The sequence below is a fragment of the Lutra lutra genome, chromosome 9, assembly GCF_902655055.1.
Source record: "Lutra lutra chromosome 9, mLutLut1.2, whole genome shotgun sequence".
In the NCBI taxonomy this organism is placed as follows: domain Eukaryota; kingdom Metazoa; phylum Chordata; class Mammalia; order Carnivora; family Mustelidae; genus Lutra; species Lutra lutra.
Window position 1 is genome coordinate 40,245,511 of NC_062286.1, and position 120,057 is coordinate 40,365,567.

The following is a 120,057-nucleotide window of genomic DNA, read 5'->3' on the forward strand; positions in this document are numbered from 1 at the left end:
TAAATTGGGTTACCTTACTGCCTCCCTCTTGAGTGCTGTAGGAAGTGTTCCTCAGCATTTTAAATTCATGTCTCCAGATACAACATTAAAACTCCGATCTTTGCTTTAATGTTTCAAAATCAATAATGTAACTAAAATGCAGTTTTAGATAGTCTTTTTTAAGGCATATAGTCTATTCCTTAGTATTAATTTAAATCCTCTGCTCTTTCTTAACAGGTTCTGGATAAAAGCAGTCTCCAAGTCCCAAATGAGTTGTCCCACCAGTTTTAAAGTAACTTGCTTGAACTCAATGCAGAAGAACAGATAATCTAACATGAATGGGAAATAAAAAGGATTATCAGGCAAATCACTCTTCATCAGGTCCAGTGCAAAGCTGAACCCCCTTCTACCCATGTCCTCCTGCTCCCTGTTTCCTTCCCCCTGATGCATTTAGGGACCCTGAGGTTAGCAGGAAAGTATCAGGAAGAGATGGTCGAAGAGGAGGGTAACCGGCCACTCTGCCCCTTTCCAAAACGTGGGGAGGTCATGTGGTTTCACTGACTTGTTAGTTCATGCTAGCAGTAGGGACACTGCCCTGGGGTTTTCAGGAAGAGGGTTTCTAGAGGGACTAAGAGGCAAGAGCCAGCAGAGGTGCCATTGTTGTAGGAACAAATTCCATGGTATTGGTGGCAAAGTTTAGGTTTCCCTGGGAATAAATTCTCATAACCTTTATTCCTCTTGGACATTCTTAGTTTTTAAGACTCTGAAATCCTGCCAAGCTCTGTAAACTGTTCCTGGGCTTGATCTCCAGTCCTGAATTCTCTCACTTCACGGCTGTGCGGATTGGATGGACAGCATTTTGACAGGTTAGGCTCCTTCCTGGGCCAGGTTGGATGTTCCTTCACTGCCCAGACCCTATATACCTTACATCTCTGTCCTTCCATTAGCACATTGCCTTTTGTTAACCAAATCAAATACTTTTCTCTGGTAAATCACCACTCTGCTCTGAGATCTGATCTAAATGACTCCCTGAACTTGCCCTGAGCAGCCTTGTTCCAGTGACTGCTGTCTCCGAGCATGTCCTATTTCAGTGTTTTAAAAACTTTGTTACTAGCAGGAAAATAATTTATGTCATGACCAGATAAATTGAACACATGCGTATCTAAACATGTATGCATGTTTAGATGCACTGTAAAGTGTATCACAGCTTTATTGCATGTGATGTACTTTGATTTTCTAATTTCAGTATTCTAATCACCCATGAAATTCATCTTCAGATCCTACAGTTTAAAGACCAACATCAGACAGTCCATTTTATTGCTGGAGTCCTCAAATTGTTCTTCTAAACCTCAGATATACTAGTTCCTAATTTCCACACACTGAGTGATCTGAGGCATACTGAACAAGTTTATTCACATGTAGCAGGCCTCCTCCCTTAACCCTTCCCATTCCATGGGTCCTGACTCCACAGTTTGCTCCTCTGTTTTCTCCTGTTCCTTTTTTGGTAAGTTTCTAAAAAACAGTTAAACTGTCCTCAATTCCCAATTTCCAAAAGGCTATTTTTGGATTATTTTAACATGGTTGCTTTATCTGCCATTAATGCTCCAAAGCTTTTCATAACGTGATACTGCTCCTAATTGGATTTAGAGCTCAAATCTTTCTCCTCATACCATTTTGTTTAAAACACTGATTTTAGGGGCGCCTGGGTGGCTCAGTGGGTTAAGCCGCTGCCTTCGGCTCAGGTCGTGATCTCAGGGTCCTGGGATCGAGTCCCGCATCGGGCTCTCTGCTCAGCAGGGAGCCTGCTTCCCTCTCTCTCTCTCTGCCTGCCTCTCCATCTACTTGTGATCTCTCTGTCAAATAAATAAATAAAATCTTAAAAAAAAACAACAACAAAACAAAACACTGATTTTAGGGGTGCCTTACAGCCTCTGCCTTTGGCTCAGGTCATGATCCCAGGGTCCCGGGATGGAGCCCAGAGTCAGGCTCTCTGCTCGGCAGGGAGTCTGCTTCCTCCTCTCTCTCTCTCTCTGCCTGCCTCTGTGCCTACTTGTGATCTGTCAAATAAATAAATAAAAATCTTTTAAAAAATTAAATAAAATGCTGATTTTAGGTTGTAAATGTAAATATTTCCTATTTAAACATCTATGAAACGTTAAGACCTATTTAAGAGTGGTCGTAAAAATGAGGCATTTTAGTACATGACTGAGATACCACTCATTTTAGTAACTGCCTTTTAGGCATGCAGTACTTTAGTGCATTAGACTCTTGTGAGGAAGAAGACAGCAAAATTGAGGGGAGAGCCAGGGACTAGAAGCAAAAACTGTAGGTTATTGACTTTGATATAAAGAAGCAACGTCTTTTGCTATTACAGGCTAATATTAGTGAATAAATATTTTAAAAATGAGAGAATGGAGGGGTACCTGGCTGTTTTGAGTTAGTAGAGCATGCAACTCTTGATTTCAGGGTTAAGTTTAGGCCCCAGGTTGGATGTAGAGATTAAAAATAAAATCTTTAGGGACGCCTGGGTGGCTCAGTTGCTTGGACGACTGTCTTCGGCTCAGGTCATGATCCCTGGGTTCCAGGATCGAGTCCCACATCGGGCTCCCAGCTCCATGGGGAGTCTGCTTCTCCCTCTGACCTTCTCCTCGCTCATGCTCTCTCTCACTGTCTCGCTCTCAAATAAATAAAATCTTAAAAAAAAAATAAATAAAATCTTTAAAAATAAAAATGAGAGAATAGAGACAAATCCTACAGGGCTAATTTTTTGAAACTTCGAAGCAGTTATTTGCCTAGAGTAGGTATTTGGAGTAAACTACAGCAGTTAAAACAACTGAACTACATTGAAATCCATTATAAATTTTCATGACATCAGCCAAGATGGGACTTTGTCCCATCAGCTCTGTAGCTGCCAAGCACTAAGGTGAGGGTTCAGTTGGGGCCTGGCAAGGAGAAATGTACCCATGTATAAGGACTGCAATGAGTATAGTATTTGGCCAAGAAGAGAGCCAGGCATCTGTAGGTGAGATGGGAAGGACCAGAGTGAACAGAAACTTAACAGGAAGCCAGGTTTTCCCTGGAAGTTGTAAACCAAGATCAAAGGCTAATCAGCCTTAACTGTCCTTTTGTTCATTTGCTTCAGTTATGTCAGAGTAAGACAGGTAAATGCTTAAGTAGCTCATTACTATCATTTCTCTGCCCCCTATGTCCTTCAATTAGAGATCTTAAACCAGCCACCTAGGAGAAAACATGAACTACTACTTAGGTTTTTGAGGATATAAGGCTGGGTCCAGGCCTAGAGAGGATAGAAAGCAGAGCTGGAACAGACCCATGTAACAAACAATGGTACGATATAGTCGGCCATCAGTGGCAGCCCTGGCAAGGTAAAGATGAAGGTCTTCCTCTGTGGGAACTCAGTACATCTGGACTACGCATGAGCAAAAGCAGCCTGTGGAAACCCTATGAAGGGTAATGCTCTTGTGAACCATGCAGGTTCCTGTTAGCTTCCAACAGGATTTCAGAGTGGCAAGAGAAATGCCAGAAGTAGAAGTTCCTGATTAACAGCCCTCACTTTATTTTTTTATATTTTAATTTTTTTATTTATGTGACAGAGCAAAGGAGCGCACAGGTAGGGGAGTGGCAGGCAGGAGGAGGAGCAGGGTTCCCACTGGGCAGGGAGCCCAATGCAGGGCTCAATACCAGGACCCGAGGATCATGACCAGAGCTGAAGGCACGAGCTAAAGGCAGATGCTTAACCTACTGAGCTACCCAGGTGCCCAGCAGCCCTCACTCTTGAGCACTTTGAGTAGAGTACAACTAAAGGTCCTGGCACGCAAGGAGGGAAGCAAAGGAGATGGAGCACCTCCCCTCCCCGCCAGCCCTGGAACTTGGCTGTGTAAAAGTAATGGGAGTGCATACAAATGCACATTAACTAGGGTTTAATTACAGCCTCCATTTTCCCATATGTGCAGCCTAAACCCTACGCAACTTAGAAATGATTAAACAATAGCAAATTTCTCACCTCTACAATACCCCTGAAATTGGGTTACTAATCTATTATCAGTAGAGATTTGTATTGCACATCTCCTTTAGCCACCTTCTCAAAGACTGAGGAAGTACCACCATCATAGCATCAGCCAACAAAGGCCAAGTCCATGAGAGGGGAGGGCAGACCACACTGGACAGCATGTGAAGTCGGCCGAACAAACATTGTAGTTCCACAGAGCTTATGCTGAAGCTAGGAGCCATGTCCTCATACTGCATGTCCAAAGAAAGGAAAATGGTAGTGCTGCTTCTGTTTAAATGGTCAACCCTGAAAGGGTGGCTTAGGAAGTATCAAATTAGGAATTTAGTCCATGTTGTATTATTGTTCTTCAAAGTTCAAGGCTGAATTCTCTTGTTTTCTTCACAATATGGTTAGACAGAGATGGCAGTTCTCAAGTGTCATTTTAACAGCTATTCCAGGCCAGAGCTCTTCCTGATTTGCCCACTCTTATTTGCCTTCACTGGTGTCGCTGTCACTGTCGCTATCACTGGTCAGTGAGGTTAGGTTTCCCAGGGCTTCCCTGTAAGGAAAATAAACTAGAGGGTTACACTGCATTTTAGGCGTGGGGGAGGGACTCTGCAGCTGCACTGAACTATGATGAAAAGGGAAAAGGTTCCAAGAGCCAAACTACAGGCTTCTGACGTGTATAACAAATGAAATAAATAGCTAACATGTCCTTTTTGCAAAGAAAAAAGTTAAGGAGGCAGAAGACTATAAACACTGGGTAGATGGGCAAATGGCCTGCTCTGCTTCTATCACTTTTATGTTACCCATGCAGGGCTCACTTTTGTTCCTGGCTGATCGCAAAGTCAGCCATCACTCTCTGGGCAAGGTCTTCACAAATAGGCAAACTGAAGGCACCCGCCAGCTTCACTATCTCAATGGCCTGGGCAGGGCTGCTGGATGCTTTTGCACTGTCCATAAACTCATTCAGCAACTTATTTCTGCAAAATAAAGGCAAAATGTCAACATTCCCCACCCAAACCCCTGGACCCCCTCAAAGATTTATATGCAAAGTAAAATCTAACATCCTATAAAGTTGAGTCATGAAATCTTCAACAGTAGCTTTGGAGGTAAATTTTTTTTTTCTTAAAGATTTTAAAAAATTTATTCATCTGAGAGAGAGGCAGCATGAGTGGGGGGAGGGACGGAGGAAGAAGCAGACTTCCCACTGAGGAGAAGCCATTCACAGAGCTTCACCCTAAACCATGACCTGAACCAAACGCAGACACTTAACCTGAGCCACCCAGGTGCTGCCATGAAGACTAAAGGGTCAAAGAGAGAATGAACATTGGTTCAGTATGCCTTCATGAAGGATCTGTTCAGTGTATCACCAGTGTGTTGCAATCAACAAGCACAGATTAAAAACACTGCTGTAGAAGAACTGTCCATTTGCTTCAGCAGAAGGATGCTCAATTACTGAATGAGATATGTAAAGAAATTCCAATCACCCCAAGGTAAGAGCTAAGACCATGCAACTAATTCCAACATGTAGCCAGGGAAGCCTGTTAACTTCAACTTACCCAGGGATCTTATTATGCTTCTTGAAAAGCCCCAACATTTTCCTGTTCAACACGAGATAACGAGAAAGATTACTAACAGCACAGAAGGTGAGCAGATGATCATAGCTGTTCTCCTGCTGTAAGTTCCTGAAGACAGCAGCTGTGAGCTGACTGGCTCCCAACCCTGTTTACATCCAAATCACCTTGGGCGCTTCAACTCCCTCCTCCCAGACTTCACATAGGTGCATTTCCCAGGCAAGTGTGATTCCTTGCCAGTGTTGAGATTTACTGGGGGTTACATCCTCTTCTAGAGAGGGATGCAACAGAGTGTGATCTCTATCCTCTTACTATCCCAGAACGAGAGCAGTGTCCTAGAGATACGCGGTGAAGAGCAGGCTCAGATTGAGGCATCAGTCTCATGTAAGTGCTCACCTGCGTCCTGCCACATGCAAGACAAAGGCGAAACACGTACATTCAGCTCCCATGATTCAGCTGAGGTCCGTACCCCTGCGCCAATCATCACAGCCCGACTCCTAACACGTGTGTGTCAACCCGTTAACAAATTCGAGCATCAAAGGTTGGTCACTCGCAGTGTAGCAGGTCATGTGTGTGATTTCATACTCCTAAGACCAGGTGAGGCAGCAAAGCCTTCATTTACCAGCCTTTTGACATTTTGGGCTGAAAACTCTGTTCAAGTCACTTTCTTATGTTGAGAAGTCCATAAACAAGTACCCCACTTACTGAACAAAATCACCTAATGAGGACTATTCCTACAAAGTATTCTTTTCTTGACTTCTCTGCTTTTGGAAAAAGGAATGCATGTGAAGTGTCCATTCACAAACACTAAGAATTATTATGTGAGGGAAGTGCTGATGAAAACACCTAACTGGTAGGCACACAGTGACACAAACCAAAGATGGTTCTAGTCAAGTTTGTAAATGTCAGTTTCTAGAAGTCCCAAGTGTACACGCTGCATTTTAAGCATTAAGTGTAATACGGGGATAAGCCAAATGCCCAAGACATTTTCAAAAGTAAGATTCTCTCATCATTCTATTAAGTGGACAGACAAGAGACTACTTGCCCATGGATACAGAAAACAAGAAAGCAATAGAGAATTAGCCCATTAAACTGTGTCCTCTCTTAAATACAATGTTTATATACTCTGCTGGTCTTCCAAAAGTTTCCTTTTCAGTCAGTATTTGCAATCCCAGAAAAAACTCATTTTCCTGATTACACGTCATACCGTGACCAGGGAAGATGTTCTCTGAGATCCAGATACAAATACTGCTACTATAAACTTGAGGTTTTGCACTCACCAGGCTTCCTGGGTTCTCCCAGCCCTTAAAAAGAGGACAGCGATATAGTTCAGAGAGTTGGCTGGCCACTCAGGAGCAGTCTGTCTGCCATCCTGGCTCTCGTAAGTGGATTTGATATCTGCAGCACAGTCAGCAAACGCCACCTGAAGCTGAGAGGCTCAGAGTCAGCAGAACTGCCTAGCTGGTCTGAGGAGAGTCTAAGTTGAGGAGATTCCACAGACGTGACATTTTTGAGCTATGCATTTTACCATCTGAACCCATCACAGGTATAGTACACAAAATATTTAAAAAAAAAAAAAAAAAAAAAAAAGCACTCCACCCTGCTCTGGGGTAGATAATTTGCAAGTTGGCCACATCCTTCAAATACGTTATGGGTTTTCTCTTTAGATGGGAATTTTTTTCAAAAAGCTACTACTGTCAAGACAAAGCAACTTGTTTTGGACTAAAATGGGATTCTGCTAATGGCTGGGTGTTCAGACAAAGAATTTAAATCTGGGTTTAGATGGCAAAATTCTCTGTAATGTTTCCCTAAATGAAACCAAGGAAATTACCGTTACAAAGTCCACAGTATTAGAGAACATACTGGCTAGTACCCTTCTAATCACTGTAACATAACCTGACTCTGGATACAACCCTACCTACCTCTGGTGGGTGCTGATCCCTTGCCATAAGCATCAGAATCTCTTCTTTCAGGTCATTGCGAAAAGTGTGACCATATTCTTTACTATCTTGAAACAGAAAAAGAACACAGAGGTGATTACAGTCATGTAAAACCAAAATTCTTCAGCTGACCTTTGTCTACCGTCACAGTTCCTGGGCTGGTCAAAGTCAGGTGCTGACAATATTTATTCTAGGACTCCAGGCAATCAGCAGGATAATTCACGCCAAGAATGGATGAAGGAGCAATGGAAGGCAGTGACCTGTTCCCAGTCAAGGGCGAGACACAGCAGGTGTGCTACTCTGGAGCAGCTACCAGCTCCATGTGGCAAGACATGGTTTTACAGCACTTGGTGATTGTCAACGACCTTTAATGTAACAATCATTAGAGCAATCTTGTGAAACAGGTCAGGGCTAGAGTCTCAGTGTTCAGACATGGAAATGTGCAGCCGACAGAAACTCAAGCTGCGATAGCAATCACCTTGTAGAAGACACGCAGCATCTTCTGCAGCCAGTTTATACACAGAAACCCACAATCATGCCCATTTCTTAGAAGTATTAAGTATCACTGACAGGTTAACAACTGAGTTACAAGAATGCAGCATGATACAGAGGAATCGCAAAGACTCTGCGGGTAGAGATCTGAATTTTGATTTAGGGTATGTCACGTAATGAGCACTGATCTTCCCTTTGTTGTGTCACACAAAAACTTATTTAGGTCACTTTCAATGCATCTTTACTCATGCAACCCCACATGCAAAGTGAGCCAGCACCCATGAAGCAGACTATAATATATTCAATTTAGTGAAAAATGGAAATTTCCATCCCTAACAATGTTGGCACGTTTGTTAATCAAAATGTAGGACAATGAAGTGATGAAGTAAGATGGTGTCGAACACACAAGCTGAAACCAACCTTTCCAAATTTGAGGAATCACTTCTAGCCGGTTGGCCACATCCAATGCTTGGAGAAGATCGATCAGAGTTTGGGAATGGGGAAAGAACACCTGATTAAGAGAAATAGGGATATACGTTTAAGGTATTAGTCAGCAAAGATACCTACCAGCTCATCTACAATGACAGGTTATGATCATCTTACTGAAGGTATCAGGTCCTTGTACCACTTCAAGGTGACATCAATTTGTTCCATTAGACAAAGCAAACTGAAAAACTTGGAACTGTAATGGAGAGAAAAGATAGGTTTAGTCTCAGATCCCTAACAACAGAATAATTAAATTACAGCACAGCTATATGATGTTACACAGAATTTAAAATCAACTTTTAAGTTACAAACAGTGTCAAATTGCATGGGCCAATGCTTGACCCAGAAGGTGCTAACTATGCTGTCTGGACTTCCTAATTAACACCTTCTTACCCACAGCTGGCCGTTCATGACTGCCTCAGTATGTTCTCAGCTCACTGTGAGCAGACCGTGAATATCCATTCATTTTAAAAGCACTCAATGTGAAGCAAGGATATAGACACACAGAAGACAATCATTACATGCCTATTAACAGAATGCCTCCTTAAGTGCTTGTTTTTATCTACCTGAAGTCAAACTAATTTAAGGAGCCTCTTTGGGCTTTAACTCTGTACCTTCCTTTTTAAAAACAAGAGGCTGGGGTGCCTGGGTGGCTCAGTTGGTTAAGTAAGCGTCATCCTTCAGCTTGGGTCATGATCTTAGGGTCCTCAGATTGAGCCCTGCATCAGGCTCCCTGCTCAGCCAGGAGTCTGCTTTTCCCTCTTCCCCTGCCCCTTCTCTAATAAATAACATCTTTAAATAAAATTTAAAAAAAAAAAAAAAAGGCTGAAATTGTTAGGACCCACCCTACTATATATTCAAAAATATAAAATAGGGCCTAGAGGAAAAGATACATAGATTTAAACTGTTACAGAGAAAAACAATCTAAAAGATATAACTATACCAGACATCTCATTCAGACAAATCAGTTTTACCACTGCTTGAACATCTAAGTGCTCAATTAACATGTACTGTAAGTATATGTACTTTAAGTCAGGGGCCTGCTGCCTCCAGGGATGACATAGGAACCTACCAACAGTCTCCCATTTGCAGAACTAATGGTTGCTTAAAGAGGCTCCAATAATGCAAAAGGATACATTTCCAACACACTTACTAATAGAAATTACGCCGATGATCTGGTCCAATGAATTTCCAGTTGTCTCCAGTGTTTAAAAGGCCATGTACTTGATAAGCAAGTTCTAGATCTCTGAGAAATGAGCACTGAAAATTTGCAAGCAGTAAGCATCACTCAGATTTATCAGCCAAACAGTGGCTCATTACATTAAAAAGAGTTACTTGTGGAAATATTCACGCTGATTCAATGTATTACTAGTTGACAGCAAATGAGTTATAAGATTGGGGTGGGGAGGGAGGCAAACCCCAAGTTCTGTGAAATCTAAAACAGAATTTTAATCCAGTGATTGTAGCTTTAGAAATCAATCCTATGAAAACACCTGGTTATGTGCATAAAAGAGAGATGGAGTGCTCATTTCAGCCTCACTATATTTGCAAAAAAAACCCCACGCAGTAACTCCAAAATACAAGAACAGTAGAAGACTCCAGTAAATTGCAGTCCCTCCCTCCTGTGAAATACTATGCAATTGTCAACAAACAAAATACAGTTGAAACGGGCCTGGCTGTGTGTGTCTGAATACCTGGAGGAGAAAACCTGCAAGGGCACACACTAACCTTTTGGAAAGTAACTATCCTTAGGGCATAGGATATGCTAATCCATCCTGAAACCGCCTAAAACTTTTTCTAATTAACATAAAATGAAAAACCTAAATCCCAAAGAACCATTATCAATTTAAAAAATCACCAATAGGTAAATATGAAATACTCTGAAACCTTATCTGAGCAAAGGTGTGAAGAAAGACAACATATACAATAAACAAAGCGTAGGGATGCTATGTGAATTAGTATGAAATCTAAGAGGAAAAAAAGAAAATTTGGACCAAAGACATAAACAAAAGAGAAAGTGAAAAAAACAAGGGGAGCCCATTCACCCAGTTAAAGATAAATTTAAGTGACTAAAAGGAAAAAGAAAAAAGTTAAACAAGAATCAGTACTCACAACTCTCATGGCTGACTGAAAAAACATATCTGAAAATCAAAGTTCACAAAGTCTTGGTTACAATGGATAAAATACATTTTCAAGTGAGCAGCATTAATAAATATCCTAGCAATAAAACTGTTAACGTGTAAGTTAAACCTAAAGGAATAAAAACTCTAGTAGAGGAAGCACACAGCAATGGGCCACACATATTTTGGCCTCTTCAGAATAATCACCCGTAAGACAACTAAGCTAAATCAAACCCTGTCCTATCATAAGGCCTCTAATAACTGGCAATCAAGAGAGCAGGCTCTTTGTCTCACACAAGCAATTTCTGTGCCTACCGTCATCTGGGTCCCTTGGGGAAAATTTCCGTCCTGTTAATTCGTTCATAATATCATAGATTATAAGGGATGATCCTTTTGAACGGTTTTCTGCAGAACAAAAAAGCAATTAGGCTTTATAAGGAGTCCCCCCGTTACATCCCTTTGTACCCACCCCCCCACAGTGTACTGCCCGGCACACAGCCTGCAGAGCGCGTGCCTGCTGAAGGAGCAGGTGCACACACCACAGAGGGCAACTCTCCATACGATCTGGGGCAGTTCTAGCTCTTGGTCTATGTGCTCCCAGCACACCTTCCCTTCCTCCTTAGTCTGTCTGAAGCTTATCTTTCACTGAAGCGCGAGATACAAACAACCTCACCAAATCTGCATACTCAGAAAAACAAATATTTATTTTGGCAGTAATCATTTGTGTTATGTATGATCGGGATGAAAAGAACAAGAAAAAGAGAACTGTAGAATTAATGGAATGAGGCAATCCTCTTAAAATCATGTGAACTGAGTACTAATAGGTATAAAATGCACCTACACAATTTTCCAACACATCACCTTATTCATACAATCTGTTCCCTACCTTATCAGCACACACATGGTAATGTAGTTTTAATGACAGTACAGATGTATTTCTACAATTTCCTCAAGCATGTTTCCATTTGCTGGCATTTCTAATCATTTTATTAGTTACATAACTATTCGCTTTATATGTATCCTTCCTTTCTTTAGGCTTTCTCCTTTGAGTAAATACCTAAAAGTCATTACTGCAGGGAACCAGTTCCCACAAATGTAAGGCAAACGGAGACTCCCACTCTGAGCCTGCCCCCATGTTCCTGAGAGTGTTACTTAGGAAGCAAAACCACAGACTGTTTCACAAGTGAACCAAAGTGGTATGTAATGGTAGAAGAGAAAGGCAACAGGCTTTAGGGTCAGAAACACTAGATTCATTGTAACGTCATCAAGGTTGAGTAAAATTTTAGAAGATATAATTATTGTGGACACTGTTCATCTGTTTCCAAGATAAAATCTGTTACCTCTTCCCCCCACCACCACCCTAAAAGACAGAATCTTCCCCATAGGTGAGGATGTGGATTTTGTAAAATTAGCCCACCAAAACAGAGACAATCAATTTCTTTTCTATGTGTAAAGTCTGAAGGACTGGAACAGTAATTTCTGAAGGGGTTCTTTCTTAGATTGGGGCAAATGGCTAAGAACTGACAGACTAGAGGAGTGCTTACTGCATGCCTTTCAAGCACGAGCCAAGAGTTCATTTCATCATCACAGCCCTGTGGTATTTACTTAGGTAAGGTATCCAGTCCCTTTTGGCAAAGCTGATAAATCACAGGTGAAATTTGAACTCAGATGTGCCTTGCTCCGAAGTCCATTCAACAGAGCACAGCTTCTACAGGAACTGGGGGCCTAAAGCAGGTGACAAACGGAGCCAAAAGGTTCTCCTACAAGACTTCAGAATAAGGTCAAGGTTACTGTGGAGCAGCATTATCCAACAACTTCCTGTACAAATGGAAATGTTCTATTCCTGCATCACTGAATACAGTAGCTAGGAGCCACATGTGGCTACGCAGCACTAAAGCAATGACGAAATTTTAAATGTCGTTTAATTTTAATTAAATAGGCATGTGTGCCTAATGGCTATTTTACTGGAAAGCACAGCTCTGGAGAGTCAAAAGAACTCTAGACTAATGTACCTTCTGACCATTTCTTTGTTTTTAAAAGATTTCATTTATTTATTTGACAGAGAGAGAGCTTGTAAGAATGGTGGGGAGGGGCAGAGGCAGAGAGAGAAGCAGACTCCCTGCTGAGCAGGGAGTCCGATGTGGGGCTCAATCCCATGACCCTGGGATCATGACCTGAGCTGAAGGAAGACGCTTAACCGACTGAGCCACCCAGGTGTCCCACCTTTTGACCATTGGTAATTGTACACCAACACTGTTAGTACATTTAATGGCCCTGTCCTCTCCACTTGGAGTAACTTTCTGCTCAGGCTATAGAATAATGTTAATTTGTGTTCTCTATTAAATCCTGCACAGGGAAAGAAGACTATAACAATCACATAAACATAAGAGAATGGGTCAGCTTTCTACATGAATTAATACATAATGTCATACATACCGTGGTGATAAAACAGCTGAATAAGATAATGGTATGTTGCAGGCGAGGGTTCTAAATTACCAGGTTGACAGAAAAAAAAAAGAAGTCAGTCAAACACAGCTGTCCAAAAATAGTGTTTACTGAGGCACAATGAACTAAAAACACACCAACCTTGGTATTTAAGTAAAAGATGATACATTCCTATTCCTCTGAACAAAGACCTTTCCTAGCTCATTTGAATTAATGTTAAGTGGAAAGAGATCAAAAACAATCACTTTTAGAAAGCCTTGACATGTCATTACTAAATGTTACAGCTAATGCACTTATGCTGTAATTCTCCATTCTAGAATACTAACGCATACTGAAGTGAACGTGTTCCCAAACAATCTTTAATTACTGCAAACTATACAACACAGTGGCACATTTAGGTCCAAACACCTAATTATACCAGCAAATGTCATGGGATTTAAAACTAATTCCTTTTTTTTTTTTTTTAAGATTTTATTTATTTATTTGACAGAGAGAGAGATCACAAGTAGGCAGAGAGGCAGGCAGAGAGGAAGGGAAAGAGGCTCCCTGCTGAGCAGAGAGCCCCATGCGGGGCTCGATCCCAGGACCCTGGGATCATGACCTGAGCCGAAGGCAGAGGCTTTAACCCACTGAGCCACCCAGGCGCCCCTAAAACTAATTCTTAAGTGAACAGTTCTCCCTAAAAGTCCACAGAAAACTAACTGAAGTATTAAAAAAAACATTGTAATTGCCATAAAGTGCATGAAGATAAAGGAGTTCCCACCATTACTCAGTACTTATAATTAACTGTGCCAAATGGTGGACTCAAAATTCTAAATATGTTCTGTACAAAAGCAAGAAGAGTTTACCATCTCTTTTTCACTTATCTGGATCTGAGAACTCTGGCCAGCACTGGCTCAGCCTCCAGGGAGGGACAGGACACATACTCACCTATTCTGATGGCTTTCATTTCACGAAAGGTCTGCAGGGCTGGCACTTTTCCAAATGCATGAAATCTTCGGAGGCATTTCAGAATGGTATTAAATGTCTGTAGGTTTGGTTTCACCTTCTGAGCAGTCATTTGTTTTAGCAGCTCCTAGTTGAGTCAAAAGCAGTAAGTCTTGTTTATGCCTGGATAGGTAGTTTGTCCAATTAACTAATATCACACACTAAAAAAGAATTTGGGGGAAGGGGGGCACCTGGGTGGCTCAGTTGTTAAGGGTCTGCCTTCGGCTCAGGTCATGATCCCAGGGTCCTAGGATCGAGCCCTGCATTGGGCTCCCTGTTTCTCCCTCTCCCACCCGCTTGTGTTCCCTCTCTCACTGTGACTCTCTCTGTCAAATAAGACCTTTAAATATAAGCAAGTAAAGTAATAAAAAAGATTTTGGTTCTCTGGCTAAGTCTAAAGTTAATAAATACATCCCTATCCAAAATTTATCTATTAGCAGGACCAGTGACTTTGCCTTTTAGAGAAGTCACCCCACCTCACTTGATCAAGTTGTACAACTGTCTTCACTCTGCCTAGTAAAGCAAAAGAACAGACTAGAATGGACTGTTTTCCTTTAAAATGAGCAGTATGGTATAAAGACAATGTATGGTGTAGAAACAAAAAACATTTCTAGTCCGAAGTTATTTCAATCCAGTGAGTATAATTTTCCAAACTGACCTGATAAAAACGTTCCCGTAAATACACATTATTTTTGTAATGAAAAAACTGTGAGAAATGAAGGAACTGTGGTCTTTCTGAATTCTAGCCATGGACAATGGGTCAGGTAACTTTTTCTACGCACATGTCAGACACAGCCATTTAAACTACAGTTGCTGGGAGGGTGTAAACGTGCAACCACTGCGCGCCCACCGTGATAGTATCTGCCATGAAAATGCACAGTAAATGCTGTCTCCACCCCCTTTATTTCTAGGAAAAGGCATTTTAGGCCCATCAGAAGACAAAATGAGGGTTCCTCCTTACCAGTATATTATTCCATTTGTCCTCCGGTTTCTCATGCGCACTCAATGCTGTTGCTTCAATCACTGCATTGAAGGTGTACACGTCAGCTGTAAAAACAAAAGTCTAGGTTGAAGTTTAACCCCTAAATGCCTCAGCTGAAGGCAAAGCAGTAATGCACATGTGGCTCCTAGCTCATTCCCATGTGCCCACGACACCAGACAATCACTCCCTGTTCTGGATCTCTCCTCCTGCTTCTACCACATATACCACATGAGAAGATGAAAATTGAGCTCATAATTGAGGCAAGATCCAAATATTCTGCAGATTCGAAAATGTTACAGATTTTTTTCCCCCCAAGGTTTGTCAGAGAAAGCATGCGCACACAAGCAGGGGGGAATGGCAGGCAAGTGGAGAAGCAGGCTCCCCGCTGAGCAAGGAGCCTGATGTGGCTCGATCCCAAGACCCGATGATCATGACCTTAGCATAAGGCAGATGCTTAACCGGCTAAGCCACTCAGGCATTCCAGATGTTACAGATTTTTTTTTTTTTAAGATTTTATTTATTTATTCGACAGAGAGAGATCACAAGTAGGCAGAGAGGCAGGCAGAGAGAGAGAGAGGAGGAAACAGGCTCCCCACCAAGGAGAAAGCCCGATGCGGGGCTCGATCCCAGGACCCTGGGATCATGACCTGAGCCGAAGGCAGAGGCTTTAACCCTCTGAGCCACCCAGGTGCCCCAGATGTTACAGATTCTTAAGGGAAGAAAAGGAAATTCTCCACAAACACACTTACCATGGAGTCTGTTGTTTAGTAATTCAGTGTACAAGTTTAATGCCTGCACAAGAGCTCGGTGCTGGGAGACAGAGCATAAATGTTAAACATCATCAAACATGTTGACTTAAGAAATATTTGCACAGCAACTGTTTTAGAGTTTGGGAATACAACAGTAGAAGAAGCAGACAAGGTCCTGGTTCTCAAGAAGTTCATACTCCATTGCTGTGGAAATTTTGCCTCCCAGGTGACATGCAGTAATTCCTGGAGATATTTCTAGTTGTCACAACTGAGGGCAGGGAGGACACAGCACTGACATGCAGTGGGTAGAGAACAGGGAGCTTCTAAACACTCCACAGAGCAGTGGAGAGCCCCCACCGCAACGCATTATCCAGCCCAACTGTCAACAATTCTGAGGGTGAAAAATCCGGAATTAGTGGACATTAAAGACAGAAGTATAAAAATAAATGTTACCTTCACCATTCCTCGGATCATTGTGCAGTAGGAGTGTGAGTTTTTCTCTGGCATGAGACCAAAGATTCTCTCAGCATTGTTTTTTGGCCTAGACACAGAAGAGTAAATGAACCAGGGGAAATAGGAAAAACCAATAGCTACCACAACCTACTGAGAGTTCAAAATGTTCTAAGCACTTAGCTAAGCACTTCATACACACAATTCCTAGCATCCAGAGAGAGAGAGAGAGAGAGAGAGATGGTTAGCATTCTGAAAAGTGTTTGGAAAAACTGAGGCTTGAACACCTCAAGTGGTCCGCGGCTTTACGGTTAATGACAGACCCAGGACTGAAAATTTTTACAAAAAATACATACAATACTGAACAAAAAGCAAAGTGTACAGAGGGAACACAGTGAAGTTTCCCCACCCTCTCTCAACCATACACAACTCCCCAGAGTCCCCCATGGACAAGCAGTTTTTCCAAAATCTCATAGTCTAGCGTGTATGTGTCACACTCTAGGGCATCTTCTTCCTTCTTCCCTATCAAACACTCAATCACCTAACGTAACCATCTTAAACAGTTCTATCTTTCTTCTGCCTCTTACAAAGAGGTCTTGGAAATCAGAAACAGGATTTGGGCCAGGATGGTATGCCAAAGTCCATGCTCTTAACCACTACACAAAATTATTAAAATCTACTAAGGAAATTTAATGTTTGATTCTATTCAACTTATCACTTTAAAAGACTTCAGATATTAGTGGTAGCTCTCCTTCTCCAGATGTCCACGTGAAGTATTTCTCAGACATTTCTATTTGGTTAACGTCAATTCTCAAATGTTAGTTCAACATTATTCACCTTTTGTCTAGAAATGCTGAATACTTCTGCTTGCTTGCCAGCTGCCTTACTTTAGAGCTATATTCCAGTGCATGTGTATTCTTACACAAACAAAATGAGCCAATCTTTCAGAACGTGAGTTATATATTGCAGAGTAGAAGCACTGATGGAACTACCCAAGTAACCAACAATATGTAAGGTGACATGAAATGAAATGGGGCATGGGGCAGGGGGGCACAAACAGGCGCACGAAGAACTAAGTATTGCTCACTGGAAGTAAAGATCTTAGGGAACGAGCTCTAAATGCATATCATGCCAAGGTCACACTTGTACTGTATGTTGAAAACAAATTCTACTTTAGAAACTTCAGGAGTGCATCTTCTTGAGGGGGTGCTGGGGAACATGCCACGCCCCATTAAAAAAACCACACTACAAGGTTCACTGATGTGTAACATACCTCCATAGGTCTCCAAACTGATGATTGGCCTTCTTTGATTTCTCGTTATTTTCCTCTGCCACCTCCTCCTGAAATGAACCATCAAAAAAAAATAAAACAAAAAATGACAATGCAATGTATTCTCCTACTCAGATACTTAAAACCAGAAAGGCAAAGGAGGGGCACCTGGGTGGCTCAGTGGGTTAAGCCTCTGCCTTCAGCTCAGGTCATGGTCTCAGGGTTCTGGGATTGAGCCCTGCATTGGGCTCTCTGCTCAGTGGGGAGCCTGCTTCCCCCCCTCTCCCTACCTGCCTCTCTGCCTACTTGTGATCTCTGTCAAATAAATAAATAAAATCTTAAAAAAAAAAAAAAAAAGGCAAAGGAAACTTTCTAAAAATAAAATACAGATCCAACAGAAGGTGAAAGAATAAACCCAGTAAATGTTCATTTAAAAAACTGATCATGGGGCGCCTGGGTGGCTCAGTGGGTTGGGCTGCTGCCTTCGGCTCAGGTCATGATCTCAGAGTCCTGGGATCGAGCCCCGCATCGGGCTCTCTGCTCTCTCGGGGAGCCTGCTTCCTCCTCTCTCTCTGCCTGCCTCTCTGCCTGCTTGTGATCTCTCTGTCAAATAAAAAAAAAAATAAATAAAATTAAAAAAAAAAATAAAAAACTGATCATTTTTTCAGCATAAATCAGCTCACTTAGAGACAAAAAGTAAAGCTAGCACTTGAAATGAGAACTGACAGCCTGGAGACAGATGAAGCCGGTACCCTGCACAGCCTCAACGGGAGAGAAGAACTGCAAACCCAAACACAACCTGGCTTGAGCTGGCTCTATCTAGCTTGAGCCCCACAGAAATAACACACTTGCCTATACATTTTTTTTTTTCAAAAACTTTATTTATTTGACAGAGAGAGATCACAAGCAGGCAGAGAGGCAGGCAGAGAGAGAGGAAGACGCAGGCTCCCCGCCGAGCAGAGAGCCCGATGCGGGGCTCGATTCCAGGACCCTGAAATCATGACACAAGCTGAAGGCAGCAGCCTAACCCACTGAGCCACCCAGGCGCCCCTGCCTATACATTTTAAACGTCTTAATTACTCTGTATGTAAATAATCCATAGTCAGTGGAGGAAAATTAGACATAAGTAGAAGGAAAAGAACTTTTCATCTTCTCTCATGCATATAGAAATATTTTATAAAAATGAAATATTATCATCTAGCCTATTGTCTCACTTTTCAATATATGGTGCATCTTTCCACAGCCAAACAGACCTACACTAGTCCTGACAATCACATTACCATAATCCAATCATTTGTCACTGGACATTCAGTTTTCCACATTTTTCTATCTACATGTATGAACATTATGAAAATGATGTATATATATATATTTTTTAAAGATTTTATTTATTTATTTGACAGACAGAGATCACAAGCAGGCAGAGAGGCAGACAGAGAGAGAGGAGGAAGCAGGTTCCCTGCTGAGCAGAGAGCCCGATGTGGGACTCAATCCCAGGACCCTGAGATCATGACCTGAGCCGAAGGCAGCGGCTTAGCCCACTGAGCCACCCAGGCGCCCCATGATGTATATATTCTTTATTCACATGACCCAAACATGTTCTTGGGATCTTTTTCTAGAAGTAAAACTCTTAGATTGAGAAATTAAGATAGCACTCCCTAGCTACAGGCCGGCCCTTGGCACAATACTGCCCTACACCCCAGCACAGTGAGCTCACTCCTCTCTGCCCACGTTATGCATGCATATTTTGGTGGCGGGGGCTGGGGCCACAGAGTCTTTCCCTGCCCCTTACATATGGTCAGTGTAAGTAACAAGAGAGGAGTTTGTCTAAACATTTCTGGTCAAAGCTTTGCCTGCATGTGGTAGGCAACGTCAACATACTTTTCAGGTAAGATCAACATATTTTTAAGGGAACCAGAATTAAAATAATTGTTTAGCTCTTTCTTCCTACACATCACTTTTTATCAAAGCTACTAAACCACATCACATCTCAGAACAATTCTCTATTATCCTAACATAGGGCATAAGAACCATCTTTATTTTGAAATGGTTATTACTGGCAAAATAAATTAAAAAAACGAAAAACAAAAAACAAACGCTGCCAAAACCCATTACCAACTCTTTGGATTTTTCACTTTGCTGAAAATGATAATCAGTTGAGGGCTCCTTGTCACCATAGTAGCACAACAAATCCAAGAGACTATTACTTGTTTCCAAAGATACAGTGGTTCCTGTGGGTAGGAGAAAAAAAAGGAAAGAAACACTGAAACAATAAAGAACTGAAGCTCATTGCATTAAAATTCTTTGCTTTTTCTCCAGGCTGTGGCTCTCTTGGATGCATACTTCAGGTCATCCACCATTCTCAGCATGGATGAGGATGCAGTCCACATGAACCCCAACACCTGAAGGGATGCAGACAGGGACACAATCCCTACTAACTGTGGGGTCTGAGAGGAAGGACTAAAGCACAAGACAACGCCTGACCCTGTGCTCACTTAGTTTACATACTCACGTCCACAGAGAAACGATCTCACGGTTTTAATGATCATTTCCAAATTGAACACTCAGCAAATTACTGCCACTCAGTTCCCCTGGCCCAGTTCCATTTCTACAAATGCAAGCAGAACTATTCTACCTGGATCCAGTCCCTCACTGGAATACTTGCCTAGAGATGTGAGCAGAAATGTCTAGTTATAGTAGTTTTTAAAAAAGCAATACTCAGGAACATTATGTTCCTGTCTTGACACTAGGGAAAAAAAAGGAACAGGAAGTATAAGATACAGTATTTTTTCTAGAGAAAATATACTGATAATAAAAATGCCAACTGGGACATTTAAAAGCTCATAAAAGAGCATGGGAGAATGGAGAGAAGAGAGACTGTGGAGAGGAACTGAACTGGATCTTACCATCTCAGAACTCTGTATCCCTAGAAACTTACTTAATAACCAGCTTCCTTTATAAAATGATTATAAAACACAGCAACTCCTGAAACATTATAGAATTAAATTCAGTATGTGAAATGCCCAGCAAAGTGTTTGGTACTTAGGAGGGGCATGACAGTAAAACTTCCTCTACCCGCCCCCACCCCCATGGCATATTGGCTTATTCTGTTACTCTGAGCTGTGGGGCTGACATGCCGTCTTTAGAGGCGTGTGCGGAGTGTCCGCGTGTGCCTACAGCACATAGTGTTATGAACCTAGAGGAAGACAGGTCTGAGCACTCAGTACCTGAATGCAGACTTACCAATTACCATATGCAACGAGCAGAGGCAAAAGCCTCCCCAAATTATAATGTGCTTCAGCAATTCATCTGTATATTCAATGTCCAGCAGACAATACACCAATATTCTCCAACACAGCTTTCTGGAAAGGTCTCTTGTGCTGAAGAACGTACTAAGTGATTCAGTCCAGTTCCTCTCTCTTCTGTGTTTGATTATTATCCTAAATCACTGAACAGCATTCTGGAGTCCATTAACTTACAATCCCACTGCCTCTGATGTTATTATAGGTACGCTGTTGTCCTGGTAGCTTACAGGCCATGCAATTGAGATCTACTCCGCTAGAGGTTCATCCAGATCAAAGTCAGACAGTCAGAGAATTTTAGAGACGGAAGTTCTGAGAAATTAAGTGATTTTTCCAAGGCCACAGAGCTAATCGGTATCAGAGTTAGAATCAGTACCCCAGTTTATTGCTCTTTCCTTATTAAATATTCCTTGTCTGTTTATGCCTCCAAACATACTTAAAAAGTGCAAGAAATCTGAATACAGTATGTATATGCCTAAGGTTAAAAATGGAAGCTAAGGAACAATGGTTCTCTCATTTCTCTGCCTGCTGTACAATACAGCCCAGAGCACAGTAAACTAAGTTGCAACTCCATCTCACTTACATTTCCAAAAAGACAAAAGCTGAAGCAGAACTTGAAATATTAACTCTTAAAAGCATGACCACAGCATCAAGCAGAGATCCTTCTAACTTTTGCTCACAACCAGCAGGATCACGTAAGCACAGCCCACGTCCGAGCCCACGTTCCTAGGGGTGCTTTAAATGAACTGAGTCACCTGCTTGCAAGAGTTGATCAAACATGTCCACAGATGCTTTCACTTTTTTGAGCTTGATTCTTTCCCTCAAGGCTGCTTCACTTATATCTTCAATCTGAGGTTCAAAGTACTCGGGCATTAAACACTAGGAAAAGAAGATGGCTAATTACCACAAACAGGTAAAGGGGCAGTAACCAAAAGGACTAAACTTTTATCACCAACACACCAAAATAAAACCTTATGGTTCCAATTCATGTTTCACGCATGGGGCACCATGTATACATCTATGCAGGGACTATAACTTAAAAGAATTATATTAAATAAAAAAAAAAATCAAAGAACCCCTCAGGGATTCGAAACAAGATCATTTAGCTATCTCCTAGCTCAGGGAGAATTTAAAAGCACCCAAAAATAAGTATTTATTTCAATCTAAAAAATCCGGTTTCCAACTAAATTCCCCAACTTCAAGTTGAATTTATTTCATCCTCTGACAAAACGATCCTCTCTCCTTTCCTTCCAATCTTGTTTCACAGTGTCAGAGTATAACTGATTTGCAAAGGAGAAACCTGTCAGCCCGGATGCTTCTTATACTCTAAAAACACTAACCATCACCAAAATATGTTGATTTTACCTCACTCACTAGTTTATTTCATTACTTATTGAATGCTGACCATTTTCTGCCATGCACAAAGCAAGGAATTAGAGGCACAGGTAAAAGTCCTTCTCTATTTTCAAGGTTCTCCCCATCTAACAGAGCAAGGAAGGAAGGAACAGCAGTGTGTATGTAAATGAGAGATCTACAAGTTGTGACAGTGCTGTCTGCCAGGGAGGCAGGGACTCACACAAGGCTTCAAGCAGAGGTCAACTCATCAGCACAGAAGAGTAACTACTGGGGCGCCTGGGTGGCTCAGTGGGTTAAGCCGCTGCCTTCGGCTCGGGTCATGGTCTCGGGGTCCTGGGATCGAGTCCCGCATCGGGCTCTCTGCTCAGCAGGAAGCCTGCTTCCCTCTCTCTCTCTCTCTGCCTGCCTCTCCGTCTACTTGTGATCTCTCTCTGTCAAGTAAATAAATAAAATCTTAAAAAAAAAAAAAAAAGAAGAGTAACTACTGGTTAGAAACATCCAGGGGCACGAGTGGACCATCACTGCCACCGTCTCCGCACAGGACTCTGGCACTGTCACCTGCACAATCACACTGACCTCCTACTCTGTCACTGGCAGATGCTCCCTGAGAAGCAGGAGGCTGTGCCTGGATGCGTGCCTTCTGGGAAGCAAGGAGACTGGGACATGGGTCTGAGGCTCTTATTTCCACTAATAAACCCAGGAGGGCAGAGGTGCTTCTATTCCACTGGCCGCGGTAACACTGGCACTGAGCACAATAGCTAACACGCCACACAACACTCACACTCCGTGACGACACAACACAGAGGTAGCTGGAAATACAATTTGGAGTTCAAAGTGAAAGGCCGAAGGGCTGACACACACTGAAGATAAACCAGGACACTGGACTATCAAAGCAGAGAGATCTGGGCCAGGTATACAAGAATGCCAAACGGAATAGAAGGGCTGCTGCCGCAGGAAAACTGCAGACAGGAAAAAGACAATGACTGGGCCTGGAAACCTAAGAAGACCTCCACACTTAAGTAGTGGATAGAAAAGCTACTCAAAAAACCCGAGAAGAACAGTCACAGAGGTAAAGACCTAAGATTCTGGTGTCACAGAAGCCAAACAGGGAAAACAAGATGAGGAGCAAACACAGACAGGTGTTTGGGCGGGGGGGAAAGCTACTACTGAAAGCAAAGATAACTATATACATCAAAAGACTTCACCCAAATACTGAGGCCATTCAAGTGGCTACTGAAATATTAGCCCTAAGACTTGGTTTCATTTACATTTACTTAGTTTAGTAATACCTGAAAAATCACCATTACTTCTCCTTACCGGTATATGAGGTTCAGCTATGTCCTTCTGAAAATATTTGGGATGTGAATTAATAATGTAGTTTGCTGCATTCTCCCCAGACTTCTTTGCCAATAAAAACGAACGCTATATAAAGAAAAGGATTTAGATGTAAACTGACTCAAGAGATCAAAATGACACTCTCAGCAAGTACCATCCACCCCTCCAAGAATGCAGCAATACACAAAAGCCCAATCAGAAGTTAAATTACATGCTGTTGTATATCCCCCTCTGCTACTGAGTGTGACATTTTAGGTCACATCTTATACAGCTGGGGGTATATGAGACCAGTGCACTGAAGCAGAGTGGACTGCTCCAGTGTGAGGAGCCCTAAGTTTTAAATCCCAAATCCTTCCCACAGCCAATCTCCAAACCTCTGAACTGTTAACTTTTCAAAGGTTTTTACATGTAAGTTAAATTCTGTATCCGTGCTTGTATCCAAACAAGATAAAACAATGCTAGAAAAAGTGCACGAAGATACTCACGGATTCCAAAGAGGATGTTGGTATGAGGTAGGGATCATCCTGAAATGCGTAAGGGGCAGCTGTAGTGTCCTGTGAAGACACAGAAGTCTCTTTAGTTAGATTTTCATTAAGACCTTGAGTTTTGATGACCAAAAACACTGTAAAGTAAGTATTAATTAGATATGTTAACACATATAGAAATATGTGTGTGTGTGTGTGTAGTGAGAGAAACACGAACACCTATACAACACTCTTAGCTCTGTAAGACGCATTTGTCATTACACACACAGCAAACAATGACTCAAACCCCCATGACTGCTTCTTCAGATCTGAGGGTGCTTCCAGGAACTAGCGCTGTTTTAAATGAAAGATCCTCGGGCGCCTGGGTGGCTCAGTGGGTTAAGCCGCTGCCTTTGGCTCAGGTCATGATCTCAGGGTCCTGGGATCGAGGCCCGCATCGGGCTCTCTGCTCAGGGAGCCTGCTTCCCTCTCTCTCTCTCTCTCTGCCTGCCTCTCCGTCTACTTGTGATCTCTGTCTGTCAAATAAATAAATAAAATCTTAAAAAATAAATAAATAAAAGATCCTCTGAATTAACCAATATGGGCACCAGTGTCCTGCACACCTTCAAACCTAGCCACTACCCACCAAGAGTCCCTTCCCCAAATAAAGGATACTGCTGTGCCCTCTTGGAAGGAGCTAATAGCAGCAGCTTCTCCTATGCCCTTTTGTCGAACGTTCTACGTACTGCTTTACCCTGTTTTAGGGAGAACTCTGAACAACTCTTCAGTACCATTCACTGAAAACTGCCCCCCCAATTACTTCCTCTATTCCTCTCTTCTCCCTTAGAGCCTCCTTTCCTGGGCCTTCTGGGACCTTTGTTCCATTGGGAAAACTCACCCTACATCCAGAATCTCTTCTAACTGTCCCCTTGATGCCTTGTCTTACTCATACCTAAGTAGGATTAAGAAGTAGGATTTTTGGGGGTGTCTCAGCTTCCTGCTGCCACTTTCAAAACCAATATCCCTTCATACTCATGGGAGGCTCATTTCATGTGGTCATGTCACTCTACTGAACGAGGCAGTCAGTTAATGGTAAACCAGAGGTGGCAGTTCTCCATTAGCTGCCCCGGACTGCTCACTCCCTGATTATACTCAAACTAGTGCCTCGCTCTGGTTCTGACCCTCTGCACCACCCCTGTCAGAAGCCTGTTTGGGGCCTCTAGTTCTGGTGACATGCTGGGCTTCTTTTCACTTACCAGACTTATTCTTCCCATTATCTCCTAACTTCTCTTCCTAGATAAGATTTCCAAGTCCACTACGGTCTGTGTGGAACAACTCCACTCTGGCCCTGTAGCTCAGATGCCTCAGACCAAATCGCTCCCCAAAGTGAACTTCCCCAAAGCCACCACCTGTCCTGTCTTCTCTCAGTGAATGGTACTGACCAATCTGCAGTCCAACCTGTAGATCCTGTCCTACTACTTCTAGTCAACTGAGATATCGTCAGATCTAACCCATGCTAGTTCTTTAACTTCCCCTACTAACTCCACTGTCCCTTATCCCAACTGCCACGGCCGTAGTACAGTGCCATCCTATTCATTATTTACAGAGCACCTATGTGCCAGGCATTATTCTAGCTCCAAGGAGACAATAAAATCACCCTCTACCCAAATAAAGCTTAGTCTAGTAGGGGAGGAACCTCCAGAAAGTAAAAATAAACAATATACAGTAAATTAAAAACAGGTTAACTGCTATGCAGAAAAATGAAGTACAAAAAGGGACAAGAAAGTAGCAGATCTACGACTTAAGGCTGGTGGTCAGGGAAGGCCTCACTGAAGAAGTGACACTGAGGCAGAGTTCAGCAGGTGAGGGAGCAAGTAATGTGAGTATCTGCGGAAACAGTCCAGGCAGAAGGAATAGCAAACACTAGATCCCGAGGCAGAGGTGTGCCTGTTGGGAAACTGAGAATTAGCCAGGAGGCCCAGGAAGCCCAGGAGGCTTGGGGTGTCCAAGAAGATAGCAAGAGACGCTGTCAGAGGTAATGTGGGGGTGGGGAGGATAGCGGGAGGGCCTAAGGAGCCCTCATATGGACCTCAGTTTTTATCCCAATTATGACAAATGAGGCCACAAGAGTTCTGAGGTAGGAGTGATCCAACATTTTACTGGGATCATCAGGGCTGCTCAACTTCGAGCAGTGTGTGGGGAGCTGGGGCAATATAAGAGACCGAGGCTGCTGGGATCAGTCCAGAGTATTGGATGATAATAACTTACACGAGGAAAGCATCTGTGGTGATGATGATATGAGTGCAGAATCTGGTAATGTGCAGAAAGAGTTACCAGGCCTGAGACTGCTGTCCTTAGAAAGGACTGCCTGCAAGGCTGGCCCTTAGCTGGCACCCGGAAACCTGGATTTGGGAAGGGTTCCCACCACCCCCAGTACTGACGAAATGGCTTGTTGTGCCTAAACTGTTTGTACTTCCTTCTCAAAGTCTGGAATTCTGGTATGTGCCAGGCACAGGGTGCCTATGTGGCCAGACACCAGAAAAACCTCTGAGCCCTGAGTCTCTAATGAACTTTCATGGTAGACGTTTCACACATGCTGTTACAACTCAGTTGGAGGAATTAAAAGTGTCCTGTGTGACTCCACTGGGAAAACACTCTCGGAAACTTGCACCTGGTTTCTTCTGGATTTCACCCTGTGTGACTTTTCCCCTGGCTGACTTCGCTTTGTGTCTTTTCTATAATAAATTGTAGCTGTAGGACTACATGCTGAGTCCTGAGTGTTCTCCCAGCCAATCACTGAACCTGGAGAGATGATGGGAGTCTACACACAGGTATCTTAAAGGAAAAAACAAAGGATTTACTAACGTGCAGCATGAAAGAAAGAAGAGTCACAGATAACTCCTAGGGTTTTGATTTGGGCATTTAGAATAATGGAGTTGCTACTGAGAAGACAGCAAAGGTTTGGGTTGGATACGCTAGTTTTAAGATCTTTATGCTACATTAAAGTTGAAAGGTTTCCCATCTCCACATGGCTATCTTATCTAAAATCTGGTTATCATACCACTGCTTAAAATTCTTCAGAGGGGGGGGGGGTGCCTGGGTGGCTCAGTCATTAAGCATCTGGCTTTGGCTCAGGTCATGATCCCAGGGTCCTGGGTCCCTGCTCCACAGGAAGCCTGCTTCTCCTTCTCCCACTCCCACTGTGTTCTCTCTCTGTCAAATAAATAAATCAATAAAAAAAAAAAAAATTCTTCAGAGGACTTGAGTCCCCAGCATAGCATTCGCCATCTTGCCTCTCATGTCTCCACCCTTCAAATCCCTGATTCCTACCATACCAACTACTCATTCTATGCCTTTGGGCCTTCGAGCGGGCTGCTGTTTTTGCGAGGAATGCTCTTTCCCACCACAGTATCCTTGCCGCTCACCTTCCTAGCAGCAATCCAATTATCAGCTCCTCTGGAAGTCCTTTCCCAGCCTCAGTTACGTACCCTCTTCTTAGTGCTCCTTCATGCTCCCTCTCTAGGAACTGTGCAAGGACTGTCTTTATTCTACATCCCACACAGTGCCTGGTAAGCATCAGAAGGGTAGAATATGTGGTTAATGAATGAATAAATGACTATACCTTGGATTTTAAGGGCCCAAACCCAGATAAATCAGACAACTGTACACATAATTCTACAACTTCTTTGACCTGAAGGCCATTCTCATTAAAAAACTGAGATCAGGGGCGCCTGGGTGGCTCAGTGGGTTAAAGCCTCTGCCTTCAACTCAGGTCATGATCCCAGGGTCCTGGGATCGAGCCCCACATTGGGCTCTCTGGGCAGCAGGGAGCCTGCTTCCTCTTCTCTCTCTCTCTGCCTGCCTCTCTGCCTACTTGTGATCTCTGTCAAATAAATAAATAAAATCTTTAAAAAAACAAACAAACAAACAAAAAAAAACAAACTGAGATCAGTCTCAGCAGACCATTACTCTAGTTTACATTTCAGGGGCCTGTTCAGAGATAAGTAAACTGCTGAAAATCTCAATGTCTTGCCAGTGCGGAGATGCAGTATTATAAAAACCTTTTCGGAGAAACTGCTAAGATGTATCAGGGTATGTCTGGCCCATGACTCCTTAATTGTAACATCTATAACAGAAAACAATTCTGGAAATCTGTGACAATGGCCTTAGAGAGGTTTAATATCCACACAGCTATTACAGCAGTTAACGTCTTCATTATTTTAGACATTATCCACATAGCTGAAATTGAAAGTATAGCTTTCGTATGATGAAATATATAATCACTCAGAAAGCTCCATTTCTGGGGCACCTGGCTGGCTCAGTCAGTGCAGCATGTGACTCCTGATCTCAGGGTTGTGAGTTTGAACCTCACAGTAATCTCTGGGTGCACAGATCACTTCAAAGAAAAAAGAAGTTCCCATTTCTGAGGCATTTACCAAGATTTCAGTTAACCTATCAGACTATAAACTCTGTGAACTGTCAACAGAGCAAGTTATTGAAAAATATTTCACTAAAATAAGTTGCAGTAATAATAAAAGAGCCAGCATTTACTGAGCATTTCTTTTGTGCCAGGCACTGCCCTAAATCCTTTTATTTTGTACCAACTTAATTATTTCACACTCTAACCTTAAAGTTTGATGCTATAATTAATCCCCACTTCATAAACACATAGAAGCATCAAGAGATAAAAGAACTTTTTGATGGAGATCACAAAGCTAGTTGCTCAGCTATGAAACAAAACACTGGCTCCAGGACCCACATTCTTAATCGTTGCATTATTTACAGCACTGTAAACACAATATTCCTCAGAGTTGGTCTACAGATCACTTGCATTACAGTATCACACCTAAACCATCCCCCAGGGCCGGACATTTCAACAAGTTCTTTAGGGGATTAAGTTTAAGGATTACTGGTTTAGGATTAAAAACACTGAATTTGGAGATAAAAGACAAGGGCCTAAGTCAAGCACTTTTAGAGCCAATTCCTTTAAAGGCTTTAGTTTCCCCATTTATCACATGAAGGGACTGGATTAGATCATTTCTAAGAAACTTTCAAAATCCACAACAAAAAGCTAAAAGTCTACTTACCCTATTCACTGTGGACGCAAGTGCTTGAAGAACAGCCACTTTGTCCCTAAGAACAAGAACCACAAGTTACCCCATGGCAGGGATTTCCATACCCACAAAATGAACAAGTGATTGATTCTACTCTCAGTATGGACTGGTCAATAACAAAATTCAGGTCTCAACTAAAGCCAGCTCTTATTTCTCAAGATCTCTAGAAAAACAAGCTAGAAAACGAGAGACCTGTCCTATGCTTCTGCCTAAAGGTGGGCAGTAATGTTCCTACTATACTCTGCCTACCCTCTCTGGCATGATCATCATACCACCTCCAAAGGCCTAGCGATTTCCACCCCTAGCTCATAAAACGATCTATCCTGAGTCTTACCCTTGCCCTACCCATTTTCCTATGCATTCTTTTTTTAAGATTTTATTTTTAAATAATCTCTATACCCATGTGGGGCTCAAATTCAGGTGCCCCATTTTCCTAGGCATTCTCATTGCACTTTCTGGGCTTCTTTTATCTCAAGTGGTGGCTTTTTTTTTTTTTTAAATGGTGGCTCTTAACTCAGCTACATATGAGAATAAATCACAAGATGCACTCTGGACTTCCTGAATCAAATACTCCAAGTTCCACAGAGAACTGTCACATACATTCTTACTGAATTTCCAGATGACTCCGCTGTACTCTCCTCATTTAGAATCTCTCAACTATATAAACTTTATAAAAATCTCAGGCCAGCTGTCTGCTGTGCTATGGGTATGGAGACCCTCACTAACTACCAGAAAAAAAGATTTCACTGAATAGGCAAACCAAGGTAATTTCTCTTTTTTTTTTAATATTTTATTTATTTATTTATTTGACAGACAGAGAGCACAAGTAGGCAGAGAGGCAGGCAGAGAGAAGGGGGGAGGCAGGCTTCCTGCTGAGCAGAGAGCCCGATGTGGGGCTCGATCCCAGGACCCTGAGACCATGACCTGAGCGGAAGGCAGAGGCTTTAACCCACTGAGCCACCCAGGCACCCCAGTAATTTGTTTCTAAATACATTTCTACTTCTGTTACATTTGGAGTTTCATTTCCAAAAGTGAGGTAAATTTAATAAACCAAAAGCATTTTTCAAGAAGTTTCATGTAACATTTATATAAACATAAATCATCTCTAATAGACAAAACATACAGGAAATTTTGTATTACATCAAGACTGAATAATGTCCTGAATATAAAATCCACTGGGTTTTCTATCCTTTTTATAAAACCACATTTATGGGGGCGCCTGGGTGGCTCAGTGGGTTAAAGCCTCTGCCTTCAGCTCAGGTCATGATCCCGGGGTCCTGGAATCAAGCCCCACATGGGGCTCTCTGCTCAGCGGGGAGTCTGCTTCCCTTCTCTCTCTGCCTGCCTGTCTGCCTACTTGTGATCTGTCTGTCAAATAAATAAATAAAATCTTTAAAACAAAACAAAACAAAACAAACCACATTTATGTAATTTCTTCTAGACAAAGACATCCTCACATCTCTTGGCATCCCCTAGAGCTACGTTAGCATGTATGTCCTAGCAAGTCAACATATCTTCCTAACATACTGAACAAATGACAGTAAAATTATGACATTCAGAGTACTCAGTAGTTCTCTTTTTAAAAAAGAGTAAATTTAAAAAGCAACCTCAATGGATACATTATCCCTAAAAAACAAATGAGAACATTACAGGTTATGGGGTCATCTTATGCAATCCCCCACTCCACTGAGTTTGGTATTTGTTTAATTCTCTACACCCTGCCCTACCCACTGAGTCAGCCAGGCGTTGCAAGTTTGGTTTTTGTATTTCCAGAACTTTTCAGGTACTTTCTCTCTCTCTCACACACACACACAGAGCCGTAAAAAACACAGTCATTCTGAACATTTACTTACATAAATCTGTACTATCCATGTTACTACATATAATCTAGTTAATTCCTTTAAATGATAACCACTTCTCCTTATCCACCTATCTACTTATCTATGGGCATTTAGACTGTCTCAGCTTGTTATTACTCCCAAGTTATAAAAAACACGTAAGTACCTGGATTTATGCGCAAGTGCTCCCCCAGAACAGCTAATCAATAGGGTATACACATTTTAAATTATGACTCTGTAAACTTTTCTCCAAAGTATTATTCCAACTGAGTGCCTGATCAACAAATGTATCTGGGCATCCATTTCTCTACATCTTCTCTGTCCCAATCTAATATATATTTTTTAAACGTGGGGCTTGAACTCACGACCCTGAGATCAAGAGTCAGATGTTTAACCAGCTAAGCCACCCAGGTGCCCCTCTAGTAAGTTTTAGTATCTATTTCTTTTAGGACCCAGTTACCAATGCACTGATCATAAATGGACTCCCTGTCATCCCTAAAATCACGATACAATTTAGACTGACGTGTTCACAACACTGCCTTTATTTATTTTTTAAAAGATGTTATTTATTTGAGAGAGAGAGAGAGACAGTGAGAGCACGCAAGAGGAGAAGGTCAGAGGGAGAAGCAGATTCCCTGTGGAGCTGGGAGCCCAATGTGGGACTCGATCCAGGGACTCCGGGATCATGACCTGAGCTGAAGGCAATCACTTAACTGAGCCACCCAGGTGCCCACAACACTGCCTTTATCACATCACATTCACCTATGAAAACTCTCATGACCCTGTATAATTTGTTGACGTCTTCTATGTTATCCTATGTTACCCGAGTGACCTAGGAAATCACACCCTTAAAAGGTGATATCTAAAATAAAGCAATAAGAATTTATAGTCCTTATGGTTCTCCCAGGTCTAAAACCCTAAATTCCTGAGCACCGAATTCATCACTTTCTCTTTAAGGAAACAAAGAGTATTTTTTACTCTATAGGTCACAGGGACTCTGTTGTATGTTATGCCAGTATAACATAAAAGTAGCCACAGACAACGTTAGCAAATGAGGATACACTCCAAAACAGTTTTAGTTGACACTGAAATTTGAAGTTCATGTAATATTCACCTGGTCATGAAAGTCTTTTCACTTTTCCCGGGGAGCCTGGGAGGCTCGGGTGGTTAAGCAACTGCCTCCAGCTCAGTTCATGATTCTGGAATCCCAGGATCGCACCGGACATTGGTCTCTCTGCTCAGCAGGGAGTCTGCTTCTCCCTCTGACCCTCCCTGCTCATGTGCTCTCTCTCTCTCTCTCTCAAATAAACAAAAAAAGTCTTTTCACTTTTTTCAAGCGTAGAAAAATGTAAAAACCATTCTTGGTTCCTGGGCTATAAATAATTGGGCCTCAGTTTACTGGCCATTGCTCTCTATCAGATACCTTATTTTCCTTGTTCTGAAAGACCATTTTTCACAGGACTGCCTGCTTGGCCTCTTCCTACCAGCAAATATGTCACGGTCATGTCCCATTCTACCTTACTGTTCTGTGTATCTGTAGGTCTCATACTTTAGGGCTCACAAGAATTACCTACAGGGATATGCATTTTAAATAAAATTCCCTGGTGATTCTTTTTTTAAAGATTTTATTTATTTATTTGACACAGGAGAGAGAGAGAGAGAGTGCTCGCAGCAGAGGGAGAGGAAGAAGCAGGCTCCCCAGTGAGCAAAGAGCTGGATACAGGACTTGATCCCACCACCCTGGGATCATGATCTGAGCTGAAGGCAGATGCTTAACCAACTGAGCCATCCAGGCGTCCTCCCTGGTGATTCTGAGTCCAATAAAATAATCTTACTCTTTTAAGGCACAGGTAAATTTCTACATATTCAATATAATGCCCCTTGATTAATGTAATATAATCATTACTAATTTTATCATATCTTGTGTAGCTCCAGCCACATGTGTAAGATTAGTACTTACATAAACTTAAGATGTAAGATTTAAAATATGCACGTGAGGGGTGCCTGGGTGGCTCAGTGGGTTAAAGCCTCTGCCTTCACATCCTCCAAATTTTCCCTTTCGTATTCTCTGAAGTACCTTCCTCAGGGACAGAGGCACAGTGGGTTGGTAACGTGCTTTAGACATGAATGCCACAAGAAAGTGCCTCATTCATAGATATAAATCAATTCTCCCAAACTAAATGTATACAGCTGATCCTTGAACAAGGGGTGCCAACCAACTCTCGTGTCCCCTGCAGAGTCAAAAATCCATGTATAATTTTTGATTCTTCCCAAAATTAATAGCCTACTGACTGAAGGCTTTCTGATAACATGAACAATTGATTAATGCATACTTTGTATATTAAGTGCGTTACACAAGGTATGCTTTTTCCCCCCCAAGATTTTATTTATTTATTTGAGAGAGAGACAGTGAGAGAGAACATGAGAGAGGAGAAGGTCAGAAGGAGAAGCAGACTCCCCATGGAGCTGGGAGCCCAATGCAGGACTTGATCCCAGGATCATGACCAGAGCTGAAGGTAGTTGCTTAATCAACTGAGCCACCTAGGCGCCCTACAAGGGTATTCTTTTTTTTTTTTTTTTAAGATTTTATTTATTTATTTGACAGACAGAGATCACAAGTAGGCAGAGAGTCAGGCAGAGAGAGAGGGGGAAGCAGGCTCCCCGCTGAGCAGAGAGCCCGATGCGGGGCTCGATCCCAGGACCCCGGGATCATGACCTGAGCCGAAAGCAGAGGCTTTAACCCACTGAGCCACCCAGGTGCCCCCCTACAAGGGTATTCTTAAAACAAAATTAGGCAGAAAAATTTTTTTTAAGATAACCGTAAGAATATTGTACCATATTTATGGAAAACCATAATGGACCCACACAGTTCAAATCCATGTTATTCAAGGATCAACTGTAACTTATATAAAAAAAATTATATCCCAGAACTTTAAAAAGAGTGCTCCTTTGAGAGCTGACTATATGGAAGGCACTATTCAAATGCTCCTTTATTTCTTTAGGCCTGGTGCTGTCATTATCCACATTTTACTATGGGACAGACAGATTAAGTAAACAGTCTCTGAATAGAGGGATTGTTGGTAATTTTATTTCCTTCTTGCACTTAGCCCACCCTCCCCACAAGAGTCAATTACTTCTATAACGTAAAAAAGTTTTTTCTTTTTTTAAATAGACTTGAGTCTTCAAGTCCTACTTGGAAAAGACCTGGCTTTTTAGGGTCATAAAACGCATTCAAAATCATTACTATAAGAATTCTATGGGAAAGATTCAGTTCTCACATATTCAACAAATGCTGAATACAGCAATTTATTCAAAAGTCTACCTAGTTAGCAAAAAAAGGCTAAACTCTGTCCATACTATTTTATTTTACTTCATTAAAGACTGTAAAGACAGAACTTCTGTCTGGTCTGCCAACCTTCTATGAACTTTCTTAAATGGGAAAAAAAAAAGTTATTCTAATAATGATGTTCACAATTAACCATTACTTAACATTAACCCAAACTTAGTTCAGAAGATCTCTTAACCCTTATGTAAATCTCATGCCCCATTCACTCACTACTCTCCACCTTCTTCTTTATGTTCAACTCCCAAGTTTTTCTCCCACACTGTTTTGTCCTGAGGAATTCTCTCTATCGTTCTTCATGTCATTGGTTCCTTACCTACAAATGTTTTGCCCTCAATCACTTGAATGAACATAGAATACTCACCAAGTTTTCTTTTTTGGAATGACCACTTCTTCAATCCCTTAATTTAAAAATAAACAAAAGTAAATCAGTTTCCCATACTACTACTACAAATAAGTGCAACGTGTTAACACAAAAATGAAATCATTTCAATATATTTTTACGTACCTGTTACATTAGCTCCTTCAACCTTTGGGACGGTTGCACTTCCAGAATAAAATCTGCAAGAAATAAAATCCCTGAAGTGTACTCATTAATGAAGTTTCCATCTCACCTTCACCTATGTGCATTTGAACCAAATTTCCCAATTGTCACGGATCAAAATAACTGAATGATTCATGTCAATGTACACTGAGAAGACATGGCCTGACAGCAAGTTCAAAACCATTACAAAACAGATACAAGATAAGGACACAATGTGGTCAATATTTTTTAGTCAGACAATCTCGTTAAAGTCAGGGAAAAAATTTCAATAGCACTTGAACCACTTGAAGTAGCAGATTTGAAACATAAGGGACTTTCAACTTTGTTAATCTTGACTGAGGTCAAGAGGGATAATTTAATGAGCTCCTGATTTTATATGAATAACACCCTAATGATGATAAGCAATTACAATAAATTACTAAGCTAAGATCACAAGGCTTTCATCCCACGTCACTCAACAATCAGTAATTTGCCAAATATGTATGTGCTAATTTAAACTTGAAACTGCTGATATTTTTATCCAAAATACAGTCACTGACCCATGACTAAGTTTTAAAATGTTCTGATAACACTAAGAAATACAATCAAAAGAGCACACAGTCATGTGCATTATTATTTTATGTATTCCCTTCCTACACGGCATTGGTACCATTCCTAAAATTGCCAGAACGTGATTAGATATAAAATTCACTTCCTTTATTGGCATCTGGTCTCAGGCATCATTTTAAAACGATACTTTACTGCTAAGGATCAACTTTAGAGAGGGATCAACTCTTTTTCAAATCACGCTATTTGTCTCTCCTGACATTAGGATATGACCACTGCTATCTTGTGGGTAAATGCAGTGGGAGAGATGCTTGCTGTGTCGGGCAAAGGAAATGAGTAGAAAAATGTCAACAATGGCACTACCAGAAAAAGAACCGGGATAGACAGCAGCATTAAGGCTTCTAGAGTATCAGGTGAAGCACTTTCTCCTTTTTTGATAAGTTGCGTGCAAGTATCACATATAAGACTATACCTCAAGCTACACAGCTCACTTACTCCTCACCATTTTTTGGACAATTATTACAAGCTGCAGTATACAAAAGAGAAAATCTATTAACCAACTAAAAAATTGGCAAACGTCGAATCCAAAATTGGGGTTTTTCCCAACTTTTTTTTTTTTTAAAGATTTTTATTTATTTGACAGACAGAGATCACAAGTAGGCAGACAGGCAGGCAGAGAGAGAGGAAAGGAAGCAGGCTCCCCGTTGAGCAGAGAGCCCGATGCGGGGCTCCATCCCAGGACCCGGGGATCATGACCTGATGAAGGCAGAGGCTTTAACCCACTGAGCCACCCAGGCGCCCCCCAACTTTTCGTTACAAACTACTGACACTACTTCCACACCACCGTTTGTAATTAGTGAAAAAGTTAAATAATACATACTCTCAGGTGTGACAATCACAGCAATCCAAAGGCTGTGCTCCAATCTTTTACACTTCCTTGTTTTTGTGAAGACCTGGATAATTTCTTTGGCCCACCATCGCGAAAATATCCAGCACACACTGGCGCTCATAAACTGTCCTTAATTTGGGAAAATCTTCAGAGTTCCCCGTTTGATAAAGATGAGTAAGGACGCATACTTTTCTATTTTTAAAAACTTGGGACGGGGTTGCTAGCAGCCACATCCACTAAAACGCAAGCTCCACGAGAGCAGGATCCTAATATTGCCGACAGTTCTTAATTCTAGGACTAACAAGCCACCCAATAATTGACGTCCTAACAAACGAGTTTCAAGCCCTTTTTCCAGGACTCCAGCTCCGCGTGTCAAGTTAAGCACGCGGCCGCGAAATTGCGCATGCGCGTCTCACTCCATTGTCCCTAGCTCCCCAGCTTTCGTCCTCCCCACACAACGGACGAGGTTGGCTAAGGGGTCTTTCTCTTGGGTTCTCCATGCGTGTCTTACCTGCAATTAGGGGGCTGTCCACACGGACCTGCCCGCTGACCCGTCAGGGTCAGACATACCTTGCAGCGGAAGCGCAGCCATCGGCTCGCCGCGACCACCGCCATCTTTGGCTTCTTCGCGAAGCATACTGGGAAAGAGTGACCTCGACCTTCAGGATCACCAAGAGTGGGCGGGGAATAGTTCGGCTATTGGCTGAGACAGAACAAGACAAAAGCGGTCAAGAATTAGGAGGTTAAAAATGCTCATGGTTTGAAAGACTTTGTTACGGAAGTTAAAGACTCAAAACGCCCCGTCTGCCTCGAAGAAATTTTCCGGAACTATTATTTCAATGGTTTATATGTCTTCGACATTTTCAAAATAAGAGGGAGATCGAAAGTCGTCAAATTACTTCCCCCCCTACAGTGAAAGTGGACTCGTCCACGTAAATCTCAAACCAGCGAGCTTTTCTCGCGCGCAAGCGCATTTTAAATCACATGGTGGCTGCCGGCTTGAAGCGGAGTTAAGTTGCCGGTGTTGATTGGAATCTCTCTCTGGGTGTCAGAACTCGAAAATTACCTGGAAGATGTTGGGCTCAAAGAACATGCCCTGGCGGAGGCTGCAGGGCATTTCCTTTGGGATGTATTCGGCGGAAGAACTCAAGTAAGGAGTTGGTGGGAAGCATGCCGAGCCTGCATGTTGAGGTCGGCGCTGTAAACTACAGTTCCCAAAAGGTCTTGCGCTCAGTTTATCCTCTGAGTTAGTGGTTGCCTGACGCGTGGCCTTTTGGGATCCATAGTTCCAGAAACGTCTTGGTTTGGCGTGGACTGCCTAGAACCCGGTGGTTTAGGTTAGAGTTTGCGCTGGCAACCAGGTTGAAACATTAGCGTCCATCAGTTTCTTTGGTAATTAACCAGCGTCTGTGGAGTGGTAACGTCCCTGAGGTGGTTCATTAAACACATAATCAAAATGGTTATCCTTCAAGACTCATTGAAAGCGACAACTTCTCTTTGCTAGGACCCTCTATATTCTTTGCCTAGTTAATAAATCAAGGGGACTCTCTTAAATCCTCATTTTGATCACCATAACATTTGGCGGTCTTGACCACACCCTCGGAACTCTATTTATTTGCGGGACCTTAACTGTTTGCAAGTTCTTTATTTCTGTGACAAAAAGAGTGACATCTAATAGGTACAGGGTTTCTCTTAGTGGGGATGAAAATACTCTTAATACCCTGGTGATAATTGTACAACTCTAGATAGGCTAAAAACCATTGAGGGTGCACTTTAAAAAGATGAATTGTGTAGTGAGTTATATCTCAACGAAGCTGTTAAAGAATTTTTAAACCTTTAATGTGAAAAATAACAAAAGCCAAATCATAAACTGGGAAAAGTATTTGACACCGTTATAGTAAAAGATTAATGTCCTTATGTGTGAGGGACACGTGTAGTATCGTAACGAAAACATTAAGATTTCAATTCGAAATAAGTGAAGGACTAAAACAACTTGAAATAATTATAACAAAAAATTAAAGTGATAATAGAGTAGCATTTTTCCACCTGAAATTTGGAAAGTTTTTTTTTTTTTTTTAAATAGGCTCCATGCCCAACATGGGGCTTGAACTCAGGACCCTGAGATCAGGAGTCACCTGCTGTACTGACTGAGCCAGCTAGGAGCCCCTGGAAAGATTTTTAAGTGCTAAGAATCAGTGCTAATAAAAACAGGCAATCTACTATTAGCCCACTTTTTCTAGAATGCAAGGTTGAAGAATATATCAGGAGTCTTAAAACATTTTGCACCCTTTGATTCAGGGATTCCATTCCACTGAGAAAATAATTATATTTTTAGGACATAGTCAGGTTTGAAGTATCCAGTGCAAAATCCTTATGCAGATAGGTTTCATAAGCTCGTTTAAAATAGAGTTTGGTTAAATGAATTCTTAATTGTCATATAATGAAAGATTTTATAACTCTTAAGAATTATGTTTCGAAGCCAAACTATGGAAAGAACCTAGATGTCCATCAACAGATGAATGGATAAAGAAGATGTTGTATATATACACAATGGAATACTATGCAGCCATCAAAAGAAATGAAATCTTGCCATTTGTGATGACGTGGATGGAACTAGATGGAACTTATCACACTTAGCGAAATAAGTCAATCGGAGAAAGACAACTATCATATGATCTCCCTGATATGAAGAAGTGGAGATGCAACATGGGGGGGTTAAGGGGGTAGGAGAAGAATAAATGAAACAAGATGGGATTGGGAGGGAGACAAACCATAAGTGACTCTTAATCTCACAAAATAAACTGAGGGTTGCTGGGGGGAGGGGGGTTGGGAGAAGGGGTGGGGTTCTGGACATTGGGGAGGGTATGTGCTATGGTGAGTGCTGTGAAGTGTGTAAACCTGGCGATTCACAGACCTGTACCCCTGGGGATAAAAATATATGTTTATAAAAAATTTAAAAAATTAAAATAAAAAAAAATTATGTTTCCAAAGAATTTTAGTGACATAAAAACACTCATTTACTGCTAAATGAAAATAGACAAATGCAATGCTAAAAATACCAAATGATCCCAGTTATCTTTCTAAAAATATATCCATAGAGCTATGTCTATGAATGTTATCAGTGTTTTTTTTCTAGGTTGTGAGATTTGGATAACTGTCTTTATTTCCAAAGTAAAGAAAAAACCCACAAAAACTTAAAAAGCAAATTTGGCATGAATATACTTTGGTAAAAGTAGTTAGGTGTCCTATGGGAGCCCCCTTTAAACCAAACGTAAGATACTGTAATGAAACTTTTAGTGAAACTTCTCAAAGTTTACACTTCTCAGAGTCTTGCATATTTGTGTTTAACGTCAGTTTACTATTTCTGGATGTAGAGATTATTGGGTTATTTTTTCTTTATTGAACTATGTGGGTTTTGGATTTAAGTATGGTCCATATCCTGCCTCTGTCCCTGTAATCTTGGCTGTGTTACCTGGATTAAATCACTTAACTGTTCTGACCCCCAGTTTCCTCCTCAGAAAAATGCATATAGTGATGGCCTCTCGGAGGGTTAAAGTCAGTCTAAATGCTGCTTGTAAAGCATGTAACCTGTGTAGGTGCTTGACTATTTATAAACAATCTCCATTGTACTCAATGCAAGATTTGCACTAAACCTGTATTTAAATATTTTACCACTCCTATCTGTTAAGCACGTATTTTTCTAGCAGCTATTGTATGCAGACTCTGCTAAGTGTTGAGCTGCAGGGGTGAGCAAGGCATACACAGATGCTACAGGCTCAAGTTGTCAGCATGTCTGAGGAAACTAACATGGAATCATCATTTAACTCCGAAGCACCAAAGAAGAAACATCCGAGAATTTGGGTAACCTAGTTTCCCCTTGATTTTTCTTTCACCTCCTTAGGAAATTAAGTGTTAAGTCCATTACGAACCCTCGTTACCTGGACAGTCTGGGGAACCCATCGGTGAATGGCCTGTACGATTTAGCTTTGGGCCCTGCAGATTCCAAAGAGGTGTGCTCCACTTGCGTGCAAGACTTCAACAACTGCTCTGGCCACCTGGGCCACATTGACCTTCCGCTCACGGTGTACAACCCTCTCCTCTTTGATGTACGTTCTGGCCTGGGCTGTCTGTACGTGTGGGGTCTTGAGGCTGCTGGTGGGTTCTGTGAGTGCCACCCCTGGCCTCACTACAGTTGTCCAAGGAAGTTAGCTCTAGGCACGGAGTTAAAGTGCTCTCTACTGTGAGCTTTAAAATCTTGAGCAGGGGCACCTGGGTGGCTCATTCGTTAAGTGTCTGCCTTTGGTTCAGGTCATGATCCCAGGGTGCTGGGATCGAGCCCCACATCGGTCTCCCTGCTCGGCGGGGAGCCTGCTTTTCCCTCTCCCACTCCCGCTGCTTGTGTTCCCTCTCTCGCTGTCTCACTCTGTGTCCAATAAATAAATAAAATCTTTAAAATAAAATAAGATCTGGAGGAGCCAAATCCAGTAAATTTAACTTGGCCTATAGACCTAACTGAATGAATTTCCATTTGATTCCAGTTGAGAAGAGCCACAGCTTGGTTCTGTTCACATAGGAAAAAAGCATTGGAATTCATCCCCTACACCTTAGATTTCAGGGGCTTCATGCCCTTCAGAAACCTAGGCAAAGCCTTCCTGACAAGAGAAGGACTTCGGGAGTTCTCCAAGCCTTCCCTGAGCGCTTCTGGTGGATATGTAGGCTTTTGCTTGGAGCAAAGCCCAAAAGGGCAGACCGTGAACTAAGAATGAGGGTCCTGTCTACAGTCTTACTTGTGTATTTTCAGCTTTTTCTGTCACTTAACCTAGCCTCCATGATGACAGTGTTTGTGATATTTATCTGTTAACCGTGTTGAGAAAAGAATTGTCTTAAATACGGTGTTTAGTTACATACCAAATATTTAACTAAACTTGAGTTGGGGCTAGAACTCACAACCCCCAGATCAAGAGTTGCATGCTCCAACAACTGAGCCAGCCAGGTGCCCCTTAATTATTAAATATTTTATTTTATTTTTTTATTTCATATATTTTTAAAGATTTTATTTATTTATTTGACAGAGAGATCACAAGTAGGCAGAGAGGCAGGCAGAGAGAGGGGGGAAAGCAGGCTCCCCACTGAGCAGAGAGCCCGATGTGGGGCTTGATCCCAGGACCCTGAGATCATGATCTGAGCCAAAGGCAGAGGCTTAAACCACTGAGCCACCCAGGTGCCCCTATTAAATATTTTAAATTAAATACTTAAATACTAAAATTAGTATCTGGTACTTAGTTAAATAAAATGGAAGTAACTTCCTGCCTCAGACCCAGAGTAAATTTCAGCTTTTAAAGGATTAAAATGAAACGATAAGAAGAAATACACAGGAATATTTATCTAGTTCGTAGAGTCACAGAGACCTTTCCAGGTGTATCAGGGAAAATGGAATTTTTTTTTTTTTTAAGATTTTATTTATTTAGAGAGTGTGTGCCCGCATGTGAGCCAAGAGAGGGGAAGAGAATCTTGAGCAGGCTCCCCGCTGAGCACAGAGGCCTACATGGGGCTGGATCCCATAACCCTGAGATCATGACCTGAGCCAGAATCAAGCGTTGGACCCTTAACTGACTGAGCCACCCAGGTCCCTGGAAGTGGAATTCTCAAAGGAATAAAATGGCTACATAAAAACAAAAATCTTAAATACATTGAAAATTACCTTGATTATTCTGTCTCTTTCTAATTATCTTGCCTTTTTTTTTCCCTCTCTTCAGAAACTCTACCTGCTGCTCCGGGGCTCCTGTTTAAACTGTCACATGCTGACCTGCCCCCGTGCTGTGATTCACCTCTTAGTGTGCCAGCTGCGAGTTCTGGAAGTGGGTGCCCTACAGGCAGTCTATGAGCTTGAGAGAATTCTGAACAGGGTAGGTGGGTGCTGACTGGTATGGAAACCAGGCGAGCCAAAGCAGTGAAAACAGGCCTCTTTGTGTGTTGTCCCCAGGCCTGTCATCCTAATAGTCACCAGAATGCTTGATCTTTACGTCTTACAACTACGTACCGATAGCTCAGTATGAAAACACGAAGCCATAAGAGAAATTGAAGAAATGTTAGCGAAAACAACACTGAAATACCATTTTACCTATCACTGAGTTTTTTTTTCTGGACGTAGGAGCCAATGGAGGCTTATGCATTGCTTTGGTTTGTTACATTTCTTTGGTCTTTTTTTAATGCAGAAAATTGTTTTTCATGGTATTGACTTTTTTGAAGACTCAAAGCCAGTTGTCTTGTAGGACTTCTCACGTTCAGGATTTGTCTGACTATTCCCTCACTAGATTCATGTTTTGGTAAGAATGTAGCCTATACCGTGTGAGCTATACTGTATGGTATCATTTCAGGAGGCCTAGGCTGCCAGCTGGTTTTATTATTGGTAATGCTAAGAGTGTGGTTACGTGGATAAGATGGGGACCACCAAATCTATCACAGAGACATTTTTCTCTTTGCAATACAAAATTCCTTCAGATTTTCCAGTGCTAGTATTAAGTATCTTATGTAAAATTCATTTTCTGTTTGTAGATCAAAATAGGAGTGATTTTTGTGTATTGATTTGTGTTGAAAACAACAAATGTGTCATTAATTCTAATGCTTTACTTACAGATTCTTGTTGATTTTCAACACCATTTTTATCATCTGTGACTAATGGCAGTTTTGTTTCTTTCCAATCCTTATATGTTCTGTTTCTTTTTCTTACCTTATTTTGGTGGCTAGGATCTACATTACTCTGTTGAAGAGATAGCGGGCATCCTTGTCTTATTTCTTGTCACAAGGGGAACCTTTCACCTTTCCTTTCCATTTCCCTTTCCTGAGTAATTTAGTCTTATAAAAGACATTAGGTGGACAGAGCCGATAGGATTCTACACAGAGGTGTAGCCTTAGGTGGGTTGTCAGAGCCCAAGCAAGAGGAAAACACCCCTGCATGTGTGGGCAGCCCAGCATGAATGTCGGAGCTCACGTAAGATGAGGAAACTTCATTTAGGGATAAGAGCTCAGCATAGGAGGTGGGTGCCCAAGTCAAGTGAGAGGGAGCCATGCATGGGAGAGGTAGCAGTGATGGGAAAGAGGTTACATACAGGGAGGGGACTGATCCAATAAGTCTTAATTTTAAGGATAAGGCAAGCCAGATTTCACACTATTAGAGAAGGGAGTTACAAAAACGTGGAAGAGAAAAGATCCAGAATTAATTCTATGGTGTTGGACTGGAATTAGAAGTTTGGTACGTACACATAAGCATATGTGGTTTCCGGGGAACAGAGCCAAAAAAATGAACTCAAAGTCAAATTTGCCCAAGGGGGAGGGAGAGAGAGTGAGAGAGAGAGGAGGATCTTCTTAAAACTTTACTCAGAGTAAATTTTATTTTTCTAGGTATTTTTCTAGTCCATTTCATGGAAACTTTCAGATTTGTTGACATAAGATTCATGATGCTTACTACCTTAACATTTTTTTTTTGTAAAATATACACAGAAACACATTAATTCTATAGTCTAGGAAATAGTTACAAAGTAACCATCACCCATATAGTCACCTTCATTGTCAAGATAGTGTCCAAATCCCAAGAAACCCTATCTATTTCCCCTGTCCTTGTGTATTTATTTTTGACCAATGTTTTGGGTTTTTTTAATCATTACTTAGGAATACTTAGTTCTCAGTGGGAGTAATGTGAGGCCTAGGATGTTACTGCCGTCCTCCAGAGAGGATCAGAAGTCTGGCAGTGCCTTCTGCAGGGGAGCATAACCACACCGTGGGCCACCCTGGAGCCCTGCCGCGCCACAGCCCTGCATCAGAGCAAACATGACCCCCATGGGGTTTGACCTCCTAGCTTCTTGGCTCCCCTTCAGTTCCATCTGCCTGTTCCTCACTGTCCTGTCAGCTCTTCGGAGCTTTAAAGTATTTTTTAGTATTGCAGCTTATCTTGGTTCTTGGCAGCTTTAGGTTTGGTCTGAATAACTTTGCTCACCATTGTCAGAAGCAGGATATTTTTGATAAATATATATATATATATATATATTTTTAACAGCAGTGTTGCTTCGCTGCTTTAAAAATGCAGCACAGCATGAAGTTTCCTTCTCTTCCCTTGAACTAAACCCTACCACCCTGGGAGAGGCTGACCCCTGTGATGCTAGCAGTCGTAGGCTTGCTTTACTCCGGTAGTATGGTTTTTCTCTTTGTTTCTCAGTTTCTAGAAGAAAATGCTGATCCTACTGCCTTCGAAATTCAGGAAGAGTTGGAACAGTATACAGCCAAAATCGTACAGAACAATCTGTTGGGATCCCATGGTGCTCATGTGAGTTAACCTGTCTCTCTCTTTTCCTCTAACACTTGGTTTTTAGTGTCATTATTGCAGATCCTCGTACGTTGTCATTTGTGTGTTCCCTCAGCTGCCCCAAGGCAGACCTGGGTTTGAATCCCAGTTCTGCCTCTTAGAGGCCTGCGACTTCACAAGTTACCTGCTGTCTCTGAGCCTCTGTGTCCTCTGCTTTAACGCACCTGCAGGCCTGATGAGAGGATTCGATGAAGTCAGGTGGTGTAGGTTCAGTGTCCAGCAAGGTTATGGTGGACACTAAGAGTGGTGTCCAGGTCTTTTTCTTCTTTTTCCCCCCCTGTAAACCATTGCTGCCTCATCTCCCCCGTGTGTAAGTATTTGTTCAGTGGATGAACAAATGGCATACTAATCAGCCGGTACTCCTCTTTCAGGTACCATCTTAAAGTCAGTTCACCTTATGCCCAAGTTCCACACCCGAGATTCTGATTTCATTGGTCTGGGGTAGAGTCCAATGGAAGTTACAGAATCTCCCAGGAAGGTTTCATTTGCACGAGGCTCAGACCCATTTGTGTAGCTTAACTGTGGATGTGCCTTTGTTTGGACCCTGAGGGCCATCCAAGGGAGGCAGCAGGGAGGGTATGCTAGCTGCATACGGAGAGGTTTTAAATTAACTAGCATTTCTAGAGGACTTCACTGTGTTCCAAGTCCCCCCACTGCATTCATGAACTCTTAGGAGGAGCTTCATGAGGTAGTTAATCTCATTCTCACGTTACGGTTGAGGAAAGTTAAGGCTCAAAGAAGTCACTCAGTAATCGGCAGACTTTGGCTGTATCAGGGGTCTGTGGGGAATGTTGTTTAAGAAAGAAGATGGCTTTGTCTTTTTTTTAAAAAAGGTAAAAACTGTAAAGTGAATGTGTACCCCAGGGTTCTTCAGGTGGTACCGCAAGTTCTTTGCCTTTTCTCAACAGGTGAAAAATGTTTGTGAGAGCAGGAGCAAACTCATTGCTTACTTCTGGAAGGCACATATGACTGCTAAGCGGTGTCCCCACTGCAAGTGAGTGACCGGGCTCTTACCTTTCCCTTTTCCTAGAAGCCTCTGGCCAGTTACTCGATGTCTTGTTGAGGTTTTTCTCTCCTGAGTCACAACTATTCTCAAACATAGGACCGGGCGGTCAGTTGTCCGAAAGGAGCACAACAGCAAGCTGACAGTCACATACCCAGCCATGGTGCACAAGAAGGCTGGCCAGAAGGACACAGAGCCCCTGGGTAAGCAGGCTGGGCCCTGAGAGGTCCGTGACCAACAGATGTGTCTTGAATCTGGGGAATACCTGGTTGTTATCATATTTCTCACCTTTGTGTTTGTGGTGGGCCAGCAGTGGGGCGGGCTCCAAGCCTCAGATGGTTGGAGAGGACCCTACTGAGTGCCAGCCCTGGCCTCTCGTATAGAACTGACAGGCTGAGCTACATTATGAGGCAGTGACCCATGAGTTGAATGAAGTGCATCTTCCTCAGGTAGTCATCTTTCTAGAAGATTCTTGAGGAAGAGGTTAAGAAATCTACTTGGTAAATACTTAAAACCATTTTATTGTCAAATAAGTGTGGGCTTATTTTGAAGCAAAATGTAAAATGCAGGTAAGTTTTAAAGGAAAACTGAGCATACAAAGAATGTCAGTGCCTCCCACAGGCTGCTCCTGGCTATCCACTCAGATCCCTGGAGTAGAGTGTCCCCTGCTCAGCTCTGCTCTACCAATAGGGTTCTTGGGAAAAAATTTGAGAGACTTAGTACTTTTATTTTTAAATCTTTTATTTATTTAAAAAAGTTTTTTATTTGACACACAGTGTTACATTAGTTTCAGGTGTAAGACACAGTGCTTTGATAAGTTTATATATTGTGTGCTGTGCTCACCACAGTATAGCTACCGTCTGTCACCATACAACACTATCACAGTATCCTCGACCATATTTCTTATTCTTTTTTTAATTTTTACATTAAAAATGTAATATTTTTATATTATATTTTATATAATATTTTTATATTTTTTTATTCCTGTGACTTACTCATTCCATGGCTGGAAGCCTGTATCTCCTTCACCCATTTTGCTCAATCCCCACCTCTTCTCTCCTCCGGCAACCATCAGTTTGTTCTCTGTATTTATAGTTCTGATTATACTTTTTGTTTGTTTGTTTGTTTTTTTAAGGTTCCACTTATGAAGGGCATCATATGGTGTTTGTCTTTTTCAGTCTGACTTATTTCACTATGCATCATGGTGCATCCGTGGTATCGCAAGTGGCTTGATCTCATCCCTTTTATGGCCGCATAATATTCTGTTGTGTATATATTCACCATATCTCCCTTACCCGTTCATCTGTTAATGGACACTTAGGTTGCTTTCCCATTTTTGGCTATTGTAAAAATGATGTAATAAACATAGGAGTGTGTGTATCTTTTAAAGTTAGTGTTTTCCTGTTCTTTGGCTAAATACCCAATAGTGGAATTACTGGGTTATATGGTATTTTTATTTTTAATTTTTTAAGGAACCTCCACACTTTTTACCACAGTGACTATAATAAGCTACATTCCTGCCAACAGTGTACAAGGGTTTTTTTTCCTTCACATCCTTGCCAACACTTGTTATTTCTTGTCTTTTTGATTCTAGTCATCCTGATAGCTGTAAGGTGATATCTCATTGTGGTTTTGATTTGCATTCCCCTGATGATCTGTGATGTTGAGCATCTTTTCATGTGTTTGTTGGCCATCTGTCTGTATGTCTTCTTTTTAAATTTTTGTAGCCATAGGATTGTTTAAGTATGGTTTTTGTTTTTTCTTGTGAAGTGGTGAAGATGAGGTTAGATAGTCCATATTAAGTACTGAGATCAGTGCCTGCTGCGTATAGTATGTGGTCCATAGATGTTAACTGTTGATTTTGTGTGATGCAGTCAGTGGGCTGGTGGGGGGGGAGCATGACCTGGGACTGACCCCTCACTCTGCCATTAGTGGCTTAGAGAAGGTCACTGGAGTTTTGTTTTCAACTCCATTGAGTGGCAATAACCAAACTTCTTGCCCAGAGTTGGGAAGATTTCACGAGTGAAAGTCCATAGCATATTTGTTACTAAACCTTATTCCAGAGCTCGAGAACATAGACAAGGCAAGGATATAAGATCTCTTCCTAGCAATGCATAAATATTTTACATTGAGGACTCTGGCAAGGCTTGGAATAGATAACTATCTCAGTCCTTTTGGGCTGCCATAAAAAAAATAGCACAGAGTGAGTGACATCTAAACAACACACGTTTATTTTTCACGGTTCTCGAGGCCAGGAAGACCAAGATTTTGGTGCTGGCAAGTCTGGTGTCCTGTGAAGGCCTGCTTCCTCACCATTAGCCGTCTTCTCCCTGTAGCTTCACATGGCAGAAAGGCGCAAGGGAGCTTTCTGGGGTCGTTTTATAAGGCCGCCAGTCCTGGTCACGAGAGTTCTGCTCTCATGATCTTATCAGCTCTCATAAGTCCCACTTCCAATACCATCATATGGGGGGAGGGTAGGATTTTAACACATGAAACTTGAGGGGACACAGGTGTTCAGACCTTTTATTTTTTATTTTTTTCACATAACTATGAAACACTTATTGAAAGTTTATTAAAGGTCTGGGTCAGACCTTTTATTTTAGACTAATTTGAGGCTTGCAGAAGAGTGGCAAAGATAGTACAGAGAGTTTGCATGCACACTCGTCACCATGGTATACATGTCCACCATGTTAAGAAAGTTAAGAAATTAGTACGCTACCATTAAATGAACTACAGGCTTTATTTGAATTTCTCTGGATTTTCCAGTGAAGTCCTTTTTATGTTCTGGGATCTAATCCTGTTTTTAAAAAAGGCTGTTTAATTTTGTTTAATGGTTAACGGTCAGCCACAAAGGTGGATTTTTCATACACTTCCCTATAAATAGCCCATAAAACAATTTAAGGTTGGGAATTGCTGCCCTAGCCCTTAGTGTGCCTTAGAAAATGTTCATGACGGAGAGCAAAGATGGTCAGAATTCTAAAAGATAACTGTTTCTTTGGAATAAATGTCTAGCAATTAAGTAGCCTTCCAGTGCCTTTGCCAAATGTGTTCTTCTGAAGTAACCTTTCACTGTGGCTATGAGCGTATGATGGTGCCACCCAAAATTCTGCACATTAGGAATAAGGTGACCGTGGTCTCCAGTGGTTCCAGGATTGGGATTTTAGTATTTAGCAAACATTTACTTGGTGGGCACTCAGCCTTGTGCCAACAACGGTGCCTATGACCAAGCAGAGTACCAGGGTGGAGACCACGCGGCCTCTGCGGTCAGAAGAGGCCGCAGATGACCCAGGTCAGTAACTCTGGGCAGCGGGTGATATGTTCTGAACAAGGGTCAGGCTGTGCTCCTGGCTGAAGGGAGCCAAGCATCAAGGCCTGTGCCTCTGCGGTTGGTACAGGCCAGTGATCCCACAGGGAACACCATGAGCTTGTGAGATTCTGCAGATGCTCCCGAGGGCCCGTCAGGCCCCACGATGCACATCAGCATTTTATAAATCTCTCTTAAAATTTTTTTTAATTTTTTAAAATTTTATTTATGACAGAGAGATAACAAGTAGAGAGGCAGACGCAGAGAGAGGGGGAAGCAGGCTCCCTGCTGAGCAGAGAACCTGATGCGGGGCTCGATCCCAGGACCCTGAGATCATGACCTGAGGCGAAGACAGGGTCTCAACCCACTGAGCCACCCAGGTGCCCCAGCATTTTAAAATGAGGATCCTTCCAGGCAAGACACTCCACTGCGATCCAGCCTTCCCCAAGTTCTCTGACCTCCCGATCAGCCCCTTTGTCACATAGCAGCTCATGAAGCTGAATGAAACCCACGTCAGCAGTGTTCTGAAAGCCTACCCAGGCAGAATCCATTTTCGCTGATTGTACAAGTGTCTTTTTCAGGAGGGCGCAGTGCAGGCTTCCTCTGGTTCTGTAGCCCTGTGATTGAACAACCCCACTCTGCCTTCATAGTGAGGAAACTGCAGCAGGGCATTTCATGTACTGGGAGCTACTGGGACGGGAGCTGGGAGTATCGACAGAGTCAACTGATCTTCCTCAGCCCTTCAAACCTATTTGAGTAGGAAAGGAAGTTCAGATTGCCATTTTCAGAAATGCCCACAAATTGTTGTGTTTAGCTTAATGGAATCTGTGTTTTCCCACCAAATATACATAGCTTTCTAATGCTGTGGTTATCCCTGAAGGTCAGAGCCTCTCTTCATTGCTTACCCATGCTTCCTTGAATTGCATTAACTGATTGAAATGCTTTGCTTTTGTAGGAATCAAAATTTTAAATGTGTAGACTCTTTGACCTAGCTATTCCACTTTTGTGACTATTTTGAGAATTAGACATACCCACATGATAGTATTATGTAAATAGCTTAAAATGGGAAATGACTTAATGCCTATCAGTAGAGACTAGTTAAATTTGGGTATATCTTTTAATTATCCAAGTTTCGTATTTCCCTAAAATCTTGTGAGGACACATCCTTTGCAGATGGTAAACTTAATTGGAGAATGGGAGGTGGAATTCAAAGCTGGATTTTTTATAAGTGTAGAAAAGGCAAAAGAGTGGAATTTGGGGTGCCTGGTGGCTCAGTTGGTTAATCATCTGCCTTTGGCTCAGGTCATGATCTCAGGGTCCTGGGGTCAAACCCCACATTGGGTTCCCTGCTCAGTGGGGAGTCTGCTTCTCCCTCTCCCTTTGCCTGCCTGCCTGCCCTGCTTGTGCTTTCTTCCTCTCTCTCTCAAATAAATAAATAAAAAGAGTAGGGTTTGTAAGTATAAATTTTTGTACAATGTTTTGAATGGGTATATTTGAGCCAGTGACTTTGTTATCTGTTGTGTGTGAGACACTGTCAGGTGAATAAAGTTGTGGGGTTTTTTTTTTTTACTCATAGCGTAACTTCAACAGTAAGAAAATTGGGATCTTCCCTGTGTCCAGTAGTAAGAGTATGGTCAGCTCACTAGGAAACATCCTCTTGGTGGAATATCATGCAGTCACTAAAAATGTTACATGACAACGTACAGAAATGCTCACAAGAGGACACTAAACGAGCAAAGCAGTGTACAGAATAAACCCGCACTTAAGATTACAGTTATCTTAGGGGCTCCTGGGTGGCTCATTCAGTTAAGCATCACACTCTTGGTTTTAGTTCAGGTAGTGATCTCCCGGTCGTGAGATCGGGCCGGCAGCAGGCTCCACACTCAGCAGGGAGTCTGCTTGGAATTCTTTCTCTCACCCTCTCCCCCTCCTCCTCCCCTGTGCACACATGCACTCTCACTCTCCCTAAAATAAATAAATCTTAAAAAAAAAAGAAAGAAAAAAGGTTAAAAAACAATAATTTAAAAAGATTACAGTTACCTTAGATACCATAGAAACCAGAAGACTGGGACAAAGTATGTAGTAGTGCTAATGGAATGGTGTGTGATTTATTTTTCTTTTGCTCTCTTGGTTTTATGCAATAGTTATACTCTTTCCATTACTTTAGAAATTAGGTTAAGGGGGAAAAAAATCCAGAGCTGAGAAGAAGCTGTCCTGGAGATTGATTTTTGTGGTCAAATTGCAGGCTTGGCAGGGCAGGGAGAAAGCATTGATAAATCCCATTACGGAAGGAGTGCCTGTTATTGATTTATTGTGCTTTGATCCCCCGTCCCGGTTCTAGGAATTGAGGAAGCTCAGATAGGAAAACGAGGGTACCTGACACCCACCAGCGCCCAAGAACATCTTACCGCCCTTTGGAAGAATGAAGGTGCTGTACCAACCTAAAAGAAATCGAAATGAGTCTCTGGGCTCTTTTATCCTGCCTTATTATTTCTGTGTTTTCAGAGTTGTGATAATTAAAGATCTCTACTGAATTCCGTTCGTAGGTTTGGGGCTGGCTTCAGGTATATTGTCATTGACACATTCTAGAGTAGGCAAGAATATGAACTTCACGACTATTTAACTGAACCTGGTTATTAAATGACAGCTGTGTGTGGGCCTCGCTTAGTTTGACATATTTCTAGAAGGTATAGTGTAACTCAACTTTAAATGCCTATTAATAACTTCTTCAGAAAAGGATTCTAAGGGAATTCCTCCTGTGATTCAAAAAATGAACTCTAACATGTCTTTTTTTTTTTTAATTAGAATTTTCCCACATTTTAATTTCCTACAAAAAAGAAAGTTTCCCATTCCTTCTGCATGTCTAACAAAAGCTAGGCACTGTATTTAGGCCTCCATGTCACCACACTCAGAAAGTGCTCTTCTAGAACACTGAAAGCTGCTACTGTGTAATGATAGGCACTTAAAAATGACAGTGCTGCTGAAGGGATAGATGATGTCAGGGAAAAAAGAGCACTCAAGTCAGTGTGATCATTTCTGCGGCAGGCCCTAACACTTACTCGTTTTGTCTGCAGCTTTCTTCTGAGTTCACTGGAAACTTAAAATACAGCTTTGATCCACAAAACGATTCCTTCTTGGTAGTATCTATATAGAGGATTTTTTTGTTTTGTTTTATTTTTAAGAAGGCTAACTTTTTAAAATTGATTTTCCCTATTTCAGATACGTTTTTTTATAGTTACCAAAGCTTTGTGTGTGTGTATGTGTAAGTTTGATAGTCCAGGAGGGTAGTGAGAAACAAGAGGAGGTTTTCATTCCCCATCCTAGTCCATCTCAGCCCCCCTTCAGCGCCTGTCCTTAAACCACCATCTCACCTGTGTATAGGTTCCCAACACACAAAGGCTATTTTTTGCTTGTGTTTAGAAAGAAAAATACGATTCTACTCTACCTATTATCATGTGTTCTGTTTTTCTTTTTCGTCACCCAGTGGAATTTTAGTGGTCATTCATCCCTGCCCTCACACGTAGATGTAAATGTTCCTTTTGGTTAATTTCAAATGCAGGATTCTTTCTGAATTACCTTTTTTCGGGACTGGAAGATGTCGATGTGGAGTCTAGATTCAATCCCAGTATGTTCTTTTTGGATTTCCTGGTGGTGCCACCCTCAAGGTAATGCCCTTAATTAGCTTTGTTTCACTGGAAAAGGCTTACAGAGCGATGGAATAATGACCCCTGGGAGAGGCTTGGAGGGTCTAGTGCACTGAGAAGCCAAGCAGCAGTTCCATACCTGGGTTGCCCGTGGGTGGGAGTGTTCGTCCTGACAGCCGTGGGAATGTTGGCTGGATTCTGAGTGTGGTGGGTTGTGAGTTGCTTATAGCAGGGATGGGCAAGAGGCTGAAGAACTGGACGCTTCCCTCATGCTCAGCGGTCCTTGATTCCCTGTGTCCCCCTGCAGGTATCGCCCTGTCAATCGGCTTGGGGACCAGATGTTTACCAACGGCCAGACGGTGAACTTGCAGGCTGTCATGAAGGATATGGTTCTGATCCGAAAACTTCTGGCACTGATGGCCCAAGAACAGGAACTGCCGTGTGAGGTGGCAGCACCTGCCAAGGATGAGGTCAGGGCCACCTTGGAGCTGATGTCTTCAGCCTGTCTGCTTCATTCTGAGGCCTGCAGGGCTGATGCAGAATGCTGGGGTGCAGGGAGCTGCTGGCTGGGAATTCTGTACAGTTGTGTGCGAGCGTCATTTGGGGAACCTAAGTAATGTCGGGGGAAAGCATGATACAAGCATAGGAAGATCTAGGTCCTGCCGCAGTGACCTTTGTTGAGTTGCTTAGTTTCATGGGCCTGTCTCCACTGTAAAATGTTTAGGGTTAGTGGTAGGATTTTACATATAGGCAGTTCTGGGCCACCTGCCTTCGCTGGCGGTGATTAGCAACTCCGGAAAGAGGAGTCTGCATCCTTGGGCTCTAAGAATGTCCCTTTTGGGTACAGTACCAGAGCCTGAGTCATCCAGCTCTGTTTTTGGCTCATTAAGACTCTAGCACTGGGTTCAGGAGGGCACTATTGTCGATCCTAGGAATTTCCCGGAATAGGACTGTCCTGTTTGAGGCCTCAGCTTCCTTTTCAGTAAATGATAGCGTGGGATCAGTTTTCCCGTTTCAGCCAACTTTCTGAGTCCTTTCAGTGTGCCAGGTCCTCAGTGGGTGTAAAGATGAATCAGGCACTCAGAGGGGTTGCTGAGATCACTGAGGTTCTTCCCAGCTCTGATGCTCCCTGGATGGAAGCAGGAAGGGCTGTCTCAGCCTTCAGTGGACAGGGCTCCGGGGCTCCCTTCCAGCAGCTGCAGCAGTTCCGTTGGGAGCCAGGCCCATCACCAGGTGGCGCCACTGTCCGCCTGGACCGGTGTGCTGTGGGTGACCCTTACTCTGCTCTGCACTGTCTTTGCTTTTGCTTAAGTTTTCTGGTCTGTCCGGGTAGTGTGCTTTCAGAAACCTTCAGTCTAAGAGAAATGTGCCAGCTATAGGTCCTGGTCCCATTTTGGGGGAAGGACATAGGATAGCCAGGACCCATGACCAGGGCTGAGAACTTTTATTTTGATGCTCCTTGGAAATAGAGCCCTCTCACAGGTCTCATTACAAGAGTAATCACATAGCCCTGAGCCGGTAAAGTCATAAGCAGTGATTTAGCCGACAGGGCCCCTATTGTCATAGAAGTGACCATCTCTTCCTGTGAGTCTCCCCTTGCAGAGAGAAAATGCATCTGTCCTCCCTCTAACTAAGGAAGACCTCTCTTTTTCTCAGGGTTGAGGACAAACGCACTTTACTAGTGGTTTTCATGGCATTCTTATTTACCAGATCTTCACCCCTCCCCATGTACTTCCCCCAACACACTGACAGGTTTTTTCTCTCATCTCACTCACACTGGGGGCCTCCAATTCCTGTGTCATAGCCTTCCAGATGTGGTTATTTGGTGGCCACACAATGTCAGTAGATGGTGCTATTGTAAGGCAGGTTAGTGGAGAGGTAGAGAGAGAAGAGGAGGAGGCAGAGCCAGGGACAGAAATATTTAAAAGGATTGGTTAAATATTACAGGGAGGCCTGGATTTCAGCCAGTCCCTTGACATATTTCAGTTGGGGACCCACATTTTATTTGATAACATACAAAATAGTATGGCAGCATTTTTCCTTTAAAAAAAAATTAATCCACTTGTGTTTTCATAAGTGCTTTGGATTAAGTTTTTCCAAAACCATAAATAAAGGTGAAATTCCATGGGAGAATCAGTTATCTAGTGGGATAATAGAGCTTCATGAAGAGTATAGATGGAGGGAGAATTTCTAGGGTGGCCTAAAGAATTAGACGGTAAGGGACTTCAGCAGCTGCTGCTGGCACACCCTTCCATTACTTTCTTGGCTTATACGTTTCAGTGAAACAAGCTACCGTGTTGGAGAAGCCCACAAAGCACATAATTGCAGGGGGCCTCTGCCTACTAGGACCTGAGGCCCCCAGTCCAGCAGCTCAGGGAATTTCACCCTGCCAACAACCATGTGACCTTAGAGATGGATCCTTCCCAGCTGAACCTTCAGATGGGACCCTAGCTCAGGCTGACTCCTTTGTTACAGCCTAGGAGAGACTGAAGCAGAGAACCCAGTTGAGCTGTACCCAGATTCCTGACTTAGAGAAGCTGTGAAGTAATAAATGTGTATTGGTTTAAAAAAAAAAAAAAAAAGGAGCTTGCTTATAAAATTAAGTTCATTTTACTATCCAAAAAAGACAGGCTGGTAAATGTGTAACAGGCCAGATGTTTTGTTGATAGAGAAGATTGATTTATTAGTGCTTTTGCCACTGATCTATCAGGTTCAAAAGACATGAAGGCAGACTCCAGAGCTCATCATTTGTCAGAGAGAGAGTAAGGAAGAAAAATAAAACCAAGCCTGGCTTTTCTGAGGTTTTTCCATCGTGCCTGTTTTCTTGGTTGTGTCTTGCCAGGAAAAAGACTCTTCTATTGTTCTGGACCGATCCTTTTTGAGTTTGCTTCCAGGCCAGTCCCTCACAGACAAACTTTACAACATTTGGATTCGTCTTCAGAGCCATGTCAATATTGTATTTGATAGTGAGATGGACAAATTAATGATGGAAAAGTATCCTGGCATCAGACAGGTGAGAAGAAAGTTGGATCCCCATTGTGAGGTGGAGGGGTTAAATAATAAACATACTTATATCAAAACAAGAAAATAATAAATATATTTTATTCTTCTTTCTTTCTTTCTTTCTTTCTTTCTTTTCTTAACAATGCTTTCTGTGGACTTTTTCCTGCATAAAGATCCTGGAGAAGAAGGATGGCTTATTCCGAAAGCACATGATGGGGAAGCGAGTAGACTACGCGGCCCGCTCAGTCATCTGCCCAGACATGTACATTAACACCAACGAAATTGGAATTCCCATGGTGTGTGTGGAGGGGCCTCCCCGGCTACTGTGGGTGGCAGATGGGAATGTTGAGGACTGGGGAGAAAGGGTACAGCAGACTGTGGTGGCTTGGGTGGAGACTGTGCTTTTTCCCCGAACAAGCCATTTAGAGGGAGCACGAGGCTGTGTGATGGTGTTGGTTTCACTCCTTTCCAAGTCTCCAAACACCTGCCTCCAAGGAATAAGCACTCCCTGGTGGGCAAGCAGGGAGCTGACTGCACGGTGGTCCACATCCTTGCCTGTGTGTCTCCCCCCCAACTTCTCAAAGCCAAGTCTAAACCTTCCTGGTCAAATCGAGTGTATGACAGAGATGAGGAAGGGGGAAACGGGGATTTGCCTCCCATGCACTTGCCTGGCATTAGGAGTCAGGAATGTGTACCCTTAGTTGCCAGGCCCAGGAAAGGGAGAGAGCCCCCCCAGGATGCATGTCATCCATCCTCCCAGTTCCTCTGGGGTAAGCGGTTTGCCCCATCCACCCATTAGTGATTCCTCGGGGAGCCGGCCTCCTCCTCTCACTTCCCCACCCATTCAAGCTGTGGTGCTCATTAGCAGCAGTGCTTTAATCGGCTTCCTCCTTAATGGACCTTGAGGCCAGAAATATGAAGATGGTTTAATTCCCTTTGTGGAGAGTCTCATTTCCTCGTACGCTGCCCCCTCTGCTGCTCTCAGGGGAGCGCTGGTAATGAGCGGAGCTCAAGTGTTCTGATGGCCTCCAGCATGGCCACTGCCTCATCTCTCTGGGGCACACTTGGCTCCCTAGGCAAGGACACAAATGTGAGAGGACAGGAGTCAGAGAAAGCTTAGCCCTGTGTCCATCGCCTCCTAGAACCATAGGTCTTTCCACCCAGAAGCTGGGTCAGGTGGCAGAGAAAGGCCTTGTGAAGCCCAGTGATGACCTTCCTGAGTCTGAAGTCCTGGGAGGAGAGGGCCATTTACTGGCATTCGTTGCTTTCTCCATACCGAAGGCATGGGCTACCCCAGCAGGCTTTGGCTTCACAGATGCCTAAAGCATCCCAGCTTTGGGGGAGACTGTAGGTGCTGCCTCCTCTTTTTACCTTCAAGGGTGCCAGGCCTCCCTTTCTTGGATCTGGTTTCATTCCATAATGGCTGGTCCTAAGGAGGGACTCTGGAGTTACTCCTCTGCCCACCCCTAGCCTGTTCCAGGTCTCAGGGCTGTGGTGGCCGGGGGGTGGTACTCACAGGATGGCTGTGAGGAACTAACTGTGAGACTACCTCTTGGTCCCTTGTGGCACACACTTCCCGGAAAGCACTGTGGAGAGGTGTTATGGGAACAAGGAGCGGAAGTAAAGTTTGGCAAATTAAGCTAGAGTTGAGCAGTGAACCAGACAGACTAGAACATCCCCTGAGAAGCTCACGTTCCAGTGGTGGAGACGAATAAACAAATACATAGGAGCATAAACCCTCTGTCAGGCAGTGGTCAGCACATCAGCAAAACTGGGGCAGATGACCGGGAAAGGGAGCGCCGGCTGGGGTGGCAGGTAAGGCCTTTCTCTGTGGCATCCAAGCAGAGACCTGGACAGAATCCAACCAGGTTCTTTACGTCAGACTCCTCAGAGGCTCTGATATAGTTAAGTGCATTTGGAAGCATCAGAGGGTTTGTGATACTCAGCAGCTTAGAAACTCACTTAACCAGGGAACTCGTTTTTCTTGGAGTATATTGCAGGTCTAGCATTAAGTGGGACGCTGTATCTTACTGTGTATCAGGAGACCGAGTCGGTTTCATCTCAAGTGCCACCTTGATCACAGAGGCAGCCAAAACTGCCGGGTAGAGGCTCTGACGCCGTGTCTGGGCTCGGGGCAAAGGCCACAATCACTTAGTGAGGTCTGCGGGAGTGGGCAAGCCTGCAGTGTGGTACTTGAGGGGTGGTATTGGCTACCTCTCTCAACCTGGTGTCCCATTCTGTGTTCCCTGTGGAGACTATGAATTGATCAGTGGGTGAGGAAATGATGAAGTTTTAAAACGGGATACTGACATTCCAGTGTGGACACTGCAACACTCAGATTATTCTCTTCAGACAGACTGCTAGGAAAGGAGGCCCACTCTCTATTCTCTAAAGACCTCAAGTCTAGAAAAATGGTTCTGTGGACAAGACAGACAGGATGTTGCTTTCTCCCCAAAGGACCTTCGTGGCAAGGATAGCACCTCCGTGTCTTGGGGAAGAAGTCTCACAGCCTGTTGAGTCAGATTTTGAATCCGTATCATCATCTTTGCCTCCCCTGAATTTTCATATCCACTCCATTTCCAGGTGTTTGCCACAAAACTGACCTACCCTCAGCCAGTCACCCCCTGGAATGTTCAGGAACTGAGGCAAGCCGTCATCAATGGCCCCAATGTGCACCCAGGAGCCTCCATGGTCATCAACGAGGATGGCAGCCGCACAGCCCTGAGTGCCGTTGACCTGACCCAGCGGGAAGCCGTGGCCAAACAGCTCCTGACACCAGCCACAGGGGCACCTAAGCCCCAGGGGACAAAAATTGTGAGTAGTGGGCCGATTTGATGAGGGTCTCTCCTGTGACTGCAGATCACGTGTGCAGATCCCCGGATGAAGCTTTCCCTCTGTGTGGGTGTTTCTTCGGGGCTTCATCGTGCTTTCTTTACCTCCCCAGCTGGAGCTGGAGTTCCCAGGATCTTGACCCCATGATTAAATTCACTTGGCTCTTCCATGTCATGCAGCACAGTGCTGGGTACCCATCCAAGGTTTGAGAAATGCTCTCTAATAATAACTCAGTTATGATCCTGGGGCAGGCAACTTTGCTGTCTTTAAGCAGGGCGAATCAAAGGTGGTTCTCGGATCATCAGCCGTAGCATCCCTAGAGCTTGTGAGAAATGCACATTCAGCCTCTCCTCCCCATCCCCACAAAATGGATTAGAACTCTCTGGGAATGGGGCCCAGAAATCTGGGCTTTAACAAGCGCTTTGGGGGGTTTCTTTACATGCTAGCGTTGGAGGACTGCCCTAAAGGAAGGAAGTGTCCTGTGTGGTCTGTCCGTGATGACTGATAACCCACAGGTTGCATCTGATGCCTCATTTTCTGGCAATTGCTGGTGGCTGCCCATGGGACAGTGTTAAGGGATCCTAGGGCTTCGCTGGGCTCCACTGGAAGGAGTACATGATTGATGAGCTGGGGGTGTGAAGTCGGTGGGTGAGCTCATTTGTGTCCTGTTAAAGATGGCCATTTATACAGGGGGCAGTGGGGGTAGCATAACAAATGACCCCTAGCCAGGCAGTAGCAGCAGAATTTGTTGAGGTGAAATGGATTTTTATTCAGGTTTGGTTGGTGGGTGAGTACATGGTGTTGGGCTGACTGAGTGCGTTTTCCTCAGCACGTTTCCTCTGCGCCTTTGTTCGACATCTCCTTGCGTTTTGACTTGGGCACGCCAAGTGGTAGATCAAGATCTTCTTTCGTAATGAGTCCGAGCTCTGCAGAGTCTCTCTCAGCCTGGAAGGAGCTTCAGAGGAGGAACAGAGAGAATTAGGGCCATGTACTGGGAAAGGTGGGTGTGTGGGACTTAAGGGCCAGAGAGTTAGGAAAATGGGATTTTCAGAATGTTAAACTCTGAGCACAAAGTACAATGGAGAGAAAAATGGGGGACTCTTTGGGGCTGAAATGCGGGAGCAGGAGGAAGGCAGGGAGGATCGGGGAAGCTGAGGGAGAAGAGAGTGGGGGACTGGGCCACCTCATTTGACATCTGCATCTGTTTCCTACACAGGATTGTGGGGCTCTTCCAGGTCAAGATTAGTCCCTGGGTATCTTTAGCTCTCGAAGGGGCACTTGTTAGATGCTTGTGAAGTTAAATGTGAAGTTTGAGAAGAGTGAGGAAACCACAGGAAGGTGCATCTGAGTTGTCGTAGTGAAGGTCACTGGTGATGCAGGAAAGCAATCTGAACAGTGGGAGGAGCCAGGTCCCTCTCATGAGGAGCTCTCATGAGGCAGCGAAACCTGGAGCTAAGGGCATTTGAAAGAAAAGCAGAATGATCCTGGGTTTCTGATGTAATTGGGATGTGGGGGATGAGGCAAATGCAAGGAGAACTTCACATGGCCTTAGTTACGTCTGTAGGGTTGGAGGTGAGTGGAGATCCGGGGCTTAGGAGAGGGAAGGTTGGCCCTCTGCCCCGCGTGGCTTAGTGCCTGGGAAGTGTCTGAAAAGAGTTTTGGGCAGCAGCAAGGTCGAATGCGGTCGGCTGGGTCACTGCTCTTCCAACCTAAGTTCCAGCCCTGGGCACACTGTCCCCGCTTTCTCCTCTTGCCTCACCTCTCAGCTTGCCCCCCACACTCTAGCTGGCCCCATAGGGGCTGTGCACATGTGCATTTGTGTCCCCATCTGGATCTCTTTGCCCTCCCCGTCTCCCTGGCCAACCCTCGCTAGTCCTTAAGGTCTCTGTGAAGCCCTCATCCTCTAGGGTAGGGGTCTGTGAGCTTCTCCAGCGAAGGGCCAGGTAGTAAATATTTTAGGCTCTGATGCAGCTAATGAAGCCTGCCTTTGTCGTGTTGGAGCCCCCATGGGCAGTGCACAAATGAATGGGCCTGGCCGTGTGCCCGGAAGACAGTTTCCGAAAGCAGGTGTCCCACTTGTGTGCTGTAGTTTGCCGCTCTCAAAACTTGTATGAGGTCCCCATTGTGTTCCCTCCACACCCTCAGCCTTTCCCAGCACCCCCCTCACCTTATTATTCTCACTGCGTTGTGTTGTCACAGTGTGTGCACCCATTCATCCTCCCTCCAGTTGCTAAACACCATGAGGGTGCAGGCTAGGTGTTCTTCTCAGCTCCTGATATATAGGAGGTGCTCAGGGCACCCCCGTGGGGCAGATGGATCCAGCCTGATCAGAGCAGGAGGCTCTGAGGTCGGAAGGCCATGTTAGACCTGGTAATCCCAGGGGCAAAGACAGGAAGGGATTTCATGAAGGAAAAGTGGTTTTTACATCAGGACCTAGGGACTAAGGATGATTATTTTCCAAAATCTTTTTTTTTTCTTTTTTTTTCTTTTTAAATTTATTTGACAGACAGAAATCACAAGTAGGCAGAGAGGCAGGCAGAGAGAGAGGAGGAAGCAGTCTCCCCGCTGAGCAGAGAGTCCGATGCGGGGCTCGATCCCAGGACCCTGGGATCATGACCTGAGCCGAAGGCAGAGGCTTAACCCACTGAGCCACCCAGGTGCCCCTATTTTCCAAAATCTTAATAACATTACACACAGTGCTTACTTCGTAATCACATGCATGTGTACTTCTAATTGATTTGTATTTTTAAAAGACTTTGGTTAACGTGTTGCCTGTAGGTTGGCACCGGCCCAAGGGCTGGAGGACATAAGCAGGAGGGAGAGAGCCGGATCCCCGGAAGGACACACCGCAGATTAAGGGTGTGTAAGGAAAGGAAAGGATGACTGACAGGACCCATTTCCCCTGGGAGGTGTGAAACCTCTGTTCCTTCCTCTGGGCCTTGTAAGTCAGGAGGAGGTGGCCAGGACGGCTGAGTCTCATTTCCCAGCTCAGCAGCCTGCCAGAAGCCGATCTTTGGCTCTGCAAACTCTGACCCGGGCACTGGGGCATGCTAATTTTCACTGCAGTGTTTATTTAGAGAGCAGAGAAAGGAAGGGCCTCAGGTTTGGGTTGGCGAGGGGAGCTCCCCGTGCTCCAGGGCTTCTGTTTGGATTGGCCACTGCCTGCCAGACTGGCCTGCGTGCCTTCCCAGCTGTGGGGTTTGCTTATGCTGGAGGATGTCTCGAATTTACGAGATTCAAATCTGAGGCCCATCCTGGGGTTTGGGGCCTGGGCCACAGGTCTGGGCAGTTTCTCCCTGGAGAGGCTAAAGAAATAAGACCTTGAAAGTCAGCTCAGGCTCTGTGACGTGCCCTGGGCAGACCCTCATGGGAGTCCACAGGAGTTCGGGTCTCCTTGGAAACATGGATATGGGAGCAGAGAAGGGTAGGTTTGAACTCCTTGGGGAGCAGGAAGATTGCCTCATTGCTAAGTGCTTTTAGGACTGCATTTTAGAATTCCAGTGTTTTGCTCCCTGCTTCCCTGACCTGGAGGAAACTTTCAGCTCAGCTGAGAGAGAGAGAGAGAGTGTGTGTGTGTGTATGTATATATATATATAGGATGGGGAGAATTTTTGTTCACTTCTGGCCTCTCTCTGTGGCTGCCTTTCTGGTTCAGCTTCATAAATATGGGCAACACAAGAAGAGACCAGACTTGGAAAATTTGTTATTCCCAGCCTGTTGCCTGCTGTGATTTGGGGGAACTTGAGCAAGAGGGGTCAGACCAGGCCCCATAACTGCTCTGGGCTGCTCAGGGGGCCTGCAGAATCATTGGGGCAGCAGCTGCCTTCGTGTGTTCGCTTTTTAAAATAGCATTCATGTTCATCATTTAGGAAGCCTGGTAGTTGATACAAGGGGCGTTGAAGGGCAGAATGAGGTTTAATGAGCCTTCCACTCAAGTCAGCTTTGTGGGGAGTGCTGTCCTGTCAGAAGGCCATGACCAGTGACATATCAATAAGGGGGAAAAGTGTGAATGGTGGCCATCATTATGGAGTAGAATTCCTTGTGGTTTTTGTTCTGTTCTCTAAGTTGTTTTGGTTTGGGTTTTTTGTTTTTTTTTTAAAGATTTTATTTATTTTTTTGACAGAGATCACAAGTAGGCAGAGAGGCAGGCAGAGAGAGAGGAGGAAGCAGGCTCCCTGCTGAGCAGAGAGCCCAAGCAGAGAAGCGGGGCTTGATCCCAGGACCCTGGGATCATGACCTGAGGCTTGATCCCAGGACCCTGGGATCATGACCTGAGCCAAAGGCAGAGGCTTTAACCCACTGAGCCACCCAGGTGCCCCATCTGTTCTCTAAGTTTGTCTGTATTTTCAAATTTCTCCCCCCACAGTGAGCATAGCACTTGTGAAGTAATTCTTGCTCTCCTTAAAAATAGTTGAAGATCTCTTTTAAAAAAGAAGTTTGGAAGTAATACATGCTCATTGTCACAGGAACACTGCTAAGATGGGTCGAGGTTAAAGGTGGTAGGTGCTCTGTGCCTTACTTTCGCATGTGCTCTTGCCTGTACAGAGTCCATGGTCATGGCTGGGTAAGGATCCCAGGAGCCTTTTCCCTGATGGATATAAATAAGTATGAATTGCGTTGGGTTTTCATTTGCCTCATCCTGTCACCCTAGATGGCACTTGGATTTTTTGTTGGTGGTGTTGTTTTACTGGAATACGTTATTGCCATCACTTCGGGACTAGTATAGATTTAACTCAGGTTTTTTCATCATTGCATAACATTCCATAGTGTGTATATGTACATAGTGTGTATATGCCCTTCCCGCTTCCGTGGGGCAGCCCGAGTTAGTCCAGGTTTTTCCACTGTAAACACTGCTGCCTAATCATACATGTTTGTGTAACCTTACATTGCCACTTTTTCCCTTCTGAAATGCCAAAAGGAAATGAGTTTTATAAAGTTCTTGAATCTGTTGTCAGATGGCTTTCCCAAAAGACTGGCAATTTAAATTTCTTATTAATGTCTTAAGTGCAAAAAAAAGGTCTTCAGAAAGCACTGAACTGGGAGTCAGAGCCCTGTGTTCCGGTGCTGGCTCCATCATTTGAGTTTGGGTGAGGTCGTTCTAAAACGTGGGATTTGCATTTAGGATCTTGTACTCATGTGGGACTGTGGGTCTGCCCACAGACCCAGAGGTCTGCCAGGCCTTTTCAGACTAGGGGTTTCACAGTTAAACGTGCAGATGCGCTGTCTTCACATGTGTCCATTTGTCTCCCAAGACCAATAGCCAGAGGAATCCAAGACTCTAGAAAGGCCATGTCTCTTAGAAGAAGACAGAGACTCCTAGACAGAGGTCTGGAGGTTCCTCTTTTGCTTGTATCTCTGAGCCCAGAGCCAGGATCAGGGCGAGGCTGGGCTCGTAGCTATTTCTCAGAGATTTCTAGGGCCTCATTCCAGACTAAAAATGCCCCTTTGATTTGGTTGACTAAAACATGAGATGGACAGAAGTCACACGCACAGCAGGCTGAGGTGAGCCCTGGGACGCTGAAGTTGTCACTGACCAGCCCCCTTCCCTCCGTTCTGCCCGCAGGTGTGCCGGCATGTGAAGAATGGCGACATCCTCCTGCTGAACCGACAGCCCACCCTGCACAGACCCTCTATCCAGGCACACCATGCCCGCATCCTGCCGGAAGAGAAAGTCCTACGGCTCCACTATGCCAACTGCAAGGCGTATAATGCTGACTTCGATGGAGACGAGATGAATGCCCACTTCCCCCAGAGTGAACTGGGCCGGGCTGAGGCCTATGTCCTGGCCTGCACAGATCAGCAGTACCTAGTCCCCAAGGTAGGTCTGACCTTGAGGTCGTTTCGTGGTCATCGCACAACTTGCCACTTCAGGTCTAGGCTCTTGCCAGCTTCTGGGATCAGTGGGTAGCTCTAGGGCCAGAGGCCCATGGAATGGAGGGTTCTGGCTTCTTCCAGGTGAGGCTTTTGACTCTCTGGCTGCTCAGAGGGTAGCAACCAGTAGCTGTGTAATAGGTCTTATCTTCCAGACTTATGTTTGGATTCTGAAATGTATTAGCCACTGGCAAGCATTAGCATCCCAGCAGTGATGGTCCTCCTGATCCCCAGATGACTTTGATCCTTTGAGTTCTGACAAGCATGAGTTTTAAGAGACAACTTAATTGCGAAGGCCCACAGTGAGATCCCTCTAGCCCATGAAAGTGTCTTCTCTTTGAATGCCTTCCTTCTCTCTCTGAGGTTGGTCCTTAAAAGCAGACCCATGTGGTCATGGCTGTCTGGTGGGGTATGTGGGAAGGATTCAGCTTCCTTCCCCCTTGCCTGGCCAACTGACCCATTCTTTTAAGTGGCAGGGGCCTGAGTCATCGAGTGTTCATGAGAACAACAGAGTGGGGATAGAGCCAGGCTGCGGGAAATAGAATAGAGGATGTTCCAGACATCACTTACTCCTCACAACCCATCCTAAGGCCTGGGGCCTTTCAAATTATCAGCTGTTTGCATCACAGTGATTCACAGTTATATGTCATTCACTTGGGTTGTGCTGGAATGTGAAAGAACCAGTAGTAATAGTAACATGGAGTTATGGCTGCCATTTCCCAAGCACTCGTCTAGCAAAGTACTTGGGAGGCTTCCCCTTTCACCGTCACGCAGCCACTGGAGTAGGTGCTGTTGGTGTCCATGTTTACATGTGGAGAAGATGAAAGGGCACTGAACTTGCAGCAGGACCTTGCTGAGAAGGCAGAGAAAGTTACAGGGAGCTCCCAGCTCCTCCGGGCTTTGCTGCTTTCCACTTGTGGGTCTTGCCCCGCTTCTGCAGAAAAAATGGGACTTCTCCACACAGACGAGCATGGGAAGCTGCTGTTTGAGTTTAACTCTCATTCCCTTCTCTGCCCACTTCAGCCAGCACTGGATTAGTGAAGGGGCTAAAGTAGGAAGGAGGGATGAAAAGCCTGCTGAGGTCCCTTGGAAGTTAGAATAATAATTTTAGTAACTTGAAAATTGATTTTTTGCCTTTTCATGCAAATAAGAGTTGTGGCTGTCATTGAGGCCGCAGTAAAAGCCACCACCCATTGAGCACTCCCCAAGCAGCAGGCATTGCTCTAAGCTGTTTGCGGACATTCTCTTAGCCCTCCCAACAACCTGGTGAGATAGGTACAATTTTCAGAAGAGGAAACACAGGGGAGTGACTTGCCAGCCAGCGATGAGGCAGGAACTTGAACTTAGCACCTTTGACTCCCAAGTCCATGTACATCATGGGTCATTACTCTCACTTACTAGGCAAGGTGGGGGATGAGGCCACGTGGCAGTGAGTGGATGCCAGGCCCCAACTGGCTCTCTGACTTGAGAGGCAGGGCCTCATTTCCCCACGGGAGACACTACCAGGAAGCGCCAGATCGTTTGCTTGTGGCACTGGACGCAGGGGGAGTTGGAATGGGGATTTGGGGTGCTCTGGGGTTCTCAGACCAATGAACTTTAATGTTCTGTACTTCGTTTTGATTGAATGAAGTCCTACAAGGACTTCATGCTTATACCGTGTCCTTCAAAGGGCTAAGCTGTTTAAATCCAGATGTGTCCCAGCATATGTTTGCTTACCCACGGATTTTAGGTCAAGAGATAGGCAGAACACAGATAAATAAGCTTACATCAATGGATTACATCCTTGAGGGGAAGAAACTTCCAAGGGGTGACCCAAGTGTTCACTTCACTTTCCATCAGTTTTCTTTAGTCAGAGGCACAGAGCTCTTGATTCTTGATAAATTTCATTTAATCCTTAGTGTAAATGCCAAGATATGGAATCTGTTTTTGCTCATGTTTATAAAAATGCAGCATGTCTTAAACTACTTTGGTGATAAAGTTCTAAGAGAATAGGAACTGGCTTTGTTAAATTAGGAAAAGTCATTTTTTGGGAGAGAGGGGATAATTTTTTCCCTTATTTCCATTTCCCTTTGTTTATTAAACTATTTCTTCTGTTTCCAGGTTCTGTTCCTTGATTAACCATAGTACCCGATTAAAGTACATTTTATTTTATTGTTTATGTGTTTAGTAGAGTTGCATGTTATTTTCTTACTTAAAATAGGAAGTGAATGATACCAGTTCTTTCTTTCCTGAGAAAACAGTTAAACTTTTCATTGATGTGTTTCTTTGTGGGTTTTTTCTTCTGTTTTTTGTATTTTTTGAGGGCCAGTCCCTTGTGGAAAGTGTTGTTTTTGGGGTTTTTTTGTTTTTTTTTGTTTTTTTTTTTCCCTAACAAGATTTGAGAGTCTTCTGGCTCCATCCACTTAGCCAGAAAATTCAAGTCCCAGAATACTCTAATTCTCAAAGCATCCTGACCAAAGGCATTAATTGTAATGTCATTTTGCTGTGATATTAGGTGGAATAGGATAGCTAACAATTATCTGGGTTTTTGATTGAGAGATGGTCTTTCTGATCCTAAGCAGGATTTGGGAAATCCAGAATTATAAGTAGGCCTTTAGTAAATTGCTTTAATCAGCATTCCTCCCTACGATTCATGATTATTGCATTGAAAGCAATTTAGCCATGAAGGTGATTTTCTAGTCATGGAAAAATCTGGATGGAGAGAAGGGAAGGCACTGAATAGATCATATAACTTGTAATTATGTTCTTTAAAGGAAGAAAACAGAAAGAAAAATCTATATCTGCCCCCAAAGACTGTGGGATGAGGCAAATGCGTAAAACTGGTTTGGGTTACCACCCCCCCCCCCCCCCCCCCCCGCTGCCACCACAACCAAGCAAAATAAGACCTTGTCTTTGGAACAAGATGCAGAGTATAATTTTTTATTTATGTTCTTAACTCAAAGCCTTCGTAAGAGAGGCTGTGTGCACCATCTGACCTTGCTTTGTCTATTCAGCCCGTCTGTAATAATTGTCTTTGAGTTCATGTAGAGCCCATTGCCACAGTATGTACGCTATTTGACAAGCATCCTTTTTATCCTTTGAATTAGTACATGTGGTTAAATTCCTGGCACTTCTCCACAGCTGCATCTGTGAGTTCCTTTAGCCTTAGTTATGAAACCTGGCCATAACATTGGATAGTATTTAATGAGTAATCAAATGATAATAATCTTTAGATCCCAGGCACAGATTTTTCTCAAGTTCCCATAAACACTGCAAAGTTTGCAAACACTGCTGCTTAGAGCATGTCAGTGGGCACAGCTATTTTTACATTAGTGTGCCTTATGTTGCCATGAACACAGACCTCCAGATAAGCTACAGGAGACTGGGGCTCAGAAAGTCTCTAAAAAGTTCCAAATGAGGTGAACGTACTGGGGCTTACATTAAAGCCCTTGTCTGGGCATCTGGTAGATAACAGCCTTTGTTAAAGGCCCCCCCATGAGCATGTGCTGCATTGTAAAGAGACACATTCTTGGGGCGCCTGGGTGGCTCAGTGGGTTAAGCCGCTGCCTTCGGCTCAGGTCATGATCTCAGGGTCCTGGGATCGAGCCCCGCATTGGGCTCTCTGCTCAGCAGGGAGCCTGCTTCCTCCTCTCTCTCTGCCTGCCTCTCTGCCTGCTTATGATCTCTGTCTGTCAAATAAATAAATAAATAAAATCTTAAAAAAAAAAAAAAAAAGAGAGACACATTCTTTTCTTCCATAGTCAGGCACAGCAAGGCCTCTCAACCCTCTTGAGGTTCCTCTGGTTGAACCCCTACCCCTTAGAGAGCTGACGCTTACCTCAGTAATACTCAGGGTTCTAATATTGCTCCCTGAAAGAGCCTTCTGACCATCCCCCTACCTCTAATCTATATGATGACCCATCTGTAATTTTCCTCCAAGATATTTAAAATTCTTTGCAATAATGTATTTGTCCAGTCATTTGCTGACTATCTAGTTCTTCCTCACCATAATCTGTTTGGCCCACTAGAGTAGACTGGAGGGCTAACCCAAATGTCTGGGCATATAGTATTCTCTCAATAAATATTTACTGAATGGATGACTGATTTAGAGGAAAACCAGGCCAGAAATGTGTGAAAAATACTAAAGCATAAAACCAAAATATAAAAGCAAGCACATAGCAAACTGTAGTGAGGCCAAATTTATGCAAAAATGCCAAAAATAACACTGGAGTAACTAGAACCAGATGGGGTTATGGAAAGAAGGCTTGGGGAACTGGACGAGTTGGAGCTGTTTTGATCTAGAACAGTGGGCATATGGTAAAGGGGGAAGCTGGTCAGGAAGCCCAGGTCATGTGCTTGGGAGGCAGTTTGCTCTCCAGATGGGAGGCTCAAGCCCCGGGCCTAGTGAGGCTGTGGGCAGGACAATACAGGAGTGGAGGGGAGCGCTGTTGCTGGTACATGGCTTCTAAGCAGATGATTAGGAATTAGAATGTAATCTCACATTTGCCTTCTTTCTTACCTGTTCTGGTTTGCAGGATGGCCAACCATTGGCAGGGTTGATCCAAGATCACATGGTTTCGGGCGCAAACATGACCATTCGAGGTTGCTTTTTCACTCGGGAGCAGTACATGGAGCTGCTGTACCGAGGACTCACAGACAAGGTGGGGCGTGTGAAGCTCTTTCCTCCTGCCATCCTGAAGCCCTTTCCACTGTGGACAGGAAAGCAGGTAATTGGGAGAAAGAAAAAAAAAGGAAACAGGCCACTCGTGTAAAAGATTTCATTCCCAGTAGAGTCCAGACGTAGAGAAACGGCAAATCAGATGTTCTGGAACTAAACCCAAGGTATACCTGTATGATCTATATGACTTTCTCTTTGGTGGGCTTCCTGAGTCTGGGTGGTTTCAGGGGAGTGTCTGCTAAGAGTGGACTGCATCGTGTCTGTCCTCGATGTCCTCATAATGCAGATACGGTGGGAAGAGGTGCTGGTATTGGTGTCAGTAGTAGTAATTTTTTTGTTGGGAGGGGCCGAGTACCTTACTATAGCTTTGTAGATCTGTTACGTTATGTGGTCCTCACAGCCAGCCCGTGCTGCGAAGACCATTATTATGCCTGTTATATATATATAGTATATATGTAGGATATATAGTATGTATATCCTACATATATACTATATATATAGTATAATATACTATTATTATAGTAGACAAGGGTACTGAGGCCTTAGAGAACTTCAACGGCATGCCCAAGTCTGTAGGAGGCAGAGTTGGAATTCAGACGCAGGATTCCTAGCTCCTAAAAGGTCATGCTGTGCTTCCTGTCAAAGTAATGAAATAATGGTGTGTGTGGTGATCAAATAATGAAATACAGTAGTGTGTGTGTTTCTACTGTTGTCTGGGTCTCCAGGTTTAGCCTTAAGGCCTAACTCCTCATCAGCTGCATGATCTTGGCTTTGTGGGCCTCCTTTCTTCATGTAGAATACAAAGGGCTCGGGGTGATAATCTCTCAGGTCTCTTCCTGCTCAGTGGTTTTTTAAGTCTGTGAACCTGTGGCCTGACTGGTTTTTCGTTGTTAACCCAGCCTTGCGTTCTGGGCAGCCCTTACTTGTCATGAGATATTACCCCATCTGTGTTTTTTTTTTTTTTTTTAATTTTTTTTAAAATTTATTTGACAGACCGAGATCACAAGTAGGCAGAGAGGCAGACAGAGAGAGAGGGGGAAGCAGGCTCCCCACTGAGCAGAGAGCCCGATGCGGGGCTCGATCCCAGGACCCTGGGATCCTGACCTGAGCCGAAGGCAGAGGCTTTAACCCACTGAGCCACCCAGGTGCCCCCCCATCTGTGTATTTTTTAATTCACTTTGCTCAAGTTTGGTTAAGAATATTTTTGCACTTGTGTTTGTGAGGGATACAAGCATACCTCATTTCGTTACACGTTGCTTTATCGAACTTCAAAGGTACTGTGTTTTTTACTCCTCCAAGGTTTGTGGCTCCCTGGCATTCAAGCAGTTTTGTATGCTTTGTTTCATTTTTCATTGCATTTATTGGTGCCATTTTCCCAGCAGCATTTGCTTACTTCATGTCTCCATGTCACATTTTGGTAATTCTCACAAAATTTCAAACTATTTCATTATCTTGTTCATCATGGTGATCTGCGATTAGTGATTACAACTTAAAGCTCAGATGGTGGTTAGCATTTTTAGCACTAAAGTATTTTTTAAAAATTCAATTTAGTTAACATATAATGTATTAATAGTTTCAGAGGTAGGATTTAGTGGTTCATCAGTTGCGTGTGACACTCAGTGCTCATTAATTACATCACGTGTCCTCCTTAGTGCCCATCACCCGGTTACCCCGTCCCCCCACCCACCTCCCCTCCAGCAACCCTCAGTTTGTACCCTATAGTTAAGAATCTCTTATGGTTTACCTCCTTCTCTGTTTTTATCTTACTTTTCCTTACCTTCCCCTATATTCATCTCTTTTGTTTCTTAAATTCCACATAGGAATGAAGCAGTATTTTTTAATTAAGGTATTACATTGGCTTTTTAAACATAATGCTCTTGCACACAGTAAACTACAATACAGTGTAAACATAACTTCTGTATTCACTGGGAAACTAGAAATTCATTTGACTCACTTTATCCTCATAGTCGCTTTATAGTGGTGGTCTGGAACTCACCCCACAATATCTCTAAGATATGCATATATTGATCTGTAGTTTTCTTCTCTTGTAATATCTTTGCCTGGTTTTGGTATAGGGTAATGCAGGGTTCATAGAATGAGTTGGGAAATATTTCCTCTTCAACTTTCTTTAAGTTTGTATAGTATTGGTATTATTTTTTTTCTTAAATGTTTGGTCGAATTAGCCAATGAATCCATCTGGAACTGAACTTTTCTTCATAGGAAGGTTTTTTTAACTAAGATTTCTATCTTTTTAATACAATAGGGCTCTTCAGGTTATCTGTTTCTTCTTGAATGAGCCTCAGTACTTTGTGTTTTAGATGAATTTTTCTCATAAGTTTTTAAATTTATAGGCACAAAGTTATAATATTTCTTTACTCTTCTATCTACAGAATCTATAGGTGGGTTGGCTCTCTCATTTCTGATATTGGTGATATAAATCTTTCTTTTTTTTTTTTTTTAAAGCAATCTCTATGCTCAATGTGGGGTTCAAACTCATGACCCTGAGATCAAGAGTCGCATGCTCCACTGACAAAGCTAACCAGGCACCCTGATTTGTGTCTTTTTTCTTTTTTCTTTATCAGTTTGCTTAGAGATTTATGTTTTGCTCTCAAAGAACCAGCTTTCATTGACTTTCTTTATATTTCTGTTTTCTATTTCATTGATTTCACTTTGATCTTAATTTTTCTTTTCTTCTGTTTACTTTGGGTTTGATTTGCCCTTGTTTGTCTTATCATTTAGATTGAAGCTGAAATCACTTATTGAGACCTTCCCCCCCTTTTTTTATATAGGCATTTCATAAGTTTTCTCCTTAAATTCTGATTAAGCAGCATCGCATAAGTTATTATGTTGTATTTTCATTTTCATTCAAATACTTGCTAATTTGCCTTTTGATTTCTTTTTGACCCATGAGTTAATTAAAAATCCATTATTTAGTTTCCACATACTTAGAGATTTTCCAGATATATTTGTTATGGATTTCCAATCTAATTTCATTGTGGCAAGAAAACATACGTTGGGTGACTGGAATTCTTTTAAATTTATTGATGTTTGTGTATGAGATTATGTTTACTATGGTGTATCTTGGTAAATATTGTGCACCCATAAAAATAATGTATACTCGGCTATTGTTAAATGAAGTGCTCTAAAAATGTCAGTTAATAAATAGTTCAAGTCTACTGTCTTTGCTGATCACTGTCCTTCATTGCCTGGTGTCCACTGTCTTAAAAACCATTGTTTCATGATCATGTCTGCTTTTGCTGTTGTTTTTGGTGAAAGAGTTGTTGGGTCACTGTTGCTCTAGCTTGGCCAGAAGTGGAAGTCAGTTTAACAGAATAGATGGGGAATTTTGCAATTTAAGATTAAGATCTATAAGTATGGATTGTTTGGTTCAAGGAGTGGTAAGCTTTTTCTATAAGCCAGACAATAAATAGTTTAGGCTTTGCAGGTCATACAGTCTCTGTTGCAACTACTCAGCTCTGCTGTGTAGCATGAAAGCAGCCATAGACAAAACATAAATGAATGAGCGTGACTGTGATCCAATTACCTACTTACAAAAACAGGTGGTAGACCAGATGAGGCCTGTAGGCTATAGTTTGCTGGCCCCTGACTTAGTTGGCTATATGTATTTGTCTGCTTTATTATTTCTATTTCTATTATTTTTATTATTTCTGTTTATTTGTCTTCATCTTATAAGCCATCTGAAGTTCTCTTGGAAGTGAATGATTATGTTTTAAGTAATTGTCCAGAATTTATTAGAATTTTGTTTAAACATAAGCTATGTGTTCAAAATAGAACTAAATAGTGGGCAAAGAATATATATCTAGAATCATAAATATGTTGATTCCCTTCAATCTGGGAATCCAGCCAAAGGAAACAGTCTGAAATGTAGAAAAAGCTACTTGAAAAAAGTAGCCTGTTACACCATCATTGATGGCGGTGGAAAATTAGAAAAACCTGGATATTTTACATTGGTGCTAAGGAAATTGTGGAACATCCGTTTGTGAAGATATTATGTAGCTGTTTAAAATAGTGGTTTTAAAAGACTGTATTGTGAAACGGCCTGGGAAATTTTTCTGACCTAATGTTGAAAACAAAAATAGACTACGGCATTCTCTGTGTGTTCACTGTCAAAACCATGTTAAGCACATAAGTGAGAAAAAGTGTGGCATGGAAAAGATTAGAATGATGGAATAATTTGGTTCATGTTAGGAATAATTTTCATCTTACATTGTTTCTGGACCAAGATTATTACCATTTAATTAGGTAAAACTAGAGAATAGGCCCAGGTTTTACTTGTGTCACAGTTAAGGTTTTTTGGTGTTTTTGCGAGGTTGCCACAGGCTGTTACTTCTTAGCAAGTAGGTGTAAAAGAAAAGAATGACTGCCATGCACAAGAATTTGATGGTGGCTCAGTCTGATTCTGCAGAGAAAAGCCATGTGTTGAATTAGGAGATAAGGAGCTTCGCCTAGGCGCTCTATTTGTACCCCAAAATCAAGTCTTAGGCTCCTTCTCAAGGGCATTTCAGGCAGCCTCTTGAGTGCTTTACTCTCCGTTTAAGAATCTGAGGTCTCAGCATTTGTTGAAAGAGCATATAAAGGAAAAGGATTTGCCTGTTATTGTATATCTCAAGTGTTCAGCTCAGTGAACATTCACAAAGTAAATACACCTTTGTAAAATCACCCAGACCAGAAAGTAGAGTCTCACCAGCACTCCCAGAAGACCCCTGCAGACCCCAATCCATTTTTACTCCTCCCCAAAGGTGGCCCCCAACCTGACTTCGAACACTATAATTACATTTTGTCTTTTTTTTTTTGAACTGTATGTAAGTGGAATGGTCAGTCATATATCTGTGTAAGTCATTCATGGTATCACATAGCAAGAGTTCATTCATTTTCATTGCTGTTTCATTTCATAGTATTCCATTGTGTAATGCTGCCATCATATATTTATTCTTTTACTCCAGCAACATGTGGCTTGTCTTCATTTGGCTATTACAAATAGGGTTATCACGATTCTTGTATATATCTTTTGTGGAAAATACACATTCATTTTGTAGGCTAGATACCCGGGAACCAAATTGGTGAATCATAAGATCTATGTTTAACATTAATAGATTTATTAATAAACATTTTTCCAAAGTGCTTATAGCACTTTATAGTTCTACCAGCAAGGCATGAGAATTCTAGTTACTTCCTATGCTCAGCAAAAGTTGAATTATTGTACCATTTGTTTCCATTAGTTTTATTTTAGCCATTCAGATGGGTGTGTAGTAGCACCTTATTATGGTTTTAACTTGCATTTTCTTACTGATAAGTGAGGTTGAGTACGTCTTCATATGCTTATTGGCCATTAGGGGATCATCACTTGTGAAGTGCTTAGTGGAGTCCTTTTCTTGTTTTCTATTCCATGCCATTTTCTTATTAATAAGTAAGAGGTTTTTTTTATATATTCTTGTGTTCACCCATTGCCAAATTTTTGCCTTTTTAGCCAGTGCTGTTTTCTAATGATCAGAGCTTTTTTATTAATATAATTCACCAGCATGTGCTGTTCAAAGCTACTCCTGTATAAGTGCCTGTCCTGAGGGCATCAAGATATTCCCTTGTGTCATTGTCTAGTAGCTCTACTGTTTTCCTTCCACACTTAGGTTTACTTGTCTGTGTGGAATTGATATTTGTGGGTGTGTGCGATATAAGGTAGGGGATTCCTTTTATCCCCCATATGGCTCTCCACTTAATATAACATCATTTGTTGAAAAGACCAGCATTTTTCCACTTCTCTTTAGTATCTCTTGTGTCATAAAGCAACTAGTCACATAGATGTGGGTCTCTTCCTGGACTCTATTTAGTTCCACTGATTTGTTTGATTCCGTTGTACCAGTACTATACTATTTTAATTATTGTAGCTTTATAATACTGATTTCTGACAGTAAAAGTCTCCAGCTTTGTTCTTCAAGACTGTCTTGCATATACTTGGCCCTGTGTATTTCCCTATAAATTTTAAAATCAGCTTATAAATTTCCCCAACAATAATACCTGCTAGAATTTTTATTGGGATTACATTGTACCTTTAGATCACTTTAGGGAGAATCAACATATTTACAGTATTGAATCTTTCAAATTATGAACATAGTATGTCCTTCAATTATGTAAGTCATGTATATCTTTCATTAAATTTATTTCTAGGTATTGCTATTATACATGGCATTGTTTATTAAATTTTCTAATTATGTAGATGTAGAAATACAATTAATTTGTGTGTATTGTCCCTGTATTCAGCAACCTTCCTGAATTCAGTTATTAGATAAGTGCCTTTCAAATTCTTTTTAACTGTAGAAGTAACAGAAGTTGTTGTTAAACAAGAACACAGTGACCTGAAGGGAAAAAGGAAACATTCCCTCCCATCCCAGCCCTATTCTCCATGTCCACACGTACTCTCATAGAAAGTAATTAAGAATGAGATATTATACCTACTCAGGAGAACCGTGATTCATGATTAAATTTGACATTCAGTTTTGAACTTATATTTTAAACCTCTTTATCTGTAACATCCTTGTACCTGAGGCATGAGATTTGTGACCACCAAGTACCTGGACCTTTTTTGACTGATTTTAACATGGCTTACTTTGAATGAGCCACTAGGCCTTCCAAAGGGAATTCCATTATTTCAAGCAGTCTGTATTTTTCTCAGACTACCCTAACTTACTCTGAATATGGCAAGAAGTTCATTAAACTGCCTTCATGTGCTAGATTAACGGGCAGGACCTTTTTATTATTTTTTATAAACATATAATATATTTTTATCCCCAAGGGTACAGGTCTGTGAATCGCCAGGTTTACACACTTCACAGCACTCACCATAGCACATATGCTCCCCAATGTCCAGAACCCCACCACCCTTCTCCCAACTCCCCTCCCCCCGGCAACCCTCAGTTTGTTTTGTGAGATTAAGAGTCACTTATGGTTTGTCTCCCTCCCAATCCCATCTTGTTTCATTTATTCTTCTCCTACCCTCTTAATCCCCCATTTTGCATCTCCACTTCCTCATATCAGGGAAATCATATGATAGTTGTCTTTCTCCGATTGACTTATTTCGCTAAGCATGATACCCTCTAGTTCCATCCACGTCATCGCAAATGGCAAGATTTCATTTCTTTTGATGGCTGCATAGTATTCCATTGTGTATATATACCACATCTTCTTTATCCATTCGTCTGTTGATGGACATCTAGGTTCTCTCCATAGTTTGGCTATTGTGGACATTGCTACTATAAACATTCGGGTGCACGTGCCCCTTCAGATCACTACGTTTGTATCTTTAGGGTAAATACCCAGTAGTGCAGTTGCTGGGTCATAGGGTAGTTCCATTTTCAACATTTTGAGGAACCTCCATGCTGTTTTCCAGAGTGGTTGCACCAGCTTGCACTCCTACCAACAGTGTAGGAGGGTTCCCCTTTCTCCACATCCTCGCCATCATCTGTCATTTCCTGACTTGTTAATTTTAGCCATTCTGACTGGTGTGAGGTGATATCTCATTGTGGTTTTGCTTTGTTGTATTTCCCTGATGCTGAGTGATATGGAGCACTTTTTCATGTGTCTTTTGGCCATCTGGATGTCTTCTTTGCAGATGTCTGTTCATGTCTTCTGCCCATTTCTTGATTGGATTATTTGTTCTTTGGGTGTTGAGTTTGCTAAGTTCTTTATAGATTTTGGACACTAGCTCTTTATCTGATATATTGTTTGCAAATCTCTTCTCCCATTCTGTCAGTTGTCTTTTGGTTTTGTTAACTGTTTCCTTTGCTGTGCAAAAGCTTTTGATCTTGATAAAATCCCAATAGTTCATTTTTGCCCTTGCTTCCCTTGCCTTTGGCGATGTTCCTAGGAAGATGTTGCTGCGGCTGAGGTCGAAGAGGTTGCTGCCTGTGTTCTCCTCAAGGATTTTGATGGATTCCTTTCTCACATTGAGGTCCTTCATCCATTTTGAGCCTATTCTCGTGTGTGGTGTAAGGAAATGGTCCAATTTCATTTTTCTGCATGTGGCTGTCCAATTTTCCCAACACCATTTATTGAAGGGACTGTCTTTTTTCCATTGGATATTCTTTTCTGCTTTGTCAAAGATGAGTTGACCATAGAGTTGAGGGTCTATTTCTGGGCTCTCTATTCTGTTCCATTGATCTATGTGTCTGTTTTTGTGCCCGTACCATGCTGTCTTGATGATGACAGCTTTGTAATAGAGCTTGAAGTCCGGAATTTTGATGCCACCAACTTTGGCGTTCTTTTTCAATATTCCTTTGACTATTCGAGGTCTTTTCTGGTTCCATATAAATTTTAGGATTATTTGTTCCATTTCTTTGAAAAAAATGGATGGTATTTTGATAGGAATTGCATTAAATGTGTAGATTGCTTTAGGTAGCATAGACATTTTCACAATATTTGTTCTTCCAATCCATGAGCATGGAACATTTTTCCATTTCTTTGTGTCTTCCACAGTTTCTTTCATGAGTACTTTATAGTTTTCTGAGTATAGATTCTTAGCCTCTTTGGTTAGGTTTATTCCTAGGTATCTTACAGTTTTGGGTGCACTTTTAAATGGGATCAACTCCTTAATTTCTCTTTCTTCTGTCTTGTTGGTGTAGAGAAATGCAATTGATTTCTATGCATTGATTTTATATCCTGACACTTGACTGAATTCCTGTACAAGTTCTAGCAGTTTTGGAGTGGAGTCTTTTGGGTTTTCCACATATAGTACCATATCTTCTGCGAAGAGTGATAGTTTGACTTCGTCTTTGCTGATTTGGATGCCTTTAATTTCCTTTTGTTGTCTGATTGCTGAGGCTAGGACTTCTAGTACTATGTTGAATAGCAGTGGTGATAATGGACATCCCTGCCGTGTTCCTGACCTTAGCGGAAAAGCTTTCAGTTTTTCTCCATTGAGAATGATATTTGTGGTGAGTTTTTCATAGATGGCTTTGATAATATTGAGGTATGTGCCCTCTATCCCTACACTTTGAAGAGTTTTGATCAGGAAGGGATGCTGTACTTTGTCAAATGCTTTTTCAGCATCTATTGAGAGTGTCATATGGTTCTTGTTCTTTCTTTTATTAATGTGTTGTATCACATTGATTGATTTGCGGATGTTGAACCAACCTTGCAGCCCTGGAATAAATCCCACTTGGTCGTGGTGAATAATCCTTTTAATGTACTGTTGAATCCTATTGGCTAGTATTTTGGTGAGAATTTTTGCATCTGTGTTCATCAAGGATATTGGTCTGTAGTTCTCTTTTTTGATGGGATCCTTATCTGGTTTTGGGATCAAGGTGATAAAATGAGTTTGGAAGTTTTCCTTCCATTTCTATTTTTTGGAACAGTTTCAGGAGAATAGGAATTAGTTCTTCTTTAAATGTTTGGTAGAATTCCCTCGGGAAGCCGTCTGGCCCTGGGCTTTTGTTTGTTTGGAGATTTTTGATGACTGTTTCAATCTCCTTACTGGTTGTGGGTCTGTTCAGGTTTTCTATTTCTTCCTGGTTCAGCTGTGGTAGTTTATATGTCTCTAGGAATGCATCCATTTCTTCCAGATTGTCAAATTTGTTGGCGTAGAGTTGCTCATAGTATGTTCTTATAATTGTATTTCTTTGGTGTTAGTTGTGATCTCTCCTCTTTCATTCAAGATTTTATTTATTTGGGTCCTTTCTCTTTTCTTTTTGAGAAGTCTGGCCAGGGGTTTATCAATCTTATTAATTCTTTCAAAGAACCAGCTCCTAGTTTCGTTGATTTGTTCTATTTTGTTTTTTTTTTTTTTTGGTTTCTATTTCATTGATTTCTCCTCTGATCTTTATGATTTCTCTTCTCCTGCTGGGTTTAGGGTTTCTTTCTTGTTCTTTCTCCAACTCCTTCAGGTGTAGGGTTAGGTTGTGTACCTGAGACCTTTCTTGTTTCTTGAGAAAGGCTTGTACCGCTATATATTTTCCTCTCAGGACTGCCTTTGTTGTGTCCCACAGATTTTGAACCGTTGTGTTTTCATTATCATTTGTTTCCATGAATTTTTTCAATTCTTCGTTAATTTCCTGGTTGACCCATTCATTCTTTAGAAGGATGCTGTTTCGTCTCCATGTATTTGGGTTCTTTCCCAATTTCATCTTGGATTGAGTTCTAGCTTCAGAGCATTGTGGCCTGAAAATATGCAGGGAATGATCCCAATCTTTTGATACCGGTTGAGACCTGATTTAGGACCGAGGATGTGATCTATTCTGGAGAATGTTCCATGTGCACTAGAGAAGAATGTATATTCTGTTGCTTTGGGATGAAATGTTCTGAATATATCTGTGATGTCCATCTGGTCCAGTGTGTCATTTAAGGCCTTGATTTCCTTGTTGATCTTTTGCTTGGATGATCTGTCCATTTCAGTGAGGGGAGTGTTAAAGTCCCCTACTATTATTGTATTATTGTTGATGTGTTTCTTTGATTTTGTTATTAATTGGTTTATATAGTTTATATAGGGGCATAGATATTTAAAATTGTTAGATCTTCTTGTTGGACAGATCCTTTGAGTATGATATAGTGTCCTTCCTCATCTCTTATTATAGTCTTTGGCTTAAAATCTAATTGATCTGATATAAGGATTGCCGCCCCTGCTTTCTTGTGATGGCCATTAGCATGGTAAATTGTTTTCCACCCCCTCACTTTAAATCTGGAGGTATCTTCGGGTTTAAAATGAGTTTCTTATAGGCAACATATAGATGGGTTTTGTTTTTTTATCCATTCTGATACCCTGTGTCTTTTGATTGGGACATTTAGCCCATTAACATTCAGGGTAGCTATTGAGAGATATGAATTTAGTGCCATTGTATTGGCTGTAAGGTGACTGTTACTGTATACTGTCTTTGTTCCTTTCTGATCTACTACTTTTAGGGTCTCTCTTTGCTTAGAGGACCCCTTTCAATATTTCCTGTAGAGCTGGTTTGGTGTTTGCAAATTCTTTCAGTTTTTGTTTGTCCTGGAAGATTTTAATCTCTCCTTCTATTTTCAATGATAGCCTAGCTGGATATAGTATTCTTGGCTGCATGTTTTTCTCGTTTAGTGCCCTGAATATATCATGCCAGCTCTTTCTGGCCTGCCAGGTCTCTGTGGATAAGTCTGCTGCCAATCTAATATTTTTACTATTGTATGTTTACAGACTTCTTTTTCCGGGCTGCTTTCAGGATTTTCTCTTTGTCAGTAAAACTTGTAAATTTTACTATTAGGTGACAGGGTGTGGACCTATTCTTATTGATTTTGAAGGGGGTTCTCTGAACCTCCTGGATTTTGATGCTTGTTCCCTTTGCCATATTCGGGAAATTCTCTCCAATAATTCTCTCCAATATACCTTCTGCTCCCCTCTCTCTTTCTTCTTCTTCTGGAATCCCAGTTATTCTCATGTTGTTTCATCTTATGGTGTCACTTATCTCTCGAATTCTCCCCTCGTGGTCCAGTAGCTGTTTGTCCCTCTTTTGCTCAGCTTCTTTATTCTCTGTCATTTGGTCTTCTATATCGCTAATTCTTTCTTCTGCCTCATTTATCCTAGCAGTGAGAGCCTCCATTTTTGATTGCACCTCATTAATAGCTTTTTTGATTTCAAGTTGGTTAGATTTTAGTTCTTTTATTTCTCCAGGAAGGGCTTTTATCTCTCCCGAGAGGGTTTCTCTAATATCTTCCATGCCTTTGTCAAGCCTGGCTAGAACCTTGAGAATCATTCTGAACTCTATATCTGACATATTACCAATGTCTCTATTGATTAGGTCCCTAGCCTTTGGTACTGCCTCTTGTTCTTTTTTTTTTGTGGTGAATTTTTCCATCTTGTCATTTTGTCCAGATAAGAGTATATGAAGGAGCACGTAAAATACTAGAAGGGTGGCAAAGACCCCAAGAAAATATGCTTTAACCAAATCAGAAGAGATATCAAATTGTGAGGGAGGAGAAAGGGGATAAAAAGAGGTTCAGAAAGAAAAAAAAAAAAGAAAAGAAACAATTAAAAAAAGAAAACGAATAAAGAAAAAGATAAAAAATATATGTATATATTAGATAAACTAGTTAAAAATGTTAAAAAGAAAAGGGTAAAAGTTAAAAAAATTAGCAGAAGAAGAGAGAAAAAAAATTGAAAAAGAAAAAAAATTTAAATTAACTGCAAGACTAAAGAATCATGGGGAGAAAGCCATGAGGTCCGTGCTTTGCTTTCTCTTCCTCTGGAATTCCGCTGCTCTCCTTGGTATTGAAACTGCACTCCTTGGTAGGTGAACTTGGTCCTGGCTGGGTTTCTTGTTGATCTTCTGGGGGAGGGGCCTGTTGTAGTGATTCTCAAGTGTCTTTGCCCCAGGCGGAATTGCAACGCCATTTCCAGGGGACGGGCTGAGTAATCCACTCGGGTTTGCTTTCGGGAGCTTTTGTTCCCTGAGCACTTTCCGTAGAGTTCCGGAGGACGGGAATGAAGATGGCAGCCTCCCGGTCTCCGGCCAGGAGGAGCCGAGAGCTCGGGGCCCCACTCCTCAGTGCGCCCTCAGAGAACAGCGCCCACCTACTCCCGTCTCCCTGGCCTCCGGCAGCGCCCAGAGCTCACCGAGCCTGTGACCGGTTCAAGGTAACCCCGAGCTTAGAGCTCACTCCTCGGCTCTGTCTCTGTAGCCAGCTTTCCCGTTCTAATACCTGCAAGCTCTACGACACTCAGACACCCCTGATCCTTCTGTGACCCTGCGGGACCTGAGGCCACGCTGACCCCACGTGGGCTTCACCCCAGTTAAGCCTCTGGAGCGATGTCCCTCAGCGGAACAGACTTTTAAAAGTCCTGCTTTTGTGCTCCGTTGCTCCACTGCTTGCTGGGATCCAGCCCCTCCCCCCACGGTCTATCTTCCCGTCGCTTTGGATTCACTTCTCAGCCAGTTCTACCTTTCAGAAAGTGGTTGATTTTCCGTTTCTAGAATTGCTGTTCTTCTCTTTGATCTCCCATTGGATTTGTAGGTGTTTGCAATCTTTAGATAAGCTATCTAGCTGATCTGCTACCTGAAGTAGTCTCAGCCTGCTACTTCTCCACCATCTTGACCCCTCCTCCCAGGCAGGACCTTTCTTAAAATTGCTTTGTGATGTTTTTAGTTCACTTAATGACATATTGTAGATCCATGTCATTCTTTTTAACCCCTTCTCTGTCGTATCCAGTGATATGGATATACCATAGTTGATTTAACTGGCTTTTTTGGGCAGACATTTAAATTGTTACCTGGTTTTTACTATTTTACCTAGTGCTGTGGTGAGCATCCACTTATGTTTACACTCACGCACTTTCTTTGGTTTGTATTTGAGATGAGTTCCTAGCAGTGTGGTTGCCAAGTCAAAGGATATATACATTTCAAAACTTGTCTTTTTTTTTAAGAAATCCTTTTAATTTTTAAAACATTTTTAAAGTTCAGTGGAGTCTTAGTATTAAAAAAATCCACTTACAATTCTCATAGATACTGCTATCTACCCTTCAGTTTAAGAACAGGTTGCAGGTGGTCTTTTCTCCCTAGCATAATACTTTATGACAAGAAAGTAAATTAAACATTTCTCGAATGTTATCACAGGAAGAAGCTTAAAATCCTCTTGTTTGACTTCTGTGTTTTTCTTATTGAGATGTAATTCATATTTAACTTAAAATTTATGATTTTTTTAAAGGGTATAATTCAAAGATTTTTAGTATGCTTGCTGTGTTGTACAACAATCACTACTAGCTAATTCCAGAACATTTCCATCATCCCCAAAAGGAACCCCGTACCTATTCTCAACAGTCTCAATTCCTCCCTCCCTCATTCCAAAGTAGTCACTTTCTGTCTCTGTGGATTTGCCTCTTTTGGACATTTCATGTAACTGATACCTTACAACATGTAGCCTTTTGTGACTTGCTTCTTTTACTTAATATAATACTTTGAAAATCCACTCATGTTGTAGTGTGAACAGGACTTCATTCTTTTTTATAGCTGGATGATATTCCATTGTATGGAAATAGCTCATTTTGTTAGTCAGGTGATAAATGGATAATATAGGTTGTTCCCCTCTTGATTATTTTAAATAAAACTGCCATGCATATTCATGTACTAGTTTTTGTGTGACGGTGTAGTTCAGTTCTCTTGGCTAAGGGTGGAATTGCTGGGTCATATGGTAATGCTATTTTTAACTTTTTTAAGGAACTACCAAACTGTTTTCCCAAACAGCTGTACAATTTTACTTTCCTACCAGCAATGCCTGAGCGTTTTTAACTTTTTTAGGAACTACCAAACTGTTTTCCCAAACAGCTGTACAATTTTACTTTCCTACCAGCAATGCCTGAGCATTCTAATTGCTCCACATTATGGACTCTTCCATTGATCAATATGTCAATCTTTATGCCATCATTGTGTCCTTTGTTGTACTGTAATCTGGAAGTGTGTGTCTTCTAACTATGTTCTTCTTTTTCAAGATTGTTTCGGTCATTCAAGTCTGTTGCATTTCCTTGTAAATTTTAGGATCAAAGTGTTCATTTATACAAAACTTGCAGTTGGAATTTCACTAAGGTTTGCACTGAACCTGTAGATCGATTTGGGGACCCTTGCCATCTTAGCAATATTAAGTCTTCTGATCCCTGATATCTTTCCATTTTATTTAGATTTTCTTTAATTTCTTTCAACATTGTGTTAGACTTTTCAGCATATGAATTTTAACACTTCTTTGCTTTAAATTTATTCCTGAGTATTTTCTTTTTTGATACTTTTTTAAACTGAATTATTTTGTTAATTTCATTTTCAGATTGTCATCGTTAATGTATAGAAATAGTAGATTTTGTATGTTGACCTTTGCATCCTTCATCTTTGCTTAGTAATTTACTAGGTCTCATAACTTTTTTGTGGATTCTTTAGGGTCTTCCATCTAAAGATCATGTCATTTATAAATCAAGGTAGTTTTACTTCTTCCTCTCCAATCTGGTTGCCTTTTATTTTTTTTTTTTGTCTTGCCCAATTGCCCTGGCCAGTACTTCTAGTACATTGTTGAATACAAGTGTGGGAGTAGGTATCTTTTGTCTTGTTCCTGATCTTGGGCAAAAAGTGTCTAGTCTTGGACTGTTTAGTATATATGTATGCATTTTTTAAGATATGATTTATTTAGGGATGCCTGAGTGTCTCAGTTAAGCATCTGCCTTCAGCTAAGGTCATGATCCCAGGGTCCTGGGATCAAGACCCTCATGGGGCTCTGTGTTCAGTGTGGAGCCTGCTTCTCCCTCTGCCTGCTTTTCACCCTGCTTGTACTCTCTCTCTCTGGCAAATAAATAAATAAAATCTTCAAAAAGTATATTTATTTTGAGAAAAGAAGAGAGTCTGCAAGTGGGGGGAGAGATAGAGGGGGAGAGAGAATCTCAAGCAGATTCCCCACTGAGCATGGAACCTGACCTGGGGCTGGATCCCATAACTGGGAGATCATGACCTGGGCTGAAATCAAGAGTTGAACATTAACTGACTGAGCCACCCAGGTGACCCAACCACTGAGTATATTAACTATGGGTTTTTCCTAGGTGCCTTCTTATCAGGTCAATGCTATTCCCTTTTATTCCTGTTCTGCTGCGTGTTTTCATCATGAAAGGTTGTTGGAGTTTGTCAAGTGCTTTGCTTCTTCTGCATTCTTGTTTTTGTAGACAAGATGGTGGGTTGTATTTCCTTGTCCTCTGATGGTTGGCTGTGTGTGCTCGCACCTTGCACACAGACTTCCTATCCTGACTGTGTCCAGCCTGCCATTCCATGCTGTGGTGATTTAGTTGAGGTGCAGCTAGCTTGTGGTCAGCCTCGCAGGGAAGCCTCACCCTCCTGTCTTACTTCCTCTCCCTTGTCTGGCAGTGCTAGCCTTCTGGAGAGTGCGGTTATGGCCCTACTGGTCATTTTCTGTTGAGGCAGAGTGTTGTTTGCTTTCTTTAAAGATGTTACATAAAGACGCCACTTTGTGGGGTCTGGTGCAGGTGTACAAAGAGCTATTTACTGATGCCTCCTGATGGCTCCCAGCCCCTCCTTCGCCCACATGCCTGTTGCCCTGGCCTCTTTGCACCCTGCCTGCTATATCTTTGGGAATGTGCTCTGGAGTCATGGTTATACCCAGGTGCAGCTGCCCCCGCCTGGGTTCTCAGTGGAGCAGCTGCTTGAGAAATCACCCCTCCTAACCTCCAGTTAGCAGCGGCTTATTGAGTGGGTGGCCACCGTGATGCACCCAGCTGAGGCAAAGGAAGGAAAGACTCCCCAGTCTCTCGGTAGCCATGATTAATCCCAGTCGAATGACTTTATTTCTGGTGTTAGTTCTGTAAAAGCTAATTGGGTGGGAGCCGTCAGGTTGCCTGTCACGTAACCAATGGATCCTGTGGTGTTCCTCACGTGGAGACTATCCCATGGTGCTCCTCACTCAGTTTTAATAACCACTTCTAAAGTCCTGGTCCTTCTTGTCAGTGTCACTCTGCGGGCTTATTCTCTGAGAAATTTACATAGCCTCAGTGTCTAGACCAGGAATGTATTTGGAACAGGTGGGCCTGTTAAAAAAGTAAAATCAGAGCATGTCACTCCTGTGATCAGAACCTCCTGAACAGCTTTCCTTCTCACTCAGACTAAAAGCTTCCCACCTGAAATTCATGGTCTGATCTCTGCATGGTTTGCTTCCTCACCACCTTGTTGGAGGGGCCTTCCCTGCCCGTCTTACTGAAAACCCTGAATACTCCTTCCCCTTTCCCCTCTTGCTCTCCTTGGGGTTCTCCTTCCCTGTTTTGTTTTCCTCCAAGGACAATCCCCTTTGGGAATGAAGGTTCCAGTGAAGGCAGACTGATTCATTTGTGACTCTTCCCAGCACCGGGCCCGTTGTAAGCACTCAGTAGAGCATTGCTGAAAGAATAGGTGGATTTTATGTCTCCTGCTAACCCGAAGAGCACAGTCATTTTGCCCCTCGGTACGTGACCAGTCAGTGGTGGACCAGAGACACTGGAACATCCTCTCATCTCTGAAGCTTCTCAGTCAGATTATCCAGGCCTCATGTGTGAAGCTCTTCAGAGGGAGAGCTCTCCCTTCCTTCCTTCCTTTGCACCCACCAGAAAGTCAAAGCTCTTCTGTTGGGAGGATGTTATTGACCATAATTTTGGTGACTCATCCGTTTTGATGTGGCCTGAAGATGAAATAAGGATACCTCTGAAGAGTGTTCTTCAACCTTTGCCTCAGTCCTGGAACTGACATCATGTTGGGGCTGACCTCTGGCAGAGGACAGCACTGTGACCCCCACCATCTCTCAACCCTGCTGTCATTGCTTTTACTTTTTTACTACGTACTCAAATCTTTCTCTACTATGACCCCACAGCAGTTTACTTTTTTTCTTCTCCGTCCTTTAGGTCTATTCAGGGACTTCATCTTCAGTTCTAGAAGATTGTTCACTTTAAAGATTATTTTAGGAGGGGCACCTGGGTGGCTCAGTCAGTTAAGCATCTGCCTTCAGCTCAGGTCATGATCTCAGGGTTGTGGGATCGAACCCTGAGTGGGACTCCCTGCTTAGCCAGGGGGTCTGCTTCTCTCTCAAAAAAAAGAATTTATTTCAGGGAATAATAGTGCCAGTGAAATTCTTTTTTTTTTTTTTTAAAGATTTTATTCATTTATTTGACAGAAAGAGAGATCACAAGTAGGCAGAGAGGCAGGCAGAGAGAGAAGGGGAAGCAGGCTCCCTGCTGAGCAGAGAGCCCGATGCGGGGCTCGATCCCAGGCCCCTGAGATCATGACCTGAGGTGAAGGCAGAGGCTTAACCCACTGAGCCACCCAGGCGCCCCATTGTGCCAGTGAAATTCTTAATGGTGTATGTCTGTTTCTGTTCCTAAGCCCCCTCTTATGCCATGTAAGTGGAGAACAACTGAGATCAACTTGTCCCACAGAGGTGGAAATATCTGTTTTTTTTGCTCCACCTACAGACCATCCGAATGGAGTTGTCTGGCTTTTTGGGATGAATAGGGACAGGTTGTCCTAAAAGGGAACTCCCCTTTTCTCCCCACAATCAGCATCATCTTTCTTTTCTTTCCAGGTTGTGTCAACGCTGCTCATAAACATAATCCCAGAAGACCACGTCCCACTGAGCTTATCGGGAAAGGCGAAGATCAGTGGCAAAGCCTGGGTACAGGAGTCCCCTCGGCCTGTTCCTGGCTTTAACCCTGACTCCATGTGCGAGTCCCAGGTGTGGCTGCCTTGCTATGTGGGTTGGAGACATCTAGTCTCAGGTTTAGACAAATGGATATAAAACAGAGATAGAGAAAGGGAGAATCAGGTGTCGTGGTTTTCAAGAGAGGGAGTTGTGCCCAAATGGGTGTCACTTTTGGTTTTAGAAAGGGTCAGAGTTGATTGGTAGCATTGACCCTCCATATAAACCTCCCAACCACTTGGAAAGCAGAAGGCCTCTGGACTCAATTCTGCAAAACTTGGAAATGCAGAACCTGTGTTTTCCCTTGAGACCCCTGAGTAGCTCACGTTCACAGATGTGCTGTGAGGTTCCACACCTTCCAGCTCCAGCCCTCGGGAAACAGTGCTCCTGCAAGTCAACCAGACAGTGGCCCCACACTAAAGACTTCCAGCTCCAGCCCTCGGGAAACAGTGCTCCTGCAAGTCAACCAGACAGTGGCCCCACACTAAAGACTTCCAGCCTTAAGTCCCCAGCTCACAAGTGCTTTGTCACAGGATGTAGCAGACATTCCATTTAGAACTGAAGCTGCTGCTTTTCTTTCCCTTTAGAGATCAAGGGCTTAATGTGTGCTACATTATGCGGCTAGCAATCCTTTAATTAGCTTCTGATGCTTTAACCCAACTTTGGAAAGTGCAAACGCCTGAGAAGATGTTAGAAAGCTTATGTTGTTCTTACTTGTAGAATCCAGGGGAGGAAGCACCTAGGCCAAGGTTGTGCTCACAGAGTTTATACTCCAGATGCTCTCATTTCTAGTCATAAGTCCTTGGAAAGGGTACTTGACCTCCAGTCAGTATGGGTGGGGTTGTGCTGCAGGGAGACAAGAAAACAAGCAAAATATCTGTGTGTGGGCGGGGTGGGGTGGGGGGTGGTAATAGTCCCTAGCAAACATAGTTGAAAAATATTGGTCTTTATGTCCTCCTCTCCTTTATTTAGAAAAAAATATATTACTTCCACTTATAAGCTACATATTTCTTTTTTGTTTGTTTTTTGTTTCAAGTTTTTGTTTAAATTCTAGTTAGTATAGTGTAATATTAGTTTCAGGAGTAGAATTTAGTGATTCAACACTCCCTGCATCTTCCTTTCTATCAAGAACCTGAGGCAGGTTACCGTGGAGGGACATACACAATAAGGTTAATAAAACACAGGAAAAGGAGGGGGTGGCTCACATAAGAGGGGTCTCCTCCATTCCAGCACTGGTGGTTGTCCCCTCCACAGGTGATCATCAGAGAAGGGGAACTGCTGTGTGGGGTGCTGGACAAGGCGCACTATGGGAGCTCCGCCTATGGCCTAGTCCACTGCTGCTATGAGATCTATGGTGGGGAGACCAGCGGCAAGGTTCTCACCTGCCTGGCCCGCCTCTTCACCGCCTACCTGCAGCTCTACAGAGGTTTCACCTTGGGTGAGTGCTCAGCGAGTGGCCCTGGGGCTCCCCTCTCTCCTGACCAGCACGGCCATCGGAATGTCTCCCTGACTCTACTAGCAGCTTCCAGGGGAGGGACAGGCTCCTTCTATAACCATGTCCTCTCTCGGTTGCCACCACCATGTCACAGACCTGGTCCTTTCCCGTGCTTTCCACCCTTCCCCCACCCAACGTTTCTTCCGGCTCCTCAGTCCCCATTCCATTCTCCACCCCAGCCTCTATGGTTTTCTGTCCCTGAGACTGATTTTTCCCACTCAAACCCACCTCCATTCTCTCCTGTGAGTGTGTTTCCAGAATGCCCTGGGCACTCTGTGCTCCACAAAGGGCCTTCCCTATTGTCAGAACTGCCCACACCTCCCCACATCGCAGGGGCGTCAGCACCATGAGAAACATCATGTTGGGGTAGACCTGTTGGGACCATCCTAACCTAGGCAGAGGAGCTACATTCTCTCCTTCCTGGAAATGAGCACACACCATTTTATTTTATTTTTTAAAGATTTTATTTATTTAGTTGAGAGAGAAAGAGAGAGAGCATGAGAGGGGAGAAGGTCAGAGGGAGAAGCAGATTCTCCATGGAGTAGGGAGCCCGATGCAGGACTCAATCCCGGGAGTCCAAGATCATGACCTGAGCCGAAGACCGTCACCCCTGAGCCAAAGGCAGTCACCCAACCAGCTGAGCCACCCAGGCGCCTGAGCACACACCATTTTAGCAAGTTGGCCTTGAGAAAGATGGCAAGTGTGCTGTTACTTTCTGAGCTTTTCTGCGGTGTTCCTGGGAGGAGCAGGGGACCTGCTACATGTCGAGCTCGAGCCACAGCAAGTGCTGGAGTTGTCAGGTTCATAATACCGTAGTAGTGGGAGTAGGACTCCACTTTGCAGGCTTGTGTGTGTGCAGACGTGGTGGAAGTCTCCCCGGGAGGCCCGGGCCTGCTTCAGCTGGAGCTCATGTACTCGCTGCAGTGGGTCCTGCTAATTACAGGATATAGGTAAACTGGAGAAATAAAAAGTACAGACCCGATAGCAGTTGAAAGTCACCCAGCATTCAGTCATCAGAGATGACCATTCTCTTGATCTGTTGCTGTCTTTCTAGACTCGCCAGTATAAACACATTCAGGAAAAAGTGAGATCCTACCCTACACAGTTTGGTGATCTTTTCCTCCCCATTATGGAATATATTTATAAATGTCCTTTTGTAAATATCCTAATATAAGCCTACATGCTCAGCTATGGATTATTCTAGTGGTGTGCTGGTACCGCAGAAAATCAGCCCTCGAGTGCCAAGGCCTTCAAGAGACCGTGAGATGGAGAAAGGGAGCGGGGTGAAGCTTGGACACAGCTCTGGGGAAAGGGCGGCCAAGGGAAGTCGCCTTTTCTTCAGCCTTTACAGCCAGGGGTCAGTGAAGGGACAGCAAGGCGACCGGGAGCCGACCCCATGGAAGAACCCACTTCTGTGATGACGGCTTCCTCACAAAGGGACTTTTTCTTTCCCCTCCTGCTCGTACACGTTCTTTAGAGTCCCTCAGGCCTCCAGGATGTGGCATTGGGAATTCAGATATTTTAGCTCAGCTTCTAAACAGTGCAGCCATTGATTTTCCTGCCCAAGGTGAGGACTTCCTCAGCCCTTTGGAGCCAGGAGGAAGGTTTAACTGCAATGACATTTGTCCTGGTGCAGACCCTGCAGTGGTGGTCCCTGTCACCCAGGCTCAGGTGCGTGCCTGTGCCCTTGTGCCCTGTGACTTTTCACTTCTGGGAATCAAAACGAGGCTGTTCCTTCCCTGCCTCTCTTCCTTCCCGGTTTTTCACCCAAAACCTCGTCTTCACTCCCAGCCCATTCATCCAGTGTGTGTTCATAGAGCTGCTGGCTGAGAGCACAGGTTTGTGACATGGCCGTGGGTTTACTCACTGCCCATGTAACACAAGGCAGGTAAAGTCTGAGCCTTTGTTTGGTCATGCGTAAAACGGTGATTAGGATGCTCCGCTTGTGGGAAGCACTTCACAGCTGGTGACAGGCCCTCACTAGGGAGGTCGGTGTCCGCATTGCTGTCCCTGTGCTGCCTGTGTTCATGGCAGTGTCCACCATGCTGTGACCTCCCTGAGCTTATGACAGGTTGGTTTCAGTCCTACCCACGCTTGTCTGTCTTATTCCCCAGGCGTGGAAGACATTCTGGTGAAGCCGAAGGCGGATGCAAAGAGACACAGGGTCATTGAAGAGTCCACCCACTGTGGGCCACGGGTGAGGAGGGCCTGGTTGGCTACGGCCTGTGGTAGAGGGTTGGGGCTCCCATGGAACGAAACCCACGCCCTCCTCCCTTGGCTGCTCCCTCTGACCTGTGCCTTTTCTCCTTGTAGGCTGTCAGGGCTGCATTAAACCTGCCAGAAGCTGCGTCATGTGATGAGGTCCGAGGGAAATGGCAGGATGCCCATCTGGGCAAAGACCAGAGGGATTTTAACATGATTGATCTGAAGTTCAAGGAGGAAGTGAACCATTACAGCAATGAGATTAACAAGGTTAGTCCAGCGAGTGTGTGCACTTATCGCCACCATTTTGAATGCTGGTTTTTAAAAAAATTACATTTTGATTCTCACTTGGGGCTCTCTGGAGTAATTGGGCTCTTTGACAGTTAACTAGGTGAGATGTGAGGTGGGATGTGTAGAATTAACTGTTTTAAAGAATCAAGGACTTCGTTCTCTTAACCAGTTAATGATGAGAGGGAATGCTTTGCACTTTTTCTTTTCAAATGTTTGGATTTGGGGGTGACTGAATCAAAGGGGAGTAAATAATTCCTCTGGGGCCACTATTTAGTGGAGGAGCCAAATGGAGGACCAAAAATACCACTGGTGCTTGCTATATAGGTGAGCCAGGGGTGGAGGTGTGGGTTCAAGTCCTGGCTCGGCCATGTACTTGCTTTGTGACTTTGGGCAAGTGATACAACCAGTCTGTGCTTTTGTTCACTCACCAGGAGGTAGGGATATGAGGAGCACCTACCTCACAGGGTTGCTGAGAGGATTAAGGAGCTAATCTACACCACACTCTCAGCACGGCAGGAGCACTCCGGAAGTACTCTGGAGTCCCCGTCTGCTTTTTCCATCAAGCCAGTTCTTGGGCAACAGAGAAAGGAGAGGGAAGTCCCTGGACAGGCCAAGACCACAGCCTGGGCTCTGTACCTTCCTGCCCCAGAGCTGGGGAAGAGGAGGGGGAAGGCAAGGCCAGTGCTCAACAAGAGTCAGTGTTTGCCTGGTGTCCTCTTCACCGGCTCTCGGCATCCCTTAGACTGCCAAGAACGAGACCTCTTGTCATCCTTGAGAGGATTTCTTCAGAGGAGCCCTCCTAGCACCTCTCAGAGAACCAGGAAGCTCAGGTTCGGGGCTTGACTGAGAATGCTGGGACGTTGTCTCAGAAGCATCTCAGGATTGTTTCTTGTCCCTCCAGCTCCTCTCTTCCCACCGCACGCACCACACACCCCCTTCCCCCGGCCCCCCAAACACACACATCTCCTATGTTGTTCCGGATCTCTGCATCCCTAGGCAGAGGCTAAAATAGACTTGGAGGCCCTGCCACGCTTCCTCCAGCTCCACAAAGAGGGCTTTGCTCACGTCTGTGGGCCCTGGAGCCAAGGCCAGGCTCCCGTGTGGTGCTCGGGCAGCGTGTTGGTAAATGTGAGTGTGACGTGGACACTGGTCCTCGCTGCCAGGGGTGCGGGAATCGAGGCCGTGTCTGCTGGGCAGATTCACAAGGGTACACCTCAGGTTTTCTCTTGAACCTGCTGTTTTATAGGATCACAAACTGCATATGCTGGCCCCTCTGCTTCTCCCTTTTTGTCCCCATTGGCCCGTGATAAGAGCCTTGGGCTTCTTGGCGGAGGGGGTCAGCACAGTGCAGCATGTGGGTCCATCTCGTTAGATTTCTCTCCACAGGTTCTAGCAAAAGGATTGTTGCCAAATGAGACTTCTTACCTCGAGTGGGACTTGACACTTATCTCTGGGTAAATAGTCTGAGTTTATTGCTTCCGCATCCTGGAATGTGATTTCAGGGATTTGGGATCACATCAGGGAATGTGATTTGGGATTACGTCGGGATTTCAGAAAGGCCTGAAGTGACTGACTTGCTGTGTTTATTTCCTCTGCAGGCGTGCATGCCATTTGGCCTGCACAGACAATTCCCAGAGAACAACTTGCAGATGATGGTACAGTCTGGAGCCAAAGGGTCGACTGTGAACACCATGCAGGTGTGGGCAAAGGCAGGCTGGCTGCTTTGCCAGAAGGGTGGGGTCATGGCAGGAGGCAGTTTTCAGATTTCTTTCTGATTTTTTTTTTAAAGATTTTATTTATTTATTTGACAGAGAGAGAGATCATAAGTAGGCAGAGAGGCAGGCAGAGAGAGGGGGAATGCAGGCTCCCTGCTGAGCAGAGAGCCTGATGCGGGACCCAGTTCCAAGACCCTGAGATCATGACTTGAGCCAAAGGCAGAGGCTTAACCCACTGAGCCACCCAGGCACCCCTCTTTCTGATTTTTTTTTAAAAGGATCCACATTCCATATAAACTAGGACAAGTACTACAAAATACAAAAGCATCCAGAAATCGGTACAGGAGGCAACCCCTGTTAACACCTCAATGTTAGGAACAAGCACCAATGCAAATGCGTGCACGTGTATGGTCAGTCTTCTCTGAGATCCCGTCGTGGTCTGCTTTTTTCATTTATCATTACATTATAGGCATTGTCCTAGAGGTTTCTTGACCCCTGATTCGAGGCCCGTCACCTCCTCAGGTGGCTGCGTGTTCACAGATGTTAATATTTCTTCTTAAAGTCCTGAGGACCTTTGTGAGTGTAGAGCCAAATAGAAATGGGCTTAAAAGGCTTAAAATGCCATCAGGAAGCCCCCTTGACTAAAGTGAAATCCCCTCACCCCCATGAATATTAAGAGATGCTTTTATTCCCTTTTGGCCTTAGAATTTAAGGATCACAATAAATTCCTTTTTCTTGTAGACCTCAGTTTCTCCATTAGGGCCTTTGGGACCCTTACAGGTAGAACGTGATGATTTTGAGACATGGCTTCTTTTACCAACATAGCCCATTTACAAGTGACCCCAGACATGTCAAATTTTGATCAGTCAACAAAACAAAAACACAGTTCTTTTCTTGAAACACGAGCTCCTCTGGTTTGTGTGAAAATCTAGCGTGGACTTCACAAACCAGTTTCCACACAGTCTTCCTTCCAGAGCAGGCCTTCCCTCCTTTGCTAGGACAAAGCTTTAACACACATGTGGATCTCGAGTTTGCTTTGGGCTTCCTTTCTTCCAGATCTCATGCCTGCTGGGCCAAATTGAATTGGAAGGTCGGAGACCCCCCTTAATGGCATCTGGCAAGTCACTGCCCTGCTTTGAGCCTTATGAGTTCACCCCTAGGGCCGGCGGTTTCGTCACTGGCAGATTCCTCACTGGCATCAAGCCTCCTGTATGTATTCTGGGTTTTCCTCGTGTCTCTTCTCATTGCCAGGCTCAATGGTAGGAGGCCCGTGACCTTTACCAACAACTCTGAGCAAGGACTATTGAGTAATAAATGTCAAGCCGTTTGTTGCTGACTCACTAGACCCTGTGGCCCCCAAGGACCCTGTGTGTTCACCATTATAACGCCTGAGCTTTCGCGGGACCTGGCAATAGTGAGTGCTCGGTGTTTGCCAAGAAATGGAGAGATGAGTAAGACCAATCCCAGCTCCACTTTTTCCTGCCATACCCCTCTCGAAACCATTTCTCACCTACTTGGAAGGCAGCCAGAGAAGGGGATGCCCCTCACCTGGGTACTCTCTGTTACCAAAGGGAGCATCACAGAGATTGGTTTCACGAACCCCCACCATGGGGTTCCTCCCATGGCTCCTTCACGGTGGGAAAATCCAGTAGCTGTGGCAAATGCTTGTTCTTTCTCGGTCAACAACAGATTTCTCCCATTAGAAAAAGCTTTTCTCATTGTATTTGTCAGAAATGGCTTTCTGGATGTTAGTTCCTTTTGTTCCTTGATTGGTACATCTCTGTAAGGTCAGACAACTAAGACCAGGTTGTGAATAGGACCGGCCCTTGGTTTCAAGTCCACCGACTACTCCTCACCAGTCCCACATTCGCTGTGACCACCCATGGCCTCTGGAAGAGGATGGAGGAGAGAGGATCTAGACCAGAACTTTTTAAACTCTGGTCCCTAGTGAATCATGAAATCACTATAATAGACTCTGACTGGCATTTCTTTGAGCAATAAAACAGAACGGGGTGGTGAAGAAAGCATCCAAGGGATGGGATAGTTTCATAAAGTTATCGTTTTGAGTTTTCTGTCTCTGTGCGTGTGTGTATCTCTACATTTGCTGATGACTACTGCAAGTGTGTTTTTTGCAGTGGGTGGGTGAAAATGTCTGGAAAGCACCGTGCGCCTCCAGTGACGCTGTGGGGAGAATTCAGGGATGTGGGTTGCATGGAAGAGTGACGAGGCCCTGGTGGCATTTCCACTTGGAAAGTAGGGTGCCTGGCTAGGGTTGGAATGCATGAGTGCAGGGAGAGCTCCTGGCTCCTGTACCCAGACTTCACTTTCCTTCCGCTCTCGGGCAAGGGGAGACACAGGTAACCATGGGGGAGGGCGACGGTGGACCCATCAGTGCCGGGGACTGCGGGAGCTCGGACACAGCTGCTTCCAGAAGCACCCTGCCCTCACTGCCCCTCTGGGGCCTGGCCCCGCCTCTCCCACAGGAGTTCTTCTTCCACTGCATGGCCGGGCGAGAGGGACTAGTGGACACCGCTGTGAAAACCAGCCGCTCCGGCTACCTCCAAAGGTAAAAAACCCCTACTCTGTCACCTCTGTAATCTTGTGCGTTGTCACTGATAGTTCACTTACAGTCCCTTTGGATGAAAAAACTTTTTAAAGACCCCACCATGGGTGCCTGAGACAGAAAATGGTGGACATTCTTCCCCTTCTAACCGATCGATTGAGCATGAGCTCGGAGGTTTATGCAGAAGGTCCCTATGTTCTGCATGTTTGTCATTCTGCCCCCACCCCCCACTTCCCCAGGGGAGGTTGTGGATCCAGGGAAAGGCCTGGAGCAGTAAGGAGCTTGTCGTCTGCCGTGGGAGGACTCAGCATCCGGGACAGTGCAGAGAGGGTTCCGGTCCCAGGGGCCTTGCCTATGAGTCTGTAGTTAGTGTTACTGTCTCCCCAGATGCAGGTGTCACATTGGGGTTCCCCGGCCCAGGCCTGCTTGTTTTCTCTCCTGTGTGGGAGGAAAGGGAGTAAGTAGCCACTCTAACTGGCCCATTGGGCAGGTGGGAAGGAATGATGCTTAAAGCTGAACAAGGCCTGACTTCGGAGTGGCCGGCAGAACAGGATGGCAGGTACCTGTGTGCCAGCCTCCCCTCTCTTGGAGTGCAGCCTGGGGAAGCTCTGGCTGTGGTTCTTCGTGAGCCCAGAGAGCCTGTGCCAGGAGAAGTCGTGGTAGGAAATGGAGGAGATGGCAACAAGAAATCCCCATGCCTCTCAGGCGTGGTGTGAAGTCTTGTTCTCTGGGACCTCGGGTGACTGCCGCACAAGGAGGCAGAGCTCCTTTATCCTGCCCTCAGGTTTCCCTGTGTGCTCCAGCCCTATCCCCCTGCTTTTGTGTCCCACAGTCCCCAAAGCTGCATCCCATGCTTTGGTCCCCTTCCCCTTGACTCCCAAGGCTGCAGCCCACGGGGTTGGGCTAGGAAAGGGAAGGGCGGGTTTAGGGTGGGCAGCCCTGCGTGGCTGGTCGTTGGGGAGCCGGGGCACCTGGATGAACTCCCCTCTCAGGAGCAGGGATCACATGGCCACTTCCTTCCATGAGCAGGGGTTACACCCCACCTGCCATTTCTGTAATCACTCAACAATACGTGTGTAACGTAGGAAAAGCTAAGAAACAAATGATCAAATAAGTCTGGGTTTGGGGAATCCCTTTGTGAGGCGGGAGTCCCTGAGGCCAATTAAATGCAGTGGGGGAAGGAGGAGGATGTATGGAATCCTGCTTGGAGTGGAAGGGTGGCAGCCACTGGGGGGAAGGGCACAAGCCTCCCCAGGATCCACCTGCCCATGGGGGCTTGGGGCAGAGGTCACATGCAGTGCTTCAGACAGGATGGACTGGAGGAGGCCAGCCCGGCTGTGGTGGAGATCCAGCCAGACGTCGAAAGGCTGTCCCCCAAGAGTAGTGATGGAAAGGAAGAAGCAGGTGGGGCGAAGACAGAGCCAATGACCTGAAACACAGGAAGATGAGGCAGGGGGGCGGCAGACAGACCTGGCTGAGTTTGCAGGCCTGAGTGACAGCACCAGGGCACGGTGGACAGAGAGGAGAGAGAAAACAGGTGGCGGGGGCTGTCAGCGGCAGGGTATTCAAGGAGCCGCATCTAGTGGACCTTTAAAGACAAGACCTGCTGGTCAGGACAGGTCTGGCCGTGTAGCCTTGCAGGGCCATAGCTGGTGCAGAGAGCTGGAGCCCTGGGGTAAGGAGCAGAGGGCACAGCCTGCCCTCCGGCATTTTCAGCACCAGCCTTGCCAGGCCCGGTGCTGGGTGCCAAGAAGAGGGTGGTGACTAACACTGAGGTCTGTGCTTGGAGCTTAGGGGAGCAGTGATTACCAGAAAACCTCCTGGTAAGATGGCTGGAAGAGTCTGAGGCAGAATGACCAGAAGTAAGCTAAGCAGCCAGCACCAGCTAGCAGGGAGAGAGGTCGAGGGAGACAGCTGACGGCTGGGAACATTGGAAAAGGGGCGCCAGGTTTCAGTGAGCACATCAGCATTTAGTTCCCAATGTCCCCTTCGTTCCCTGGGCCAATCTCTGGGCTAACCATGCTGGGGAAGCAGTGGGCGGGGTGGCATTCCTCCTACCTTACCCACCTCATGGACCTAAAGATACTGGTTCTTGGGGAGTGCTACGCTGCAGGGCAGTGAAAGACAGGCAGCGGTCCCAGCTGCTGGGGCTGGACATTGGAGCCAGGGCTGAGGAGTGGCAGCCAGGCTCTCAGTCATGTGGCTGCAGCTTCCTCCTCCCAGAGAACCATGAGGAAGCGCAGACCCTGGCCCGGAGCTGCCATACCTCAGAACCTGGAATGTGAGAGCCTGGCTCGGCTACCTGCAGAGCAGCAGTCCCCGTTTCCGTGGTCCACCGCCCCTGGTCTCCACACAGGTGCATCATCAAGCACTTGGAGGGGCTGGTGGTCCAGTATGATCTGACCGTGCGCGACAGTGATGGCAGCGTGGTCCAGTTCCTCTACGGGGAGGACGGCCTGGATATCCCCAAGACTCAGTTCCTGCAGCCCAAGCAGTTCCCCTTCCTCGCCAGCAACTACGAGGTAGTAGGCCCGGCCCCAGTGGTGGGGCCCTGGGCTGCATGGCGGGCCTCGCACCCTGAGCTTTGCCATGCGGTGAGGGCGGCTATTGCAAGGCAGGGTGGGGAAAGGTTATAAAGCACCGTTCAATGCTTTGAAGTGCTTGACGTTTTCATACCTGCTCTGGGACCTTTGTCACAAGATGGCAGAGAGCACGCGTGCCTCTGGCACAGCAGCTGCCATCTGGGGCCACTTGCCAGGTGCTGGGCCCTAAGCTGCAGTGTGCCGTGAACACTGTCCGCTTTTATCCGCACCATGGCCTGGGGGTGTAGGTGTTCTTCTGTCCCTTGTGCAGCCGAGGCCGCGGGTAGCGGAGCGTGAGAACCAGCTGGCGTGCGGCAGAGCCTATGTTTGCACGCAGGCCTAGCTGACACCCAGGCTGGGGGGGTTGCATACAGTACCTTAGCACCTCACAAATGCCCATCCCCAGCGACTGAGTGGTCACCCCATTTTGCAGTCCAGTGCCGAAGCCGTCATGACTGTGGCCAGGCAGCAGATGGCAGAGTTGAAGGTCATGGTCCGGCGCTGGCTCCTTCCCATCCTGGCGCCTGTCCCAAAGCTTTGGCCTTCACTTCCTCTCCTCGTTTCTCCCTAGAAACCCCCCCACCTGGCTTCTGGAGCGAGGGCAGAAGTGGGTCCAGGCCCTGGTCAGCAGTGGGTGCTCAGCCCCACTGAGGGGCGTCATGAGGACCCCACACAGACCATTGTGGTCCTGTGAAGTTGTGTGATGTGGATCTCGTATGTGTGTTTTTGTTTAGGTGATAATGAAATCGAAGCATCTCCAGGAGGTTTTATCCAGAGCAGATCCCCAGAAAGCTCTCCGTCACTTCAGAGCCATCAAAAAATGGCAAAGCAAGCATCCCAACACCCTGCTGAGAAAAGGCGCCTTCTTGAGTTATTCACAGAAAATTCAAGCATCTGTGAAAGCCTTGAACCTTGAGGGTGGGAACCAGAATGGTCGCAGCCTTGGGACTCACCAGGTGACTTGGGGGTGATTGTATCCTCAGTGTGTGGAGCATATAGGCCTCAGTCAGGGGTTGACGAAACAGGGTAGTTTCCTAATAGTGGGTGTCATAGTATAATCTGGCTGTATTCGCTGTTAGGAAACAAAATGAAACAAATTCCTCAAATAGGAATTTAAGGAGGGGACTTCACAAGGGTGTGGGCGGGGTTTGGGGAAACTGACTGGGGCTGGTAACCTGGGTCCTCAGCTACCCCAGGTGAGCAGAAATAGGGAGAGTGCCCGCCAGGAATGGAGAGGGTGGCTGTAGGGTGGGATGAGGTGGGCAGTAGGGAGGTACAGCCTATCCAGAGTTTTCTTAGAGAGGGCAGGGGATAAATGCCCAGCTTCACTGTTCTCCCATCTTTCCCTCTGCTGCTGGGGTGTCCCAGTCAGCAAACCAAGCTGGCAGCCAGGAGGCAGGGAGAACGTTTTGAAGCAGTTGCTGTGGGATAGCCTTGGGGCATCGAGTGTGTGAAAGCCCAGATGAGGGACAGACAGGTCCTGGTTGGCCTAGGAATGTCTTGGCTTTGCCTTTCACCCTAACATTATCAATGATAGTTCCCCATTCTACTCAAAAAGAATGCCAGTTTGGATGCTAACTTTCACGGTCATCCGGTCACCCTGCCTATGTTTGAATGGCCAGGATAAAGAGCTCAGAGAGTCATGGTCAGGCAGCACGTGCTGGGAAGACCCCGGTCCTCAGTGTTGAGACGGATTTCTCATTGCCGTCTGGTTCTGTCTCCTTCACCTGTTCCTGTTTGGAGCCCATGCCTGTGATCGTCCTTATCCTGCTGGATATCCCAGGGAGACAAGCCCATTCCTGGTTTCCTCCCATGTGGCTGAGGCCTGTACTTCCTTTCAGATCTTGAAGATGTGGAGTGAGTTAGATGAGCAGAGTCGGAGGAAATACCAGAAGAAGGCAGCTCCTTGTCCTGACCCCAGTCTGGCTGTCTGGCGCCCAGACATCTACTTTGCATCAGTATCCGAAACATTTGAAAAGAAGATGGATGACTACAGCGTTGAGTGGGCATCTCAAGCAGAGAAGAGTTATGAGAAATCAGAGCTTTCTCTTGACAGGTAATGATGTTGACTTGTTACAGGGCATGTGCAGAGGGAGAATCTGCCTCCCGGGCCCTTCCTTACCCACTCCAGAAGGGAGGGCAGCCTCCTGGGTTTGAGCCTCCAGCAGGAGGGAGGGAAGTAAAACAGAAAGGGAACCTTGCAGGCCCAAAGGGCTCCAGGATGGGAAGCAAGGAGGTAGGAGTGGATACGCCACCTGGCCCAAGACAGGAAAATGCTGTGCTGCATGGGAGCTTGCAGAAATGACCTCTCTCTCTCGAGCTCGGTGTGGTGGTCACGACTAACTGAGAGGCAGGGAATCTGCTCCACATTCAGCAGCTTCTGACTGTGACCCAGGGCAAATCATTCACGACCCCCTGACACCATGGCTCAGCCTTTCCTGAGGGGTTCATGTGAGGACTCCAGTGTTCCTCTGAGCTTTGGATTCTGAAGTCTTAAGCAAGAAGGACCACATGCAGTCCTCAACTTGGACTTGTTCACCAATAAACAGAAAGTAGGAAAATCCTGTGGTCTGCGTGGGTGGGAAGCCAGCCATGTACTAGCACCAAGCCACACTGGATTAAAACATCACAAGTGCCCCCAAGGAAGGCATGCTCTAGGGTTTGAATTGGAGCAGTCCCCTAGTCCAGGGATCTCACTCAGCTCACTAAGCCTGGCCTGCAGAGCTGGAAGACCTCCAAAGTATGGGCCCAGCTTGGCCGCTCGTCCTGCACCCCGTGAGACTCACAGGGTCCAGGAGGGGGACTGCAGATGAAAGGCGGGAATCAGTCAAGGCAAATGTGTGAGTGGAGGAACCAGAGGGGAGGAAGACACTCTATCTTTGCCCCTTAACGTGGTTTCTCTAGTCAGGCTTCAGAGAGGCCCAGATAGAATAAATCATGCTGGGATCTCACAGAAGCTGGCAGGGCTTTCCCTGTAACCAAGACCCTGATGCCCCGCCCCCTTCCCTGGCTCCCTGCAGCTCCGGGCACTGGCCACTGACCCACAGAAGGACCGCTGGTGCTTCAGCAGGAGTGGGGAGAGGTCAGCTATGGGGAGCATCCCTTGGGTTCGCAGGGCCGAGGTGGGGAGCCAGTTCTGCTCAGTCACTCTCACAGGGGACCTCTTAACAAGCAGCAAGCTCAGGGCAAAGTGCCATGTGCTGTACAGTGCAGCGCTCCCGTGGCTGTTCTGAAAGAGCCAGCTTTCACAGGAAGAACAGTTCGTAGATCACAAAGCTGCATAGTGTGCACGTTTCCCAGGGGGCCTGCAGCCGTTTGCAACAATTAAGAAAACAGACACCTCCCCTTTCCTCCCTGACCCGTATCCCCATAATTGCTTAGTGAGCCTCTTTCTAGTTTGCACGGTGGGAGCTGGGGAAAGAAGAATTAACAGAGGAAAACATGAATAGCAGGCTCAGAAATTCTCACTGCCCGGGGGGCTCACGGTGGTTGGTGCAGAGCGGGTGCGTGCCGTCCTCAGGGCAGATATGCATAGTCTGTGCGGGGACATCTAGAGCTTCAGTCCCCTAGCTGGGATCCGTACTGTGTCATCCCAGGGTCAGTAGTGGGATTTTAAGGATTAGCAGGATTTGCTTAGGAAAAACAAGCCCAGAAAGAAGGAGAATTCATAGCGCCTTGCACCCTGGTCTTGGGTGGCGTTAACAGCTCCTGACAGACAGACAGGTGGTGTCTGCACTCTTAACCCATGCCACCCCCCTCCCCTGCCCCATTTCAGGTTGAGGACCCTGCTGCAGCTGAAGTGGCAGCGCTCGCTGTGTGACCCGGGTGAGGCCGTGGGCCTGCTGGCCGCCCAGAGCATTGGGGAGCCCTCCACGCAGATGACCCTGAACACTTTCCACTTTGCGGGCAGAGGCGAGATGAACGTCACCCTGGGCATTCCAAGGTGTGAGGCTGCAGGGGTGCATAGGGTGGTGGGGTCTGTCCTAAGCCCACTCCTGGAGAGGAAGTCATTTAATGACAAGGAGGGAGAGAGAGGGGGTGGAAGGGAGAGAAACAGGCATCTCGTCAAAAATGGGGATTAGGGTCAGACTTCCTGGAGCCCAGCTGGTTTCTCTGGCTGGATCTGTGCCCAGGCCTGTTAGAATCTCTGTGTATCCCTCTGCCAACTGTTTTATCAGCTACCTGGGATGTTTGTGAAGTCACACTCCTTCGGTCAGGACTCAGGAACAGAGGTTATGAACAAGCCCCATGCACCAGGTTGCCCAGTTCCGGGGGCACAATTCATCTAGACTGTGGCCCACAGTGGTCCTTCTGGTAACTGTGCTCACCTACAGCAGCATGATGGCCACTGGGCAAGAGGAAGGTGTGGGAGACCCACCTGCATTCAGCACCTGGCTCTTTCACTTTCTAGCAGAGAGACAGCTTCCCTACCCTAAGGTCCTCGATCTGTGGAAGGGAGGAGGCCAGAGCCCACCATGCAGGTGGGCCGTGCGGGCTGACAGAGCTCACAGGCAAGGCCAAGAGCATCATGGTGCCTGCACCTGGGAGGAGCACTGCAGGTGCTAGTTACCCATCCCTGCATCTCTCGCTCTGTAAGTTCTTAGCTTCCCATGTGGGCCCAGCATGGCTGACAGGAAACAAGAGTAACACGAGCTTGTCCTAAACTGATGTGCATGGGGCCAGAGCTGGGACTCTCTGATCCAGCATATTTCCTTGCAAGATCCCCAGGCTTCTCAGACCCCAGAAGAGCTCAGACATCTTGAGAAGAAAGGCCTTGCACAAATAGGGAATCCAGGCACCTTTTGTGATGAAATGTGCCGTTGTTCTGTGACAGGTTGAGGGAGATCCTCATGGTGGCGAGTGCCAACATCAAGACGCCCATGATGAGCGTGCCTGTGTTCAACACCAAGAAAGCCCTAAAGAGAGTGAAAAGCCTGAAGAAGCAGCTCACCAGAGTGTGCTTAGGGGAGGTAACTGTCTCTGGGATCCAGCTGGCCCCGTGGTGGAGGCACTTGCCTGCTTCATCTGTGAAGAATAGAATTTGCTGACTGTTCAGGCTCCGTGTTCAGACTCCCATGAATGAGGGAGCTTTCTCTGCCAGGTGCCGAGCAGGGTAAATAATCATCAGCTCTGCAGCATTATCGAGTGCCTTAAAAATGCTCCTGCTGTAGCTAACCAGCCCTGCCAGAGCCCACTGCCTGCAGACTTAGGCCATCTCTGCCAGTGACCTACCAGCTGTGGGCCCCTGTCCCCTGAGGAGTCACAGTGGCAGAGCTCAGTGAGGTTTCTCTGGGGGCTGGGAGTTTGGCCCGTGGCCCCTGATCCTATTCCTTTAAACCCTTGAGTTCCTAAAACCCACTTGTCCTGCACAGTCCCCTGGGACTCAGGCAAGCTGGGTTCTCTGTCCATCTGGTTCAAGGTGTTGGAGAAAATTGATGTCCAGGAGTCGTTCTGTGTTGGAGACAAACAGGACAAGTTTCAGGTGTACCGGCTGCGGTTTCAGTTCCTGCCGCATGCGTACTACCAGCAGGAGAAGTGCCTGAGACCTGAGGACATCCTGCACTTCGTGGAAACAAGGTGAGGACTCTGGCTGCATTTATGGCCTGGCTCCATCCGGGGCCTTGAGGGCTCTGGGCCACAGACCTCCTGGAGATTGGGTGCATTTGTCTAAATGGGTCGTTCAAGGGCAGTGGTGGGGGAAACAGCAGTCCTGCAGCCCAGATTGGAGACCTCCCTCCGTATCTGGCTTGTGGGTGTGACTACATTCACCACACGCCACTCCCTGAGACATTTCTTCGCTCTGGTTGACGAGGCTTGTCTTTTCAGGTTTGGAGGCTTTAAGATGTGGAAGGACGTATACCGGAAGAAAAAGGGAGCCCCAGGGGCACAGCAGTGCTGCTGTGAGGGCGGACCAGCTCCTGGGGGTGATCTTTGGCAAAACATTCCAGGCCGCTTTGTGTGGTTCCGAATACGTTTATATTCTATTTCATAACAGGCAGTATGCTGACGGTGTGCTGCTTTTAAACCCCAATTCTATACCTGGGGCTCCCGGCAGCTTCTTCCAGAGAAACTCTGGTTCCCTTCTGGTTGGGAGAATGAACGTCCTTCTCTCAAGTGCACGTTCCTGCTGGGTATTTGAAAAGCACAGGCTACCATGCGGAGTACACAGGGTAGGGTGCTGGCCATGCTGGGGCGGGGGTGAGCCAGGAAGAGCCAGGGAAGCACTTCCACCTCGTCAGCTGACCCTAGATCATGCTGCAGACTTAGAGGCTGCAGGGCCCAGCAGGGAGCAGGCCAGTGAAGCAGGCCAGGAGGACCCCGGCACACTGGAGAGTGCAGAACCTGCCTTGCAGACAGGAGTGTGAGTCAAGGGGGCCAGATCTTCTGATCCAAAAAGAAGGAAGCCTCTCTCCCCCTCTCCCGTTGTTTTCTGTCTTTGGCGATTTGGTCGCTTACTTTTGCTTTTATAAATGAGAAAAGTCTCCTAATTTTTAAATACCAGCAACTAATTCGTCCATTTTCAGAAACTTGGTAAGGCCCAGACAGATCCCATCTGTCAGCAGGATTCCGTCCTGCCATCAACCACTGCCTCTAATCTAGACCAGCACTTGGGCCTTCCCAGAGCCTCCCTGAAATGGAGACCCACCGGGGCAGTATAGAGTCAGAGTGCACTGCGTCCCCTCGCTCCACCAACCTTCGCTGAGTGATGCGTGTTCACAGATGAGTCACAGGTGCAACATGGCCAGGAGACAGCAAGCGCTTTGCCCTTGGCCCTCTTCTTCCTCTTGCCTGGAGATGTGAGCTGGCTTCAGGCCAGCCCTCTGAATGTGCGACGGTCAGGATGGTGGGTGTTATGGCAGGTGAGCCTGCATGGAAACCCGTCCCCTTGGAAAGGGGCCCCAGCCAGGGATCTCCTGCCCCAGTTTACATGAGTCTGGGTGAAGTCATTGCTGGCTGGGGTTTGGGGAACACGTGCACTGCCATCCGCCTGGGTGGAGAAGGTTCCTTTTACCAGGCAGACCCAGTGCTCTCGTGATGCTGGGCCATGTCGCAGGAGACGCGTCTCCAGCCTGCCGGCTCATTAATTAACGTGGAGGAGCATAGCTCCCAAGAGCGCCGCATGTTTGTGCCGTCCAGGCGGCCCTTTTCTGAGAAATGGGACTTAGGATCACGCGGCCTCCCGAGAATTACCCAGAGCGGGCGGAGTTGGATGGTCTGCCCCATTTCTCTCCACCTAGGGCTTTCGCCTGCCAGGCAGGTAGGTCCGCGTGAGGCGTGTACCAGGCTGTGCTTAGAGTTCTTTTTACTTAGATTATCTCAGGGATTTGAAAAATCTATCACTTTAAAAAAAAAAAAAAATGTTTTCTTAATGAGGAACAGCCCTGGCTTCTTCCCAGAAGTGAAGTACTTTTTCAGCCCTGGGAGTTTGTATTTCCTGGTGCACTTGAGAAGCTGTGATAAAGCCACGGGCAGTAGGTCTTGTGGAGCTACTCTGCAACTCCAGCACAAGAGAAGGAGCAGTGCGTGAGCAGGGTGTGGTTTGGACCATCCAGGACAGCCTTGGGCGGCAGAGCGGCCACACTAAGTCCTCTCACAGACCACAAGGAAATGTCAGTGCGCTCCCAAGAGTGACAACCACCCCCTTCCTTCTTCCCGTCCCTCCCCCCACCTCCTTCACTTCCTTTTCTCTTTTCTCCCCTTCCCTTTTCTTGTCCCAGCAATAGATCATGAGACTCTTTTGACAGTAGATTGGAGAAGAAAACAAAAACAAAAAAACACAGAGGCACATCCCTAGATGAAGAATCATAAGTCTTGATGGTTCTCTAAGTATTTGTACCAGCATCTGCCACTTGGGATGTTAGTGTCTGTCCTCTGGACGGGGGGCCCTGGCTGGTGAAGTAGGAGCACCCAGCTAGGAGTCGGGTGGTAAGTTCTGGCCGCCTGTCCCTGGCCATGAGACGGTGGCGGTGTGCAGTTACAGCTCCTATGAACCCGACTTCGCAAGCAGCAGGTGGTGAGGCTATTGCCAGGCACTCTTGGAGACAGCCAGGGGTCATATTCTCTGTTTGCAATTATTTATGTGGGATGGGAGGTTTCCCTGCAACCTATCCCTCCTGTTCCCTTCCAGTTGCCACATTCTGACAAACAGCTAGACCTGCACAGAGCGGCCACTGTGGGCCTTTGGCTCCCTTGCTCTTGGCAGAATCACAGAAGGGCAAAGTGTTTGCGCCCTCAGGAGGATTCTGGCACACTGGTAACCTGTCTGCCACTTACTACTGGTCAGGGTTCATTCTGCTTCCTCACCTTCTGTCGTGTTCTCCCACAGTTTTGTTCACTGAAAGAAGCAGGCCAGGCAGAAGGGATTCCCAGTGAGGGGGGTGAGGGGAGGTCTCCTTGGGGACTTCCTCTGCACTCAGATCCAGGCTTGGGGGTTGGGTGCAGCTCCAGCAGGTGGAGAAGTGGCTGGGGAAATTGCTGGCAGAGGATGCACTGGGGGTGGTGGGAACAGATGGCTATGTGGGGGTGGGAGCCAATTGTGGAAGGCAGGGGGCGAGGAGACTTGGAGGGGTGACACAGCCGGCCACAAAGCTGCTGGCCTGGAGATTCTGGGGAGTCAGAGTAGCAGCCTCGAAGCAGTGGGAGGAAATGAGCAGCTCCTGTTGTGGGGAGGGAGGCAGCAGGCCTGGGCCTTCCCCATCCCTGTCTGTCCCGTTTCCTCTCCTCATTGTGCAATAGGCTCGGGTTGGGATAGGAATGTCCCACTATACAGATGAGATCAAGACCTTCCTCCCCAGTCTCTGGCTGAATGCAGATTTGAACCGGAGCCTGGCCTTCTAGAAACTTCTCTTTTGCCCCCTCTTCTCGGTTGGATTGTGTCTTCTCAAGTCAAGCCTGGCCTTCCCTCATCTGGCCCCTTGTCCCCATCCCCAGCACTCAGTGACCAGGCTCTTCCCTGGATTGGAGGGCCAGGAGACTTTTTTCTGCCAAAGGTGGAAACCTCAGCAAAACCATGCACAACTTTCAAAAGTTAAAATATAAATATATATATATATATATATATATATATATATAAAATGAGGAGGAAGAACAGTTGTCTTTTGCTATTAATAAGCCAAACAGTAAATATTTGACCTGCCTACTCAAATTAAGACTGCACTTCTCTATTTTCTGTATTTTCATCCTTGAATTACTCCCAGGGCACATGATACACACATTATAGGCACTGAGACAGTACAGGCTGGCTGGCTGGCTGGCTAAGGGACCTGATACTTAATATAATTAAAAGCAATCCATTTTGGCATGCTGTTCTGGCCTGAGGAAGAAGACAGGCAAGAGATTATGTGAAAAAAGAAGCAGGGGGTGGGGGGCGGGTTGAGGCCTTAAGGGAGCTTAAAAATAGAAAAGTCAGAAGGAAGAGGGGAGAGGCCAGGAAAGGCCCCCCTAGGCCCTGCTATATGCTGGTTCCTTTAAATTGGTTTGGTTCCAACCTGTCAACATGATTTATGGCCACAAAATAAGTCCTCATTGCCTTCAAAACTCTGATAAACTCTTGCACATCTTAGTTTTCCCATCAAATTGCCAAGTCTCCCACCCCAAGGAGACAGAGGTGTCAGGCCTAAGCTGTACCGCTTTCTGGAGAAAGTGGGAACAGGCCGGGGAACAGTCCTGGCCCTGGCCCAGACCCCTAGTCCTGCCATAGAGTCTGCTGTCCTCATCAGACACCGACCCCAGCCATGCTAGCACCTTCCACTTACGGACCACCCACTTGGCCAGGCCTATGACCCTTCTCAGACAGGGGTCAGGTCTAAGCCTTCAAACAAGACTGCACAGCACAGATTCCTACACACATTTTACAAATGAGGGACTTCAAGCTCCGGCGACTGTCAGGCTGAAAGGCACACACCCAAGGGGTGGCAGGACGTGTGTTCTGACCAGGCCCGATGGGCCGTGGAGCAGTGTTTTCTCTGACGTGCTCTCTGCCCTTCAGCAGCAGCAGGAGGGGGGAGAGTAAGCCGAGAGGAGACACTGTATCTCTGTCTCACATGTAAATCCCTGGCGTGGCCTTAGATGGCTGTGAGACCCTCGGACAGAACTTCCTACCCCTGCAAGGAGGGGTACTGAATGGGCCCGCATGGGTTTCTTCTCATTTTAGGTTCTTTAAAATTCTGATGGAATCCCTCAGAAAGAAGAATAATAAAGCCTCCGCTTTCAGAAGCGTTAACACTCGGAGAGCCACACAGCGGGATCTCGACAACGCTGGGGAGTCAGAGAGGAGTCGGGTGAGTGAGTCCCCAGCACAGGGGAGGGTCCCAGGCCTGGGAAGCCCATAGGGAGGCCACTGCCTTCGTCTTCTCCCCTGGGAAGACTCTGGGGTTGTTTTCAGCACTCCTCAAACCCCTTCCTGGTTTCCGTCCCTATTTCCACGTACCGTTTCATTTATCTGCTGTGCTGACAGAGCCGCAGTGGGGGCCGGTCTGATTGGCCTTAGGTGAGGGCCCAGGGTCATCCATCTGGGTATTCTCAGGGTCCCCTCTGTAAGTGATTTTTATCCTGAGGATAGGCTCAAAGTGTCGGTACCCACTGGGCTTTTGAATTCTTTTCCTGGTTTCATGGGCTCTGCCTTTAACTTCCCTGGACCAGGTAAAGTGGGGCCCACAAAGTAGTGGTAGGGAAGTTGGGCTACAGGAATAAAAAAGGAAGGAGCCAGAGAGAAGCCACTGGAGGCAGAACAGTGCAGGACTGGCAGAACAGTGCAGGACTGCCAGGAGCCCCTGGGGCGGGGTGGGGCATGTTCTCCAGCGTCACCTGAGCCCACAGCAGCTTTCGCTACATGGCATGGCTGTGCCACTGCAGCCAGCCTGGCTTGTGGGGATGAGGCCCTCCAAGAAGACTCAGTGCTGCCCCTGCCTTGCTCTGTTATCTCAGCCATGTGAGCTCCTGTCTCTGGCCTCTCTCCTCACCCCTACAATGAGGGACTGGCCGAGAACAGAGAGAATGCTCTGTCTCTGGCCCAGCAGGTCTCCCAGTTGGGTAACCAGAGCACAGAGGGGCATGGATGGTCTTTGAAAGGCTGTGTAGTCTATCCTTGATTGGATTATTTGTTCTTTGGGTGTTGAGTTTCATAAGCTCTTTATAGATTTTGGATACTAGCCCTTTACCTGATATGTCGTTTGCAAATATCTTCTCCCATTTTGTCAGTTGTCTTTTGGTTTTGTTGCTCAGTCTATCCTTAAGGCACCCAGAAGACTATGAGAAATTAGCCAAGGTCAGAAGGTATAAATGTCTGGTTTTTTAAATACTCAATAGTTCGCCAAGCCAGTCCTCTATCTTCATCTCCACTTCCAACAAAAATACTTGGAACAATATTTTATAATTTATTCTTGTAATGACTTAAAAAGCCTCGTTACTTTTCTGACATTATTTTTAAATGCAGGATTTTGCAAGCAGTACATGTGAAAACTATGCTTAAAGAGAAGGAGGCAGGGAGTATAGGGCCGGCCCAGAGCAGGGACTGGATGGATGAGTTGGCCAGGAGGAAGGGTGGGCAGAGGAGTGGTTGGGAGGGCAGCAGGTGGGGGTAAAGTGAATGGATGGCAAGATATGCAGGCAGGTGGGTGGCTGGGTGGATGAGTGAGCAGAGAAGAAGATGGATGGGTAGGTGGTTGGATTCACCAGGCACTGGGTATTGGAGCCCATCTTTTCCCTCCTTGTCCCCAAACCCCAGGGAGAACAGGAAGGCGATGAGGAAGAGGAGGGCCCCATTGTGGATGCTGAAGCTGAGGAGGGAGACGCCGATGCTTCTGATGCCAAACGCAAGGAGAAGCAAGAAGAGGAGGTGAGGGGACTGGCCAGGGTGAAGGGGCTTTGGGCACATCCCTCCTCTGTCACACCTGCCGGATAATCGCTTGCCACATAAGGCCCCACTTTAGTTATCATGCTGGAACCCATTGCAAACCTTGAAGCAAATCTGGCCTGCCCAGCACATGTCTCCACGGAGAAGATAAAGTTCACAGGACAGGAACTGGGTGAGGGCCATCCCAGGGCTGCCCTTTGGCTCTGGATTAAGTCAGAGTCAGGGACCAGAAGCTTTTGCAAGGAGAAGTCAGGCTGTCTCTTGTTTTTCTAATGAAAATATACGAAAACCAGTCTTGTGGGGGCGCCTCAGTGGCTCAGTTGGTTAAGCTTCGACTCTTGGTTTCGGCTCAGGGGGCAGTGTGCTTGACATCCTCTCTCCCTCTGCTCCTCTGCCTGCTTGCATTTGTACTTGCTGTTCTCTCTCTCTCTCTCTCAAACAAATAAATCTTTAAAAAAAACGACCTCATGACTGCTCCTAGGACCGAGGGCAGTTTAGAGGGGCTGAGGAAGTTGACGGGCGAGAGAGCGAGCTCAAGGAGCGTGGAAGGTGCTGGAAGTTGGGACTGTCCCTCCCCGACATTGGCAGGGGAGGGACAGGACAGAGGAGAAGGCAGCCCAGGCCGGTGGAGTAGAGACATGGGTTGGCCAAATAAGGCCTTTGCAGGGGTGCTTGTTCTGCAGGCAAAGTCTGGACAGATGCCGGACCCTGTGACACAGACTGTGACCTGTACCCTGCCAGGTCGATTATGAGAGCGAGGAAGAGGAGGTCGAGGAGGATGATGATGAGGACGTGCGGGAGGAAGGGCACTTCTCTGCGAACGGTGCTCACGAGGCCCAGGAGCAGGATGAAGAGGTGGGCTCAGGCCCCGAGGAGGACTTGCCTGCTTCCACCCCCCTCAGCCGGCCCCGGAAATCTGCCCACCGCAGGGAGCCCCAGGGAGCCGAGGCTGTGGAGCGCCGGGTGCGGGCCGTGCGTGAGGCCCACTCGTTCATAGAGGACTATGAGTACGACACTGAGGAGAGCCTGTGGTGCCAGGTTGGTGCTGCGCGCGACCCTGGCAGAGCCCTGACGAGGGGCCTGCTGCCCAGCTCCTCCCCAAGCCTGCCAGGGGTCATTTGGGGGCCCCACATCACCGTCCCTCCACCTTTGACTCAAATCCCCTATGGGCCGGTTCCCTCAGTCTTCTAGAACGGTGTGTATATGTGAGTCTGGTGGTCCAGGCCCTGTGGGTACTTGTAAACACCTGCCGACCTTCCATCTTCAGCACTACCAGTTAATGTACAGAGCTGTGGAGGCCAGCAGGAGTGCACTAGCTCCTCACACCCACGGCCTCTGGAAGCCGACTTCTGGGCTCTCTGAAAGGCTGGCTGGTTAGAATGCCTACACAGCCACACACGCACTGATGTTTTTGTTCTCCTCTTTGATCCAGTCCAGTGGTTCACAAATGGAAAGGTAGATAAAAGTTGCTGAGCAGGTTCCCCACACAAGACAGTTGTGACGCTTTGTGGTGGTGATCAAAAGGCTCTTGAGGGTGCTGTTGAGCAGATAACGATTTTCAGCAGCAGTTATGAAGGTGTGACCTTTGTCTGGGTGACTGCAGATGGCTGCACTGCGTGGTCCGTTTGCCACACAGTGTTGGCGTGTGCCGACCCAACCTCCCCAAGGTATTGGCTGAGCAGGCTTTGAAGGTGTTAGCTTCTGGTGACTGGGGAACCAGTTGGGGGGCCTCTGCCTCCTTCTCGGGGCTAAGGCTGGCCTCCTCCCCTGACACAAACCGCCCCCCTTTTGCAGGTGACAGTGAAGCTCCCTCTGATGAAGATTAACTTTGACATGAGCTCCCTGGTAATGTCCCTGGCCCAGAGTGCCATCGTCTACGCGACCAAGGGCATCACAAGGTGTCTCCTGAATGAAACCACCAACAAGAAGAACGAGAAGGAGCTTGTGTTAAACACAGAAGGAATCAATCTGCCGGAGCTGTTCAAGTACTCGGAGGTACCTGTCCCCTCTCCATATGTTTGCTGGCTGAGAACGAGGTCCGCACGCTCTCTCAGAGCCTGGCCACTGTGGGGTGAGGCCCCAGCCACCGTCCCCAGGCCCTCTTCTTGGGATCCACCGTGTGCATGAGCCTTGTTGGGACTTGTAGTATAGAAACCTGTTTAACGTTATCTAACCTAAGGTTTCTCAAATCACTGTGGCTGTACATTTTTTTCCTTGAAATTAAAACTTCCCCAAAGTCGATTTGTTAGAAATAGTTGCTAAGTGACTGGCTGGGAGCTGCTCCTTTCATCTGGCAAAGGAGGCCCTAGGAGCAGAGGTGGCCCAGACCAGCTGCCCAGTATGTTTTATCCCACCTGCTGTTCCTGCTTTATTCTCCCACTTCACCGCATCTCTCTGAACCTTTTGAGATGCTCTCAACCCCTGGGCACAAGAGTTTCCCCAGAGAATACTGAGGTGCTGGGATCCCTGTAGCCCACTCTCCCAGGTCTGCACCCAGCTGACAAAGCTCTTCCTTCCTGGAGCACTGCTCCCACAACAGCTGCCTTGCAAAGGCCCCTACTGCCCCTGAGACGGGCAGGGTGGGCTCGTGCCTCCTGGGAGTCAGCCCCCAACAGGGTGAACTCTGTCATGATTGTGGGGTTTGTTTAAACAAGACTAAGGTCTCCACCAGGTCCAGGATCACCTGCCATGTTTCGGGGCCCCTCGGGGCCCCCAACATAGCTTAGCTGGAGCCTCAAGCCCCTCGACAGAGCCCGGCTTTCCCCCACGGAGCTGCCCCACTGCTGCCCCTACTGCCCTGGAGAGGGATTTCAGTATCTGCTGAAGAAATTCCCTCATATACCAAAGGAAGTCTAAACCCTAGGAAACACATCTGTCTATTATATAAACAAGGAAATATCTTTCTTCCTGTTTACCTGAAGTGGGTACCAAATTATCTCTGGGCTGTGGTGGTGACAGCGAGACAAATCTTGGGGCCTGGCCACCCATACCTCTGCCTGCACTGTCCCCCTTCACTAATCCTGGGCCACCGCTCGATCATCTCGTCGTCAGCTGTGGTTAATTACCAGACAAGGAGTGAGCTTGGTCAGAGTGGGTCATGCCAATGGAAGGGAGCAGAAGGCCAGGCCCTCCCAATCAGCCCCACCTTCTTACCTAGGTTCTGGACTTGCGCCGCCTCTATTCCAATGACATCCATGCAATGGCCAGCACCTATGGCATTGAGGCTGCACTGCGGGTGATCGAGAAGGAGATCAGGGATGTGTTTGCTGTGTATGGTAAGACGGGCCATGGGGAGTGCTAAGAAGGTCCCGGTGTGGCAGGCCAGCTCTGTAGGGAGCCAAAATGTAGGTGCAGTGAGTATGTGGCCTGTGAGAGACCCTAACAGTGACCTGGGAGAACAGGTTTCAGTCCCGTCACTGAAGGCTTCCCCCCTACCACTGCCATCCCCTCAACCTTTCATCTGGCCTCTGAGGAAACTCTTGCCTGATGACGTGGTCCCAACCTGCCTTCAAGGTTTGTGCTCCCAAGTGAAACAATGCTGTTAGGTTCTCCGTGTCCTGCAAGTCTAGAGTCTGTGTCCTGGGCTAGTGGTTAAAGGTGGAGAGTGGGCTGCACCGATAGTGGCCTGGGATGAGGGGGGACTGCCCTGCCGTGGTTAGGGGCTAAGTATCCGACTGAATAGTAGGTGACCAAGCTGGAAGTGGAGCCCAGGGGGTCTGACATCTGAGCCTGTGCGCTGGCTCATGTCAGGTGACGCTGTCCCAACTGTTCCCCTGTCATTGCATAATCCTTCCGCTGTTGCTGCCAATGTGACAGGCATTGCCGTGGATCCCCGCCATCTTTCCCTGGTCGCCGACTATATGTGCTTCGAGGGTGTTTACAAGCCATTGAATCGCTTTGGGATCCGTTCAAACTCCTCCCCTCTGCAGCAGATGACGTTTGAAACCAGCTTCCAGTTCCTGAAGCAGGCCACCTTGATGGGTCAGTGCATGGACAGGTGCCCTGGGCTTTCCCTCTCCTAAGTCTGCTCTGGGCCCCGTTCTACATGCCTTTCACACAAGTGAGATCTTGGAATCTCACTGGGGAAGCAGCTGGGGAGGGTGGGCAGTAGATGGGAAAGCTACCTCATGTAACCGCATCGGCCTCCAGAACTCAGGGCCTCCTGCTGGCCTCCAAGATGCCCCGTCTGTCTCCTTACCTACCCCAACTTCTCCGTCAACCACCTAACAAGAGCTCTTATGTCTCCCAGGATCGCACGATGAGCTGAGGTCCCCTTCTGCCTGCCTTGTGGTCGGGAAAGTCGTCAGGGGCGGGACAGGCCTGTTTGAGCTCAAGCAGCCCCTAAGATAGTGTCTGCCACGTACCATCTGCGCAGCCTGGAGGACAGCCAGGAGGATGTGGGGGAGGGCCCGGCCTGCCCGTCCCCTGAGAGGCCTGGGAAAGCAGAATCCAAGGTGGTTCAGAGTGGCTGTGCAGGGCACAGCAGCGACGCTGGGCATCTGTGAAAGCAGCTGGCCTCTGGGCTGGACCAGCTTCAACTAGACAGTGGCAGCATTCCTTGGCCTTCCCTGTCTTGGGATATGAGCAAGATTCACCGAATCCTGAGTTCCTCTCAGGTGGCCAGCCCTTTCCCTGTGGGGCACTGAAGCAGGGAGGTGATGTCCTGTAGCTGTGGGCCGCTGGTGACTGCAGGCAGGACTCCTGGGTACAGGAGCTCTCGGGAGGGAACCTGGAGCTGTGGCCCCATGGCGTCTTCCTCCCAGCTACGCCAGTTCCTGGGGTAAGTGTTCCCACAGAGTCTCCGCCCAGGACTCTTTGCCCAGGCCCAGCCCGTGCCTCAACTCACCCAACTTCTGTGCCTGGTGCAGGACCCCAGCCGCTCAGCCCCACATGTGGAGCCCTAAGTCACCAGTCAGGCTGTTGAACAAATTGCCTGGCTTATCTTTCGTGGCTCTGCTGTCGGCATTGTGGCCGCAACCCTGTCTGCAGGCCCTGTAGCCTCTGGGCCATCCAGCCTCCCTTGACCTCTGGCGCCACAGCAGGGGACCCTGGCATGAACAGAAAATCAGAGGACTTGTACAAACGCTTTGTAAAACCAGAGTCCATTTCTATTTTTGTCTAATGTTATTCCCACTCAGGCTGAGTAATAAACATCACTGGAACTAGCTATTGGGAGGGGGGAAAAGAAACTAAAAAGACTTCAGTTTTTGTTTTTTTCCTTTGGTTTGTGGTTTCTCCATTTCTGATCTGAGAGCCCAGGACTGTGATTTCTCAGTACAGCTGTGTCTTGGGTCCCTTCTGTTCCTGTCAGAGGATGAGGGGGAGAGCTCACCCCTGCAGCCTCCACCTGTGACCCCCACCAGACCCTGCTTCATCCCCTTTCCTGAGTCAGCTTCTTTCCCCGTGGCCAGGAGAGTAGAAGCCAGTGGCAAGGTCCCCCATGTGTGTTGGGTGGGAAGGGAGGCCTTGCTTGGGGAGAATGACCACACTGCTCCCTCCAGACACGTGACTGGTCCACACAAGGCCTCCTGTGTCCACGCTAGGGAAAGCAGCAGCAGCAGCTGACTAGGTCTTGGGTACAGAAGAGTAGGCACAGCTTCTGAGGGGCCCAGAAAGAAGGGTCACAGAGGAATCCCGTGCCACAGGTTAAGCTGTGTGTGCTTGGGGTAGTGGGCCAATTTATGGCTCTGTAACTTCCACTCCCACTAGAATTGTGGGAGAGGGTTCCTCACGAGATCATAATATAGCCCGCCAGACTAAGGAGCACATGGTTGCTTGGCCCCCACGGCTCGGCATAAGTGGGTAAGTTCCTTGGCTCGGCTGCATTTGGATGTGGCAGGTACGAAGGGGAAGGAGCAAGGCTGGAGCAGAAACGGTGTGGACACTGCACACTGAAGTTAGATTCTTGACCTGTATTGGGAGGTGAGGCGATGACCCCCTGCCCTTCTACCTGATCCATCTGTGTGTTTCCCAGCACCTCTGTTTTCCATGTGTTTCTGCCCCAGGATATACGTGCTTTGTAAGCAGGCATTGCAGAGCTTGCTGGTCATGGCAGGCCAGGATTCTGCGAGCTCCCCTTCTACCATCACATGCTCTCCTCACTGGGTGTCTCTATCTTAGCGTCCTTGGGGGCTCTGGGCTGTTTCAGATGGCATGTTCTTTAGAATATGCTGTGCACTGTAAATGCTTTGGAAAGCACCACAAGTAGGTCCAAGCCAAATCTGATGAAGAGGGTAGATCAGGTGCATAATAATTTTTTAATCAAAGTAGAACAGGGAGTGACTGTCGGGTGGGGTTCACAGACTTCATGGTGGCTGCAAGTTTCTTCAGAGCCCTGTGGTGCCAGGCCCAGCCACTGTTCTTGAGTGTCCTCCCCACGTCACCCCTTTGTGTATCAACATTTTCCCTACTTGCTTGCTTTATAACTTCGCTTCTTTTTAATCTTTCTCTTTTGGGTTCTCATAAGAAACTACCGGCATTCCCACAGAACCCTCCTTTGTGAGGTTTCGACATTTTCTATCTGAACCAGGAAGAACAGAGTGGGGGGTGAAGCGCTTTGTCCGGTTAACTTTCCTGTCTCTCCACTGTCCTCGGTCCCAAATAGATGTACAAAACCTAAGCAGGTTCCTCCCTGGCCCTGTCAAGGTTCTTTCAGTCCACAACTCTGATAAACCACTTCTATGAAAGGTTGTGGCTTCTTACTGTGTGCCCTTCCCACTTCTCTAGGCTGTGCGTGATTTTGTCTTTTTAATTTTGGTGAAATGACATAAAATGCACTCTCTTAACTATTCTTAAATCTGTAATTCAGTGGCATTAAGTAGTTACGTTATTATATAACCTGGACCATCATCCATCCACAGAGCCCTTCGTCTTACAAAACTGAATCTGTGTCACCATCAAACACCAACTCCCCCATTCCTCTGGTGACCACTTGCCCCTGGCAGCCCCCCATTCCTCCTGCTGTCTCCATATTTGACTCCTACCTCTGTTAAGTGGAAAGAGTATTTGCTCTTTTGTGATTGGCTTATTTTGCTTGATATAATGTCGACGTTCCTCAGTATTGTGTGTGTCAGAATTTCCTTCCTGTTTAAGGCTGAATAACATTCCACTGTGTGTCTGTTTTGTTCATCCACCCATCCGTCGATGGACACTTGGGTTGCTTCTGTCTTTGGGCTCTTGTGAACAATGCTGCCGTGAACACGTATGGACAGATCTCTTGGAGACCCTGCTTCCGGTTCCTTGGGGTTTAGACCCAGAAGTGGAATTGTTGGATCATTGGCAGTGGAAGTTCTATTTTTCATGTTTTGAGAAGCTGCTGTGCTATCTCCTACAGCATCTGTACCATTTTACATTCCCACCAACAGCACACAAGTGTTCCGATTTCTCCATCCCCTTGTCAATATTTGTCCTTTTCTCTTTTGTGCTATATGGCAGATGTAGTGATTCACTTAGATCATGTCTTAATCAGATGCTGGGGCGCTTGGGGGGTCTGTACCTATGCAGGCTTAGGAACCACTTAAGTAGCATCTTTCTGTTGCTTGCCAATCTAAAACCTTTGAGTTGATGATTGAATGGGGGGCTGTAGGAGTCTAGAAAATGCTCCTGAAATAGGCAAGACTGGTTCTAAAAGACTGGTGGTGTGACAGTCCTACAGACTTCTGAGTGGGGTGGCTGGGGACTGCAGGGTGGGGAGGGCAGTCACTGCCTGTGCTCAAGGCCGTGCAGTTCAGCTGATGGGATTGCTGGTCCCCCATGGGCCTCCCAGCCCTTCTGCCATTTTCTCTCCTGCCTTGTTTACACAGGGCTCTTCAATTGCAACCACCAAAGTGGCTACGGTCAAAAATGGTTTAATTCCTACACCATCAAGCCCCCCTTTTTGCCAACATCCACTTAAAACAGAGGTTTTCAATTCTGCGCATTGGGTCTGCCTGGAAACCTTTTTATTTTGATGTTTTTGTTTTTGTTTTAAAGATTATATTTATTTTAGAGAGAGAATGAGAGAGAGAGCATGCATGAGAAGGGGGAGAGTCAGAGGGAGAAGCAGACTCCCCTTTGAGCAGGGAGCCTGACGTGGGTCTCAATCCTGGAACTCCAGGATCATGACCCGAGCCAAAAGCAGTCGCCCAACCAACCGAGCCACCCAGGCCCCTGGAAACCTTTTTAAAAAACTGATTCCGGGGCGCCTGTTTGGCTCAGTGGTTAAAGCCTCTGCCTTCGGCTCAGGTCATGATCTCAAGGTCCTGGGATCAAGTCCCGCATCGGCCTCTCTGCTCAGCGGGGAGCCTGCCTCCTCCTCCTGTCTCTCTCTGCCTGCCTCTCTGCCTACTTGTGATCTGTCTGTCAAATTAAAAAAAAATAAAATAAAATAAAAATAAAAAACTTATTCCAAAACATAACCAAAGAGGTAAAGGATCTGTACTCAAAGAACTACAGAACATTCATGAAAGAAATTGAAGAAGACACAAAAAAGATGGAAAAGCATTCCATGCTCATGGATTGAAAGAATAAACATTGTTAAAATGTCTATACTACCTAGAGCAGTCTATACTTTCAATGCTATCCCAATCAAAATTCCACTGGCATTTTTCAAAGTGCTGGAACAAACAATCCTAAAATTTGTATGGAACCAGAAGAGACCCCGAATTGCTAAGGAAATGTTGAAAAGGAAAAACAAAACTGGGGGCATCACGTTGCCTGGTTTCAAGCTTTACTACAAAGCTGTGATCACCAAGACAGCCTGGTACTGGCACAAAAACAGACACATAGACCAGTGGAACAGAATAGAGAGCCCCAGGTATGGACCTGCAACTCTATGGTCAACTAATCTTTGACAAAGCAGGAAAAATATACAGTGGATAAAAGACAGTTTTCAATAAATGGTGCTGGGAAAATTGGACAGCTATGTATAGAAGAATGAAACTTGACTATTCTCTTACACCATACACAAAGATAAACTCGAAATGGATAAAAGACCTCAACATGAGGCAGGAATCTATCAAAATCCTAGAGGAGAATATAGGCAGTAACCTCTTCAACATCGGCCACAATAACTTCTTTCAAGACATGTCTCCAAAGGCAAAGAAAACAAAAGCGAAAATGAACTTTGGGGACTTCATCAAGATCAAAAGCTTCTGCACAGCAAAGGAAACAGTCAACAAAATGAAGAGGCAACCCACAGAAAGGGAGAAGATATTCACAAATGACACTACAGAAAGGGCTGATATCCAAGATATATAAAGAACTCCTCAAACTCAACACTCAAAAAACAGATAACCACATCAAAAAATGGGCAGAAGACATGAACAGACACTTCTCCAAGAAGACATACAAATGGCTAACAGACACATGAAAAAAATGTTCATCATCATTAGCCATCAGGGAGATTCAAATCAAAACCACATTGAGATACCATCTTATACCAGTTAGAATGGCCAAAAATAACAACACAGTAAACAACATGTGTTGGAGAGGATGTGGAGAAAGGGGAACCCTCTCACACTGTTGGTGGGAATGCAAGTTGATGCAGCCATTTTGGAAAACAGTGTGGAGATTCCTTAAGAAATTAAAAATAGAGCTACCCTATGATCCTGCAATTAATTGCACTACTGGGTAATTACCAGAAAGATACAGAGGTGGTGAACAGAAGGGCCATCTGTACCCCAATGTTCATAGCAGCAATGGCCACAGTCGCCAAACTGTGGAAAGAGTCTAGTTGCCCTTCAACAGATGAATGGGTAAAGATATGGTGCATATATACAAGGGAGTATTATGCTTCCAACAGAAAGAATGAATACCCAACTTTTGTATCAACATGGACGGGACTGGAAGAGATTATGCTGAGTGAGATAAGTCAAGCAGAGCGAGTCAGTTACCATATGGTTTCACTTACTTATGAAGCATAAGGAATGACACGGAGGACATGGGGAGATTGAGAGAAGTGAGTTGGGGAAGTTGGAGGGGGAAATGAACCATGAGAGACTGTGGACTCTGAGAAACAAACTGAGGGTTTTGGAGTGGAGGGGGGTAAGGGGTTAGGAGAGCCTGGTGGTGGGTATTATGGAGGGCACATATTGCATGGAGTACTGGATGTGGTGCATAAACAGTGAATCTTGGAACAATGAAAAAATTAAAAAACAAAAAACCGATCCCAGGGCACTGTCCCAGAGATTCTGATTTAACGAATCTGGGGTGTGGCCTGCTACAGAAGGTGATAGAAGATCTCTGGAAGAGTCTAATGTGGGGAGCCTGGGTGGCTCAGCGAGTTAAGCCTCTGCCTTTGGCTCAGGTCATGATCTCA

At 45.3% G+C, this 120,057-nt stretch overlaps 2 protein-coding genes and 1 non-coding gene across 4 annotated transcripts; 1 reads left to right on the top strand and 2 right to left on the bottom strand.

The window, feature by feature from the left end:
- Window positions 1–3,900: 3,900 nt before the first annotated feature.
- PTCD3 (pentatricopeptide repeat domain 3) lies at window positions 3,901–36,877 on the bottom strand. 2 transcript variants are annotated; one of them, XM_047743842.1, is made up of 24 exons: window positions 36,726–36,877; window positions 34,744–34,796; window positions 34,600–34,636; window positions 29,028–29,073; window positions 23,962–24,030; window positions 23,459–23,563; window positions 21,541–21,664; window positions 19,599–19,714; window positions 17,487–17,554; window positions 16,217–16,304; window positions 15,764–15,824; window positions 14,994–15,079; window positions 13,976–14,120; window positions 13,037–13,087; window positions 10,916–11,005; window positions 10,593–10,621; window positions 9,634–9,740; window positions 8,598–8,676; window positions 8,415–8,505; window positions 7,485–7,570; window positions 6,843–6,991; window positions 5,548–5,589; window positions 4,810–4,968; window positions 3,901–4,544 (listed from the first exon to the last, which is right to left on the bottom strand). In XM_047743842.1, exons 1-24 carry the CDS (start codon window positions 36,827–36,829, stop codon window positions 4,472–4,474), a joined length of 2,058 nt encoding a protein of 685 aa, XP_047599798.1. In that variant the 5' UTR covers window positions 36,830–36,877; the 3' UTR covers window positions 3,901–4,471. The 2 variants fall into 2 exon arrangements, with proteins under 2 accessions (XP_047599798.1, XP_047599797.1); XM_047743841.1 differs by having other exon boundaries at window positions 34,744–34,814; window positions 36,726–36,844.
- On the bottom strand, window positions 5,919–6,055 carry LOC125110197 (small nucleolar RNA SNORD94). The gene has a single exon (XR_007130519.1). It is a non-coding gene; the product is annotated as a small nucleolar RNA SNORD94 (small nucleolar RNA).
- A 288-nt stretch (window positions 36,878–37,165) lies between the features above and the next one.
- Window positions 37,166–114,958, top strand: POLR1A (RNA polymerase I subunit A). Its single transcript, XM_047743840.1, has 34 exons — window positions 37,166–37,364; window positions 40,116–40,320; window positions 41,971–42,120; window positions 44,427–44,534; window positions 45,482–45,567; window positions 45,676–45,779; window positions 51,222–51,308; window positions 52,440–52,545; window positions 52,832–52,994; window positions 55,367–55,537; window positions 55,701–55,823; window positions 58,111–58,341; window positions 63,923–64,177; window positions 68,745–68,936; window positions 86,945–87,094; window positions 88,313–88,496; window positions 90,668–90,750; window positions 90,867–91,025; window positions 92,645–92,743; window positions 93,818–93,970; window positions 95,245–95,327; window positions 97,681–97,846; window positions 98,641–98,862; window positions 99,748–99,962; window positions 101,682–101,849; window positions 102,741–102,876; window positions 103,326–103,483; window positions 108,060–108,186; window positions 109,632–109,742; window positions 110,502–110,798; window positions 111,555–111,755; window positions 112,918–113,035; window positions 113,577–113,741; window positions 114,010–114,958. The coding sequence occupies exons 1-34, from the start codon at window positions 37,288–37,290 to the stop codon at window positions 114,108–114,110; spliced, it is 5,154 nt and encodes a 1,717-aa protein (XP_047599796.1). The 5' UTR covers window positions 37,166–37,287; the 3' UTR covers window positions 114,111–114,958.
- The last annotated feature ends 5,099 nt before the right edge of the window (window positions 114,959–120,057 follow it).

What these genes read in the sequence shown, in the direction of transcription:
- PTCD3 (XM_047743841.1), bottom strand. Translation starts at nt 36,829, where the DNA reads ATGGCGGTGGTCGCGGCGAGCCGATGGCTGCGCTTCCGCTGCAAGGTA. An exon ending in TAGCTGAACCTCATATACCG is followed by an intron (nt 21,665 to 23,458) that starts GTAAGGAGAAGT and finishes TTCTTTTCCTAG; the next exon opens with TGTTTAATGCCCGAGTACTT. An exon ending in ACAAGGACCTGATACCTTCA is followed by an intron (nt 8,506 to 8,597) that starts GTAAGATGATCA and finishes TCTCTTAATCAG; the next exon opens with GTGTTCTTTCCCCATTCCCA.
- POLR1A (XM_047743840.1), top strand. Translation starts at nt 37,288, where the DNA reads ATGTTGGGCTCAAAGAACATGCCCTGGCGGAGGCTGCAGGGCATTTCC. An exon ending in AAGCGGTGTCCCCACTGCAA is followed by an intron (nt 45,568 to 45,675) that starts GTGAGTGACCGG and finishes TCTCAAACATAG; the next exon opens with GACCGGGCGGTCAGTTGTCC. An exon ending in AGTATCCTGGCATCAGACAG is followed by an intron (nt 55,538 to 55,700) that starts GTGAGAAGAAAG and finishes TCCTGCATAAAG; the next exon opens with ATCCTGGAGAAGAAGGATGG.